At 41.1% G+C, this 135,980-nt stretch overlaps 1 protein-coding gene across 1 annotated transcript; it reads left to right on the forward strand.

Annotated features, from left to right (window-relative positions):
• The first annotated feature begins 57,960 nt into the window (after nt 1-57,960).
• Nucleotides 57,961-117,282, forward strand: WNT2B (Wnt family member 2B). The gene is made up of 5 exons (XM_060772713.2): nt 57,961-58,348; nt 98,456-98,676; nt 107,219-107,487; nt 111,490-111,754; nt 112,500-117,282. Exons 1-5 carry the CDS (start codon nt 58,242-58,244, stop codon nt 112,727-112,729), a joined length of 1,092 nt encoding a protein of 363 aa, XP_060628696.1. The 5' UTR covers nt 57,961-58,241; the 3' UTR covers nt 112,730-117,282.
• Nucleotides 117,283-135,980: the final 18,698 nt, after the last annotated feature.

Genomic DNA, 135,980 nt, shown 5'->3' on the forward strand with positions numbered 1-135,980 from the left:
AAACTAAAAAGGCCACCCTGTTTGTTACATAGTCTTCATTTTTTAAATGACCCACCTTGGTAGCCCATGAGCCTCATGCTGTAGTGCTCAGATGCAACCACAAGAGGGCAATATATAGATAGAAAGGCTACCTCAAAGGGAGATGTGACAAATGGAAGAGGGCCTGAGGAATTTCTCAGAGGGCCAGAGCGTTGCCATGAATTTGTACTAATGGAGGCATTCTCAGAGGACCAGGAAAAGGTTGAAGCAAGCTGGAGAAGGTAGAAAGGAAGTGGGTGGTGGCTCCTCTGACCTGGCTTCTGTGTTTTCTTGGAGGGTGGCAACAGGAGAGGAGAGGTGACAGCAGCCTCTGAGCAGAAGGAAAAAGTCATACACAGACAAAGCTGGGTATATGCAACAGTATATGATAACGATGAGCAAAGGGCAGGGGAAGATAAGCATTGAAAGCTGTTTTAGCATCCATTTCAGAGCATATGAGTCTCTAAAGCAATTTCAGAATTTTAATCTTTCCCTCAACATTTTCAGACAGTTATTAATGTAATTAGATTTAGGAGAATATGTAAAAAAAGTCTGCCTCAACCAGTCTGATACAAAGCATCATTATATTACAGTTTGAGGGCTTCAAAGAAAAAAAAATGCCTCAAGGAATTTAGCATGCTCCATGGAGAGCTGATACTTCAACTATGACTTGACTCTGAATTGCATCATAAATGTGTTTGCGAATATGTAGGAAATATATTTGTTGTTTCTTCAGTGTAAAGCAAAGAACTGCTGAATAGCTGTACTACTTGTGGCTAAGATCCTATTTTGCACTCATAAAACTGAAAGCCCTGGCTATGTATTTGCATACTTTTGGAGGAGAGATAGAAGGATGGGGGGGGGGGGGAGGCATGACTGAGGAAGCCAGTCCAGTGGTGGCATAATAGGCAATTCAGGTGACATCTCTCCAGGACTACTCTGACAGTAGCAGCTGGTGGCATTTATGTCAGTGATATAATGAATATTTTCTTGGTGTCAGTCTAACCTTTAAAGGAAATACCCAAGTGATTGCTCTCTATCCCCAAACTAGGTCCAGCACCTTGGATAGTTCCTTTGAAATTCATACTAAAGATGCAACTACAACATGGGATGATGATGATGATGATGATTATTATTATTATTATTATTTATACCCCATTTTTCTCTCCACAAGGAGACTCAACGTGGCCTTTTAATACAATTTAAAATCTATAAATATACAAACATTCAAACAGGAATTTATTTATTTATTTATTTATTTGTGTGCAGTATTTATATTCCACCTGTTTCACCCCGCAGGGGACTCAGGGTGGATTACAATGCATATGTACATGGCAAACATTCAATGCCATTTAGACATACAACATATATAGACAGACATAGAGGCAATTTAACATTCCAGCATTTCCGGCTTCGTGAGGGTATGCTTGGTTCTGGTCACAATAATAATAATAATAATAATAATAATAATAATAATAATAACAACAACAACAACAACAACAACACTTTATTTGTACCCCGCTACCATCTCCCCAAGGGACTCGGTGCGGCTTACATGAGGCCAAGCCCGCAATACATCAATAAACAAAATATCAATAAAATAAAACATCAATAAACAATCAATACAATATAAATCATAAATCATATGAACAATGTAGACAATCAACAGTAACATATAAACATTTAAAACCAATGGCCGGGCCAAATGTGATAGATTAAAATTAAAAAATAGTGCTGATGTGAACAAGGTAGGATATAATTGGGATAGGATTTTCAGAGAGAATGAGGGAATGCAGTCAATCCTAAAGCAGTAGTAAAGTGCATTTTGAGGGCATAATGCTGAGAGTTTTCCTTATTGTGGGAAGGCACACCGGAACAACGGGGGAGCTGCCGCTTCACCATCCACTTGAGACACCAGGTCCTTTGATGGAGTACTTCCTCATTCTTCTGCACACTGTGGGAAGGTTTTGTGGTGTCATAAATTAGTTAAATTAGCCTCTCTGCATAAAGCAGTACCTTAATTTTCTACTTGACTGATGTAACTGTCTTTCGGGCTGCATTGGTTGACAGCAAGCTAGACTATTAATGGCTGGGAGCTTACTCAGACCAAGGCTGGCTTCAAACTCATGACTTCTTGGTCAGTAGTGGTTTAATGCAGCTGGCTACTAACTAGCTGTGCCACAGCCCACTCCTACAATTTCAGTTAAAATCAATGAAAACATATTCAAAACTGTAGACATAATGCTGTTTGATTTCACTTTAACTGCCATTGCTTTCTACTATAGAACCAGGGTACTTATAGTTTGGTGACGCACCAGCGGTTTTTGTCAGAGTTTGGCCTTGTAAAACTACAGATCCATTGATTCCACAGCACAAAGTAAGAAAACAAAGCAAAGTTGCTCTTCTTTTGAAATAATATAAATGTTATGTGAAGGAACATATGAAAGTATTTATATCACAGCAGAACTTCTTGTGAACTGTTAACCAACAGTGTGCAAGAACTTTAGCATCCCATCTTATCAGTGAAAGGCTTGGATAAAATGGAGAGGAGGTTTGAATATTGAACGTGCTGGACTCCCTGAGGTAAGGATGGCAGGGGAAAATTTCAAGTCAATTCTTCCTTCTTTACCAACATTATAACATTCTTAGCATGATTGGTGTCTTCTTTGGAAATAAGTATCAGATGTGATTGGAAGAAGTACACATCATATTGGCTTGCCATTTGTCAATGTCCTCCTGATGAAACAAACAACAGGCAGGGATTACGGCAAAGAGATTTATTTTTCCTGACAGCCTAGATGTGCTCCTCTATTTTTCTTCATTATTCTTGACATGTCTCCTGTCATCTGGAAGGATCAATTGAAACAGTGATGTCAAAGCAGGCAAAGAAATAAGTTGTGGAACTGCTTTTCTGTGTTTGAATAACAAAGATTCTGGAAATGGACAGGAGTGAAGCCAAGAATTAAGCTGAATCGAAAGGAATTATATTGTCACTCACTTATTTTTTTTTCTCCTGAAATGTTCTTAGAAATGTTTATTATCTGAATAATTCCACAAAGATCATGAATGATCTGCTCAGACTGGAAGTCAAACTAGATGATACATTTAGAAAACTATTTATAGAGGTGTCCCTGCCCAGGTGGTGAAAAGCATCTGTTTGCCATAGCACATGGTTTTCCTCACCTGTGTGCCTTTCACTACAGCATACTTTGTTTCGTGAATAGTTGTAAGAAAGGAAAAACGGGTTGAGTTTAAACATATGATTTCTGAGGCACATATTTTATTGTGGGAATTGATTAAATCTTGGGAATTCCCATTTCCCTTCAAGTCAAGTTTGATCCTTCAGTTTCATGAACACCGAAGAATCTTCATTGAAATATACCCATATTATCCATATGTGTATGTTTTAACTTGCTTGGAAACTGCTCAGGAGAGGGGTTCTAATGACACAATATATACGGTAATTCATAGAGTTTTAGAAATATTTATTGCCAGGAAATTTGCAAAAAAGAACTTGATTCTTTAATCTACATTTGGAATATTTCAATCCTTTAAAAAAGTATATCTTTTGTAAATTGTAATATTTATTTGTTACATTTCATTTCAGTGCAGTCCCCATACTTGGGAAGCCTGACCTGGCCATGGTAGTCCACACACTGGTTACATCCTGTATAGGCTACTGCAATGAGCTCTACATGAGGTTGCCTTTGAAGACTGTTCAGAAGCTTCAAATGTCTGGCAGGTGGCAGCCAGGTTGCTAATGGGAGCAGCGCTCAGGGAGCACACTGGCTGCCAGTTTGCTACTTGCACAATTCAAAGGGCTGGCTTTAGCTTATAAAGCTCTAAATGGTTCCAGCCCAACCTACTTGTCCAAATGTATCTCTCCCTATGAACCAGCTAGGAATTTAAGATCTTCGTGGGAGGCACTGCTCTTGATCCCGCCTTCATCACAGGTGCACCTGGTGGGGATGAGAGACAGGGTCTTCTCAGTGGTGGCTCCTCAGCTATGGAACTCCCTCCCTAGGGATATTAGATCTGCCCCCTCCCTACTGACATTCCAAAAAAATTAAAACCTGGCTTTTTGAACAAGTCTTTGAAAATGCAGTTTAATGGATGAATATATAACCCAGGAAAGAATGAACATGGAATGACTTGACAATATCTTTGGAAAATGAGCTAATAGAAAGTTACTGGTGTTTTTTGCTTTAAATGCTTTTACAGGGTTTTTATAATGTGTGTTAATTGTTTTTAATTTTGTTTTAATTTTGTTTATATTCATTGTGGTATTGAATCATACCAGTGTAAGCCGCCTTGAGTCGCTTTTGCGCTGAGAAAGGCAGAATAGAAATACAGTAAGTAAATAAATAAATAATAACTTGAGCAATGTTTCTTGCAAAATGCTGGACTTCCAGTAGAATCTGACCTCAAGTCATGTGCTAGCATTAGGCAGTGTATTGGCTTAGCCAGTCATTGTGTTCCCTGATAGCCATCATGTCCAATCAGTGGAGAAGTATAGCAGCCACAACAGACTGGTGTCCAGAAGTGTCTCAACATATTCCCAAGTTTTGGGCCAATATGACTTGAATCAAAGATGGGAATCATGTAGTCCTCGAGATGTTCTTGGACTGCAACTTTCAGCAGCCATAGCTGAAAAAGCCACTGGTAAGGAACATCGAGAGTTGCAGTTCAGCAACATCTAGCATAGGGATGGGAATAGTATATTCCATGCCAGATTGAAAGGGGGGTTTCTCAAATGTTGGGAAATGCCATTGAGAAGAATAATTGAAAAGTGAGATTTACACCCAAATTTCTCCTGGTATTTAACTTTTCCAAAGTATTTCAGAAGAATTATTCCAGGGAGAAAAACATGTTGGTTACTTTATTATTATTATTATTTTGCAGAAATATTACTCTATAACAATTTGGGACATTTCCATTGCAGGGGAATATGGTGGAAGAATGTTTGTTTGTTTGTCTCCCACAGTAGGGAGAACACCACTTTAATTAATCATTGCCATATACAAGAATGAAACAGGTGATGATCTACATGCCTAATCTGATGCTAGTTCACCCCTGAACTAGATACATGGATTAGTAATGCAGCAGTGTTTATAAATGATCCTCAGACCCCTTTGCCATAACTGGGAGTCACAATAGCATAACTACTTTTACATTGTGCCAGCAGATATTCAATCCCTCCTTACACAACTGTTTTGCCAGACAGTATCTGGGTGCTACTCCACTTTCTAAAGCCCAAATGATAAGTACAACAATTGTATAACTGTTGTTGTCTCTGAAATAATGAATAGGGTATAAAAGAAACAGATTTTTTCTATTTTTTCACTAATTCTGAATTTTGTGCATTCTGAACAATAAGTTGACATCAGCAAATCTTTACATTTCAGGCAGGGAGAGAGAGAAAATAAATTAAACATGCTTTTCACCTCGCATAAGAAAATATTCGAAGGCTCAAACTTACAGAGAACATCCATCATACCAGAGGTGATGGTGCCTGTAGAGAAATATAAGCAAGTCTGAAGTGTCTATGGATGACTCTAAACATTGTCTTCTATTTATCCTATATGTCTTTCATGAATGTAAACCATGGCTGAGACTAGCGACCTTGCCATTTCCACAGCCTGTCAATCCAGTACTTTTCACCAGCATTACATTCTCTATTTTAAAAGGAGGGAAGAGTCTGCAAAAACAAACATAGTACTTGTCTTCTCTTGGACAATGGCAAAAAGTCACTGGGTAGGTATACAAAATCACTTACCATCCTATAGATGATAAGACTGTGTGTGTGCCTTCCTGGGTGAGTGCTCAGAGGAGAAAAATGGGTCATCCTGGAGAACTCATGGGAGACAGAAATCTCTCTGCTTTGGCATCAACCCAACTGGCAATAGATATTAATAGGATAACAGCAGTTTTGGTGCTCATCAGATGTCACAAAAAAGCCTAAATAGACATGTTGTTGTGAATATGGACATTCTTGCTCTGGTCCCTGAAACATTGGTTTCCATCAGTGAACTGTTAGAGGAAATGTTCTTGTTGTCATTGTGTCCTGAGTATTGCTGATGGAGGACATTTGTTTTGGCATCCTAAGATGCTCAGGCAGAGGGGGAGAAGTTGGCATGCAATCCCCATTCACTTGCCTATCCCTATCCTATACAGATGTTTAATTGTCCATATTTCCGGCTTCTTGACAGGGGGTTGGACTGGATGGCCCACGAAGTCTCTTCCAACTATGATTCTTTGATTCTATCACATGGATGGCAGAGATAGTGGCCCCTTTGTTTCCTGATGATGCAATGTATACAAACTTTGGTTGACCCACAACATTATTAAACATGTTATATATAAAATTACTTTCAGGCTATGTCTATAAAATATTTGTGAAAAATAAATGAATTTCATGTTTAGATTCACATCCCATCCCTAAGATATCTCATTATGGAGATACAGGTACTCCAAAATCTACCAAAAAAAAAAACCTGAGCAAAATTTGTTTAGATACTAAGAGACTTATTTCTCTCACTCTCTTTTTAAATGAGCTTCCACTTTTCACTCCAACCTGTACCTATGATACTTGATTGAATGGGAGACGTTTGTTGGCAGCAAAATTTAACTAGAGCTGGTAGAAATGTGATGTGTTGTTGGACTACAATTGCCATCACTCTGGAACCTATGCTGTTGGTCGTCTGAGGGGAAATGGAGTTCAACAACACCTAGAGGATCAGAGATACATTGTTTCTAATTTAAACAGTAAGAGAAGTCTTCATAATAAAACTGCCCTAAGGAAGTATGATTGTACAGTATGATTGGAAATTCAGGATAGAAAGCAGAAATTTGGAGCAGGAAGGTTCTGATGTGATGACATCAACTCCATGGGCTTTCTGTGATGAAAAATGGTCCAGATTTATTTTTCACTCAGCCCCATACCATAGTCAACAAAAACAATCTCTTTTAATGAACAAACTTGGTGTTTGCCACGGGGAAGGTGGGAAGATTTTGTATATAGAATATGAGTCTGTCAGTTCCATTGTACATGCCAACTAATATCTCAGGTGGAAAGAGTTAATTTTAAATTGCAAGACAATACAAACTAGTTCCTGTCGGTCTGAGGATATCAAATGGCCAGGCAATGAATAGAACCACAGCCCAGAAGACATGCTATAAGGTAATGTTTATGCTACAAACTGAATCAAGAAGACCTTGAGTTTAAATTTTAATTACAGTATCCCATTTTCTTAAGCTTGGCCAAGGCATGAAACTTCCTGAGTATTAAAAGGAGCATTGTGAAGCAAGGCTGAGCTAAGGAAACACATAGAAATTGTATCAACAGGAACAAAGAGCATCCCCATCCCCACCCCTGGTGAAAGGTAAAAAACCAGGCAGGAGTCGCTTGAGATGTAATCCTACTTTGTATTCTACAGATGATTTCATTACAATGCCCTGTACATCTGAAGATACCATGCACACAAAATAATTCCCTCTCACTTCCTGACCTATTTTATAGATCAGACCAAAACTTACTACTGACTCGGGGTGCCTCTACACCAGTCATTTAATCCCAACCCAGTCTGGAGTATCATGCTCTGGAATAGCCCCAGGTCAACTGTGACGGCATCAGGAGACTCTTCCACTTCAGGTTGGATTGGAAGGTCAGAGCTATTCCAGGTCCTGAGATCTTGTGGTGCCACAGGGAAGCAACAGCCTTTCTACACTACAGAGTATAGCATTATGATTGCACTCTAATATCCATGGTGTCACAGTAATAAAAACAACACAGGTAACAAAAGGGCTCCATGTCATTTTATATAGCCCTCCAGATGATGAACTGCTATAACTCCTGTATTACTCCTCATTAGACATCAGTACTAAAGTCGATGGGAGTTGCAATACAGTAACATCTGGAAGGCTACCATTTGTTCTTTTTGATGGAGTAGTGAGGTTTGAATTTAAACTGCCCTGAGTTGCCTAAGGGTTTTGAAGGGTGGTATACAAATATAGTAGATAGATAGATAAATAAATAAATAAATAAATAAATAAATAAATAAAATATACACAAGACTTACAGGTATGATGTTGATTTCAAAAATGTCCTTTAACCCACTGCATCTTAAACTATGGGTCCCAACCTCAAATGGGGTTCTCTTAGCTCAATGACGGGGACACGAAAAATTTGGCAACAGTAAAAGGTTTCTGAACATCACTTAATTACACAAATCTGTTAGCAGATTACGGTGGACTCTGCAGAAAATGTTTCACTGCTTCACTAAGAGGAAAATCACCTGGTTTAGCAAGTCTTGCAAATATTGATTTACTTCCAGTAAATGTTTGATTTTTTATATGCTTGTATACCTGGAATCACATAAACATTTCTCAGGCAGAAAGGAGTCACGAGTGAAACAAGTTTAAGTGCTGCTGGGTTGCCATTCCCATTGTCCCATTAGATCTGACATCCCAGAAGTAGGAGGTTGTAGAATTCCTGAAAATATAATACCACTCAGATGGGGTGGAAAAGCTGTTGTAAGCAGGCGGTTATCTGCTTCTCCTATCGAAATAGTGGGTAATCTCTGAGATTTGCCATTTAAAAGCAGTTTACACAGTTGGGAGTGCTTGTTCAATCTGTCTCAAACTCAGTTCAAATTCTCATGCACAGTAAGGCTGGAAAATACCTAGAAATTATGAGCCAGTTAAACAGAAAACAAGAGCTATGTAATGAACATTTTGGATTTTTTTTGGAGAGGATTAAGTGAATGCAATAAAATTGATGGAAACAAAAGCAGATGACACATTTAAAAAAAATCAAGGAGAAATAAAACATAATGGGAGAGAAAAAAAATCTTGCATACTCTTGTGTGTTATAATTGTATAATTAATTATGCCAGTGGTTCTGCATGGACTGAACAGTAAAGAAATCAAAAAAATATATCTCTGAAGACATAGGTCAATGCTACCCCCTTGTTGTCCTCTTCCTACAAACAACATGTTGCATGTGGTGTATATGTTGCTGTCTGGCTGAGCTGCAAACAGCTGATCCCTGTAGAATCACACTAGCAGTTTTTCCCAAGTGCAAAAGGCTCAAGTGAGCTGTCCGTACCCTGATATCTGGCTCCATTAACTGTCCATTGTTTGTTTTTGTTGAAGAGCAGCTGAAAGAGCAACACTGGCAACAGCTGGCAGGGAAGTCAAGGTCTGGACAAGTCTGGAGCAAAGGGTGTGATATTGCAGTGTTTATACAAGGAATCTATCGGGCAGATAAATCAGGTAGTGGTGGGAAGTTGCCCATGGAAAAAAACGGAGAGAAATTGTAGTCAGGCATAGGGTGCTGGAGCATATCTGAGTATATTCAACACACCTGTTTTATTTGGGAGGGGATCCTATCTAGTATCTGGGGGTATTTCCTTTTACTAGCAGTATCAAGGCTACACATGCTGGTAAAAAAAATATATATTTTTGAATCTTTAAAACTTCTCCTCGGACAGAAGAGGGTTTATTTTACAGATTACCATGCAGACAATGATAACAACAAGGACTAGTACACTTCAGAGTGGAATCTTCCTTCAGTTCCCAAATTTCTACACTGTTAATGGCATATAATGGGAGCTGTGAACCAAAAGATTTTGGTATCTATGGAGGTCTTGGAATCAGATCAAGACCCACTGTATTGGAAATTCCTGAGAGCGGGATCAGGAGGGGGGCGGGGAGCGTTCCTTCTGCCATGGTTTTTAAAAGTTGTGGTAGTCACAGAAATTTGCCAGGTACATTGTGTGGATTTAAAAGCCTGATAAATACAACTCCCATGAAATCCTGAAGCTTTTTGGCCAGTCTGGATGAGCCCTGAATTAACGAAAACAATTTGGCTCTTTGCCCACAATGTAGTTTAGGACATATTTCATAACGCTCACCAGACATTTGTAGTCTGCCAGGCATTTATCATCATTTCAAGCTTCCATTGAGCTGACCCTGTTCTGTTCACAGCAGATATTTATCCTGAAGAGATGTCATCAAAGTGGTTAATGCTGTCTTTATACAATCATCAATACAGACTTATTTGGCAATGTAGATTTGAGCAAAATGTCCCAAATGCAATGCATACATTCGATTTATATTTGTGATAATGTATACACCATTCTTGAATTTTGATGAATGCCATATATTCCGATTGTAATTGCTACATTAAATACATTGGATTTTTGTTTCTTCCATCTATAGCTGTGATTTTTTTTTAAAAAAATGTTCTGAAGCTTTGATGTAGCTTCTCTGACAGAATGCATTCACCATAGAGATGATTCCACAAAGAGAAACAAGTCTGTTTGGAAGTAATTTCTCTTTTGAAGGAAATATTATGTTGGGCAATGGGTGCTCTTGAGCTATGGTCCTCCCATCTCCACAATGTCTCTGGATCAGAGTGAATATGACTGTTGTTATGAAGGTGTTATGAAGGTTTCCAACTTTAAATGATGTTAAGGCAGACTGATCATGGCATATTTCTGGCAAGATTTGTTCAGAGATATTAGTTTTCTATTGTCTGCTTTTGAGGATGAAAGAGTGTGACAGATCAAAGGTTACCCCAAGAGTTTCCATTGGTCTCCAGAGTTCTAGTCCAACACCCAAACCAATGCACAATACTAGTTCTCAATATATTTATTACAAAGAAATACACAATTGCTGCATTTTATGTCAGAAGAGTGTTATAGCGGAAACAAGTTTTCTCCAGTAACATAGCACGGATTGTGACATCACTCCAACCTCCCTACCAGCTTCCCCTTTTCCTTCTGCACTGATGAAGGAGGAGTAAATATTCATAAATGTTATACTGTCATATAAAATATTTATAGGGTGACTTAGTCTTGGAGCCCCCAATGGCACAGTGGATTAAAGCACTGAGCTGCTGAACTTGTTGACCGAAAAGTTGCAGGTTCGAATCCAGGGAGGAGTGTGAACTCCCGCTGTCAGCCCCAACTTCTGCCAACATAGCAGTTCAAAAACATGCAAATGTGAGTAGCTCAATAGGTACCGCTCCGGCGGGAAAGTAATGGCACTCCATGCAGTCATGCTGGCCACATGGAGGTGGCTACGGACAACGCCGGCTCTTCAGCTTAGAAATTGAGATGAGCACCAACCCCCAGAGTCAATACAGGAACAATACAGTTGCCTCCCATTTGGATCTATGTCGGTTCAGCAGTGAAATGGAGGAAAGCAATGCAATGCCTTCTGTAGTGAAATCATTTTCGGCTTTGATGGAAATTCATATTGCTCACATGTTCCTACAGTTCTGTACTTTGCAATTTAGGCTTACAGCTTGTCTTATATGCAGTCATCAGAGCAAAGTGATTGGTGACTAGCCACACATTTCTGCCCCATAATTCTTTCCCAAAAATGCCTGGCTGAAACCTTGCTAAGAGATATGACAAGGATGGAGTTGAAAACATTTGCCAGACCCTTCATAACAGGCATGATATATAGCTTTATAATCTATTAATAACACACCACACAGGTGTGAGAAATATGTGTATAAATGTGTGTAGGGAAATTTTGCTATGGGAACCCAAGAAGTGTGAAATACAAAGTACAGCCAGCCAGTTAATACTAAAGATGAGAGAATGACACTTTGATCAAATTAAAATCTGAAGGTAAATATCCTCCAAAAGGCAAAAGCAGAAGGAATTAGGAATTAAGTTGTACTGCCCCTTTTTAATGGCAAAGCAGCCATTGAAAACTCAGCAACATTTCAAAAACAGTTTATGTTGGTATGTGGGTGGCTGAGTGAGATTATGCAACACCTAAAACCTTAAAATCTCTAGTTCAACTTGTGATGAAATGGAGAGAGACACGGAGAAAGCAGAAATATAATAAAGATTCTTGTGGCACCTTAAAAGGCGGCATGTTTTATTTGGCACACTCTTCCATGGATTGGAGCCCACTTCATCAGATGCAGCTGATAAAATACTCAACTTTTAAAACTTTCCTTCGATCTGTTGATTTAATATTATTCTTTATTTTGGAGGAACTTTGTTGGTTAGACTGAGAGATAGTGACTGGGCTACAGACATCTTCTGAGCTTTGGGAACACTTTAAGTGTGTTTTATCATCCTATGCTTTCAGTTTCTCAGCAAACCGTGTAATCAGGATGATTTAGTAAATAAAATAGTAAAATGTGTGGCTAAGCAGGGATTTAGCAGGCTTCTCCCTCATCTAAAACCCACCCTGTAACCACGAAACAACAACTGTAGATTGAACTGGGCAAGCAAACCAAAGAAGCAAAGTCAATATGTATTCAAAATCATCAGGCAAGTCATCATCGTGTGAGAACAGACACTGAACAAATGTGTAATCATTGCCAACCAAAGTCATTTTATAACATAAAGGTACAAAGTGACCAATCTCACATTCAAACTCAGCTAACAATGGTGCATTTGTCCCTTCCTTTTGTCCTGCAGGTGGCACCAAGTAGCCACTTCCAGATTATTTCTCTTCCTGCCCCAGTTAGAAACAAAACTAGGATTTGTCGGCAAGAAATAGAGTGAGCAAAATAGAGGCAGGAGGGATATACTGGGCCAGATTCCCAAGAAGCTGTTTCTCTAACTAGATTCATACAATTGAAAGAGTAATATGGAGCAGAAGTGATGTTTAAACAGAGTTTCTAAAAACTAATTTTGGGAATACACTTTCCAACCCACCAATGGCCCTACCTTTCCATGGTGATGTATTCACTGTGTCTCTTTTTGGACCATCCTCCAAAAAATTGGATGCCCTGACAGATTTGTGAACATCCTGTAGCTCCACCTCAATGACATGATGGCAACAGTCTTGAACAGCAATGGCTCCCAAAGTGACCCTTTTAAGGTGGAATCAGGTGTCATGTTGGTGGACAGGAAAAGAGATTTAAAGATGAGCTTAAAGCCAACCTTAAAAACTGTGGCATAGACACCGAAAACTGGGAAGCCCTGGCCCTTGAGTGCTCTAACTAGAGCCAACCCTGACCTGGACTGCCTTCCACCTGGAAACCGATGTCTTCACTACAGGAGAACATGCAGATCAAGAATAGGGCTCCACAGCCACATACAGACCCACTGCTAAGACACTACACTTGGAGGACCATCATCCTTGGGCTATGAAGGATCGCCTAAGTAAGGAAGGAATTCAATGCTCCTAGAAGACAAGAGGCTAAGCAGTTGGAAGCATTAGGTTGCTGTGAATTTTCCAGGCTGAAAGTCCATGTTCCAGAAGTGTTCTCTCCTAATGTGGCCACATTGTTGAGAAGCTATACTAAAGCCCCTATCACACTACACTATATAACACTATCATTCCACTTAAACTGCAATGACAATATCATATATGCTAAATATCTTAATGTGGTGAGCAGCATCAGTGGCAATGATACTTCAGCTAAACTTTGTTAATAACATTCAGAAAGAGGCAAAGGTAAATGAATTCTGAATGCCATTTTATCTTGAAAATTCCAAGATACCAAAATACAAAATGAAACAAAAAAGAAATGGTTCTAGAAGATGAGAATATCAGTTCCATAGAACTGATGAAATTCTGTAAACAGCCATGGACAGAGGAGAAAGGAAAGCAAAATGTAACAGAAATAAGATCACAATTCTGAATGCAACCGCTCAGCAAATATATGTCAGGACAAAGAGAGCTATTATAATAATTACAGTAATGCAATGAAATAGAAGAAGACAACCCAAGAAATAGAACATGAGGTTTAAGAAATCAAAGAAGAATTCTATGTATTTAATGGATTGCCAACCCCCCCCCCCCCCAAAAAGGACCCTACTGCAAATCAAGCTGAAACTATCATTAGGAGATAAAATGATTGTATCAGGGAGGTCCAAACTTTTTAAACCGAGGCCAGTTCATGGTACCACAGCCTGCTGGGGGGCAGACTATAGTATGAAAAAAACTGCATATATCTTATTCATAATACAAAAAAATGAAAGTACAAAACAATATATTAAAGAGAACAATTTTAACCAATGAAAACATTCCAGTGTTTCAATGGAAAGTGTGGGTCTGCTTTTGGCTGATGAGAGAGTCAAGTTTATTAAGATAGTTGTTGTTGTCATCCTTCAAGTCATTTCAGACAGCGGCATATGCTGCCTCAGAGTCTGTTAAAGTCTCCTCTGGAGATTTTTCACCACAGGTGGCATAGTTATCTGTTGAAAGGGCTTTGATTGCGGTGGGGTTTTTTCATGTCAGGAGCAACTTGAGAAACTGCAAGTCTTCAGTCCTGCTGGCACAAGGGTTTAACACACTGCACCACCAGGGGCTCCTGTGGGGGCGGGGGGGGGGGGTGGTATAGTTGCAGTTATAGTGGCTGCCTGGGTCTCCCCTTTTCTTCCCAAGGGAGGATCCACACCAAAGGGCAGCCTTTTTGGAAAATGCAGGGCAGCAAAGCAGGATGAAGACAGGACAGAGAACGGAGGCAGTGGTAGTGGCAGGAGTAAGCGCCTGGGACAATTTGGGAGTCTTCCTTTGCAAAGAAATAAAGAAAAAGTTATGGGCTATGAGAAAGATAGACAAAGGACCACTGGGTTGAATTGCCTGAGGCCAGAGCCACCCAGGGAGAAGGTGACACTTAATCAGGGTAAAGGGACACAAGAGGCCAGCATCTCCCTTTCTCCCCTCCCGAGGAACCTACCTTTTTTGAGGCCCTGATCCCCAAGAAGGAAGAAAGGAATGAACAAAGAGAAAGGGAGGCAGTAAGGAAAGAAGCAAGGTCGGGAGGCCTGGAGATAGAGAGCCAGTGGAAATTTGAACAGGGCCTGGACTTTGGACATGCCTGGATTATATTGAGGCTGTCATGCTTTGGACATATCATATGAATTCATGACTCATGGGAAAAGACAATAATCCTGGTAAAAACTGAAGACAGTAGGGAAAAAAGGAAGGCCACGTTACAGAATGATTGATTCCATCAAGGGCCTTACAAGACTTAAAGATGACTTTTATAACAAGGGTTCTTAGCTGTATCTAATTCATAACCTTCACTATAAGTCAAAGCTGACTGGATGGCTGACCACAACAGCACCCAGAATTTTTAATTTTACAGCTCTCTGTGTTGTAGTTTCAAAACAAAGTTTTGCTGAGCTGCAGCCTACATTGGCTAGAGAGCAAGTGTGGTGTAATAGATGGATTCTACTCTAAATCTGGACTGGAAGATCCAGTTTTACATTCCTGTCCAGCTGTGAAGCTTACTTTGAGCCAGACTTTCAATCTATTTTTCAACTTGAACTACCTTATAGGACTGTCGTGAAGACAATATGGGAAGGAAGTTGTACACTCTACTCGCTTGAGCACTTTGCAGGAAGTGCAGCATGTCATCATGATGCCAGAGCACAGTAAAGACCATCAGCTCCATGTCATCTCATGCCCTGATCATCCAAACAGTAAAGACTGTCCATGCTGTCATACTGTACTTCTGTCTCCCCCACCCCAGTCTGTCAGCAGCCTTTATTGCACAGCTTTCACTTTGCTAAGGAACCATATGGGACCTGTTAGTTAGAAGCACATAAAACTCTGAGCTGTGTTTGCCACAAGTCCTGTTGTGTTTGCCCCACCATCAGGAGACACCACTTTAGCTGTGGGAGAATGACAACTGCTTGTATTTCCACTGTCAGTCTCAATAAACAAGAGTCTATTTAATAGAGCAGGAGACAAGGGTGGTCAGGAGCACTATCCAGAAATAACACCTCGGAAGCTTAGGGCCTCTGCCAACCTAATGGCCAATAAGATGCATCACACTTCAGGGAGGTTAGTCAGTGGGATATAAACTGGCACCTATAAATCACTGACCCATTCTCAAGATGTCCTTTTAACGGTCTTCCAAGAAGCAGCCACCTCACTGCTGCACATTTTTCAGAATGCAAAGGCCGTGGAATCATGTGCTATTAACATTCTCAAAGTGACATCCTTGGGATAAATTGGTTGCTGGGTGATTTTCTCAGATGATTAGGATTCATTCTTAGGAGGTGTGCTGGCAGGGAGCCAGGACGGCCTCTTATGCAGCGTAGACTCATTCACATAGGCTGGCTCAATTCTCCCACCCCTCCACCCCAACTAAACCATCCAGGATTGAAGGCAATCCCAATGTCAGTGGTGCTGGAGAGATAGAGTCCCCATTAGAAACCCATAAACAGGCTGTAATTGGGAGGACTCATAAAAGGCTTAAGTACTTTGGAGAGGTAAGATAAACAAAACTGAGCTGAAGGTACACAATGGCTAGGAAGTCATCAACTTATTTAGACTAGTTCTTGCTGGATGAAGGGAATCATCTTTTAGCAGTTTTAATCAGTGAAGGACCACTTTCCCTGTTACAGTTTAAAGATACACACAAAGCCCTTCCGCAAGACAGCTTTGTGACTATGTCCTGTTGGAAAATGTTATTGAAAGGCTTCTTTTAACAATTACACACTTTCTTCCATGGTCTTGCAGTTCATACATTGTCTCCAGAGTTTATGTAATTCATTGACCTTGCAATGGCATTTGACACAGTGAATTGCAGTGCCCTCTTGGACATCCTCAAAAAAATCGGGTGCCCTGACAAATTTGTGAACATCCTATGGTTCCTCTACGATGACATGATGGCAACAGTCTTGGACAGCAATGGCTCCCAAAGTGACCCATTTAAAGTGGAATCAGATGTCCAACAGGGATGTGTTATTGCCCCAACTCCATCTTCATCACTATGATACTTCATCTTGTGGATGAGAAGCTTCCTACAAGAGTGGGAAATCATCTGTTGAACAGATGACAAGCTATTTAACCTCAGCAGACTGAAAGCCAAAAACAAAGTCACCACATCTGTTATAGAACTCCAATATGCCAATGATAATGTAGTCTGTGTACATTAAGAAGAAGACCTACAAGCCACTCTAAACACATTTGCAGAAGCATACGAAAGGTTCAGCCTCTCATTGAACATTGCAAAAACCAAAGTGCTCTTCCAGCAGTCACCAGCCAATCCCTCTCCAATGCCAGAAATACAGCTTAATGGTGTAACATCAGAAAATGCTGACCATTTCCACTACCTTGGCAGCCACCTCTCCACAAAAGTCATCATTGACTCTGAAATATAACACTGCCTGAGCTCTGTGAGTGCAGCATTTTTCCAAATGAAGCAGAGAGTGTTTGAGGATCGGGACATCTGTAGGGATACCAAGGTGCTTGTTTATTAAGCTATTGTGCTCCCAACCTTGTTATATGCCTGTGAAATGTGGACTGTCTACAGATGTCACACTCAACTCCTGGAATGATTCCATCAGCGTTGCCTCTGGAAAATCTTACAAATCTCTTGGGAAGACAGGCAGAGAAATGTCAGTGTGCTGGAAGAAGCAAAGACCACTAGCATTGAAGTGATGTTCCTATGCCACCAACTCCACTGGACTGGCCACGCTGTCAGAATGCAAGATTACCATCTCCCAAAGCAGTTACTATACTCCCAGCTCACAAACAGAAAATGGAATATTGGTGGACAGGAAAAACAATTTAAAGATGGACTTAAAGCTAATATTAAAAACTGTGGCATAGACACTGAGTACTGGGGGGCCCTGGCCCTTAAGTACTCTGGCTGGATGTCAGCTGTGACCAGCAGTTCTGTGGAATTTGAAGAGGCATGAATGGAGGATGAAAGAGAGAAATGTGCCAAGAGGAAGGCATATCAAACCAACTCTGACCGGAACCACCTTCCACCTGGAAACAGATGCCCGCACTATGGAAGAACATGCGGGTCAAGAATAGGGCTCTACAGTCACCTATGAATCCACTACCAAGACCCTACACTTGGAAGGCCACCATTCTCGGACAACGAGGGAACACCTCAGTAAGTAATGAAATCTACTTTGTAACTATACAAGAACCACAAACCATCTGTGATCCACATGGTGGTGATGAAGTGCCAAACCATCATTCCAAGGTCACCATCATCCAACTTTATATGTAAGGGCTGGAAGTAAAAGGCAAAAAGTTTTTATTTATTTTATGCTTCGGTATCCAGTCAAAGTATATCTCACATTCTGGAACATTAATTCTCCCTCCACTTTAATTGCCCCTTTTGCTGAAATTAAAAAAATTATATGAAAAATTCAGTTCTATTTCACGGGAACCAGATTTCTCTAGCAACTCTATTGGACACACTGAGGTATTAGCTGGCCATTGAAGAGAACATCATCATAATTTTACAATGAGACCATAATGAGCTTAATCCTTCTCCCACTAAAATAAATGAAAGTTAAGACTGCTTAGCTTTGACTGCATCATGTTCAAACTATTTTCCTATAAAAATTCTTCTGAATGGGGAGATTCCAGCCATTCTTGATTTATTAAATTTTTTTGCATTCGCTACATCTGCCTTTATAGATTTGCATCTATTCTGGGAATCAGAGAGAGATCACTCTCCCAAAAATGTTTGAATCAGTACCTGGGACCTGTTAATGAAGCACATAGGATTTTGAAAGGAACAGTCAGGTTAGTCTAATGAGTGTGCTTTTCCTTTAGTATTGGTTCTGGTTTATATTAGATTGATGCACCATCATCAAAGCATATGGAAGCCACTTGTGGGGTATGGGAAAGGTTTGCTCCCACCATAAAACATCGCAACAGCTGTAGGAAAGAAAAATGGCTTCATGTATAGACTGCCCAATCCAGATGTCACCACCTCGGCATTAAGACCTTCCTTGCTTTTTTAGCCAGTAGGTTGTGCAGAGCAGAGTTCTTCCATGTGGATTTATTTGGGAGAGTTATTTGTAGATTGCATTGAACTGAGCTCCCTTTCATCCTGGTAACAGCTTCATTGATGTTTACAGCTGTCAGGGCATCACAGTTATTTCAGTGGGGGGAGGGAGGAGAGGAGCGGAACAAGGGATTTAAAATGAATTGCCTCACTAAATATAAACTCTCCATATTACTACAGTATACCAGGATACACAGAGTAACAATGGTTAGTACAATACCTATGGAAACTGGTAATTTTGGCAATTTTTACAAAATCAAGTATGAATGGTTCTGTTGTAGATGATGACAACAACAATAGTGAATGTTATGGTGATGATACAAATATGTCAGATCAACCTTGGTGTATATCATAAAACAGTTTCTTCCTTGTTTCATTCTTGTTGCTTTATCATTATCTGCACCTTGTCTTTCTACCCTTATTTTAAAAATCCTGTTTCAGTACTTTTACTTGCTTTATGATTGGTTACTCCAGGGGCCCATCCACAGTACAGAATTATAATGCTAATTTAATTGATGGTTCTTGTGCTTTCCTATTGCTGCATTTCTAATGGCTTTTAATTCAGTCATGTGATAGTCCTAACATTTGCTCAACTATTTTTAATATTATATTTTTATGCTATTATGTCCATTAATTTTCTTTGTAGCGGGCTCCTTAAATCCCAGTTTCAAGAGAAAGGCAAGGTATTAATTAGCTAAACACAGAATACTTAAATATATTGTATCAAAGGGAGGAATTGCTGGAAGATTTTAGCTCTCTTTAATAAAGGAGCCATACCAAGGAAAGACTACAGCACAATCTTTCTGAAGTGACATTCCCACAAATTGGATTGAGTGGAGTAAGACCAGAAATTGTAAAAGGTACTTTTGAACGACTATACATTCCACAGACTCTCCTTCCAGCATAGTTTGGATTATATTGTTTGGAATCGGATTCCACCAAAAATATAGCAGAGTGCCAGAAGGATGCTTCATAACCAGCAGAAACTTACGAGTGGTGAATCAGGATTAGCTTTCGTTCAACAGGATGGCACAGGATTGCAGAGTCACAATTTAAGGTTCAAAAATATATTTATTGAAGTAAAAAAAAAATCAATTCTAGATAGAAAAGGTCTTGGATCTAACTAGCTTACTAAGCTATCTTCCTAGGAAGGTAAAAGGATAAAATATGTGTCTCATGATGCATTGTTTGATGTTTTACTGTTATTGCTTTAATGTTTATTGGTTTGCTTTATGAGTTTTATTGTTGTATTTGTTATGCTGTTGTTTTATTGAGGGCCTTGGCCTTTGTAAACCGCACCGAGTCCTTCGGAAGATGTTAGCGGGGTACAAATAAAGATAATAATAATAATAATAATAATAATAATAATAATAATAATAATAAATAAAATATTAAAAGTATCCATGCAGCTACATTTTGTCTGGAGAATGACAAAATGTGTCCTCACTGGAAGGAAGACAAAGGGAAAGGGCAATGGACACTGACCACATGGCCAACAATCCAGGGCAAGAAAAATACCTTTAAAGAGGAAGTTACCTCATCCCTCACAGACATTACATTGCTACATCTTCAAAGTGGGGAGGAGATAGTGCCAAGGAAGATGAGTAAGACAAAGCCCGTTCTGGGATAAGCATTCATAGGAATGTGAGAGGGGAGGAATCCTCACTCTGATCCTATTTAGTCTAGCTACTCATTGACGACTGGAGACTTGTGCAGTCAGGGATGAAACCCAACAGGTATCTTCAAGGTTCCTCCAGCCAGTCAGTAGCTGGGGAATTCTGTAAGGTGTTACTCAAAAAAGTAACTTTTCCAACTTTTGCATAAGTAGACTTGCTGCATTTTGAGATACCCGTAGTCAAATCTTGATGAATTTTGAAATGGTAGCCAAGTCAAATACCCATTACAGTAGTTTTAAAAGGAGAATAGTACACATGCACACACACAGTGATAGTTACACACATTGTCACACACTCAATGCCATATAGATGCTTTTGCAATTTGGGAAGTATCCTTTTGTGCCTTTAAGTTAAAACCTGCAGGTATTGGAGTCATCAAATGCCCTGCGCTCTCTAGCCCCATCATTGTCTAATTAGCTGCCCCTTTGGGATCACCTCAGATGATCTCTGTAATTAGCCAAAAGGAAAAACAGACCCAATTTGTAAACACTAAGATCTCCACATTGAAGGAACAGATCTGACACGCAGCCTGAAGCTGCGGTCCCTAAAAACAATAAACAGCTGGAGGGGCTGACAGATATGGAAAGAAACAGAACATGAAGCAAGGCGAGGAGGAGAGCAGAGGAAGTGGTTCAGAGAAATAGCAAACAAACAATCTTCAGAAGTTATTGTTTCTTTTCCACTGCAAAAAGGCAGCATTTCAACCCCGGACTTGTTTCTCAGTTTCTCCCGAGATCAATCCCAAGAGAGCCTAAGATCTCGAGCAGATACCAGGAGAGTGTCAAGGAGAAGGGAACACTGAACATAGAATAGGAAAAGCAACTAGCAGTTAGCTGCTGCTGCCAGCTATGGCAACTAACGTTCTCCTTATCACCTATTTTCTTTGGAAAACTAAGACCACTCAGCAATGACATCCACAAAGGTGGAAAGAACTAAACACTGGAACAAGGTTGTTTTGCTCATCAAGAATTGAAGTTGCATTTACAAAGCTTGGGAAACAATGCTTTTTTGAACTGCTGCTCCTAGAATTCCCTAGCTGGACATCATGCTAGCTGGGGATTCTGGGAAATGCAATACAAAGAGGTAATTTCTCCCAAGTTCTGTTCTTTTCCTGAGCCCACTGGATTGTACTGAATGCTCTGTGCCACCCTCTTCAAAGTAAACACTCCATTGCTTTGATTTAATTGGCTGTTCTTTTAACAATATTGCTTTTCTGTTCATAGTAAAATGTCAGAATTATTGCTGGAACACAAAGAGAGAGGCTTTGCTCCAAGCAACACAAAGTTGGTTCAAGGTGTGAGCTTCCCACTCCATAATAATAGGAGTCTTTGTTGTGGCTCTGACATTATCCCCATTGTGGGCTTAGAAGGGTTAGACAGAAGGAGGAACATGCTTTTAGTTATCGTAATTACCCATAATAGCATTGTTGTTCATTATTAAGAGAAAAAAATCTACGGTCCTGCTAAATCTGTGAGCAGTTGCTTATCATACAAGAGCCTTTGACATGGAGGGTGTTCTTTTATAGAGGGATCCTTTTTTAGCTAGGAGCAACTACATAATGAATGCAGGCTACTAGATCAGCATTTCGCAACCTGGGGGTCAGGACCCCTTGGGGTCGCAGGGAGGGTGTCAGAAGGGTCGCCAAAAAACATCAGAAAACACAGTATTTTCTGTTGGTCATGGGGGTTCTATGTGGTATGTTTGGTCAAATTCTATCCTTGGTGGGGTTCAGAATGGTCTTTGATTGTAGGTGAACTATAAATCCCAGCAACTATAACTCCCAAATGTCAAGGTCTATTTTCCCCAAATTCTGCCAGTGTTCATATTTTGGCATATTGAGAGTTCATGCCAAGTTTGGTCCATATTCATTACAGTCCACAGTGCTCTCTTGATGTAATGAACTACAACTCCAAAACTCAAGGTCAATGCCCACCAAACCCTTCCAGTATTTTATGTTGGTCATGGGAGTTCTGTGTGCTAAGTTTGGTTCAATTCCATCATTGGTGACAAAATCAATCATCCCCCCAAACCCCACCAGTATTCAAATTTGGGTGTATCAGGTATTTGTGCCAAATTTGGTCCAGTGAATGAAAATAAGTACTGCATATCAGATATTTACATTACGATTCATGACAGTAGCAAAATTACAGTTATGAAGTAGAAACAAAAATAATGTTATGGTTGGGCGTCACCACAACATGAGGAACAGTATTAAGGGATTGCAGCATTAGGAAGGTTCACAACCACTGCAGTAGATCCATGTAGACAAGCTCTCAGTCTAACTATAGAAGAATTCTTTATTTACCTCAATATGTAGATCAATCCTGACTAAAAAAAACCATGTTCTCCCAATTTTAAATGATAATCATCAGAAATCATTAGAAATGATTATCTATGTTTCTAATCATTAGAACTGTTTTTCTGTGTCATCATTTAGTGATTACACAGGAAGCGGGGGGAGAGACTGCAAAATAAAACCTAGATTCTCTCAAGCATTATTTCTCACTATTTATATAGAAATTCTATTTGAGATGCAATAAGGAGTCAGGACCTCTTAAATCTGCTGAAGGCCACCCAAGTCTTACCATTTGGGAATCATGCCATATGCAAAGTGGTTGCAAACAATCTTTACCCCCCCCCCCCCACAAAAAAAGAACCAAGCTGGACAATGAAAAGGGGAACCCTTACTTTAGCCAATAGCTCCATCAGGTGGGTCATTCCACAGTCTTGGGGAGGCCAAGGAAAAGGTCCTCTGGGTGACAGTTGCCAGTCAGGTTCTGGCAGGCTGGAGTAGATGCCCGACAGAGGAACTAAGTATGTGGGGCAGATTGTATGGGAGAAGGCAATCCTATAGGTAATATGGACCCAACCCATGTAGGGCTTAAAAGGTCAAAACCAGCAGTGTGTACTTTGCCCACAAACAAATTGGCAGCCAGTGGAGTGACTTTAGGATAGATGTAATATGCTCACTTCTGGATGTTCCCATAAGCAATGTGCCTGCTGTATTTTGAATCAGCTGGAGTTTCCGAACTTGGTACAAAGGAAGCCCAATGTAAGGTGCACTGCAGAAGTCCAACCTTGAGTTTACCAGTGTTTGCCCCACCATCTTTAGGTTCTCCAAATCTAGGAAGGGGTGCAGATAGCATATCAACCAAAGCTGGTAGTAAGCACTCCTGTCCATTGCATCTACCTGGGCTGACATTTGGAGAGAGATCCAGGAGCACTCCCAAGCTGTGCACACAGTCTTTCAGGTGAAGTGTAATCCCATCCAGAACTGGTTGACAAACCTCCATCCCCAGATTAGGACCCTTGATGGCAAGCAACTCTGTTTTGTCTGAATTCATTTTCAGTTGGTTTTTCCTCATCCGTGGGATATTGCTGCTGTGAGAGAGGCAGATCTGGAGTGGGGGCTAATGCACCCCCCTATTTTCCACAGTTGACCACCACTATATGAAAGGGGAAAAAACACCTTGCCAAATGGGGGTGGGGCAGCAATCCTACTTCCATTGAGATCTATCGTCTTATTTAGCACTGAAAGGGGTCCATCCAACTCTTGCTAGTTGTGTTCATTAACATAGGTTTAGTTCTATGCCACACTTCGACCAAAGGTTTCCAAAGCCTACAGCTCAAATATATGAAAACATGTCTATATAGCTGCACTTTGTCTCCATTGTCTTCCAAAGATTTGTCTGAATGCATATCCTGGCTATTTAAAAAAAAAAAAAAAAAAAAAGCAGATGTGACTTTTCTTATTTTTATTTAAAGGTAGATATCTCAAGATTTGTGTCATTTTTTTTAAAAAAAGGATCAGAGGCTTGTCTCTGTTTCAACAATAATGACAAATTTTTAAAACGAAGGATTCAGTGAAGAGGAAAATGCAGACCTCCTACCCATAAAATCATCCAGTAGTGAAGATTTACAGCTATGGATGACTCTTTCCAAACTGTTTAAAGATAAGACATCCCTCTCCTTTGCCCTTTTGAAGAATGGTACCAATTATATCTACCTTTGATGCTGCTTTCTTTTCTTTTTTTTTAAAAAAAGTTGGTCCAGATTAAAGGAACATGCTTAGGCTAAATTCCTATGCTCAGCTTCAGTGTGTCAAGCTTGCCATAACACAGTGCCATAACACAGTGGCAAAACAAACATAATATTTATATCCTGTGGAATTATGCCAGTTCCAGCATCTTCTTTGTTACATAGTTCATGATGATTCCCACAGCCCTTGAGCCAGGTTTGGGCAAACCCAGGCTGGGGGGGGGGGGTGGATGTGGCCCCTTGGGCTCTTTTCTCAGGCCCTCCTCTCTCTCACCATCCTATCCTTCCTTCTCTCTTTCCTGCCTCCTTCCCTCCTTACCTCTCTCTTTCTCCCTCCCTCCTTCCTTCCCTTTCACCCTTTCATCCTTCCTTTCTTTTATCTTTTCTCCCTCCCTTCCTCTCTTGCTCTTTCCTTCCCTTTTGTCTTTCCTTCGTTCTCCCTTCTCTTCCTCCCCTCCCTCCATTTCCTTCCATCCTTCATTCATTCATTCCTTCAATCGTTCTCTTCCTCCCTTCTCTTTTCCCTTCCTCCTTTCCTCCTGTGGGATGTTTAGCTGGGAAAAGAGAAGATAGAGAGGGAACATGGGAATTGTGTTTCAAGATTTTAAAGGGTGTCCCATTGAGGAGTGGGGATGGGAAACTGACTCTGCTTCTCTAGAGGCCACGGCACAAGGGAGCACTGGCTTCAAATGGCAGGGAAAGGGATTCAACTGAAAAGATTAGGAAGAACTTCCTGAGAGTAAGAGCTATTGGAGAGTGGCATAAGCTGCCTTGGAGTGTGGAGGAGTATCCTTCTCTGGAGGCTTTTCCGCAGAGGCCGTCTATCGGGAGTGCTTTGATTGTGCCCTTTTGCATGACAGGGGTCGGACTGGATGTCCCTTGGGGGTCTCTTCCAGCTCTAGGATTCTAGGATTCTATATCAGGAGTAGGTGATACGTGGTCTCATGGATGCACTTTTTCTCTCCCATCTACCATCTCATCCTGACCAAGGCCAACTCTTTTGGGATCTCATCTTTCCTTCACTTTCTGCCTCCAAAAGAGAAGAGGAAGAGGAGGAAAGGGCAGGGAGGGGGCTTGGGGGAGACGCTCCCTCCCAGCCCACATACCCGTGCCACTCCAGCCCTCCATGTGGCATTCAGGTTAGAAAGTTTGCCCATGCTGTCTTAAGCCATGCCTGAGGCAACAAATTTTCACAGTCCTTCACACTCCAGCAACTAGTACTTGGGTGTGATAGGAGTTAGCAACTTTGCATGCCTATAGACGTTAACTTTTTGTTCACAGATTTCTTAATTGTTAGCCTGCAGCCATATAGTCTTCCTGTTTCCCCGCCATTAGATAACATTCTGTATTTGATTCTGCACAAGCAATATGTAGCAAAGCTACTTTTATGTTATTAAATTATGCAGATGAGTTACCCTCATTTGACAAAACCATACAACCCAAGGGCAAAGGATGATCATGATCATGTTGTCTCCCTTGTAGGTATGGGAGGGCAATTTCTGTCATCCCATTGATCACCAGAGTGTACTCTTCCTCCCCCACTGCTTCATGTGCTATGTACATGGAAGACAGTAACCATCCCAGATAGGAGTGTATATTTTTTTGGTGAAGGGTATACAAAAGCTGAGTAGACCTCCCGCAGAAACTTCCAAACAAACTCAAGGTTCATTTGAAACTACTTTTATATGTTTTACCTTATAATGCTTGTTTTCTTTCTCTGCTAGACCTTGTGTAGATGTGTTGGTGTTAGACCTGTTGTTCTTCATCTTCTGCCCCGAAATAGATTACTCTGCATTAGAAATCCATTCCTGTCTCTTGTATTTTCTAACCAAGTGTCTATGTGCTCTGAATATGTAGGTTTCATTTACTATAATGGTTTATAGTCTTTGAATAACCAACACTCCAGGAATTTGTTTTAACTCTCTTCTGCACCAGAAGCTCTTTCACATTGCACAGTTAAAGTGCTGTGGTTTCATTTTAACTGGCATGGCAAACACTTGGAGTGTGTAGTTTGGTAAGACACTAGAGGGAAATTGTAAATGCTTCTCCATAAACTGCATTTTAGAGGATGTTGTCATTACAGTTAAAACAGAATTATAGGTCTATAAATGTATTTGGTGAAGTGTCTCCAGCAGCAAGAAAACTCCATGAAACAGTATTTGGGGAAAGTATTGTCTGTCTCCTCAGAACTTTTTCCCAATCCATTTTTTAAATTCTGGATCTAAACTGCAGATTCTGTGAATCTGAATTTTTAAAAGGGAACTTTTCCCAGACATCTTGGTCTAGTTAACAGCGACAAAGGAAAAGTCAGGACAACTTTTAGTATCATGACTAGAAGTAAAAGAAAAATTCAACTGTCACACAGATTCCACCCCCTTCTCAATCCCCAAAGATCTGCCATACTGTGTCATTTTTTTTTTTGCTAAAGGCCCCCAAATATAGTGAACTGCATTTTAAAAGTGCACACACATCTACAGTATAATTTTATTATATTTCCTAAAGTATCAATCAATGAAATATATGATAGCAAACTTACCATGCAAAGACATGCCATTGTTTAGAAGCACAGGAAGATATTTTATGCCACCTTGTTTATGTCTTTAGCCTGATGTTTGTCTGCTATTACTAGTAGTAATTCACAACTAAAAAATTCAAAAATGTGATACCATTCCACTAAAAACCTTTCTTCTCAATAGCCCAAAAGGCTACATGAAAAAATAGGATTCCCTTAAAACGTTACACTATCAATTCTTGTAGACAAAGAAACACCCTTCCCTCAAAACAGTTGTTAAACTGTTGCAACATCCAGGGGTGGATTTTCTGATTTGGTGACAACATAATACTGTAGAATAGTGAGGCATTTCACTCATTCTAATATCTCCATGGGCCCTTCCACACAGCCCTATATCCAAGAATATCAATGCAGAAAATCCTACTTTATCTGTTTTGAACTGGAATATATGGCAGTGTGGACTCAAATAATCCAGTTCAAAGAAGATATTATGGGATTTTCTGCCTTGACATTCAGGGATATAGGGCTTTGTGGAAGGGCCGCATGACACTAAGTTGTCTAGAGGCATCTTCAGCTGGACCACTGTCTGCTGGTGAAACAACTAATCATGTTTTCTTCAGTGCTTCCTTACCCAGACATAGCTTGGCCTGTTTGATTCTGCAGAGTCTGAAATCTGGTTAATTAGCTACCTTTGAAAGATCAAAGTAGCCCACACATTCTGAGCCTTTTTTCCAGAAAGGCATCAAACAATTTCCTGCCTTTGCAGACATGCAGCTCAGCATTTCATTGCAGGCAACATACAGAGGAGGTCCCCTTCTCTCTTTCTTCCCCCACTGCATGTAAAAGGTGACAGAGAAGGAGAAGAATGCATTCTGTTTATGTCTCCATGCCTCAAATGATCCGGGAGTCTCCCAGAAAAAATCTCCCTTGGAAATGGGATAATGCGCAGCCCTGCTGCTGGGATTAGCTGCCATAGAGGGACAGCTGAATCAGACACTCCGACTTTAATAGGATTACTCACTTGGGAACTCCAATCAAATCAAAGCTCAACTGGGCCGCAATTCAGCTCAAGGCACCCTCCTTGTGCCGGCCAGGATACCAAATACTTCCCCAAAGATGAAATGCAGTTACTTTTCAATGGAAAATGTAGCAATAAAAAAGGAGTGCTGTCCATTTGGTTTTGATATGCAGGAAGGGAAGAAGGTAGAGCAGTTTGATCACTTATTTATGTTCATAAGGATTAAGCCAGCCTTACTGGGCAGGGGCGGCTCAAGCATTACGCGAAGTAAGCCCTTGCGGAACACTTTATTTTGCCCTGGGGCGCCGCGAGCGAGGGACGCGGGAAGCTAGCAGAGGCCAGAGAGCCTGCTGCTCCTCCTCCTCCTCCCATCCTCCTCCTTCTCCGCCTCCACTAGCAGCAGCAGCAGCAGGGTCCCTCTTCCTCCCCGCCCCCACCGAGCGGCGCAGCCTGCTGCTCTTGCCCTGGCTGCTCTTGCCCTGCCCCTGTGGATGGCCCCTCTCACTGCCGGCGCCCCCTGTCACTCCAGGCTTGAGAGGGAGACAGGGGCGGGGACAGCTCAGCTGGCCACCACCCCCGCCAGTCTCCCTGGTCATGGGGCCTTCCGTTCCTCCTCCCCGCCCCCCCATCCTCTGTCCCTTTCTCTTCCTCCTCCTCCTCAGGCCGCGCCGCTCAAAGATGCCGAGGGCGAGGGGGGGAGGAAGAGGAGGAGGAGCGGCAGGCTCGGTTATAAGGGAGACCGGTGGGGTGGTGGCCAGCTGAGCTGTCCCTGCCCCCGGCTCCCTCTCAAGCTTGGAGTGACTGGGCAGCGGCGGCAGAAGGGCCCATCCATGGGGGCGGGGCAAGAGCAGCCGAGGGCGACCTCTCCCACCGACCTCCTCACTCCACTCCCAGCCACCCACTCCCCGTGAGTATATGGCAGTGTAGAAGGAGGTTTAGGGCCCTTCTGCACACCTACATAATCCAGAATATCAATGGCAGGGGTTTGGGGGGTGGGGCCTGCAAAAACCCCAGAGTTGAGTTTTTTTTCTTATTTTCTTTTTCATATTATCTGCTTTGAACTGGATTGTCACAGGGCCCTTCCAGGCAGACCTTATATCTCAGGATCTGATCCCAGGTTGTCAGTTTATCCCAGATTATCTGGCAGTGCAGACTCATATAATCCAGTTCAAAGCAGAAAATCCCAAAATATCTGCTTTGAACTGGGTTATCTGAGTCCACACTCAGATAATGTGGGTTTTTCTGCCTTGATATTCTGAGATATGGGGCTATGTGGAAGGGCCCTGAGTCTACAGTGCCATATAATTCGGTTCAAAGCAGAGAATCTGGATACAGCTGTGTAGAAGGGGTTTTGGACCTACACTGCCCTATAACCCAGGATCTAAACCCAGATTATTTTCTTATCCCACATTAATAAATAAAGCTTATTATTATTATTATTATTATCATCTGGCAGTGTTTAAACCAGTTTAAAGCAAATAATGTCAGTTCAGATCCCAGGGTATAAGGCAGTGTAGAAAGGGTTTTCAGCCCCTTCTATGCTGCCATATAAAATACAGATAGAATCATAGAATCCAAGAGTTGGAAGAGACCTCCTGGGCCATCATCCAGTCCAACCCCATCCTGCCAAGAAGCAGGAATATTGCATTCAAATCACCCCTGACAGATGGCCATCCAGCCTCTGTTTCAAAGCTTCCAGAGAAGGAGCCTCCACCACACTCCCTCCGGGGCAGAGAGTTCCACTGCTGAACGGCTCTCACAGTCAGGAAGTTCTTCCTCATGTTCAGATGGAATCTCCTCTCTTGTAGTTTGAAGCCATTGTTCCATTGCATCCTAGTCTCCAGGGAAGCAGAAAACAAGCTTGCTCCCTCCTCCTCCCTGTGGCTTCCTCTCACATATTTATACATGGCTCTCATCATATCTCCTCTCAGCCTTCTCTTCTTCAGGCTAAATATGCCCAGCTCCTTAAGCCGTTCCTCATAGGGTTTGTTCTCCAGACCCCTGATCATTTTAGTCACCCTCCTCTGGACACATTCCAGCTTAGAGTCAATATCTCTCTTGAATTGTGGTGCCCAGAATTGGACACAATATTCCAGGTGTGGTCTAACCAAAGCAGAATAGAGCATGGGGAGCATGACTTCCTTAGATCTAGACACTAGGCTCCTCTTGATGCAGCCCAAAATCCCATTGGCTTTTTTTGCTGCCACATCACATTGTTGGCTCAAGTTTAACTTCCTCCCCACGAGGACTCCAAGATCTTTTTCACACGTACTGTTCTCGAGCCAGGCATTGCCCCCCATTTTGTATCTTTGCATTTCGTTTTTCCTGCCTAAGTGGAGTCTCTTGCATTTGTCACTGTTAAACTTCATTTTATTAATTTTGGCCATTCATCTCTCTAATCTGTCAAGATCGTTTTGAATTCTGCTCCTGCCCTCTGGACTATTGGCTCTCCCTCCCAATTTGGTGTCGTCTGCAAACTTGATGATCCTGCCTTCTAGCCCTTCATCTGAGTCATTAATAGAGATCCTGAACAGGACTGGGCCCAGGATGGAACCCTGCTGATGGCCCTCCGCTTGTCACTTCTTTCCAGGATGAAGAGGAGGAAGCCTTGGGGAGAATCACCCTCTGGGTTCGTCCTTTTAACCAATTCCAGATCCACCTCACCGTAGTTTTGCCTAGCCCACATTGGACTAGTTTCCTTGCCAGAAGGTCATGGGGGACCTTGTCGAAGGCCTTCCTGAAATCCATTCTCTGCTTTGAACTGGATTATATGGCAGTGTGAACTCAGATAACCCAGTTCAAAGAAGATAATGTGGATTATCTGCCTTGCTATTCTGGGTTACATGGCAATGTTGAAGGGCCCTTTGATACTTGATGAATTGCACTTTGTTATGTTTGCCTTAGGGTACCCATAAATTGGAAATGACTTGAGGGCACACAACAACAACAACAATTTAAAACACTTTAATCTGATCAGAGGATAACCTTGTTAGTCAGATAATGTAACAGAGCTGCTTATTTGTGCTCCAGCTGCATTTACTTAGATGATTGTTAGTTAGGAAATTCTGCCTCAAATGGATATTTTTGTACTGCATGGCCATCCAGACCAACTCCCTTCACCAGAGCAAGAAAACATAATCAAAGCCCTCCTGACAAAGAGCCATCCAGCCATAGATATAGATCTATATGATTCTCTCTCACACACACACATATGGAAGATGTAATATCATAGATTTGAAAGGGATCCCTAAAGAAGAACAATGATATGTTGCATGTTCCAGAGTAGGCAAACCAGACAATCTCCATATCAACACTGACAAAGAAACAAGAAATACTGTTTACCCACAAGCAGAAAGGCATTACATAGATTAGAAACCAACTTTCTCATTACTTTCTTTTCAAGATCACCAGACTGGATCACAGCAACGTGTGGCAGGGGACGGCTAGTGTGTGTGTGTGTGTGTGTGTGTGTGTGTGTGTATGGATGGCATAGGCCAACTTTGGCCCTCCATGTGTTTTGGACTTCAACTCCCACAAATCCAAACAGCCAGTAGGAAGTCCAAAATACCCGGAGGGCCAAAATTTGTCCATGCCCATATGTGTGTGTGTGTGTGTGTATCGCAGTGATTGGTTTGGGGGGGGGGGCGCCAAAATATTCTTTGCTTACCATTGAAAATTACCTAGGGCCGCCTCTGTTACTGGGCCACATGCAGTGTGAAGCAATAGCTCTCTTCCACCTTTGCAAACAAAGCTCTGAATAAGAGGGGATTGGCTGGAAGACAGGGAATGAATCTATTAGTTGACAACTAGCATGATAGAGAGGAAATGATACCAGGCAAAAAACCAGCAGTTGCCAGGGATTTAGAAAAGAAGAGGGACACACTTACACAAAATGAAGACATTGCTCCCTCTATGAGTCTTACCAGAGGACCAAAAAAGGAAAACATTAGCTATCATTTGCAGGTGGTTTTTTTTTAAAAGTACAGAATCATACCATTTTCTTTTTTTCTTAGATAGTTTCTGTTTTATTTCATTTCAACTGGCACATTCTTGTTCAAAAAGCAGTTTGTATTCATAGCCTTTACTGTTTTTTTCCAGTGGCATTGTAAAAAAAGGGAGAGAAGAATCCTGACAAGAAAAAAAAATCTTCATTCCCAAAATTTGTAACATTTCTCTGATTGAGGCTATGACTGCATAAAGAAAAAAAAAAACACCCTGGCATTAGCAATCATCATAATGCATGGTGGCTTCTAATAACTATCCAAAATTTTCAGTCCTTAATGTAACTTTGATCTGCATAAAGTCAGGGGATATTCTGGAATTTATAGGAAATCCCAAAGTATTTTGAGGCATTGTCATCCCCTGGACATCTGGATCAGATTCCATTCAGTCAAATTCATTGTTCACATGTGTGCCATCACCGTTTCCCTACATTGATTGGCATAGGGAAGGGGATAGGCCATCCCTATGTCATCAGCATTGCTCCTCACCATTGATGGAGCTCCCTGATTGAAGATGGCTGAAGTCAGAATGGGGGATGGGGGGCTATGGTATGACCACGAAGGAGGGGGTCACCCTAAGGTTTTCCTGCTGATTACATAGCCACCCCATGATGACTTCAGCAGACATAACTGCAACAGCCGGACACTCACAAGAGCTCCACGAATGGCAAGGAGTAGCAGATACATAGAGGACAACAGGACAAACCAGTGGGCACAGTGAGATCTTGGCCCATCTAAACATCAACATGGTGCCACAAAGAGTTCAGTGTGTGTGGCTGCCAGCACGATCAATATGTAATGTTCCAGGTCAGCCCTGAATTAAGTGACCAGTGTAGGTGAAGCCTGAGACACTGAAAAATGTCAACACCAGGAATTCTTACACTGGTTTTATTCATATCCCATTGGTAGCATTGTCTGCCCCCTTTTTGGATACCTAAACTGTATGCTAGAAATATTGGAATTAAGGGGAAATTGTATGCAGAATATTTTTTCAGGAGGCAAGAACTTTGTTGTCATACACATAGCCATCCCCCTGGTTGATGCTAGGGATCAATCTATTACACTGCAGCTTCCAGAATCCCTCAGCCAACATGATCCTGAAATCAAAGAGTTGCAGTCCAACACTAGTTTTTCAAGCAACAAACAGAAATGTCATTACAAAAAGAGAAGATGGTAAAATGAGGCCATTGGCTACAATTAATAATTCTGCCCCCCAATGAAATGTTCTTCAATTGCCAAATCTGGCAGTTGTGATCCAAAACATAACATTTCCTAGTCCCTCCAGTCCGAATCTTCAAACATTCTGCCTGCAGTAGCATGCTTTCCAACAGACCCTATTTAGTGGAGTCTGTCTCCTGTTTTCTAATCCTTTCCTCTGATAAGGCACTATCCCTGTTTTGCAGAGTCAGCACCCAAATCGTTTTGCAGCTTGTGCTGAAGGTTATGATAGTTGCCCAGTTTAGTGCATCACACTGAGAAGTCTGGCATGGAGAAGTCTGCAAGAATACACTCTTGATTGACTTTAGAGCAAGTCATAGGATACAGGAGAATGGATTTCTGACATTTTAGTGGTGAAAGTAATTGAATTGTAGAATTCAATAGAAAAGACCACAAGGACCATCCAGTCCAACCCCCTGCTATGTAGGAACACACAATCAAAACACTCCCAACAGATGGCTGCCCACCCTCTGTTTAAAATCTTCAAAAAAATATGCTACCACATTCTGAGGCATCATATTCCACCATCAATCAGTTCTTATCCTCAGAAGGTTTTCCATAATGTTGAGGTAGAACCTCACTCTATAGCAGTAGAAAACAAACCTGCCTCCATCTCAATATGGCTTCTTTTCAAATATTTAAATACAGCTATCATGTCCCCTTCTATACTGCCATATAAAATCCAGACCATCTGTTTTGTACTGGGTTATATGGCAATGTAGACTCGTATAATCCAGTTCAAAGCAGATAATGTGGATTATCTGATTTGATGATCTAGATTATATGGGTTTGGCTTCCACCTTTGACTATTTTGATTATCCTTCCCTGGACAAATTTATCTTCTTGAATTGTGATATCCAGAACTTCATTAAAGACATTGTAGCTCAGATCCAGCTCAGAACCGAATTCTCACCAATTCTGGTGGGGAGATGCCTCACAATTCATTCTGTCCTCTCCACATTCACTCTTTGCATGCACCCCATTTTGTTCTCAAAGGCCCCTTCTACACTGCCCTATATTCCAGGATCTGATCCCAGATTATCTGTTTATCTCATATCATATGGAGTGGAGACTCATAATCCAGTTCAAAGCAGATAACGTGTGATCAGATCCTGGGATATAAGGACAGTGTAGAAGGGGCCATAGAGTGACTGGGTTACATGTTTGAGGAAGTGTTTAATATCCCACCCAACCCAGGGAGGATACCTTAAACTGAGTGACAGTCTGGTTGAGCATTGATTTGATTAGATTGTCCAAGTATGATGTCCTTTTGGAAACCATCTTGACTCCACTCGAGTGGCAAGTGCCTCAGTCAAGCAGCAAATAATGAAGGGCAAAAGGGTAATGCAGGCAGAGGGGCAGCATAGGGGAAGGAAGTTTACCTTTGCTATTATCTTCTCTGGGATGACAGGATTATAATTCCAAATATCTCATATTCCCCAATTCCCCTCCAGTATAGTAGGAAATGCATGATCACTGCCAACATTAAACTCGCTGTCCAGTTTTCTTTTGTAAATGGATTTGGAAAATGGAAAGGATATTATGCTTCATCTCAGTCTAAAACTATATTGAGGACATTTCACACTACATAAGTAGAGCAGTCTACCTAGGATGGCTCTGTCCTATGGAATCATGGAATTTGCAGCTTAGAGGTGGGTATTTCTACGTCTCAGCTAGGGAGCTCTGGTACCTACTCAAAGTACAAACCCCAAGATTCCATAGAACGAAGTCACTGTAGTTAAAGCACCTTATTATTTGAGCACCCTGTGGCATGTCTGACCATTTGCCTTCAGCGGGGCCTTCAGAGCCCCTCAAGACTTCAGTATTTTCACTATTTAACAATCTATAATATGGTTCTTTGAAATGTTTGGTTCAGTAACTAATTTACACCTGCTTCATATCTTTGCAACAACTAATGTTATCTATGTCTCCAGCTCTTTGCACTTCAACAGCAATGGTTATCAGAGCAAATAGTTAAGCTCTTGGCATGGAGAAGTCTGCAAACATAACAAATGTAGCCTTGATTACCCCTTAGATTTCAAGAGTAGAGTTTGCCAACTGGAAAACTACTTGGCTCTGTTGGTGCAGAAGTTCATTATCTAGCAGAGTACTGGATGACTTATAAACATAGCCCAGCTGTTCTAGTTTTGCAGGATGCCTGGCTCCAATGCACCAAAAAATTGCTTGTAGATGAAATTGAGCATATTTTATATAGTAAAGTATGAGGCTTTTACCCTTTACTCCTGGTACTCTATTTATGCAAAACACATTATCTTCTTGCCTGTAAAGCAGAATCTGATTCTATTGAAGACCCACAGAAACTCTAGATTTTCCCATCAATATGTGTTCATCTGTAAGAACTCCTGACTCTTTTGATGTGTTTGTTGGTATATTTTCTTGTGTTTCTGACCTAGGCTATTCCTGTAAGAGTGGTGGATGAGAACACTTATCTCTCAGGAACATCACTGGTTATTATGAACTTACAAGGGCATTTTAGAAATAGGAATAATCTATGGAATGAATGAATTCAGTATTTGTTTACTGCATTCTGGATATACAGACTGAATGCTGCTGATTAGTCCCATCACTCAACAAGACCCGTACACTCAACTGTTGAATGGTGGTGAGTCAACACTCAATTAACCATCTGATTTTAATGGCTTTAATCTAATTGGCACAATGAGATTTAGACTACATATTGAGAGAAAGGGAGGGAGGGAGGGAAGGAGGAAGACTGAATACACGTTTTGGTGATTACATCCTTTTATATGCAATTTCTTGCTTGGTGGATGGCAGTGCTTTGTCCTATAAAGCCTTTCCAAGCTGAACAGGAACTTTACTTGCACTGCACCTCTAAGAGGATTGGCTCCAATAGAGGACTTGTAGAGCTCTCATCTAACACAAAGCAGATATAGTGCTCCACAGTCACCTATGGATCCACAAGAATACTGATCCTGGAAGACTATCCTACTCGGCCAACGAGGGATCGCCTAAGTAAGTAAGTAAGAGCTCTCATCTAACACAAAGCAGATATCAGAATGACATCATTATCCTAGCTGTAGTTCCCATTTTTGGCTATGAACTACATTTCGTTGCCACATGAAACAGTGAAAGGAAACAAATAATAACATTAAGAATAACCATTTACAACTTCTTATAACCACCATATCTACCATTTTTGAGACCCACCATGGATTCAGAAGATATAGACAATTACATCCCATGATATGGACACAAGTACTTCAGTATGCCTGTATTCACATCCTCACTGTTTACCAATATGAGGCATGATAACCCATAGTTGCTGGAATTCAAGGATCTTAAGGGACCACTGTATATGAAAGAAAAGTCCTTTGAGTCTTTTAAAGAAGGTTGTAGGTATTCCAGGCATTTCCCCCCAAAATACAGTAGAGTCTTGCTTATCCAGCCTTCGCTCATCCAACATCTTGTATTATCCAACACATTTTAACAGGATCAATTCAGCTTAACTTAAAGATATATCTAGTAATGTAATATAGGAATTCAGATTGAATGACAATTCAGATCACAATACAAATTGTATTGTCTGTTTTGGTGCTAAATTGGTCAATACAGTAATTACTACATAAGGTACCATGTATTGAACGGCTTTTTCTGTTGATTTGTTGTAAAACATGAAGTTTTTGTGCTTAATTTGTAAAATCATAACCAAATTTGACGTTTAATAGGCTTTTCCTTAATCCCTCCTTATTATCCAACATTTTTGCTTATCCAATGTTCTGCTAGCCTGTTTTGGTTGGATAAGAAAGACTCTACTGTACTCCTAAACCTATAAAAAAACAGTTATTTCATTTTACGCAATTGTTTCTTTTCGGAACAGGATGGAATCAGAAGATGTTGTTGAGAGAGAGAGAGATAACAGTAACTAGCAGTCAAGCATTAAGAAATTTCTTCACACAAATTGTAACAGTGCTACTACTGGTTACATCCCTCCCCCTTGTCATTCTGGATCAAATTAAATCCCACCAGCTTCTATCATTCTTTGATGAGAAGCCAACAATGTTAAAGGACAGTTTAGATTTGAGATTTGAACATGGTCAAGTTAATCTTTGTGGAATGAACAGAGATTGAAATAAAAGGACTTGTACATAGCAGCAAGACAACCTCTCTCCACATGTTCAGTGAGTGCATGCATGTCATGAGTGGGGAGGGAATCAGACAACAGGATCTCATGCACTGTTTCATCTCCAAGCCTGCACATGTTCAACTGAAGGTCAGACAAAAACTCACACTTTATTGTAAACAACATAGATTTCTCTCAGCTTGCTTTGAAATCCATAGATTGTGTTCCGGCTTTTAGGTTACTTTGTGGATATTGGGGTTTGAAACAGGTGTCACTCCCATGAGTCAGTGAACATGGGATTTTTGTGAGAATAATAGGTTTGATTGAGATGTTGCTATTTTATGTGGATTTGATTTCTATTTAATGAAGAAAGTCAATATAACTAATCAGAAGCAAAGACATTATCTGACTCAAGCAAAATTTGGGAACATTATATATTTTAACATATAGTTCCAGGATACCCAGCCAGCATTTAGTTGGATGACGAAGTTTCAGTTCAGACAAGTAACTTTTCAAGCTCTGTGCTCCAAATACAAGGAATAATTACCAATGAAACATAATTCAATGTTTATATGGCTTTTTATATTTTCTGAACAAAATAGAAGGAAACTGACCTTCTATTCCTAGGAAGAAAATCTCTAGTCTATTTCTGAAAAGAAGCAAATATCCATATTTTAGAACCCCACACCAACTTTTCTTTAGAGGAGTGAATATGCATTCAAAGAAATTCAAATCCCACCTACTGGGTCTAAAGAATAATGATGTAATCCACTCATATCAATGATTCCCCCACCTCATCTCAAACTAATCCTTGCAATAAAGCATTTGCCTGATCAGTCTCACAAGCCCCACCACATAAAGGCCATTGCCTACTGTGAAGGGTAGGACCCATCCATTACGATCAGATTATTGTCTTTGGTTTGTCCTCTTTGCAATTAAGAAAGAACTGCCATAGCTCAGCAAGTATTCCAGTCTCAGCTTGCTCTCCCTCCTGTGGTCAAAAAGGATTTGCAAAGTGAGAAAATCATTATGCGGCATTCCAGCCATTGCTATGGCATCACACTGGGATACTGCCACTCTTAAGAATGGGACAGCCAATGAATTTGGAAGCCCATTATTCCTGTCCCTGATTTTAATTCCCATGTTTGTTGTGATCTGCTCTCAAATGGTATCTATAAGAGACACATAGATATAGAGAACATGATAATTTTGGCTTCTTTTGAAACATACAAACACCACAATCTTCTACAGAAAGGAAGGGATAGTGGACCAAGTGGCAAGCTTTGCCTCCTAAAGGTCTTCAGTGTTATTCATAGGCCGATTCATACTAAACAATTTTAGTGATAAGTTTCCACTTTAAATGCCATGGTTTCATCCTATGGACACTATCACAGGGTTTGTTCAGAAAGATAGCTATCTTTGTCTTCCTCTGAGGCCAAGAGAGTGAAACTGCAAATGCCAGATTTCTGTTCAATGTAGCCATGGCAATTTAAACACCATGATAGAACTATGATGGTAAAAGTGTCACATGAGAATAGACACTTGATTAAGTCTCAAACATGATCCAAAGTGAGGAGTCTCAAGAGACAGAAAGGATATTGCGAGTGCACCCATCGGAACAGATTCCTGTCTGTTTTGTCCTGAAATTAGGTTGCTAAAATGGGGTCTGCCTTATGGTTAAGAAAACCACCTGCCTTCCAAATAAAATAGCCTAATGCAAAAGAAAAAAGAATAGAACTTTTAGTAGCATTTTATTTATTTATCATGTCAGAAGTGAATTGAGGGTACAGTTGTTTGGTTGCATGTCACAAGTCACTTCTGATGTAAGAGAATCAGCTGTCTACAAAGGCATTGCCCAGGAGATGCTCGAATGTGTTACAATCCTGCAAGGAGGCTTCTCTCATGTCCCCCTTTTAGTAGCAAATCCATTAGTGTTTTCTGAAATGTTGCATGAGACTGTATGTGGAAGGGGGGAGGATGGGATAGGAGAGACCCAGTTTATTTATTTATTTCAGAAGGGGGACTCAGGGTGGCTTACAACCGGCAACCATTAGATGCCAACAACAATAATAAAAATATGCTTAAACATTAATTAAAACATCATCAAAAGTTTTAAAAGAATATTTCAAAAAAGAGACTGGATGCAATTCATTAATATGAAGATGCAATCAAAACAAAAAGAATTGGAAACTTTCAAGACTTTCAGAAAAAGTGCCCACCCATTTTATTTGAGAAGCACCAACTGTGTTGTGTTTCAGGCCACTGTTTAAGACTTATCTTGTCACCCAAGCCCCCTTAGGTCAGTGATTCCCAACCTTTGGTCCTCCAGGTGTTTGGGGCTTCAGCTCAAATCCGTAACAGCTGGGAGATGACTGGGATTTTTGGGAGTTGTAGTCCAAAACGCCTAGAGGACCAAAGATTTTTTTTACTATATGGCTGCTACAATACATTTTTAAATTAACACCTGTATTAGCCATTTTTAATGTAATGTATTTTAATTGCAGTTTAGGGTACATGTCTTAATGTTTACTCATGTTTTAGTTCATTATGTCCTATTGGAATGTTTATATTTTGTTTTTCATTTCAATGCTTAATTCTCTTATTATAAGTTTACTGTTGTTATTGTGCAATATTCTGTATTTTTTGTGTGGTTGTACTTTTTTGAGGCATTGAATGTTTGCCTTTTTTGTATCTAAACCACCCTGAGTCCCTTTGAGGAGAGAGCGCAGAGAAGAAATACAGTTATTTATTATTATTATTAACCACTGCCCTAGGTGACTGTTTCAGCCAGTTTTATTTATTTACAGCAATAATACCCTACATTTCCACTAAGAAAAAGATTCTCAGGGTGGCTATTTTTTTACTTGCTGGATCTTGGGTTTAATCATATGAGAACATTTTGTATGAAGTTGTGATGAAATACATACCTTTTAGGCCAGGGAAAGCTCAGGAAGTAGGCCCAGGAAGTTTGGCAGCCATTTTATGAGATGGTGTAAAGAGGCAGCCATCTTAGAGTACCCATTTCCTAGAGGGGGTGGAGCTTAGGAGCAGCCTGGAGGGAAATGTGGAGAGCTTTGTAATTGGCTGGGAGAGAGTGGGCAGAGCTTAGCTGGAGGGCAGAGGGAAAAAGCCTTGAAGTAGGTGTGTTTTAAGATCTGACAGCTCAGTTAGGGTTTGGTGTTTAAAGAAGCAGTCAGGGTCTGGTGTTTAAAGAGTGGAGAGGGTTTGAGTTTTAGGAGAAGAGAAGTCAGAGAAGCCAAGAATTGGTCAGTTAGTATAGCTAGATAGCTATTAGGGAGAATAGCTAGTCTAAAGAAAGGGAAAGGACTCTCTGGAGTTTTAAGGAAGACTAGTCAGAGGGAAGTCTGCTAGATTCTTGAGGGAGTGGAGAGTTGTTTTGAAACTAAGCCTTGAACTATTTTTGAAAGTAACCATATGCTTCTACTCATTACTGTAACTGTTAAGCTTAAGTGCCTGTTTTGTCAAAGTTCTCACAAATAAACAACTGTGTTCTTGTTACACCACAACTGTCTCAAGAGTGCCTCTATGTGAAATAGTTCCATAGCAGTTTAGAAAAACAGAATTTTAAGAATGGTGGCAGCATTTATCTAAAAGAATCGCAGTGTTATTTACCTCAAAGTTCAGAGCCCTGAGTGTGAATTCAGCACAATACATCTTACTCAAAACCTCTTGCCAAACCAGAAGTGTGGTAGTTGCCAGTGATCACAGAACTTTACTTCAGAAAATAGTGTGTTGATGGCAAAGTCTCAGCAGCCTCCAAACACTTAATTGAATTTATTTAATAATCTTTTACATTTTTGGTGGTACGGAGTTGGGGTTGTTTGAATAAATCCCTAATCCTTTGCCTTTTTGGTGAGCAGCATATGGGATTTTATAAACATTCCATTACAGGTGACATTTTATACTTGAATTTTATACTGTTTCTGTATTGGAAATTAATGTGGATTTTCCATACATAGTATATAAATGGATAGTAACATCATTATTATCATGTAAATGTAATTTATGGGTTTTTTTTTAAATCATTCGTAAATCTTTTAATCTATCTCCTCTTTTAATTTTGGAACTTTTAAAAACTTTATGACTCATGTTTTTCAGTTGTTTTTGTATTTCCTTTACCTTGCTTTTTTTCTTGTTATAATCTACCTTGAGAACTTTGTTATGGGGCACCCTGTGCAACAAAATAAATATATGAATGAATACATGTGTAGACTATTCTAAGCAACAGCCTGACTAAGCAGTTCACATACTCAGAAAAACATGTTGCAGAGGCACATCACCATAAGAAGCCAGCTGCAGTTCTCTCCTAAGAGTATAAATAAAGCAACCATCACCAGCAAACTTGGAATTGAACCGGTGGACAGAAAAGCCCCTGGGTGATGATGTCATCCTAGGATTTGACACTGGCCTGTCAGCTTTACAGTTCTTTCAGCTTCACCACTGATGACAAAGTTGCTAAGCCTCAAATATAGCCTAACCCCAGCAAGGCAGCAGTCCTTGAAAGGAGGATCAAGACAAGTCTAGGAGCAGGTTTTATGGCCCACCTTCCTCTTGGTCATCCTCATAATTTTATCTTGATTGCATCAGACTGTGAAACTCACCACCAAACTCTGGACTAGTATATGTAGGAGCAAATCTTGGGAATGTTACATATTTAGAATACAGTCCTATAGCTGCTAGAGGTTCCAGTACCAATAGGGTGAGTTTTAACATATCTCCGAATAGGTTTAGTACCTTGGATAGCTCCTTTAACACTCATACTAAAACCCAGCCAAAATTAATAGCTTCTCTGATCTAATAGCTGTGGACTGCCACTGCTAAAACACACACACAAAAACCCCAACTCAACCACCACACAAGGTGGCAGGAGTGGTTTTTGAGAGTTGTAATCTGAAAATGTAACTTTCCTGTAGTCTTATAAAGAGTGACTTGCCATTTCTATTGATTTGGGAGGAAATCTAGGAACTTAGATTTTAGTTTTCTGGAGAATAAGACTTCCTGACAACATTAACATGCATGGGAGTGGATTGTTAATTACTAAGTAATTTTGGAGTCCACATAATAATTAGTGGGTGAAAGAATGTGCTAATTCCATGGAGAATATGTAATTGATGTAATATGATGTGGACTTGGAATGATTATTGAAGAAAGTAAACACAAGAAGCACAAAGGTATGTTTACAGTTTAATATTACAGTTCATCATTGAAACAGTTCAAGATTCTCCATAGGTTGGCTCAATCATCAATCAGATTGGAACTGCTGTCATAAAATCAGAAGACTAACACTTGGAAGAGCAGATAGGAAGGAACTAGATAAAATTCTGAAATGTCAAGATCTATCACTGAATACAAAAGTTATGAGGGTGTGGCCATCATATGTCACATTTCTATGACTTGATGTGAAAGCTGGACAGTGAAAAACGCTGGGAGGAAGAAAACCAATTTATTTGAGCTGTAGACATTAGTCTAACTTGATACCATGGATTGCTAAAAACAAACAAACAAATAAATTACTCCTATGGCATGGGACTCATTCACCACTATCACCTACATTTCCCAGCAACATTACCCAAGCTATACTCAAATTCTGGGCCCATTTCTTTGTATTGCTGCCATGCCCATTTCCATAATCAGAGGACACAGAAGCAGTTTCACATCTTGTCTTTCAATTCTTGCCAGGCATGTATCTCAAGGACCCCACCCATGACATCACAAGAATCACCATCAGCAAAATTACTATCTATGGTCTCAGGTTTTGGATATCTGTGGGAATATTGAGCTGGCAATCTCTGTGCATGTGTTGAAGCTGGATAAGTGGGTAAATGTAGGGAGAGTATCAACAGAGACTTTATTAGCTGCAGTTTCTGATGTGCTTTACTGCCAATGCAGTCCTCAAAACCAAATAAAATTTGCCAACTTTAGACATTGTGAACAATAGAAAATCGATGGTCAAACATGTGGCCACAAACACCCCTTGTTAGGTAAACTGCAGGTGATAAGCTGCCATGGAAAAGAGCCAATTTCTTCTTGATGTAGGACCAATAAAGGGAGGTTCTAAAGTGGAAGTTATAAAAAGGGGGCAGGACAACTTCAAGGATCAAGAATATGTGACTCTTCATATGTTGTGGGATGGCAATTTCCACCTTACTTGAGGTGATGGCAGACGGGAAGTATAATCCAATGACAATGAAGGACCATATGCTCTCCACTCTATATTAGATGCTGATGTCCTCCAAAACTCTTTTTAACAAGGGCTGGAATTCCACATGGGCTACTTAGTTATATTTGCATAACCAAGCAATGTCTCTCAGTCCAACAGTCAGAAGCAGGACTTCTGTTGTAAGTTCTTGTCACAGCCTCACTCATTGGCAAGCAAGGATAAAAATATTCTCGTTCTTGTGCTTCATTCACCAACAACATGGACCTCCCTTTCTCACTATCAATTGGTGCCTGGAAAAGTAAGTTTGGCCGGTCAGTTACTACCATGACAATAAAGCCATGATCTTGACAATATAGGGATTGTAAATAGGGATCAGTTACACATGTCTAACTCCAGAATGTGCATCCAGAAATCTAATCCTGAATTCTGGTCACTATAACTAAAGTCCTGTTCCTAAGAGCACTATCTTCCAGAAGGATCATCATCATCATCATCATCATCATCTTTGTTTATACCCCTTCTTTCTCCCTCTGGGGACTCATGATAAGTTTGAAAAGTGCAACACAAAAGTGAAAAACAATTAAATAGTAACAGTGTGGTAAAACCATAATTAAAATACAGTAAATACACTAAAATGGCCTTTAAAACTCATATTTTCCCAACCTCCCCAAAGCTCAGCCCTTACCCTTCCCCAAAAGATGATATTGACCTGCTTGCAGAAGGCCAGCAGGGATGGGTCCATCCTGGATTCTCTTGGGAGAGAGTTTTTCAATTAAGCTGTAAGGACCATTCCATTTATTATATAAAAGACCATCATCCAGAGGATGTGGGGATGTCCATGTTACAAAACATGGACATCATAATGTTCCTTTGTTGTGGTGGATTTTTTTAAAAAAAGAGTCAGGTTTCCAGACTAACATCTTGCCAAGAGATATGAATATTTAGGACACTTGCCATCTCAGCTCTTAATCATCTGTCAACTTAATGTCATGTTCTAAAATAAACTGTTAATAAAAAGTGTATTTATATTTTAATGATTATCACAGAGACTATGCTTCAGAGGAGGTCACAAAGGTTGATGATACCAGCTATTATTTTAGGATCAAGATATTTTTCTCTGCTGCTAAAAAGATCCTTCCCACAGAAAAGGAAATTAATGACCACACACCTGAGTGAAGGGGGAGGGGAGGGAGTTACAGTGCCAACTAGAGTGCTTCTAATGATATCAGACAGTAAATTTAGGGCTATGCCAAGTATCCTCAGGATTTTTTTTCTAGAACATTCCTCAGATGTCAGAGGAGGCAAAACACACAGGGGGAATGCCTAATCATTGTGAGTCACATAAGGAAGCAATTCCTGTTATACTTCATGGATAGTAGAACAGCCCAGATTCTACTTTAAAGCTCTCCCCCCCCCCCCCCAACCTGGCCATTTTGCTTTCTTTATTCTGGGGGACATTTCATGCTTCACAGTTAAGAGTGATATGATTCCACTCTAACTGCCATAGTTCTGGGTTGCTATGAGTTTTCTGGGCTGTATGGCCATGTTCCAGAAGCATTCTCTCCTGACGTTTCAGAGGTTGGGGGGTCTGTTGGAAACTAGGTAAGTGAGGTTTATAAATCTGTGGAATGTCCAGGGTGAGAGAAAGAACTCTTGTCTGCTAAGGATACGTGCAAATGTTAAATTTGCCACCTTGATTAAATGCTATTCAAGGTGGCAAATTGCAACATCCACACATACCTCTAGCAGAGTTCTTTTCTTCACCCTGGACATTCCACAGATATACAAACCCCACTTACTTAGTTTCCAACAGCCTGCCATAGATGTGGGTGAAACGTCAGAAGAGAATGCCTCTGGAACATGGCCATACAGCCTGGAGAATTCACAGCAACTGAGTGATTCCCAGCCATGAAGGCCTTCGACAACACATTGCCATAGTTCTGTCCTGTAGAATCCTGGCATTTAGTTTTCTCAGCCTGTAAGCTTCATCAAGTTATAAACTAATGTATTCAATATGATGTGGTCATGTCAATATCTGTAAAATCATACTGCTATAATAGTGCTTTGTGAAAAGTACCACTTAATTCACTAATTCTGCAAGTTTGCAAACACTTCCTTTACTTGATTCACTGAGGTTGGAAAATAGTACTTGTTTCTGTAAACCCAATGAGTCAAATGGTACTTTTCTCAAGGTCTTAAGTAGTACTTAGCTGATGTAGTGAAGTGGTGTTTGGGTAATACCACCAGCAGAAGCATGGTATAGCTCGAGCAATTATTCAGCAGAAGGATGGTATAATCCAAGCACCACTTCATCAGTTAAGTACGAGCTATGCCTCCAACTGTCATTTCAATTTTTTACTTTATAAGTGGATAGGAACTGTCCTTCATTGCTACCCACATTGCAAAGAGCCCTTGCACAGCTGAAATAATTTTTTATTTGAAATCAGAATTGTTATTCAATGGCTGGGGCTGCTAGAGAAACCAAGTGAAAGCCCCGGAAAGTCACTGCCTTCAATGCTGATGGAAACTCTGAAATGACTGACCTTTTTTCTTTTTTTTAAAGGGAGTTTATTCCTTTGAAGTTAATGAATCATGAAGCCCTTTGGAAGCCAGACTTGTTTATTTACACACACTGCAGCTCATGTGGAGAAAACAGGCACCCATTTGGGGCATGCCACTAATTTGAATGAAAGATCAAATGGAGGCGAGCAGAACAGCATGAGGCAGTTGGAAGGGCAAATGTTCTCTCCGGCGGTCTCTCCCCACAGAAGTTTGGCCAGAGTCTGAGTCATGTCAGGCTTCATTGAAGACAGTTCTTTAGTTAGAACTCCAAACAAGTGAAAGTCTGGCTTCAGCTTCAGCAGAGCCAGTCGGACACACTCCTTTGTTTGTAAAATCATATGGGATATATTGTCTTCGGAGGCTCAAAGTCATCATATCATGACTCCTGTCTTATGAGGTGGTGAAGGTGAGCAATAAATACTGTAGGTTTGCAAACACTTCCTTTAGTTGAAGTGTAATCTGTGGGAGGGGAGTCACATGTCAGTGCTTTAAAGGATCACCTGTGACCCTTCAAGGGATGATGAACTACTACTGTGTCTTCCCTTAGCACTGTCCAAGTTGGCCAGGGATGGTGGAAAATGAAGTATAAAAACACCTTGATACTCACAGGTCTCCTGCCCTGCAGTGGTGGAGGAGCTGTGACCAAAGTTCATTGGCCTTTACTTACCTGTCTACTTTTGTTACAGCTTAATGGCGTAACATTGGAAAATGTTGGCCTTTTCCGCTACCTTGGCAGACACCTCTCCACAAAAGTCAACATTGACACTGAAATACAACACCGCCTGAGCTCTGCCAGTGCAGCATTATTCCAAAAGAAGCAGAGAGTGTTTGAGGACCAGAACATCCGTAGGGATATCAAGGTGCTTGTTTATAAAGCCATTGTCCTCCCAACCCTGATATACGCCTGCAAAACATAGACTGTCTACAGATGTCATACACACCTCCAAAAAATCCTGCAAATCTCTTGGGAAGGCAGGCAGACAAATGTCAGTGTGCTGGAAGAAGCAAAGACCACCTGGATTGAAGTGATGCTCCTCCACCATCAAGTCTGCTGGACTGGCCACACTGTCCAAATGCCCGATCACCATCTCCCAAGGAAGTTACTCTACTCTGAACTCAAGAATGGAAAATTAAATGTTGGTGGACAGGAAAAGAGATTTAAATATGGGCTCAAAGCCAACCTTAAAAACTGTGGTATAGACACCAAGAACTGGGAACCCTGGCCCTTGAGCGCTCCAGTTGGAGGTCAGCTGTGAATTATAGGAGCTGAAGTTCAAAACATCTGGAAGACCAAAGGTGGTGGATCACTGCTCTAAGACATTCAATGCTATACCCTCTCTCACTTCTCTTTCTGCCAAGGCCCCCAAAACAGTGCTTCTCAATTCTTGGGCTTTCAGATTTTTTGGAAACAGAACCCCTGACCATTAGTTATGCTTGCTAAGGAATTAGCTTCCAGAACAGTCTTATCATACTTTCCTAAAGAATAATATCCACGATCTACACATCTTTATCTGTATAGCTTCCACTGCAGAATAACTCTTCCAGTCATTTCTATAATGCATTTCCAATACCATACATGCTCACATATCCACAAAAACACATTCACAAATACTCAAAAGATGAGATGTGTGTGCATATTTGTGCATTAAGGTATAATAGGCCCACTTGTTTAAATATAGCTAGCCTTCAAACAGAAGAAAACACATCATCTGAAACTGCCTCTCATCCTCCTTAAACAGCACTCCTGTGATCTACAAAACTCTTATTTAAAAGGTTGTGGACCCAAACATATGTGAAGATGTGAACCATGAATCAATCACTTCATGGAATATTGAGACAGCCTATTGGTCAAATTCAAGATGCATTTCAGCTGGTTTTTTCCCCCAAATGGAAACACCATTGGCCTAATATAGAAATCATCTTAAGTCTAACCAGTGGATTGCCTTGGATGGAAGAATACAGATCCTTATCAACATTTCCAGGGCCGTAACTAATTAGTCATGTGTGTTAAACAGGCCCTCTGTTTCACTGGTAAACACAAAAGGTAAGATGCATCGCTTAACCCTCTGCTCCTAAACCAATAGAAGGGTTGGATTCAAAGACATAGTCGTGTTTGTCTGGAATATCAGTATGCAAAGGCATCTTGTAGCACCACAGAGACTAACTGAGAGGACAAAGTTGGTAGCATAATTTTTTGTAGACTAGGCTATGGAAGATGTCTTTGCAATAGTAACTGGCACAGGAGAAAGTCACACTAATAGTAACTGGCACAGGAGAAAGTCACATCTTTGTGCAATCTATATAATAATATAAAATAAAAAATGTAAATGTTTGTTTGTTGAAAACCTTAAATCTCCCAAAATTCTTCACCGATTGCTTTGAAATTTTGATGTAGCATTTGAATAGGTGCATGTTTTTATGTTTTAACATTCCTACTATTATATAGGACCCCCTGGTGGTGCAGCAGGTTAAACCGCTGAGCTGCTGAACTTGTTGGCCGAAAGCTCAGCGATTCAAATCTGCGGAGCAGGATGAGCTCCCACCGTTAGGCCCAGCTTCTACAAACCTAGCAGTTTGAAAACATGAAAATGTGAGTAGATCAATAGGTACCGCTTCTGCAGGAAGGTAATGGTGCTCCATGAAGTCATGCTGGCCACATGGCCTTGGAGGTGTCTACAGACAATGCCAGCTCTTTGGCTTAGAAATGGAGATGAGCACCAACTCCCCAGAGTCAGACATGTCTAGACTTAATGTCAGGGGAAGCCTTTATCTATTTTTACTATTATATAGATTACACACCTGTGACAGGTAAAAATATGCTTTTTTCAAAACCACCGCCATCTGCTGGACATCAAAGCAACACACGCTATTCAACATATTTTACGTTCCTATTCCCACATCTCCAAATGCATTTCCATAGATTTTGATTTACTTTCATTATGATTTAATGATTTTGTGTGACACTGCATTGGAATTGAGATGTCTTATTTACCATAGCATTCATTTTGTGAGTATAGTTTATTGTTGTCTTTCTTTGCTTCAGCACTGCTCACTCTGCCCAGAAGGGGGCAGGATTGCACAGGGACGTGCAGCAGGGGCAGTCCTTGGGGCTGCGCCTTCGCCTTCCCCCCTCAACACTGCTTCTCTGCCTCAGTCCAAAGTTGCACCCGAGGGAGAAGGAGCATGCCTTGGCCACTCACCCACACGGCCAGCCCTCTTTGGGCAGGTAAGGGAGGCCTTGCTTCTTGGGCTCCATGTTTATTTGGCTGCATGGGGATGCACATCACATCCCTTCCTTTGGACTTACCTAACTTCAAAGCCCCCCCCCCCTTTAAAAAAGCCCTTGTTGTCAATCATTGTCTCATCTGAGGGGGGTGGGCCTCCCTCCCTCCTTCAATGCCACCCCTGCACTCAGGAATGCCGCTGTATATGTTTACAATTGACTTCATTGGGGCTCCTTTGGGTGTCCTGTGTCTTTCTTTAGGCCCCCTCCACACAGCTGTATACTATTCATATTGAAATGGGTTATGTGTGTTAATGGTAACCTGGACTCAGATGACCCAGTTCACACATGGACCATTATATGTTACGTGTTCTAGAGATGGCAAACCAGACAATCTCTATATCTGCACAGACAATGGAACAACAACAAATATTTTATATCCATGAGCATTGAGAAATTAAATATATTAGAAACCTTCTCTTTCTCTTTTCTTTCTTTTCTGTTTCTTTCTTTTCTGTTTAACCAAAATGTGGCTGAGGATAGCTAGTAACCAATAAAATGAATGATCAGAGTAAGGGTGTTTATCCTTGAGTATGTCACCAAAAGGATTCTAGCTTCTGCCTCCTGATTGTTTTTTTAAAAACCCAGGGCTTTGACTTTTTTAAAAAGGCAAAGCCCTGGGTTTCTGTTGTTAGAACATCACTAATGGAAGGCAGCTTTGACTGTAATAGGACATGAACTCCTTACTCTCACACAAACAAAACAAAACAAACTGAATGGCAAACGCCCAATGGTTTTGGTTGAGTTTCTGGCTTTTGAGCTTGATCAGATTACAAAGACTTTTTCTTGAGGTTGAGGAGCAACGTATGAAGGAGTTGGAAAAAATTCACTACTATGAAAGTCTTAGAAGCAAGGAATAGCATGAAATTTGAGCAGAATGTCTCAGAAGATGTTATTGCTATCTACAATCAGCTACATAATAGCAACTTGAGCAGATTATGTGTATGTGTCATGTTAAAGCACATGCCAGGATCACACAAACATGGGGTCAGTTTCAAAATGTTGTGGGTACACTGCTGACTGGAGCTAGTAATATGAAGCCAATGCCTCCCTTGATGAAACAGCTTCACAGGCTTACAATCCATTTTCAGGCATTTTCATAATATTGGTTTTGATCTACTAAACTCTATACATTATAAGTCTTGAATAACTGAAAGCCTGCATCTCCTCATACAAGCCTTTCTGAGGCTGTAAAATTAATCTGCACTGTAAAATTAATGCACTTTGATACCACTAACTGCCTAGGCTTAATGCTATGCAATCATGTAATTGTAGTTTTTAACCTTCACTACCCAAAAGTGAGGTGTCTCTCCAAACTACAAATCCCAGTATTCCATAGCATTAAGCCTTGACAAGGAAAGTGAGGTCCAACCTCCACTAATTCTACAGTGTAGTTGCACCCTAAGTCTTCGGGATACAGCTCTCTCTGTCCTATCATTCTCCCAAGCTTGACTGGTTGAGGACACAGAAGAGAGCCTTCTTGGTGACTGCTCCTAGCTTTTGGAGCCCCCTCAACCTGCCTCCTATTTATTGTCTGGTCACCATTGGGCAAAGATATTCTTTTAAAAAACAGGTCCTCAGCCCTGGCTAATCAGGGTGGAATGATGTGCGATTCAGTGTGATTTTTCTCCACACATTGCACAGGCATCTTTCAAGAAAAATTTACTCCAACTCAAGAACAGGAAACGTAATCAGTGGACAGGAAAATAGATTTAAAGATGGGCTTAAAGCCTGCTTAAAAACTGTGGCATAGACAACAAGAACTGGAAAGCCCTGGCCCTTGAGCACTCTAACTGGAGGTCAGCTGTGATCAGCAGTGCTGCACAGTTCGAAGGGGCATGAATGAAGGGAGAAAGGGAGAAATATGCCAAGAGAAAGGCACGTCAAGCCAACTCTGACCGGGACCATCTTCTACCTTGAAACCGATGTCCTCACTGTGGGAGAACATGCAGATCAAGAGTAGGGCTCCACAGCCACCTATGAACCCACCATCAAGACACCACACTTAGAAGACCATCATCCTCAGACTGCAAGGGAGCGCCTAAGTAGTAGTAGTAGTAGTAGTAGTAGTAAGTAGTATGGAATGTGTATTTTAAGAGTTTCCTACTATTTTAATTTTAATATTTTAAAAGTGGTGATTCAGTTGAATGGATTATAAAATGAACAAATAAATTCCCTGGTTGTAAATTAATCTGAAAAACAGGCAAAAGGAAGCTATGTAAAGTACAATGGTACTTTAGGGTAGCGTATGGCCACAGTTTTAGCCTCAGAAGTGAATGCCTACTGTACAAGCAAGGCAGTAACCTCAGGTAGCAGATTTCTCCAGTTTGAAATATCTTGGTCTTCTCAATGAGTGAAGAAGATCCATTGTTTTCCTTTAAACTACTGCCTAAAGTTCTATTGCCTAGAATTCTTGGCCATTGGTTGTGTCTGTACTGTTGGTTGTAAAAGAGTTTGAATGTCATGGATTCCATTAAGAAGATTGCCATTTGATCATTTTGTGGGATTGTGGTTTTGTGGTATGTCTGTGGGGAATATGGTAATGTTGCTTTGTGGGGATTTTGCAATTTCTCTATTAGAGGCACCATTAAACAATGAATTTAAACACCCTTATTTGCCAGAGCAGAAAGTGGTTATAATATATGCTATTCCAAGAATTATTTTTACTCTTATGAAGCAATGAATAATTAAAAAAATTATTCAAAAAAAATTGAGAACTGCTTAGTTTTGGAAAACTATTTACATTTCAGAACTATTTAAGCATTATACTCTTTGCATATTATTTTCTGCCCAGAAAATGCTGATTTTTATGAAAGAAAGCACTTTCTTTGTATTTTCCACACAAAGTAACCGCATGTTAATTTTGCATGTAATAAGTCCCAACTTGTAAAATAATCTCATCAGTCCAGGACAGAACAGAACAGAACAGGCAAGCATCCCGAGCTCTGAAGATTAGATGGGAAGGAATCCCACTGGAGCACTGCAACACACCAAAATACCAGGAAGTAGCTCTGGACCGTGCTCTGACTTAGCAAAAATTAAGTGCTCTGGACCGTGCTCTGACTTAGCAAAAATTAAGTGCTAGAAATAATATCATACAAAAGCTGACAGGCACAACTTGGGGATCACAACCAGATACATTGAAAACATCTGCCCTTGCGTTTTGCTACTCTTCTGCTAAGTATGCATGCCCAGTGTGGAATACATCTCACCATGTTAAAACAGTGGATGTGGCTCTTAATGAGACATGCCACATTATCACAGGATGTCTTCGCCCCACACCACTGGAGAAAATACATATATTGTTTAGCCAGTAGTTCACCTCCTGACATCCACTGGGAAGTAGCAGCCAATAATGAAAGAACCAAGGCATTGACATCTCTGGCCCATCCTATGTTTGGCTATCAGCCAGCACATCAATGTCTTAAATCAAGAAACAGCTTCCTAAGATCTACAGAAATCCTCATAGAACACTTCAGCAAGAAAGAGTCCAAAAGTGGCAGGCTAAAACCCGGAACCTCAATCAGTGGCTGAGATTGGATAAGAAACTCCCTCCTGGGCACATAGAAGACTGGGTGACTTGGAAGGTGCTGAACAACCTGGAACCACAAGATGCAGAGCTGATCTTAAAAATGGACCACATGTGAGTGTGGAGAGGAGCAAACCACAGATCACTTACTACAATACAGTCTGAGTCCTGCTATATGCACAATGGAGGGCCTTCTTACAGCAACACCAGAAGCACTCCTCTGTTCAAAGGAAATCTAGTATAATGCCAAGTTTTTAACTTGGTTTGTGTTCTTTTAAAAATATATTATAACTGTACCCTCATTTTGCTTCTGGCACAATAGATAAATAAATATAATCAGTCCAGGAGCCAATCCGCCTTACAGATTTATAGCATTATCATTCTACTTTAACTGTCATGGTTCCACTTTACAGACTCCTACTATTGACAGTTTCAAGAGAGTTATAGAGTTCTCAGCCAGAAAACTTCAATATTTCACCAAACTACAATTCCCAAGACTCCACATAATGAAACCATGGAAATAAAGTGAAATAATAATGCTATAATTGTGTAATGGTTTCTTCTTGTCAGGTTTTCTATTCCCAGGAAAGAGACCTGAGAGTCAAGAAGTGTGTCAGTGATAAAGACATCAGACCCTCCTCCTCCTCCTCCTCCTTCCTGTCTCATCTAGCTTTTAAATCTTCAGAGCAAGATTCTCGATTTTACATAGCTGTACATTGCACACTGGTGGCTGAAATCAATTTGCAATCATGTAATACCATAAACACGTCCTGTATATCGCTACATATTGTTGTAACTTCCAAACAAATGTCCTGGTTCTGGTCTATAAATATCAGACTTAGTCCTACCATCCTCCCCATCCTACGATTGTTTTATAAATAAGTTGTAATACAATCGTCCGGTTGGGTCCCAGACAAAAGAGCAAAAGCCCCAGAGGCTATTTGCTTTCTAGCACTGCAAATTGGAGAAACCTAATTGGATTATAAGGAAGCCTCAGTTTCTGCTCTCAGTTTCTCTCAGGCCAAATAGTCATTATTTCATCTCTCACAATTGGACTAGGAAGGAGGCTGGAGATTTGGCAACGGGAAATGGCAGAAATCCAGAATGCCTCCTGACATTGAGGCTTGCAATCCTGAAAAATTATTTAAGCACAAAGAGGAAGGTTACTCATTGAAAACATCTTTGCAGAAGTGCAGGCACCTGCTCGCACCCAAAACACATAAAGAAAAAAAAAGTCTCGCAAGCATTTGTAGATGAACCAAAACGTGGTGGAAGGTGGGACAAAATACCATCTTGGATTTTAATTTTGACTTGGATTTGTTGCAATTAATTTAATGGTATTTGAACTTGACTGAAGGTATTTCCCTAATGACAAACTTGCTTTGAATTGTTGTCGAAGGCTTTCGTGGCTGGAATATTTGGGTTACTGTGGGTTTTCTGGGTTGCATGGCCATGTTCCAGAAGCATTCCCTCCTGACATTTTGCCAATCAGAGAAGTCAGCCTTAGCAGAGCACCTGATGAACCAACCTGGACACAGCATATTATTTGAGAACACAGAAATTGTGGACTACTCTAACAACCACCATGTCAGATTATACAGAGAAGCCATGGAAATCCACAAGCATGTGGACAATTTCAAAAAAAGACAGTAAATAAAGAGGAACACTCAGAAAAAAGGGGAATCCCAGTCAGGGAACAATCAGACTCTGCTAACTCCACCCAACAAAGGATCTCCCCAGGCAGCAACCAGCCAGGCTTTGAAGCTACAAGGCTATTCAAGGGTGGCCAATTGCAACATTCACACTTGCCTAAAAAAGACAAGAATTCTTTCTGAACATTCCACAGATATATAAACCTCACTTTCCTAATTTCCAACAGACCTCACAACCTCTGAGGATGTCTGCCATAGATGTGGGCAAAACATCAGGAGAGAATGCTTCTGGAACATGGCCATACAGCCTGGAAAACTCACAGCAACCCATTGCTTTGAAGTGTCAAGAACAGAACCAATGCAGCTGAAACATATGGGTCATTCATTCTCTCTCCTTCTGTTAGGGGAATTCACCAGGCTAAAGAGAGCATTTTCCTATACATGGAAATCAATGGGAAAGGAGGGTATAAATATAGAAAGAGAAGGACTTAGTACAGGTGTCCTCAAGCTTTTTAAACAGAGGGCCAGGTCACAGTCCCTCAAACTGTTGGAGGGCCGGATTATGATGTGAAAAAAACATGAATTCCTATGCACACTGCACATATCTTATTTGTAGTGCAAAAAACACTTTAAAACAATACAATAATTAAAATGAAGAACAGTTTTAACAAATATAAACTTAATAGGATTTCAATGGGAAGTGTGAGCCTGCTTTTGGCTGATGGGATACAATTTTCTGAATTATTGCCCCCAAATAACCACAGGAATAGGTCTAAAAACCAAGATAATATGTTTGTTTGTTATTTGGTTGGGCTGTGTAATGCTTTAATTTTGGTTCCTTAGACAAGAAATCCCTTGTGCTGTGCAGTAGGACCAGAGCAGGAGGGAAAGTCTTTCTTTCCAGAAGACAACAATGCTCAAAGTGTCAATCATAGAATCATAGAGTTGGAAGAGACCTCATGGGCCATCCAGTCTAACCCCCTGCCAAGAAGCAGGAATATTGCATCCAAAGCACCCCTGACAGATGGCCACCCAGCCTCTGTTTAAAAGCTTCCGAAGAAGGAGCCTCCACCACACTCCAGGGCAGAGATTTCCACTGCTGAACAGCTTTCACAGTCAGAAAGTTCTTCCTCATGTTCAGCTGGAATCTTCTTTCTTGTAGTTTGGAGCCATTGTTCCGCATCCTAGTCTCCAGGGAAGCAGAAAACAAGCTTGCTCCCTCCTCCCTGTGGCTTCCTCTCACATATTTATATATGGCTATCATGTCTCCTCTCAGCCTTCTCTTCTTCAGGCTAAACATGCCCAGCTCTTTAAGCCGCTCCTCATAGGGCTTGTTCTCCAGACCCTTGATCATTTTAGTTGCCCTCCTCTGGACACATTCCAGATTGTCAATATCTCTCTTGAATTGTGGTGCCCAGAACTGGACACAATATTCCAGGTGTGGTCTAACCAAAGCAGAATAGAGGGGTAGCATGACTTCCTTGGATCTAGACACTATGCTCCTATTGATGCAGGCCAAAATCCCATTGGCTTTTTTTGCCGCCACATGACATTGTTGGCTCATATTTAACTTGTTGTCCACGAGGACTCCAAGATCTTTTTCACACGTACTGCTCTCAAGCCAGGCATCCCCCATTCTGTATCTTTGCATTTCGTTTTTTCTGCCAAAGTGGAGTATCTTGCATTTGTCACTGCTGAACTTCATTTGGTTAGTTTTGGCCCATCTCTCTAATCTGTCAAGATTGTTTTGAATCCTGCTCCTGTCCTCTGGAGTATTGACTATCCCTCCCAATTTGGTGTCGTCTGCAAACTTGATGATCCTGCCTTCTAACCCTTCATCTAAGTCATTAATAAAGATGTTGAACAGGACCGGGCCCAGGACAGAACCCTGCGGCACTCCGCTCATCACTTCTTTCCAGGATGAAGAGGAAGCATTAGTGAGCACCCTCTGGGTTCGTCCATTTAACCAATTACAGATCCACCTCACCGTAGTTTTGCCTAGCCCACATTGGACTAGTTTCCTTGCCAGAAGGTCATGGGGGACCTTGTCAAAGGCCTTACTGAAATCCAGGTATGCTACATCCACGGCATTCCCCGCATCTATCCAGCTTGTAACTCTATCGAAAAAAGAGATCAGATTAGTCTGGCATGACTTGTTTTTGATAAATCCATGTTGACTATTAGCAATGACCGCATTTGTTTTTAAGTGTTTGCAGACCACTTCCTTAATAATCTTTTCCAGAATCTTGCCTGGTATAGACGTGAGGTAATTGTTTGGGTCATCCTTTTTTCCTTTCTTGAAAATTGGGACCACATTGGCCCTCCTCCAATCTGCTGGAACTTCTCCCGTTCTCCAAGAACTCTCAAAAATGACTGCCAATGGTTTTGAGATGACTTCCACTAGTTCCTTCAATACTCTTGGGTGTAGTAGATCTGGCCCTGGGGACTTGAACTCATTTAGAGTGGCCAGGTATTCCTGGACGACTTGTTTCCCAATTTGGGGTTGGATGTCCTCTAAATGGGTAGTAAGGTTAGCCCTAATAGTCTAAAATTGCCCTTCAAGGGAGTTCTCATGAGGTTTTTCTGGGGCTAAGACTCTGTGACCTGCCAGTGAGTTTTCATGGCCAAGCAAGATTCGAATCCTAGTTTCCAGACTCCTAGTCCAGTGCTCAAGCCACTGAGAGAAATAGGTTGGTAGCATCAGCTTTTGTAGACCTAAATCCACTTCATCAGATGCAAGCATTATCCTCACTTGAGAATAATGCTAACAGCATGTCCAAGAGTGGAAGACAAAGAGTTTCATCTGCTGGTCTTTTCCCTGTCATGGACTGGGACTTCTGACCCATATGGGGCTGAACGGACAGCTCCAGGAGGTCCAGGACCCAGGGAGAAAAAGAAGGGGACACTGCTTCTGCATGGCTGCCACAAAGTCTCCAGTGGTGCAGTGGGTGAAACCCTTGTGCGGGCAGGACAGAAGACTGACAGGTCGGAGGTTGGAATCTGGGGAGAGTGTGGATGAGCTCCCTCTGTCAGCTCCAGCTCCCCATGCGGGGACATGAGAGAAGCCTCCCATAAGAATGGTAAGACATCCAAACATCCGGGCGTCCCTTGGGCATCGTCCTTGCAGACGGCCAATTCTCTCATACCAGAAGCGACTTGCAGTTTCTCAAGTCGCTCCTGACACGAAAAAGAAAAGCAGCAGGTACTGGGTGGGGAAAGGTGAAAGGGAGAGAGAGAGAGAGATTGAGGGGAGGAGAGGGATGGTTTGTGTGTGTGTGTGTGTGTGCATCTATCTGTCTGTCTGTCTTTCTCTCTTTCTTTCTCTCTCTCTGTGTGTGTGTCCAATGAGCGGCGGCGGGAGGTGTCGCGGAGTCCCGCCTGCGCTGGGCCCTCCCCTCGGCGGCGTCCTCCTCCTCCTGCCCGGCCCCGCATTCCCCGACCATGCCCGTCCAAGGGGCCGTTGCTGCTGCTGCGGAGACGCTCCTTCTTCTTCCAGCCGGGGACACCAGGCGCAGCGCATCTCCCCGGGAAGCGGAGGAAGGCGAAGAGGAAGAAGAAGAGGGAGCCGAGGAGGAAGGGGAATTTGCCCGCCGAAGAAGAAGAAGAAGAGGAGGAGAAGGGAGGCGCCGTCCCTGCCTCCGAGGACTCCGCGGCGGCCCTTCCTCGCCTCGTCGGGCTTCCCCGGAGACGCGGCCGGAGCATGAGGCTCGGGATCGGCGCCCCGAAGGGCCCTCCCCGCCCGGCCTTGCCCTGGCTGCTGCTGGCGCTGCTGGCCCTCCTCACGCCGCGAGTGGACACCTCCTGGTGGTAAGTCACTCCCGAGGCCGGAGCGAGGGAGGGAGAGCCGGCGCCTTCCCGCCCCGTCGGACCCCAAGCCGAGTCTTTGGAGCACCGGAATGGTCTCCGTTGGAGTTGGAGGCGCTTCCTTGGAGGGGGTGCCTCCTTTGTGGCTCCTGAACATATGCAGAGTGGGTTCTTCGCTCCCTTCCAGCTCGGCAAGACGGCCAAGGGATGCATCTCCTCAGCTGTAGTTTAGCTTGGCTGTTGGCCCCCCTTTCACTCCCAAAACTCAATGCTATGGAACTCTGGGATGGGTCGTTTGCTGGGACCCCAGCACTCTGTCTGCTTTGATGTGGAATATATGGCAGTGTGGACTCAGGGCCCTTCCACACAGAATATCAAGGCAGAAATTCCCACAGTATCTGCTTTGAACTGGGTTATATGAGTCCACACTTAGGGCCCTTCCACACAGCCCTCTATCCCAGAATATAAAGGCAGAAAATCCCACAGTATCTGCTTTGAACTGGGTTATCTGAGTCCACACTCAGAGCCCTTCCACACTGCCCTCTATCCCAGGATATCAAGGCGGAAAATCACATAATATTTGCTTTGACCTGGGTTATCTGAGTTCACACTCAGGACCCTTTCACACAGCCCTAATTGCCAGAATATCAAGACAGGAAATCCCACAACATCGGTTTTGAACTGGGTTATCTTGAGTCCACACACAGGGACCTTCCACACAGTCCTAAATCCCAGAATATCAAAGCAGAAATTCCCACAATATCGGTTTTGAATTGGGTTATCTTGAGTCCACACTCAGGGCCCTTCCACACAGTCCTAAATTCCAGAATATCAAAGCAGAAATTCCCACAATATCGGTTTTGAATTGGGTTATCTTGAGTCCACACTCAGGGCCCTTCCACACAGTCCTAAATCCCAGAATTTCAAGTCAGGAAATCTCACATTATCTGAGTGTGAACTCAGATAATTCAGGTATTGTGAGATTTACTGCCTTGACATTCTGGGATAGAGGGCTGTGTGGAAGGGCCCTGGGTTATCTGAGTCCACACTGCCATATATTCCAGTTCAAAGCGGAAAATGTGGGATTTTATTCAGCTGTGTGAAAGGGCCTTCAAATAACCCAGGGCCTTTCCACACAGCCCTATATCCCAGAATATCAAGGTAGGAAATCCCACATTATCTGAGTGTGGACTCAGATAACCTCGATATTCTGGGATAGAGGGCTGGGTGGAAGGGCCCTTCCACAGAGGGGGCTACACACCTTGTAAATCGTGGCCTCCCAGGATTCCGCAAGGAGTTGAAGTGGTTTCAACCTGTATTCAAGATCAGCGCTGCAAGAACTTTTTTAAAATTTGAGGCCATAAGGATGGATGGGGTTAGAGTTAGGGTTAGGTTCCACCTCATTGTCGGCAGCCTTGATTCCTCGATGGCATAAAAATATTCTTTTTTGGGTCTCCAGCAAGTGGACAAAGAAAGGCAAGGCGGCGACTGAAGGCCCGTTCCACACAGCTGTATAAAACCCATATTGAATTGGATTATATGGCAGTGTGGACTGAGATAATCCAGTTCAAAGCAGATCTTATGGTTTATCTGCCTTGATACTCTGAGTTATATGATTCTGGAAGAAGAAAGGGAGGGAAGTTGCGTGTCGGCTTTTCTCGGTGTGGAGCCTGTCTTCGGGATGGAGGAGCGGCTGCTTTTTTTGGGGGGGGGGGGGGATTGGGCTCCCTCCTGGGTTTTATGTTATTTTCGTTCGGGTTTTCTCGGAACCGTCGGCTTAGTTTCGTTGGAGGGAAAGAGCCGAGAGGGGCCCGGGAAGACGGAGGGACAGAGGCTGCCGAGCGAGGGAGAGATTGAGGAAGAGTCAGAGAGAGAATGCCTGCCGGTGGCGTCGTGTCCCGGCTGGATGACAACTCGGCGCGCATTTAGGTAGGGAATCACAGGATCCTAGAGTTGGAAGAGACCAAAAGCACAATCAAAGCACCCCCGACAGATGCCCATCCAGCCTCTACTTAAAGCTTTTCCAACGGAGAAGCAGGGGAAACCCAATTGTGCTCCCGAGTCAGCCAAAAGAGCGAGCCTTTCCATTCCAGCTCTCCCTTCTCATCGACGGATGAGGATGAGGAGAGGACTCCTTCATTTTCTGTTAATTGTATTCCCTTCGGATCCATCCAAAGCAAATCGGTTCGAATCAATGAACGAGAATACCCGTCTCGCCCTGTCTGCCTTTTGGCTAAATTGAAGGTTGGTGAGGCACCAACTCGCTTGGCCAGAAAAGGCTCAAGGCTTTGCAAGGCTACTCCTCGGGCAGTTAAGGTAGCTTCAAACAGCATCCATTCTGCCATGTAGATCAGGTATGAACAAACTTGGGCCCTCCAGATGTTTTGTACTTCAGCTCCTTCCCAATTCCCACTAACCCATCCTAAGGACCTTGAAGAGTTGAATCCCAAGACACCTTGCCAAGAAAACCGAGTGACAGGTTTGCTTTGGGAAGTGTAAATGCGAAACAGCGTGAAGGCACACAACATCCATATCCAAGGCTGGATCTACACTCCCCGAGATCCCAGAATATGTGCTTTGAACTGGATTAGATGAGTCTGAACTGGATTAGATGAGTCTACACTGCCAGATAATCTGGGATAATCAGATAATCTGGGATCAGATCCAGTGTTGCAGGGCAGTGTAAATCCAGCTAACATTACTCTCTCTACTACAAGTTCAATTTATCCTCCTTCCTAATTCTCTCCCCCATTAAATAAAGACTAAAGAGCTTGAATACTCTGCCCCACGATCCTCCTTTTCCTTTCCCTTCTTTTACCTCTTCTTTGTCCTCTTCCTCTTCCTATTGTTCTTCATCTTTTTCTTCCCTTCTCTTCCTCTTTGTCTTATTCATTTTCTCTTCCCCTTCTTCTTTATAATCCTCTTCTTCCTCCTCTTCATATGCTACTTCTTCATAGTCTCTCTCACATATCTTTTTCTTCCCTTCTCCTCTTCCTTTTGTTTGTTTTCATCCTCATCCTCCTCCCCTTCTTCTTCCGTCCTCCTCTTCTACTTCCTCTTTCTCTTATTCGTTTTCCTCCTCTTCCTCTCCCTCTTGTTCATTATCCTCCTCTTCCTCCTCCTCCTCTTCTTCTTCCTCCTCTCCCTCTCCCTCTTCTTCCTCTTCCCCTTGTTCGATATCCTCCTCTTCCTCTTTGTTCTCTTCCTCTTTCTCCTCCCCTCCTCCTCTTCTTCCTATTCCTCTTGTTCATTTTCCTCCTCCTCCTCCTTTTCTTCCTCTCCCCCCTCTTTTTTCTCTTTCCCCGTATTCATTTTCCTCCTCTTCCTCCTCTTCTTCCTCCTCTCCCTCCTCCACTTCTTTCTTTTCCCCATGTTCATTTTCCTCCTCTTCCTCCTCTTCCTCCTCCTCTTCTTCCTCTTCCACTTGTTCATTTTCCTCCTCCTCCTCCTCCTCCTCCTCCTCTTCCCTTTTGAATTCCTCCTCTTCTTCCTCCTGTTCCCTTTGGCAGCCCTCCTGCGAGCGGGGTAAACAGGGCTTTTGCCTTGTTGATGACAGAACAGAACCGCTTGACTTGAAAGCTGTTTGTCTTCTTCATCCTTGGGTGTTCGGCGAGAGCTCCTCCTTAACCGAGAACAGCTGTCTCTCTCTCTCTAACTCTGCTCCCGGGAGCGAAAGAAGGCCGACCGGCTTGGGTTGTTTCCCCCTCCTCGCTAGGAAAGTGGGGACGTGGAGAAGACACGTGTCCTGGGTATTAAAGGGGGGGGGAGGCTTTCCCTCTGAGAGGTTAACGGGAAAGCGCCATAAATTCCAAAGCTTTATTAGGGCCACTAAAATGTCGCCCTGTTTGTGGCTTCAACGACTTAAGGCACGGGATTTCATTGGCAAGGATTGTTCAGAGGAGGCTTTTCCTTGGCCTTCCTCGGAGGCTGAGAGAGTGTGACTTGCCAAGGGTCACCCAATGGGTTCCTAGAACCAAGTAGGAGACTTTAATCCTGGTCTCCAGAGTCCAAGGGTGCATCTACACCAGGCATGGGCAAACTTGGGTCCTTCAGGTGTTTTGGTCTTCAACTCCCATCATTCCCAACAGCCTGAGTCCCCTTCCTTTCCCCCTCAGCCGCTCCAAAACCCCTGAAGGACCCAAGTGTGCCCATACCTGATCTACATTGCAGAATTAATGGAGTTTGCACCATTTCTTAGAGACTTCTAGTACACAATTCCGGGAAGAAAATTCAGATGATGCCTGCCATAGATGCAGGCGAAAAGTCAGGAGAGAATGCTTCTGGAACGTGGCCATACAGCCCGAAAAACTTACAGCAACCCAGTGATTCCGGCCATTGAAGCCTTCGACAGTACATTTATGGATAGATGAATGGTATCTCTTTGGGTTGCTGTGAGTTTTCCGGGCTGTTTGGCCACGTTCCAGAAGCATTCTCTCCTGACGTTTCACCCGCATTTATGGCAGGCATATTCAGAGGTTGTGAGGTCTGTTGGAAACTAGGAAAATTGGGTTTATATATCTGCAGAATGTCCAGGTTGGGAGAAAGAACTCTTATCCATTTGAGGCAAGTGTGAATGTTAGAAATTGGCCAGCTTGATTAGCATTGAATAGTCTTGCAGCTTCAAAGCCTAGCTGATTGCTGCCTGGGGATCCTTTGTTGGACGGTGTTAGCTGGCCCTGATTGTTTCCTAGGAAAATGGGCTTTATATATCTGTGGAATGTCCAGGGTGGGAGAAGGAACTCTTTGTCTGCTTGAGGCAAGTGTGAATGTTGCAATTGGGCACCTTGATTAGCATCGAATAACCTTGCAGCTTCAAAGCTTGGCTGCTTCCTGCCTATGAGGTATCTGTTTGCTTCCTTGGAAGATCCGCATTTAGGAAGAGGGGGAGATGCAATCTGTGAGAAGAGTAGGAATTCAAAATCTGGAAGCAGCGGGTCTCTTCCCAAACGAATATAAACATCGGCTTAGCTACAGTATAAATCTGAAGCCCGGTTCAGCTGCGTTCTTCTGGACCGTTTCGGGAGAAAAGACCAACGTCCCTTTGTGTGGTCATGTCAACACTACAATCCCGAATTTAGGGTTTGCGTTTTGAAGTTGACAATCTCCCTGAACTCGGGATGATCTCGGTTGCGCGAAAATGTCTTACAATTTGATAGCTTCGTCCCCAAATTCTTTTGGTTGGAATTGACGCGGGTCCTTTGCTTAGCAAGCAACCCAAAGGCATTGAGCCAGGGGCATCCGAAAAGGGGGTTTCGGCCGTGAGAGAATCGCCCAGGGTCTTCTTTGTTGAGAAGGGCGCGAAGGGAGGTGGGCTCGAAACCCGCAACTCGAATGATTCGTCTCAGCCTGACCATTTCAAGAAGGGTGAAGGATTTCTCTTGCAGTTCCCAAATTGCCCCTAAAAATGAATATAGGTGAGACTGAGACCGGATTCCTAAAGATGCTTCACTTGGGCAATAAAAATGAAATGTAAAGAGACAGAATGGGGGACTCCTGGCTGGACAGCAGTACATGTGGAAAAGATCTTGGAGTCCTTGTGGACAACAAGTTAAACAGGAGCCAACAATGTCATGCTGCGGCAAAAAAAGCCAATGGGATTTTGGCCTGCATCAATAGGAGTATAGCGTCTAGGTCCAGGGAAGTCATGCTACCCTCTATTCTGCCTTGGTTAGACCACATCTGGAATACTGTGACCAATTCTGGACACCACAATTGAAGAGAGATATTGACAAGCTGGAATGTGTCCAGAGGAGGGCGTCTAAAATGATCAAGGGTCTGGAGAGGAGCGGCTTAAGGAGCTGATCATGTTTAGCCTGAAGAAGAGAAGGCTGAGAGGAGACATAATAGTCATGTATAAGTATGTGAGAGGAAGTCACAGGGAGGAGGGAGTAAGCTTGTTTTCTGCTGCCCTGGAGACTAGGACACGGAGCAATGGCTTCAAACTACAGGAAAGAAGATTCCACCTGAACAATTAGGAAGAACTTCCTGACTGTGAGAGCTGTTCAGCAGTGGAACTCTCTTCCCCGGAGTGTGGTGGAAGCTCCTTCTATGGAGGCTTTTAAACAGAGGCTGGATGGCCATCTGTCAGGGGTGCTTTGAACGCGATTGTCCTGCTTCTTGGCAAGAGGGGTTGGACTGGATGGCCCGCGGGGTCTCTTCCAACTCTATGATTCTATGATTCTTCCTCGAGAATAAAACCGCAACCCTGGCTCTTTCTACACTGTCAAATAATTCATTAGAGAAACTGCTTTGAACCGGATTATATGAGCCTACACTGAAATATAATCCGTTTAAAAGCAGATAACCCGGATTTATATGGCTATGTAGAAGGGGCCCCTGTGACACATTTCCTTCGGAATTGACCCCATTCAGTGCATCTCCTGAACTACAGAAGCTTGCTGTATAAATTGCATGTACAAGGAGGGTAGCGTAGAAGTGGGAGAAAACAATAACTTTAAAAAACGGGATGGGTTCCTGAATATAAACCCTCCCCTGAACGTTGCCGAATTGGAGTTGCCAATCGCCCTCAAAGCACAAGCGCGCCCTGTTGGGTTGGAACTGTTCTGCTTTCACTGAAAGGTGTATCTCTCTACAATGCGGGATTAATGCAGTTTGGTCCCACTTTCACTGTCATGGCTCAACAGCTATTTGGAATCTTGGCAGATGTGATTGGAGAGGCACCAGCAGTCTTGGAGGGAGAAGACTAAAATCCATGTGAAACCACAATCCCCATGATTCCATAGCTTGGAAAGGGCTGTCAAACTGCATTAGTTCTACAGTATAGATCAGGCATGGGCAAACTTGGGCCCTCCCTCCAGGTGTTTTGGACTTCAACTCCCACAATTCCTGGCCTCAGGCCCCTTCCTTATCCCCCTCAGCTGCTTGAGCAAAGGGTTAGTCCCAACAAAGGATTCCTCCAGGCAGGAAGCAGCCATGCTTTGAAGCTGCAAGGCTATTTGATGCTAATCAAAGCGACCAATTGCAACATTCACACATGCCTCCAACAGACAAGAGTTCCTTCTCCCACCTTGGACATTCCACAGATATATAAACACCACTTGCCTAGTTTCCAACAGATCTTAGGTGTATGGGGGGGGGGGGGGGAGGGGTGGGGCCTGAGACCAGGAATTGTGGGAGTGGAAGTCCAAAACACCTGGAGGGAGGGCCCAAGTTTGCCTATGCCTGATATAGATGCACTGCCCCACCTGCCAATCATGAAAGGGTGATCTCAGGGTGGCCACTCTTGGGCTACTTCTCAAGAGATGCTGCACATGAGATAGGGGGAGAGCGGAAAAGGTCACTGGAGGTGAGAGAGGATATGCATGTGAAACCTCCTCCCTCCCACCCACAAAACATTTTCACCAAACCCACTGGAGCGCCCACTCTTCCCAGCAAAACATCATCTTTTCCCTTTGGCCTGTGACTCAGGAGGGGTTTTTCCATTGTGGGAAGCCCCATCTTCCAGGGAAAATGCTCCCCTCTGTGTGTGTCAGCATTTTGACGATATGGATCACACCAGCAAGTTCTATACACACATCCTCCCTTGACATGAATTACTAAGGCTGAAGGAGCTGCTGCTGTAAGAGGTATACCAACAGGTGACTAGCAGTTTAATCAGGACAGGTCAATCCCATAGAGTCTGATTTCCCAGGTAGATGGCTGTAAGTATGCCCTGCAGCATCAAAAAGAGGAGGGTGGGAGGCAGATCTGTATGTACTCTTAGGTCTCTGGCTTATTTGTGGTATATTGGAGTGGTTCTGGCTCCCAGGAGAAAAGTAAAGGATCCTTTGAAATAAAAGCTCTGCAAGGATTAATTTAATAGATTTCTGTGAGTTTTCTGGGCTGTATGGCCATGTTCCAAAAGCATTCTCCCCTGATGTTTCACCCACATTTATGGCAGAGGTTGTGGAAACTAGACAAGTGGGATCTATATATCTATATATATCTAATACCTCCCAACAAAGGATTCCCTCAGGCAGGAAGCAGCCAGGTTTTGAAGCTGCAAGACTATTCAATGCTAATCAAGGTGGCCAATTGCAACATTCACAGTTGCCTCAAACAGACAAGAGTTCTTTCTCCCACCCTGGACATCCACAGATATACAAACCCTACTTGCCTAGGAGAGAATGCTTCTGGAACATGGCCTTACAGCTCGGAAAACTCAGTGCAACCTAGTGATTTCAGTCGTGAAAGCCCCCAATAACACATTGAACAATCTCTCTGTCTCTTCAGTTGCCAGTGTTGAATTTGCCAATCTCTTATTCTTATTCTTAAGAAAGAAAAGGAGAAGAATGCCTTTCATGGTTTTCCTCCTATATCTCCCTTGTAACCAGGTACCCAACAAGTTGATTTTGGCAGTGCTTGTACAGAATCATAATTTGTAGTAGTCAGCAAACACCTCTATCAAAGTAATTCAGTAAAATCAGTGTCAAATCTTCAAATAGTTGAATATGCTCTAACAGTTTTTAAGTGGGGAGGAGGAAAGGTAGACAAATGTCAAGGAAGAGAGAAACATTTCTAGTAGTACCTTCTCTTGTGTATATCTAGCAACTTGATTGTGCTGGTTTCATCCCATTTGTAATCGTCAAGGCTCCATGCTAAGCAAACCTGAATTTTGAAACTTAATGAAATATTTAAGAAAATTCTGCTGGTGAGTTCTAGTCCACACATGTTCTGGAGTTTTCTAAGGCCCCTTCCACACAGCTGAATAAAATTCCACATTTTCTGCTTTGAACTGGAATTTATGGCACTGTGGACTCAGACAATCCAGTTCAAAGCAGATATTGTGGGACTTTCTGCCTTTATATCCTGAGTTACATACCTGTAAGGAAGGGCTTTTGGAGAGAGGCAGTAGGAATTAACCCAGATTAAATCTAAGGCAAGCATGTATCCTGGGAAAAAGAAGTTAGCATTGTTCAGATGGACTGAAGACATATTAGAATCTACCTCTGTATCACCCAGGGCTCTTCTACTCGGTTATCTGAGTCCACACTTCCATATATCCCAGTTCAGAGCAGAAAATGTGGGATTTTATTCAGCTGTGTGAAAGGGGTCTCAATGTGGCTTTCTGCATGAAAATTGTATAACCATAGACAAAAGAAGAGGTCTCAGTTCATAGAATCATAGAGTTGGAAGAGTTCACAATTTTGGTACAGAAAGCATATTCTGAGGGCCCTTCCACACAGCTCTAGATCCCAGAAAATCAAGGCAGAAAATCCCACAAGATCTGAGTGTGGACTCAGGTAAGCCAGTTCAAAGCAGATATTCTGGATTTCCTGCCTTGATATTCTGGGATATAGCGCTGTGTAGAAGGGCCCAGAGTCCACACTCAGATAATGTGGGATTTTCTGCCTTAATATTCTGGAATATAGGGCTATGTGGAAGGGGCTGGAGTTTATTTCTGGTCCACAAGTGAGCTGTTGTTGTTGTTGTTGTTGTTGTTGTTGTTGTTGTTGTTCTAGGAGGAAAACACAATAAATTCAAACCCGTGAGCCCCAAGGTTGGCCAAGGATAGCACAAAGCAATACTGGAATCTGCTCTCCTTTTAAATTACAAATGTTACAAACACCCATGAAATGTATCTTCTACTACAAAGATTTTGTAAATGGAAGTTGCCACTGCTCTCCCATTCACTGGTAATGTCCAGTGCTTTGGTGGAGAGGCACAAATGTTATTTTCACAGGGTCATATCATTTTCATTAGGCAGAAACTGTTTTTATATGGTCTGCCCTACCATTAGGCAGAGAATGGGTGCTGGAGATCATGGGAGATGCTGGCGTTTTGAACCTTGCAGTAGCCAGTAAGTTTCTGTGCCTGGGGAATGGGGTGAGGAGGGAAGCTATTTTCTCCTTCTATTTTGGCACCAAAATACTGGCCGGTTTTAGGTTTGTATACAGAAGGGAAGCTATCAGTGATATCACAGCATGGGTGGTACATTGCTTAATTCAGGTTGCCAAATTCTCGAAGAGATTGTTGATCTCAGAGCTTGAGCTTTGATGAAATGCTTTCTATTTCCTTCTGTCAAAGTACCAGGTCAGTTCAGCTCTCAATGTGCGTGAAAAGGAAATATCAACCAAATGCTTTGTCTAAACATCAGCCAATTATTAATTTTCAGTGACGTCAGGGACAGTGTGGATTGCTTCACAACCCATTCCCAGGAATGGTTGGAACTCTCTGGCATGGGGTTTGCAAAATGAGCTGTGTATTTAGAAGAAGGGGGAAAACCCCTTGTAATTCTAAATAAATGTTATTTACAGTACAACAGAAGCTCAATTAAAATAAAATAAAAGAGAGCTGTGGCAGATGGCCTCCATAAGGTGAATGCTGCAACACTAGCTGGGGAATGTTCTTCTAGTATTGTGGTTTTGATTCCAGAACATCATAGTCTTTTGAATAACCCACTGACCGAAGAGGCTGGTTTATGTATACAGTATATATATGTTTGTGTGTGTGTGTGTGAGAGAGATCTGTAATTATTGAATCAATAATCACATATTGATTTAATCTAGACTCATATGGAATGTCTTGTGCTGAAACTTCTTTTGGATGGAAAACAAAAATTACAGGATTTACAGCACAATTCAGTATGTTTACATAGAAATAAATGGGACTGAGTTCAGTGAAAGTTACTTTCAGAGTTGTTGTTAGTTGCCATCAAGTTGGCTTCAACTTATGGTGATCCTGTGAATGAGAGACCTCCAAGAAAATTTTATTAGCAGTCCTGCAAAACCATTTATGTATGTAGCAACATAAACAGGGTTCCCAGATTTCAGGGCTTGGCTCTGAAGGTTTGAGCAATCTTCTCTGATCCTCAAAATGAGGAGAGGAATTTTAGGGCAAGAGCACTGCTTCAGAAAGAACGGCTGGATGTCTGTATGGCTCACATCACACATCAATTCATATACAAGTCTAGTAGGATTTCATCACACGAGAGAATGAATCCACTTTAAATCTGGTTTCTGCCTCCTGCAGAATTCTGGGGTTTGTAGTTTAGGGAGGAGCCTTTAACAGCCTCAATAAACTACAAAACTCAGCATTCTACAGGAGGCAGAAACTGGGTTTAAAGTGGAGTCATTCTCTAGTGTGATGAAGTAGTAGATTGTATAATATACCTCTACCACCTGGGCCTACCATACAAGTTCTGATGCCATCCAACTCCCATGCTTGCCATTCATGCAAGAAGGATCAGAGAGCCGTAGGAGATCTATCAGGCTCCTCGGGGGGGGGGGGGGGGGGTCTGAACACTACTGTAATCATTTTGCATCTGGCTATGTGGACATAGCCAAATACTTCTCCAATCCTTCTTGTTCCCATCAAGGTACAAAATGACTGAGCTTCAAAGGCTGTATAGCAAGTTGGGTAGGGTAAGGGTAGGCTTTGAGTGCTTCAGATGGAGGAAAAGAATGCTCACTCCGTCAGTACAGAAAAAAAGATATCTACAGGCATAAGGGGAACTTAAACATGCATATGTCACTAACAGGATGCCAACCTATGTGCATTTATAGACCTTTTTCATTTTTTTTAATGAATGACCTACTCAGAGCAAATGTGTTGTTGTTTATTTGTTCAGTTGCTTCTGACTCTTCGTGGCCTCATGGACCAGCCCATGCCAGAGCTCCCTGTCAGCCATCACCACCCCCACCTCCTTCAGAGTCAAGCCAGTCACTTCTAGGATACCATCCATCCATCTTGCCCTTGGTTGGCCCCTCTTTCTTTTTTCTTCCATTTTCCCCAGCATCACTGTCTTCTCTAAGCTTTCCTGTCTTCTCATGATGTGGCCAAAGTACTACATCTTTGCCTCTACTATCCTTCCCTCCAGTGAGCAGTAAGCATTATTTCCTAAAGTATGGACTGGATGGATCTTCTTGTGGTCCAAGGCACTCTCAGACTTTTCCTCTAAAAACCACAGTTCAAAAGTTTCTATCTTCCTTCGTTCAGCCTTTTTTATGGTCCAGCTTTCACATCCATAGGTTACTATGGCGTATACCATTGCTTTAACTATGCAGATCTTCATTGGTAGTGTGATGTCTCTACTCTTCACTATTTTATCGGGATTGGACATTGCTCTCCTCCCAAGAAGTAAACGTCTTCTGATTTCCCAGAGCAAATGTTGTTGATGCTTAATATATCAAGATTAATGATATTAGCCAGGGCTCTTACTTGTAAAACCATCCGCATTTGGCCCTGTAACATCATAAAGTGTCAGCCCTAGGTTTCTGGTTTTGACACTACAATCTCAGAGTCTGAGATGGACTTGACCTAACAGCCCTGAAAACAAACTGCAAGATGGGTCCAACTTTTCTGCAGGAGAAAAGTTACAGGGTGACAATTATCCCAACCTCCACAGTGTGTGTAAGCTATCATATTAAAATAGTAATGATGCAAAAACAGTATTAAATCATTTAAAAGCATAGCAACAAGGACACACACACACAGGGCCCATTAAAACCCCTTCTGCACACCTGTTTCAATTTTTAAAAAGTGGAAGGAGAGCACAGCGGTAGCCTCTTGCGGGATAAAGTCTCACAGGCTCCTTCCACATAGCTGAATAAAATCCCACATTATCTCTTTTGAACTGGAATATATGGCAGTGTGGACTCGGATATCCCAGGGTCCTTCCAGATAACCCAGAATATCAAGGCAGAAAATCCCACAATATCAGCTTTGAACTGGGCTATCTGGGTCCACACTGCCATATATTCCAGCTCAAAGGAGATAATGTGGGGTTTTATTCAGCTGTGTGGAAGTGACACCAGTTCAAAGCAGATATTGTGGAATTTTCTGCCTTGATATTCTGGGCTATATGGCTTGGTGGAAGGGCACCCACTCTGGGAGCAGCCACCAAGGTCCATATAATCCAGATTATGAAAGCAGATAATCCACATTATCTGCTTTGAACTGAATTATCAGAGTCTAAATTGCCATGTAACCCAGTTAAAAGCAAATAATCTGGATTTTATATGTCAGTGTAGAAGGGGCCCAAGAAGGCCTTCTCTGCTGCCACTTTCAAGAGACCCTAAGATTCAGAGAGTCTTATATAAGGAGAAATAGTCTTTCAGATAGTATGGCCCTGTGGTATGTAGTGTTCTATAGGTCATAAGCAGTACTTTGAATTGTGCCCAGAAACAACCAGTAGGCAGTGAAAACCTTTTCAAGAATGAGGTGATATATTTCCCATAACTAGCCACAGTCAGCACTCTGGTAACAGCATTTTGTACTTGCTGAAGTTTCCAAATAGTGTTCAAAGGCATCCCCACAGAGAGTGTGTTGCAGTAATCCAGACATGATATAATTAAAACTTCTGCCACCATAGCCAGATCTGACATGTTCAGGAATTGATACAGTTAGCACATTAGCTTTACCTATGTAAATTGAGTTTTACCCACTGTCACAACCTGGGCATCTGGGCTAAGGCTGTGTCTAGGGGCCTTTCCAGACATGCCCTATATTCCAGGATCTGATTCCAGTTTTTCTGCTTTAACCCAGATTATATGAGTCCACACTGCCAGATAATCTGGGATAAACAGAAAACCTGGAATCAAATCCTAGGATATAGGGCTTGTCTGGAAGGGCCCTAAGAGTACATCCAACTATGAACCTGAGATTTCAGGGAGAGTGTAACTCTACCTAGCATCGGCTGAATCCCTTGGAGGGAAGAGCTCTTAAGCTCCTGCAAAGCTTGCAGAAATGATTGTCCATGTCCAAGCTCGACAGGGCCGTGCTTTCTTAATAAAGCATCTACACCCAGCAACTTCTAAATCCATTCCTCTCCTAGCATTGTTAGTTAAAAGTAGCAATGTTTGGAAAGATCTGTTCAAACAGCAGACCGTGGAAAAGCTGTTATTTTTGACTGTGTAGCCAGTGATCATCCAACAGAGAGATTCTGGGAGTTCTCTTAAAATGCAACAATTTCCAAGCACTGCCAAATAGCAACCTCTTATTATTTTCCAAACAAGTAGTTGTTAGTATCTTGCTTCATAAGGTGGGGGGGGGGGGGGAGGGGGAAAATGTGGAACTGTTGATACCAGGACCGATGGGGCCCCAATACTACATGGAGATGAAGTCTCATGTTCAAATCAGCCAAGAGACATATTCAGGATCTGGCCCAAAATGTTGGCCTGAAGCCTTGCTTCGGAGCTACTTGGAGAAGATTAGAGCCATGTGGTTCCCAAACATAATCCATGCAATAAACAACCTTGGTGTAAATATCTAAGTAGGATTTATACATTGCTGAGAAGGGATTGGCTGGTTCTAGAGTAGGACTCCATTTTAAAACAAAAAGTTGGGTCTCAGTGCACAGCACACAACCACATGTGTTGTGTGTGACACACTCACACCACACATAGACAGGAATGCAAACACACTTCCCCACTATGTGTAAACTCTTCCAAATGCATGGTTAACTCATCTGTTCTGCTTCAGCTGACACCACAGTTCCTCGAAGGATCTATTCCCCCTCCTCAACCAGCAAAACTTTCAGGATCTATGCAGTTTTATAATAGTGACACACATTTAGTATAGGTTTGTATCATAGGTTTGCTATGTGTGGGGACAAAAATGTAACCCCAGATTTAAAAAATCACCACCTCTATGAAATTTTCCTCCCCAAATTTCTAGGAATGCAGAGATTGAGACATTAAAACGCATTCACAACTATAGATCTCATATTTACTGAGTTCATGTTTCCTTTGCACCTTTCCTTTGAATACCTAAATTGTATTACTAATTGCTCACTTGAAGTTTAAAGTTAGTGCAATGCTAAACATTTGGAGATTGAAGGAAAATATAATTTGGGGGATAGATTTTTTTAATCTGGGGGACAATGGTCTCATCTTGCTCCCCACTCATGCATCCGCATTTGGCAATCGTACTTTTTTTTTATAGAACTCCACATAGATGTGCATTCAAACTGAAGTGTGAGGTTATGTGTCAAACTCATAAAAGTAGCTGTGTGGACAATGAGGCCAATGTGACCTAGAAGATAGCAGGTCTCCCTCCCAGGAGGTGTTAAACTTCCTTGGTAGGTTTAGTGCAGTTGTGTTTATCTAATAACTAAATAGAACAGCAGTTCTCAAATGGTACTCCATGGAGTCCTTAGGGTGGGGCTGGATAGCACCTGGGGTTGCTGTTGTTGTTGTTAATTAATTAAACAGAGGATGAGTGGTCCTCTGTTGGAAGTGCTTTGACTGTGCTTTTCTTGCATGAAAGAAGGCGGTTGGACTGGATGGCCCCTGGGGTCACTGTTGTTGTTACTATTATTATTTATTAAACAGAGGATGGATGGCCATCTGTTGGGAGTGTTTTGACTGTGCCTTTCCTGTATGGCATAATGGGGTTGGATTGGATGGCCCCTGTGATCTTCCACTGAAATACTGTTAAGTTTATGTTGGTTAAAATTGTTATTTTTTAAATATTATATTGGTCTTTCTTTCTTTCTGCACTACAAACAAGATATGTGCAGTGTGCGTAGGAATTTGTTCATGTTTTTCCTATAAGTTCACACAAACATTTCCCATCCATCTGCCACTGGTCCAGCTCATCTGTCTAATTTTAAACTGCAATATGGCCCTTGTGTCCAAAAGTTTATTGGGGCTTCATGATAAACTTTTCCTTCCAAAAGGGCACAACAGCTTTAAAAATTTGAGAATCCCTGAAAAAGAGTAACCATCCCAAGGCTTCTTACAAAAACAAAGGATTATTTTTAAAAGGAATAAATATTAAAATTAAAGTAACTAAAAAGAGAATAAATATCAAAACACTGGCCAAAATTCAGATAGTGAGTTTTAGGTCTGTGGGTAATAGGATTAAGCAGTTTTGCAAGGTCTGAATTCAGTAGAGGGCTGGTGTTCTGTTACTATGTAGGAAAGCCAGCAAAGTGACTGCCAGGCAGAAGAACTGATATACAATGGGACCAGTGCACAGTGGGATCTGATGTACATTGGGACATTGGCTAGGGATTGCTGATGCATATCAGTAGAGCCTGATGCACATTCACAAATAGGGTTTCTTATTATTCATATACATTCTATAAGCTGTGGACTACCACAGTGTTCCAGATTATCTCCCATACTGTTTAATATTTATATATAGCCACTGGACATAGATATTAGGAGTGATGGGGTTGGGTGCCATCAGCATGCTAAAGACATTTTTTTATTAGAGTCAGCTGGGGCTGTGAAAGCATTTATTTATTTATTTATTTATTTATTTACTTTGCTTATATACCACTGTTCTCAGCCCGAAGGCGACTCACAGCGGTTTACACACAATAAAAACAGCAATAATTCAATGCACATATAACAATTGACCACTTAACCCTTATCCACTTAATAAACAACAAGCAATTACATTAACAATTGAATCAAGGATAAGTGGTTGACAATGTTGTGGGCTAAGTTTTTAAGTGTTGGCTTCTTAAAGTACTCTCTGCACTTTTCTACATAGTTTAAAAACACATGATTTAAATGCGCTTAAATTCAATCCCAGTTCCAAAAGAGGGTGAGTATTCAAGGTCATTTGCATCATGCAAGCAAGGGCAGGTTGAATTATTATCACTGGCTATCCCATATGATAAACAGTTTAGTAATTTGTCTTCTGAACCAGTCTCAGAATAATGCAGAAGAGCATTATATTCAGTGGTTGCAACAATTTTCATGCATAGCCATGTGTAAATGAGTAGTGCATGAGATAGCAGCCAGTGAAATGTAGTGGGTTGGGCACTGGACTGTGCTTCTGGAGACTCACGATCTGATCTCTGCTCAGCAATGAAACCTATTGAGTGGCCTTGGGCAAGTTGCAATCTATCCGTCTTGGAGGAAGGCAAAGGTAAACATCAGCTGAATAAATCCAAATGACTTAAAGATACACAACAATCGAGATTGTTATCATCACAGTTGAAAACTACAAAACCCATACAAATAGTAAACATTTCCCTATAAATTAGCAAAGTGTAATCCTTATGTTGGAAGGGAATGAATAGTAATTTTGTCTCCATGTTTGTCTCCATGTTGAATAATTCTCCTTTGTACAGTTATCAGCAAAGCTTGTCCTGGCTCTGTAAAAGATTACAACACACGGAGTTCTTCTGAAAAGAACTTAGAAATACAAGCCTCTGTTGTTAGTAAGTCAGGCTTAGGAGACCCAGTTCTATGTGTTTTGATATACTGCAGAAATAGAAGTGGTTGTCATTGTTCAATAGACATTTTAATCTAGCTGTGAAAAATCAGTACAGCACAGAAAAAATACAGGAGGTATACTGCAGTTGTTAGGAACCTTGCTAGAAATGGGGTTTAATGTGGCTGGCTTGCATGCTGTGTTGGTATAACTGCACTGTATTGTGGTAGTAATTCATTATTGCAGAAGGTCAGTGACTGGGTGTCTTTGAGCTTGTAAATCTTGCCATTTTGCTAAAACATCTGGAATAAAGACTATATTTCAAACATTCAGCATGATTATTCAGAACTAAGCCCCATTCAGTTTGATGGGGCTTTCTCCCACGTATGTGTCCCTTAGACTGCAACTTAACTGTAATTCTCTCTTTGTCTAAGATCCTAGATATGCCACAATAGTTCTATTGCTTAACATAATTATTCTGCCTCGTTATAGTCTCTGGTTTATGACAGTTGATTGGAGGATTTACTTAAAGTAGAGACGAAAGGCATAGTTGGCCTTTATGGTTGCATCTAATTTGCATCTCATAGTTGCATGTTTAATTACAGTAAGTTTGCCAAGTTTATATAAATGCTGAAGCACTGCTAGAGACATGTTATGTCTGTTCTACAATGGCCATATTTGGAAATTATTATTTTCATATTTGATTAGTTGTTGACTAGAAGGCTTGACAAGACGATGCACCGATTCACAGAATCTGAACTGCCCAAAGCTGGGCTTATATTGAGTGGTTTATTGTTGTGTTGTTGTCGGGAGGTGAGTTCAAGTCAACTTGAACTCATGGCAGCCCCCATTCTAGGTTATTCTTGGAAATTTGTAGTCTGGGAAGGTTTGCTATTTCCTTCCTGCAAGGTTAAGAGTGTGTCATTAGCCCAAGGTCATCCAATTCCATGGTGGAGTGGGAATTCAAACCCAAAGTCCTAGTCCAAATTCAAATGTTTTGGGTTTTTTTAGTGGCTGTAGTTATCAGTGAATCCATCTTGTCATCTTCCTAATGGTCTTCTCCATGTTGTAAAGGTTTTTATTTTCAGGAAAGCCTTTTGTTTCTTGTAATTTTAATGAACTTCAGTTGATAACTCTTCACTTCTGATCCCAGATACTACTTCTTTGTTTTTTCTGCTTTTTCAACAGTTTTAATTAGGGGGCATCCTACCTTGATTTGTATTTATTCTCTATTTTTCAGCTATACACATTGCATTTCTTTTTTGTTTTGTTTTGAAGAGTTGAGGTGCCTGTTCATTGAATAAATAAATGACTGAAACTAGGAGGCAATTCAGAACATACAGTTCTTTCTCTCATGTCCCTCCATTGAGGTTAAATTAGGTGTCCCGTATAACAAGCAGCAGATCCACAAGAATGGGGAGCAACAGGGAGGTGTTGGAGGACAAAGATATGGGCACTCTAAATACCCTGCCACATATATCTACCTTGCAATGCTCTAGAATAGCAGATGATACTGGACCCATTGCCAGAACTAAAGTAAGATTCAACTATCTGTCAGTTAGAATGGCTTCTGTATGTTGAATGGTGGAGTGGTGTCACTTTATCCTTTACCTCAGGTAGTAAAGTATCTAGTGTTGGCCATATGATTTTAAACTTTGACATATGTCTTTGAGAAATGAACTATGTGCCCAGTCTTAGACATCTTCTTGCCAGGTATTGCCATTCTGCTGAAAAATATGTATAGCTTAAGTTTGGACCCAATGGCTTGGTAATAGAATGATATGTCTGGACTGAATGGTACTTGGCGGGCTCCACATTAATGGGGCTTACTATCTAAGGCAATGGGTCTCAACCTATGGGTCTCCAGATGTTTTGGCCTACAACTCCCAGAAATCCCAGCCAGTTTACCAGCTGTTAGGATTTCTGGGATTTGAAGGCCAAAACATCACAGGCTGAGAACCACTGATCTAAGGTATTGAACCTGTAAAGGGAATGAGGTTCAGCACCTTAGAAAGCTTCTTTAACTTTCTGACTAAAGCCTGGAGTAAATTCACATACACACCCCAACACCAGCACAATGAGCACAATTCAGTGTTTTCTATGGTATGAAATTACACTGTGCTAAATATGTTTAATATTACTGTAGAATGAGATTGGTGGTGGGTGGGGGTAGGAAGGAACAAAAATAAAGCCACTGAAATTATACCAGGATGAGAGCTTTCTGTATATGACCAGCCACGTCAATTCAGAACTGTGACTGTAAGTGAGGAAATTAGGGCTATTAATCATTCCACAGTGTCAACTATTTTGGCAGGCCAAGATGGCCTCATTTCCAGCAGGGTTTAACAAAATATTAAGGGTTTATAATAATATTAATTTTTAAAGCCCCTAACTTTGCCTCTGTGCAACATTTTGCATTCCAATGAACTTTATGACCTCATGTAAATTTGATACTGTTGATTAAAGATGTGATTTCAAAAAAACAAAAAAGCACAACATTTTGGACATTTTAAGGCCAGAAAACATTCAGCTGGGTCTCCTGCAGAGTGCAAAATGGGTTCTTTCCTCTAGTGTGAGTAACAATTACTGGCAGCTGAGTGTCCCAAACAACTGCCTACAACTCTGCCACTTTCATACTTATGTGTCACTTTTCCCAAGTTCAGTAGAGAATAGGGAAACAGAGCAATGTGTGGCATATAGCCTGGTAATTACTTGAGTGCTTTCCATGATTCTCTGTTCTGGCTAAATAGTGCCCATGTCAAATTCTGTTGTCAGACAAAAAGGAGTAAAGCATGGACTTGAGGGCCCTTGTGGCTTCTTCCAATTCCAATCCTGTTCTCCACCTTGTCAATATCCTTATTGAACTAAGAACAGGAAATGGAGATCTGATCAAAGCTGAATAAAGTGGATCTGTTGCCTCTCTTGATCTGGATATTTTATTTCTATTGCTGCAGCCTTCAATTGCTTTGACCTTTTTGGCCACCACATCATTGTGTTGAGGAGTATGGATAATACTGGGAAAAGTCACAATTACTCTATCCTTCAGGGACAAAAATGTTCAGGAGAGCACAGAAATTTGCACTGAAATCAAATGACAGAAAGTTCTGAGATTTACAACCAATCAATCTTTTGATTGATTGACTCAATCATTATCAACAGAAAAATGGAAAGAAACTTTGAAAAGAATTTAAAAACAGAGCAATAGAGACAATGATAACAACTCCTCCTTTTAAAACCATAGGTCATATGAAACAACGCAATCTTACCTTGGACTTACTGAATCAGACATGCCATGCTTCCAAGAGATACATTAAATTTTTAAAACCACCCACTGCCAACCTACTCATCTACTTCACCAAGACAGCTTAGAAAAACATCATGTATATCCCAGGCTTCACTCTGAAATCTTAATTCATCAACATACTCATCAATATCCACTCATCAATATCATTTCTGTTTAAGAAGTCATAACAATAAGAGAAAGGTAATTAATTTTAAATATCCAACTCTAGGGTTTAAATAATCTTGACTTTAGAGAAGTCATTGGTCTTGCATGACCCTCTTTATTTTCCAATTATAATATCAACCTCTTTAAGCTTCAATTTTTGAATGGAAAACCAGGCTTGTCTAATAGATAATTAATTTGCCACTGTACTTGGTCAAAATATTTGGAAATGTGCATCAAAATTTACTATTTTGATGTCAACAGATTCTGATCAACTTAGATGCTTAGTCACGTCCCTAATAGTCTTTTAATTTGCTCTTGGTCTTACCCTTCACACCAAAAATGCCTGTTCCACACACACACACACACATACACACATATATCACAACCACATGGGGAGGGGCCATTAGGGTTTCATACATGGTGCACTCAATGATGTGGAATATACTTAGGTCAAAAATCCATAAATTATTGGGATTAATAAGATCAGTGACACAAGAATCACTGTCCAGTTAGCTGAAGGCACATATGTAGGCAATTGATGGCATGCTAAACTTAGTTCCACTTGTTACTTAATCAGAAATCACAACATATTATCATTTCCATTTGAAATGTATCTTTATGCAAACTAATCTAAATGAGTGGTTACACAGAAAGGACCTATTATGGATCGAGCTCCATTGTACATGCATATGGATGAAAGGCTTTCCACTCTGAACTTTGGATGATTAAAATCTGGTGGATCCTGATCTTCATATTGGTGAAGTGGTAAATCTGTTCTGTGTTTAAGTCTGAACTTTAGATAATAAATTGCCAAGTTAGATTCATATGCTGATTAGCTCCATATATTATAAAATCTGGAACAGGTTTACCACTGCAACTTTATGGAAGCTAGCAACTGGCAGTGGATGTAATCCTGCTTGCGCATAAAGAGATACAGCAATAAATATGTATGTGGTCTGCTGCTTCTCCCAACATAACCATTGTCAATTCATTTCTGATTGAATGTATGCATACTGGTCTTCTAAACTACAGTAATGGCTAAGTGAATACACATGTTATAGAATGATACAATAATATAAGAACTAGGAAAAACTTTGTAGAGACCATCTAGTCCAACTCTCTGGTCAATGCAGAAACCCCAGAGTTGGAGCATTCTGAACCATCGATGTCAGACTCCTGCAAAGGGAAGCTTATCCATGCCTAGAGTATCGACTGTGCTGTCAAACTGCATGTACCATTATTCAAAGAATAATATTATTTTCTTCTACTAAATTGTTTTAATCTCTCCTTGGGATAGGATATGCCATGAGGCAAGGTGAAGTGACTTGTTTCATGTGGCACCATAGGCAGAGAATAGTAACATCATTTTTGAAGCATGTTCTTAGTTGAGATGTGGAATGACTGGGGTTCTTTCCTGGATATGAAAATACCAAAAACTGGCACCAACTGCTAAATTCAGAACCATATCAGAGTTGTATGCTATCTTACAGTTGAAGATTTACAGAAGGGTGTTTGAAAGGTCCCCAGGTTTTCCCATTGTAACTTGATTCTCTGTGGTTTGGTCCATCACGGAATATAACATTTCCTGTAATTTTTCTGAATGATCCTTCTTGGTTTCTTGCATTACCCTTTGAACACTTCCTTGATACACCAAGTTATTTATTTTACAGTTATTTGACATCATCAGTAGAGCCACAAGTCCAGCTAATGGGAGGAAAACTGCTTTTCAGTTTCACATTTTAAAATTTCCACTGAAAATTTTGGTCTGCTGCTTCACTACATTCAGAAGAAGTTCCCAGGAAATCTGTTGTCCCAGTTTCTTCATTATTTTCATCAATGTTAAAGGGGCCTTTTGGAAGTAGATTAAAGACCACACATTATCCTTTTATCCCAAACTAAAAAACAAAGGTCGAATAGCATCTGGTTTTGTTTAATATGACCCGTTGTTCATACATCATTTTTTTGTGGCAGAGGCAGTCATTCTTTTGTTTTCTTTCTAGAATAAACCCCTAATGGTTTGTCTGTGGTTCTGTGGTAAACTTGTGGCAAGCAGTTTCCACAGCACATCACATTTTCTTTCTCCCTGACTCAAAGGTTGGCTCAGACAATTGTATCCTGGCTTAATTATATCAATAGAAAAAGAAAGAACAAGGAAACAGTAGGACCTCTGCGTGGAGAAAATAGTCGAATGCTGGCAGGGGACAGGGAAAAGGCAGAACTACTCAACATCTTTTTTTGCCTCAGTCTTCTCACAAAAAGAAAAATCTGTTTTGCACCTGAGCAATATAAAGTGGATGAAGTAATAGAGGAAATGCAATTCAAAATAAATAAAGAAGTAGTCGATGAATACCTGGCAACTTTAGACGGGAACCCCCAGTGGCGCAGTGGGTTAAACCCCTGTGCTGGCAGGACTGAAGATCGACAGGTCACAGGTTCGAATCCGAGGAGAGCACGGAGGTGCACCCTCTATCAGCTCCAGCTTCTCATGTGGGGACATGAGAGAAGCCTCCCACAAGGAAGATAAAACATCAAAACATCTGGGCGTCCCCTGGGTTGTCCTTGCAGACAACCAATTCTCTCACACTAGAAGTGACTTGCAGTTTCTCAAGTTGCTCCTGACATGACACACACACAAAACAAACTTTAGATGATTTCAAGTCTTCAGGGGTACTTTGAATGTGCTTTTCCTACATGCAGGAGGTTGGAATAGATGGCCCATGTGGTCTCTTCCAACTCTATGATTCTATTGTTGTCTGAGATACATGCATGTCTTTTTGTTGTACACACACACAAAAACACATACACAGCTTCTCCGTTTCTCCTCCTAAGAACTAAGGGAGACTATCAAACCCGTGTCAGCCTATGGTTTCATATCCTAGATTGTTTAAAATCTATAAATGTAAATCCCATTGTTAGTCTAAACCAATGGTTCCTCACCTGTGGTTTGTGAACCACTAGTGATCCCCAAGAACTAAAATATGGTCTGCGGTCTCAGAGTTTCTGAGGCTGCAGACCATACAGCATTGCAACGAGAGTGACTGGTCTCACGAAATCCTCTTGTAGTGCCAAGGTAATGGGGATGTCAGGAGGGGAGAGGCTGATTATCCATGAAAGGCATGACAACAAGTTTCCTGACTGCTGCTTCTTCTCCTCCAACCTCCCCCTGATCAGAGCCGTTCCATGTGGCACCTGGATGCAGGGGCTCTTGGTGTCTTCATTTTTAGGCATGTACCTGGAGTTATTTGGGGTGCTGATTCAGAAAAATTGCATTGGATAGACTACATCAGCTCTAGAATATTAAATATAGTTTTCTGTGAGTGAGCAGAAGGTGAATACTAGATGGCATATGTTCTGTACCAGAAACTAGAGCTGATGTGGTCTATCCAATGGAATTTTCTGAATAAGAACCCCAAATAACCAAACCAAATCTAAAGTTGACCAAAAACTGATTCTTAACCCTTTTGGTAGTAATGTTGGAGAGTGGTCCCTGGTCAAGAGGTCCCCAGTCAAAACAGGTTTGGAACTACTGGTCTAAACTAAAGTATATCCAAAATTGAATGTATTTAATTTAGTTGAAAGTGATCAACAGGGTACCAGCCCATATAGATAATGCTTATTATCATTTTAAATTATCCCTGTTTGCCCCTTTTCACAGTACTACATTTACTTACATGTTTTTAACTAGTTGTTAAGCTCATCAGTAGAACAAAAAATCATCATGGTCATTTAATGAACAGGGGCAAAATAGAAAGTTAAACTAGTGGATGAATCTCTCAAGATTCTGGCCAGCCTCTTCTCTCATGGGAACATGTGCTTAACAGGAATACATGCTTCTTGGGGTTTAAAACGAAGCGTATGTTGCTGAGTAAATAGACACGGCTGCCTCTGATTGTTGTGTTTATCTAAGACGCAATTTAGGATTCTCCTTGTTTATTGGAAGAAGAGCCAGCAAATTCTTACAAGGGAGAAAAAAAAGCACACAACAACAATAATTGGGAGCCAATGTGTGACAGTTTTCTTCTGTTTCCTAGAAGGCTGTATCAAAAGCAGCTTACATTAAAAGGCCACAAAGTGAGCAAGCCCTTGGCAATTGTGTATCCAGAATTACATTGATACCAGATTCACTTATGGAAAAGGGAGTGGGAGAATGGAAGAAAATGCAATAAAACATCACATTTGAAGACCTGTCCAATGTGGGGTCTTCAGAGAAATGCCAAAAGGGATCCAAAATCAAGTAAAGAAAGAAGGAAAATAGAAGAAGAGGAAATATATAATAACATGCTGTCTATTTCAAATGTTTTCCTAAATGAATCTTATTACAGGATATGTCAAATATGTATGTGTGCAATATATATATTTAAAATCACAACCACATGGGGAGGGGCCATTAGGGTTTCATATATGGTGCACCCAATGATGTGGAATATACTTAGTTTGTGATCTTGTGATAATTTATTCTGATACTTGTAGTAAGGTAGAAAGAGGTGCATTGTTATGACGGTTCTGCATTTATTTCTATCGCAGATTCTAAGCAGTTGTACTGAGGGTTCCTGTTCATTTCCATTCTGTTAAACTATGGTAGGGTCCTCAAACTTTTTAAGCAGAGGGCCAGGTCACAGTCCCTCAAACTGTTGGAGAGCCGGATTATAATTTGAAAAAAGCGTGAATGAATTCCTATGCACACTGCACATATCTTATTTGTAGTGCAAAAAATTACTTAAAAACAATGCAATGATTAAAATGAAGAACAATTTTAACAAATATAAACTTATTAGTATTTCAATGGGGTGTGGGCCTGCTTTTGGCTGATGAGATAGTGTTGTTGTTGTTGTTGTGTACTTTCAAGTTGTTTCAGACTTAGGTTGACCCTGAGCGAGGGCCAGGGTCTTAGTCTGAGGACCCCTGAACTATGGGGTGCTACAGTGTTTCAGGCTATATCCCATTCTGTTTAATTCTACTTGTAGCCACTGAACATGGGGATTTCCAGTGGTGGGATTAAATGGCATTAGTACACTGAAGACATTCGACTCTACTTTTCCTTGATAGAGTCAGTTGAGGCTATGCAGGCATTGGACAGCTATAAAGGGCAAAAGTTGAAACTAATAAGACAGAAGATTGGGGGATTAATGTTATCTAGGAATTCAGTAGGAACCCACTTCTTGAATGGGGTTTCACTACCACTGATAGATCAGGATGAAGCATGGTCCTTCTAGGTCTAGCTCTGTCACTAGAGGCCCACATGGACTTGCATGGCTCAGATTACATGGGAACCAGTTCAATGGATCCACCATGTACAACCCTTCCTAAACAGGGAGAACCTAGCTATAGTAGCTCATGCTCTTTTGAATTCCCAATTAGACTGCTGCAATACACTCTATATGTATACACCCTTGAGTGATGAGGATTTTTCTTGATTTATAAAGCAGCTCTATCCTCAATTGGCATTACCAGAAGAGCCATACAATTTCTGCATATCACGTAGATGTCTCTCATTCATAGCATCAGTATAAGTAAAATACAACTTGATGACAGTTAACAACAACAGTACACCCAGCTCTTTGGTACATACTCCTATGATCACACACAAATCCATGTACTGATTTGAACAGGGACAGAATTGCATCTGTTGGCTGTGCCCTCACCCCCACTGAGGTTATGACAAATGGAACATTCCAGGCACTCGAGCAACCATTCTTGCTTTCTTTCACCCTAGGAATGGAGTGGGGAATGTTTGGCTTCAAGATGTCTCTGGACTGTCCTTCCCATAAGCTTTAGCCAGCAGATCAATGGCAAGAGATGATCACAGTACAGCAAGATATTGCAGACCACATATTTTCCCTCACAGCTTTATATGGTGATATATTTTTAAAAGGTAAAGATTATCCCCTGACATTAAGTCCAGTCATGTCTGACTCTGGGGTGTGGTGCTCATCTCCATTTCTAAGCCGAAGAGCTGGCGTTGTTCGTAGATACCTCCAAGGTCATGTGGCCGGCATGACTGCACGGAGCGCCGTTACCTTCCCGCTGGAGCGATACCTAATGATTTACTCACATTTGCATGTTTTCGAACTGCTAGGTTGGCAGAAGCTAGGGCTGACAGCGGAAGCTCACGCCGCTCCCCAGAATCGAACCTATGACCTTTTGGCTAACAAGCTCAGCAGCTCAGTGCTTTAACCCACTGCGCCACCGGGGGCTCTTTTAAAAAGGTACACAGATATAAAAAGGGACATGAAAATTACCTCCATAGATCCAATTCAAGAATTAGTTTTGTATACTTTTATGTGTGTGAACAGAAGTGAGTGCTTTTCTGACTATCAGAGCAATGCTTATTTATTTGGCGCTTTGCTGTTGCATCACTTGGCTGAAATATCTTTGGTTTAAATAAGTTTATTGTCAAGGTTCTCGACCTGTGGCTCCCCAGGTGTTTTGCCCTACAACTCCCAGAAATCCCAGCCAGTTTACCAGCTGTTAGGATTTCTGAGAGTTGAAGGCTAAAATATCTGGGGACCCACAGATTGAGAGCCACTGAGCTAGACCAATGCACTTGTAAATGTTGAGTTCAGCTCCAGATTGATTGAAACAGAACAATAAATAATATGCCAAATCTAGAACACAAGATGGTGAAGTAATATTGAAAGTCTGCCAACTTATTCTGATGCCCAAAACAAGACATTGGACAAGCACTTCCTTGTGGTAAAATAAAACTATAAGATTTTTTTCAATTTTCATGACAGAAATCAACTACCTGAAACTTCTGCTTCAGTCTGCCTAATGGTTGCGTGAGGCCTGGCTTCTTTTATTCACTGAGATATAGTAAATTCTGCTTTGAACTCAAACCTGAAATCTTTCAAGAGGAAGAGTCCAGTTCAAATATGTGACCCAAGTATAAAGAAATAAATGCTGCTGTACAATATAGGCTGAGTATCACTTACGCAAAATGCTTGGGACCAGAACTGTTTTAATCTGGAGGAGGTAGATTTTGAAATACTTGTATTTGCAGATATGTACATGATGAGATATCTTGGGGATGGGACCCAAGTCTAAACACAACATTCCTTTCTGTTTCATATACACCTTATATGGATAGCATGAAGGCAAATTATACCCAGTATTTTAAATAATTCTGGATTAAATTAAATTTATGTATATGAGCCCACAAGAAAGCAAAGGCATTAGTATATCAGCCATCTATGTGGATAGTTTTGAATTTTAGGAGATTTCAAATAAGAGATCCTCTACCTGTATCACAATTCCACTCATTCTATCTCATGCATACACACAAACATACACATAACTAAATTCCACTAACTTAAATTTGGAATTAAGTTTACTTCTTGGGAGGAGAGCAATGACCAATCTTGATAAAATAGTAAAGAGTAGAGACATTGTGCTGGCAATGGTATTCTCCGTAGTAACCTAAAGATGTGAGAGCTGGACCATAAGGAAGGCTGAGTGAAGAAAGATAGAAGCTTTTGAACTGTGGTGTTGGAGGAAAATTCTAAGAGTGCCTTGGATCGCGAGAAGATCCAACCAGTCCATACTCCAGGAAATAAAGCCCAACTGCTCATTGGAAGGAAGGATATTAGAGGCAAAGATGAAGTACTTTGGCCACATAATGAGAAGACAGGAAAGCTTAGAAAAGACAATGATGCTGGGGGAAATGGAAGGAAGAAGAAAGAGGGGCTGACCAAGGACAAGATGGATGGATGGTATCCTTGAAGCGTGTGGCTTGTTTCTGAAGGAGCTGGGGGTGGTGATTGGCCAACAAGGAGCTCTGGTGTGGGCTGGTCCATGAGGTCACAAAGAGTCTGACGTGACTGAATGAATAAATAACAACAAACAAAGAATTTTGGAGTGAGAAGATGTTGTTTCAACCTCTTGACTGGATCCCAGTTTTGTTTCTGTTACACACAGGTTGTAACCACTTCCAAACAACACCAAAGAGACACTGTACCAAAGATATATAAGTAAAATGAAATAATAAACCATTTTGAGTTTATTTAAACATTGACCTTAGCCTACAACTAAAGACAGACTTCCTTGATTTTGTATCCTCCAGATGTATTGCACTTCAGATGCAGTTCAACACTTCTAGAGGCATGATGAATGCTGGCATTGCTTGGCTCAAGCATTTAAACCCCCCTGTGGCAGACCTTGGCTCAGTTTGAAAAGGAATATATGACCTCATCCTATTCAGCTAGTAGTCCTATAGAATCAATTGAACTTTCATTCCTGCTAATTTACCAATTGTCAATTGATTCCCATTAAGAAGAAACAACAACAACAACAACAACAACAACAGTAATGTAATAGTTGGGACTAAGAATTGGGTTGAGGCCAACAGGTGGAAATCATGCAACCCTCCAGATGGTATTAGATTTGTAACCCATGGCAGTTCCAAACAATCCATCCAATCTTATCTTCTTTAGCACCAGTAATAAATCTTGACTTCTGCAGCACCTGATGCTTCTCCTGCCTGAGGAAAAGATCTTAGAAAAAACAATTTGGGGCCAATGACATCTTCTGAATCTCTTCCAAGAATTTCATTAATGTGCATAATTGAAATTTTCATTTTGATTAACTAGTGAGCATTGCAAAGTTCACCACAGAAAAGTATTTTTCATTATTTTAATTCACTATTTTCTTTTAAGGCCCCCTGGTGGCATAGTGAGTTAAATGCTAGCTGCTGAACTTGCTGACCAAAAATTTGGCAGTTGAAATCCGGGGAGCAGGGTGAGCTCCCGCAGATAGCCTCAGCTTTGGTCGGAAGGTAACAGTGCTCCATGCAGTTATGGTGGCCAGACGACCTTGGAGGTGTCTACTGACAATACTGGCTCTTTGGCTTAGAAATGGGATGAGCACCTTTATCTTTAAAGCATACTTGGATCAGTTGTTGCTTGTTTCTGATTTATGACAGGACCAAGACACCCAGATCATGGTGTTCTCTTGGCAAGATTTGTTCAGAGAGGGTTTGCCATTGGCTTCCTCTGAGACCCCTTCCAGACAGATGTATCAAATCCACATTGAACTGGAATATTTGACAGTGTGGACTCAAATAATCCCATTCAAAGCAGATGCTGTGGATTATTTGCCTTGATATTCTGGGTTACATGGCTGTGTGGAAGGGCCCTGACACTGAAAAGGTGAAACTTGCCCAAGGCGACCCAGTGGGTCTCCATGGCCAAGCAAGGAGTCAAACCCTGTTCTCCCAGGCCCTTTCCAGACAGCTGTACAAAATCCACATTGAACTGGATTATATGACAGTGTGGAGTCAGATAATCCAGTTCAAAGCAGATATTTTGGATTATCTGCTTTGATATTCTGGGTTATATGGCTGTGTGGAAGGACCCTCTGAGTCCTAGTCCAGCCCTCAAACCAATCCACCCCATTGGTTCTCACTTGGACCAGATAGTCCTTCAAATATATAATGCTGTTAAACAGAAGATTACCTTATCTGAAGAAGAGCACATAACCAACCTACCTTTAAATTCAATAATCTCAGGAAACTGGGTATTTTCCAACTTCACTCCCTGTTTTTGATTGTCTTTCTCTCAAACAGGCAAGAATGGGTTGCAGACAAAAGTTATTCAGAAGCCACTCCTGGAATTCCTCAATGATCTTTTGAGTCTAATGATTATGTTGACCTGGAACAGTTAAAGTCAAGCTGTTGTTGATATATTGAAACAAAAACCTGTTTCCAGATCCATCAGAGGAGTTTGTATATTTTTTGCCTTCACCGCTGCTTTTGTTGCGTTTTTCTGTTCAATATCATATAGAAACAGTTGGTGCTGGTTCTCATTTTCTACCAGTCCTTTGTTTAAATCTGTATGGGGCAGATAAAGGAATATTTCTGCTAATGCTCTATACCTAGCAGTGCCAAATCAGGTCTCCTAAAAAACCTTTGGTCTATCACTGCAGACAGTAATCACCTCTCACAGCATGAAGCTGGCGCTTTGGAAATAGAGCTTTGTTGGCAAGGTGGACGGCAGGAAAATAAAGCAATTAGTGACCTTCCTGTGCTCTTTCTCTCTCATTCTGCTCGGCTTTATCCTTAAAATAATATTTGCCTCAATCAAGACCCTTGGCTGCAAAAGTGGACAAAAGCGTAAATCGTTGGCTTCCTGCATGAACTGTGGACAAATATCATAATTGATATTTCACCTTAAGAAGGCTGCACTTCATGGCTCCACATAATCCGCTTCCAAAGCCTACTTTCTTTTAATTCCCTGAACCACCACACAGATATTCCTTGGGCACATCAGAAGGAGATTTTCATAGTTTTACATGTCCTCTAAGCTAGGTGCAATGTAGGCAGCATAAATATATAAAGCCATAATATTTATGCATTCATAACTTCCATACAAGATGCTGGCCAAAGATTTTGAAGCAATAATTCAAATGGCATGGAACATCTTAACAGATTAACTCATGGTCCTGTATCTTGTGGTTAATCCTACTGTTAGAAGAGAAGATGGCAATGATGTCATAGGTAAAGGTAAAGGTTTTCCCCTGACATTCAGTCCAGTCGTGTCCGACTCTGGGGTGTGGTGCTCATTTCCATTTCTAAGCTAAAGAGCCGGAGTTGTCTTTAGACACCTCCAAGGTCATGTGGCTGGCATGACTGTATGGAGTGCTGTTACTTTCCTGCCAGAGCGGTACCTATTGATTTAATCACATTTGCATGTTTTTGAACTGCTAGGTTGGCAGAAGCTGGAGCTTTCAGCGGAATCAAACCTGCGACCTTTTGGTAAACAAGCTCAGCAGCTCAGCGCTTTAACCCACTGCACCACCGGGGGCTATAATGTCATAGCTACCTTTAAATATCCAAAGGGATGTTATGTAGAAGACAGAGCAGGCTTGTTTTCTGCTGCTCAAGACTAGAACATGGATTAAGAATTGCCTCAGACCGCTTCCAGACAGCACTAAATCGTGGGTTTTAAACAGGGGCAAAAAATCCTGGGACTTCAGAAGAGGACCACATAAGACCTGTTCATCCTAGGATTTCTGCCTCCGTTGTCCAGACTTGATGCTTTGTTGTGAGATTTAGAGGCTCCCAAGATGGCCGCTGTGGGACTTCCACCAGAAACTTCAGCAGTTTTTTTAAAAAACCCTCAAGATGCAGATATGTGACAAATAACTGCAGCGAATCACTGCAAAAGTTCCATTCTTTGTCTTGGCTAGGGAAATTGTGCTCTCCAGACATTTCATGAAGTATCTGCCACACAAAGTTTACGTCGACACTACACAGTCAAACATGAACACACACTTTCAAGCCAGGAACAGAATTTTGTCACTATTGATACTTTTTAGAGCCTGGCTGCCTGGCCATCTGTCCAGACAGATTTGGTTGTGTACATCAAGCAACAGGGTGCTGTTCCTGGGTTATACGTGGCTGTTCCTGATTGCTCCTCTTCTGAGATGGTGTACAACCTTGATTAGGGGGCTACAACTTTGTCCTGGCCAGAGAAAATGTGCTCTCCACATGTTTCATGAAGTTTCTGGCACACAAACAAAGTTTTTGCCTTCTACTCAAGTGTCATCTTCTTTTTAGGAACTGACCAATCAGGAACAAATATCTAAAACATCTTTCCATGTGATGTTCAAATTAAATGTTGATTGATGAGTCAGCACTTATGTAAATCCCATCACTTCAATCAGTCTACATTACTTGGGACTAGGTTTCAAACTATTAATAACTAGTTAATGTATAGGAATTGGTAGTTCCATATAAAGAAAATAGAACATTCTAATCAAGTAGGTCACATGGAAAGATGTACCTAGCCAGTTTAATAAGGATGAGCAACATGAACCCTTTGGGAGTGAATGACCAGATACAAAAATATGTATCCTGGGTTATATGTGGCTGTATAAAAATGACCTCTGGTCTTCCAAATATCTTTGATGGAACATCATGAACAACTAGCATAAACAAGAATAAAATAGAATGAAGCAGGGTACAATTATAATACAAAGCTGTGGAAGACCTAGTTAATTTAGGGCATTTACACCAGTGTTGGCTTAACATGTTGGTGGACTCAATGGACCTAAGAATTCGATGAGAACTAAGAACGGGATTTAGCCCTCAACTTCCTTGAAAAAAAAGCTACTAAAGAATATGTACATGGCAGTTAAATAATACACAATGGGAAAACTGATAATAATTAAATTTAAACTCCAAAATCGGCAGCAGTTAATTTTGATCTGTAACAGGCAAACCTGCACTGAAAATGAAAGAAATAGAGGAATAAAGGATTATGAATGTAATTCTTGAGATAGTTTAGCTGGCTATTTCTGGTAATAGTTCCTGTGGTTTCTGGAGAGATTTTTGATGTGGTGGTTTGATACACAGTCTGAAAAAATGAGCAGGGGATTAGTGTCATATGGATTAGGGTTGTGAGAATTCAGAGAGCTAACAAATGGAGATCCCAAAATCCAAAGACCTACCATCAAACCTCAGTTCTAATCAGTGTGATATTAGGCATGGTGATTTCAAATCCAGTGTATGTATTTACTATGTATGCATGCATGCATGTATATGTATTACACATTTTTCACAAAAAGAGAAGGTGCTGCTTGGACAGATGCGTCACAGTTTTCATCTGCAAAATGCTGGAGGATAGGCCACAGGTTCTTAAAGAAACAGATATTACTGTCTCTTTAAGAACTCAGAAGAGGAAGAAAAATCTGAAGATGATACAGCCTTGACCATTTTGCTCTTTGGCCGAATACAGGCAGCCATTCACTGTAATATTTTACCACATTGTGCATGCAACCACTTGTCACTAACATCCTGAAAAGTGGTGAGACTTTTACCACACATCTGCACCCAAGTCAGGAAGCTGGGTAACAACAAAATTCTTCTCAGCTTTTGGCAGAACATCATAGAGATGCAGTTTTTCAAGTGGTTGTACACACACGCTGTGGTAAGATACCACTAAGTAAAAGGGGAATAGGGTCATCGTCAACTTTTCTCCTTCCCCAGCCCAAGGGTCAAGAAAACATCCTGCCAATGGCTTATTACATCAGATTTTGATCCAAACCAGCCAGGAAACTACATCTAACTTTTCCTTCTACTAAGGCCCCTTCTACACTGCCCTATATCCCACGATCTGATCCCAGATTATCTGCTTTAAACTGGATTATATGAGGCCCCTTCTACACTACTATAACATCCAGATTATCAAAGCAGATAATCCATATCTACACCACCATACAATCCACTTCAGACCAAATCATCTGGATTTTATATGGCAATGTAGAAGGCTCCTTCCACACAGGTGAATAAAATCCCACATTATCTGCTTTGAACTGGAATATATGGCAGTGTGGACTCAGTTCAAAGCAGATACAGTGGGATTTTCTGCCTTGATATTTTGGGTTATATGACTATGTGGAAGGGCCCTGAGTCTCCACTGCCAGATAATCTGAGATAAGAAGATAATTTAGAATCAAATCCTGGGATATAGGGACAGTGTGGAAGAAGCCTTAAAGCACAATGAATCCTCTGATCAACAAACCATCCCTTCTCCCACCTGACAATTTCCAAAACAGGTAACAGTCATTTTGTTTCAACAGAAAACAACCAAGAGTTCAGTGGAGAATTCAAGGTGAACATGTAGAAATGGCTAAAGGCCACAAATAATTATTCCGTACCCTCTAATTGTCAGGACATGGCAAGGAGACTCCTGATCAATCACATTTCCCTCTTTACACTGCTTCAGTTGCCACCAATTGAGTTCAGAGTGCAAAAGTAGTTTGCACTCAGTTCAGTAGAAGGAAGGGGTGGAATCTTGTTCCTCCCAATAGACTTGGGCAAAAGCAAACTGTTGCACTCTTGCCTTGTACGCTTTTCTTGGTTAATAACTTTTGTTGCCTTGACCACACTACAATTTCTTCTGCTAGTATCCTGGTTTTCATTTGTGGAAACTCTGGCAAATTATTGCCTTTAAAGTGTCAAGGGATTGCTTCTGTTCATACTCGACAAAGTTTTCTGTGTTCTGCAGGGGTTGGAAAACTTACTTTTAAATGTATTGTCGAAGGCTTTCATGGCCGGAATCACTCAGTTCTTGTGGGTTTTTTCGGGCTATATGGCCATGTTCTAGAGGCATTTCTCCTGACGTTTCGCCTGCATCTATGGCAGGCATCCTCAGAGGGTGAGGTCTGGAGCTGGGAAAAAAGGGGGTTTATATATCTGTGGAAAGACCAGGGTGAGACAAAAGGCTACTGTAAGATGGGCTAGGTGTGAATCTTTTCAATTGACCACCTTGATTAGCATACAATGGGCTGACTGTGCCTGGAGCAAACTCTTAATGAAAGGTGATTAGATGTCCCTGCCTGTTTTTCTCTCTGTTGTTTTAATTTTAGAATTTTTTAAAACTGGTAGCCAAATTTTGTTCATTTACTTTTAAATGTCTGAATCAAAAGTATCTGTTAGATTTGTCCCATTAAATCAATGGAACTTATACAAATGTTGGCTTACCAAGTTACCATTGATTCAATGGGTCTATTCGTGCAAGGATTGAAACCTTGGGCACCAGCTCCCAGACTCCTCTAGCCAGCAGGGTCCAAAATGTAACCTTTCCAGGCTCTCAATTGCTGCTGCCTTCTCTTCCTCATCATCTCTGTGTGTTTGCTGGCTGTTGAACAGTTGATGAGCCAGCTTGTGAAAATAATGTGTGTTAGCCAAAACAGCCCTCCCTTGCAAAGGCTGTGGGGAGCAGTGTTTATTATCCACCAGGCCAGCCCTAGATGACCTCAACTTCTCACCAGAGTTTAAACCAAATATTTTAAAAGGAGAAAAATAACGGGCCCTCGTCTGTATTCGCAGAGCTTTTCTAAGGCTGTGAGCTATCTCCATGACTAATACAAATGATTGCAGATGGCGAGATAGACAGTGAAATATGGCCCAGGCATATTGTTTCTCTCCCTCCTTATTATTAAAGGGAGGGCCTTAATTCCAGTCTAGGAACTTGAAACATTTGAACCCTGCCCAAATGGTTCCCCTTTCAGCCAGAAATACAACTTAGAGGTATGTGGCAAAAGCCAGTCTCCAGCTTGAAAAACTAAAAATTACTGTTTTCTGTCTGGAATGAAAGAAGGATGCTCTTTGATGGATATGGAAAATTCCACACTTTACTTGACTGTCTGCATTATTTTAATCTGTGGTGATGCCTTCGGGGTCCAGTTAAGGGAAGCAGAATATTGATAGATGAAATGTGGAAATTCTGTTTATCTAAGGTAGGAATTGTATGCACATTATCTTGGGACTAAATCCCTTGGAGTCCAGAGTAACTTCATCTGAAATGAGCATGCACTGATTGGGTTGTTGTAGGGTTTTTGGGCTGTGTTGCCATGTTCTAGAAGCATTATCTCTTGATGTTTCACCCACATCTATGGCAGGCATCCTCAGAGGTTGTGAGGTCTGTTGAAAACTCGGAAAATTGGGTTTATATATAAGTCCAGAGTGGGAGACAGAACTCTTGTCTGTTGGAGGCAAGTGTGAATGTTTCAATTGGCCACCTTGATTAGCATTTGATGGCCTGACAGTTTTAAGTGTGGCTTATTACTGCCTGGAGGAATCCTTTGTTGAGAGGTAATTAGCTGTCCCTAATTGTTTCTTGTCTGGAGTTCCCCAGTGTTTGAGTGTTGATTTTTATTGACTGTTAAAATTGTAGAGTGTTTTTTAATAAAGGTAACCAGAGAATGCTTCTAGAACATGGCCATACAGCCTGAAAAACCTACAACAACCCTGTGATTCCAGCCATGAAAACCTTTGACAATACATGCAAATCAAATAAAATAGTTTTATACACATGTATAAGTCTAGAAATTTTGTAAAAAGAATCACACACCACCCCCCCCCCCAAAAAAAAAAAAAAAGAAAGAACCTGGCTTGGCTTCTCTATGCACCAATGTTATTATTGCTCCATTAACACCCATCAAAAAATAAACCATCCCCTTCTCTGTGTAGAGCGATGAAAGGTGAGAGCTTAGCCTATCTTGGGACAACTCTCTCCACCATGGCACCACTTATGCTTCTTTTGAATGATCGGGTGAAAAATGGAAATGGCCAGAGCAGCTGCTTTCCTGAGATGCTGCTGGCCCTTCCCCCTTTCCATGGAACGACGCTTGACTTATCCATGGAGCATATCAAAATTTGAATTTTTGGGCTTAAACCCTGCCCTCGACTTATACATGGAATCAACTGATATATGAGTAAAGATGGCAAGTCAAACTGTTTTGTGCCAGAAGTAATTCAGCTTCTGTACTGTCGAAGGCTTTCGTGGCTGGAATACCTAGGTTCTTGTGGGGTTTTTTTTGGGCTATAGGGCCATGTTCTAGAGGCATTTCTCCTGACGTTTCGCCTGCATCTATGGCAAGCATCCTCAGACCTCACTACCTCTGAGGATGCTTGCCATAGATGCAGGCAAAACGTCAGGAGAAATGCCTCTAGAACATGGCCCTATAGCCCGAAAAAACCCACAAGAACCTAATTCAACTTCTGGTTCAGATATCACTTCTATCAGAAACCATCAAGATATATGCAGACAAGGCATTAACCTAATACTTTCAGGAATGTGAAATCATTAAAATCCTAGATTGGTTACATAGTTAAAGGGAGCCAACATCTCTTGACCTGATCCACCACCACCCCATACACTTTTGAGCCAGCCACCAGAATGAACTAAGGAAGTCTGTTTAGCTAGCAATTGGGGGACAAGAAAGACAATGCTTCTTCTCATTTCCTGCCAGCAAATAAGATTGCAACAAGCACTTGCCACTTGGATCACGCTTCTGGTGATGGAAAGGGGTGAAAACATCCTCCTCCTAACCCCCAAATTGCCAGATGAATTAATCTTCTTCACCCAATCTGGCAACAGGCTCCCAACGTGGACTGTAGTGGCATTTATGCAGCTTAACAGTAAGGATGCATATATGGCCCTCTGCATCCATGTATTCAACTATCCGCTGTTTGAAATATATTGGAAAAATGCCTTTTTACCATTTTCCTATGGTGTTGAATATAATAGAAGCCTCCACAGATGTTGGTATCCATGGAGGTCCTGAACCAAATTCCAACAAATACTGAGTATCAGATTAGTTACAGACTGTTATGTTAGGTTACAAGTCTGCAATATTGAATAGAGACACTACCAATTTTTCATCCTTTTTGTAAGCCCTACTCAGATAATATACATGTAATGGTCTGAAGCCTTTAAATAGGCTATTTAAATATTCATAATAAATAAATAAATAAATACTACATGTTACAATTCTGTGCCTCCTTTCTTTCAATAAGCTACTCCTTCCTACTTTATCCTCACAACAACCCTGTCTGACCAGTCAAACAGAGAGAAAATGAAACACAAACACTATGTTGTGAGTTGCTGTGAGTCTTCTGGCCTGTATGGCCATCTTCCAGAAGCATTCTTTCCTGACATTTTGCCCACATCTATTGCAGGCATCCTAAGAGGAACTCACAACCTCTGAGGATGCCTTCCATAGATGTGGGTGAAATGTCAGGAGAGAATGCTTCTGGAACATGGCCATACAGCCCTGAAAACCCACAGCAACCCAGTGATTCCAACCATGAAAGCCTTTGACAACAAACTTTAGGTTTCATGCCTCACTGGGACTTGAACCAGGACTTTCCAAATTTGAGTCTGACATTCTAGCCACTATTCCATCATAGATCCGTCTACATAGCCACATATTTCTACCTGTCTCTATGACAAATCAAGATAAGTAAGCAGTACAATAGTCAAATGTATAATGAATGATATTGCGTATGTTTTATTCTTATCTTCTAGATTAACGTGAGTGCAGCTGTTGAAGTTGATTTTCTTTCAGTTAAGACTCTAGCATTCAGAGTTGCCCCTTACAGGTTCAAGGTATTGCCCAGGAATGTATTTTGTAAGTCTCTTTTTGGTATTCTTGTCTCATGGGTTTGGAATTTCTTAAGTGGAGAGTAGCACTGACATTGCAGAATACACCAGGAATCTTAAACCCAGGCTGACCCCTTCCAAAGACTCCTGCTCATCCTTCCAGCTACACCTTGCTGCTTTGCTTTTTTGGCAGCACTGGGAAATCTTGCTCTTCAGCTTGTCTAATTCCTAACAACAATAATTCAACACAACATTGCGTGCTCTTTTGGCCTGAGGCTCTGACTTGAGATAATTGTGTTAGACACAATGCATTTTCCTGATGGCTCAGCAACATGCTGTCCCTGAATATAATTCCCTCCTCATCCTGTCCCCGTTCCACCTCAGACTGAATTTTAGTGTAGGACTGACATATGGGCAAGTCACATCAAAGCTGAAACAAGCTTTTCTTCCTTGCTGGAGGGAAACATTTGTTTGGAAACATTACATTCCCGTGTGCTAGTCCTGAGAGCTTCAGAACCAACCTGGAAGGGTATATGGGTTGGACAAGAGCTGGTGTCCAGATGTTTCAAGTTTTGAATTATAGATGTGCAGAGAAAGAAATTATTCTGTTTAAAAGAGCCAAACTGTCAGTGCTGGATTTTAGAGGAGTAATTTCTTCTGTACCAATAATGAAGGCATTTTTTTTTATAGCCAGATAGAGCCGTAAAGTTGTGGTGATTGGGTAGGAGCACACCAGAGTCAGCAATGTCAGCCGTTATCAAGACCTCAAAATCAAACTTCAAAGGCTCTGGCATAAACCAGTACAGGTGGTCCCAGTGGTAATCGGCACATTGGGTGCCATGCCAAAAGATCTGTCAACTGCAAAGACCACCTTACTTGGATCTGTGCACATCATTTGAAAATACATCACACAGTCCTAAACATTTGGGAAGTGTTTGACTTGTGATTTTGTGATACAAAATCCAGCATATATATCTTAATTGCTGTGTCATACTGTGTTTTTGTGTCAGTAAAATAATATTATTTATTTATTTATTTATTTAGTTATTTATTTATTTAGTTAGTTATTTATTTATTTATATTCTGCTCTATCTCCCCGGAGGGACACAGGGTGGATTCCAAACATAAAAGGCTAACATTCAATGCCTGGATACAACAACAATACATCCATACCAACACAATTTAACAACCCAACATATAAACACAAATTATGACTTAACAACTAAAATTAAATTTTAAAAAATGCAGCCTGTTATAACAGGCATAAGACAAAACATCAAACATAGAAGGGAAGCAACAATTTCCCAGTTCCTTGGTGCAAATAGATTGATCATTGCTCAAGATATCCATTGAGCTGGTGGGGCATGGATACGGATGGTAGCTATTAATCAGACGTATAATAGTAGTATTACCAATTAAGATCCAACTGTTTCTGGCGAGCTGCCTGATTGTCACTCTTGCATTGAGCACAGTGAAACAATGATGAGGCAGAGATTATGTGAACTGCTCAGACAGTTTCCATGGCTGAGTAGGGATTTGAACCCTGATCTCTGGAATCATCAAATGTTTAAACCACTAGAGGATTCTGATTTTTCAAGAGCTGCTAGACACTGTGTAAATTATGGATATACTATCATTTCACACGCATTTCTCTTATCTCTCCAGGTACATTGGGGCACTGGGGACAAAGGTGATCTGTGATAACATCCCTGGACTGGTCAACCAGCAGCGGCATCTATGCCAAACATATCCTGACATCATGCAGTCAGTAGGGGATGGAGCCAAGGAATGGATTCGGGAATGCCAGCACCAATTCCGTCACCACCGCTGGAACTGTAGCACTTTGGACAGAGATCATACTGTCTTCGGAAGGGTCATGCTTCGCAGTAAGTTCCCTCAACAGCTCACCTTTTGTTTAGCTCAGTTACCTGCTATGTTTCTGCTGTGAAGCAGTGTGTTCCCAATGCTCATTACAATGTTTGAAACAGAAATTAGCACCCAGCTGGTAAGTTATGATGGCATACCCACTGCAACTCACTTTGTTAATCATTGTGTATTCTTTTCTGACCACCCAGTGGCCAAAAGCTACCTTGTAAGTTGCTTGCCAGCACTTTTGACTCATGTCATGGCAGTTCAACATTTGCCTAGCCTTCATAAAGTATGGGTTTATATTTTGGTTTTGTGTTTGCTTTGGTGGACCTAAAATATAGAAGAATAGTATGAAGACATCAGAGGGTTATAAATAGAGAACAACTTCATTTGCATTTGAGGCAGGGTAGTACTAAAATATAATTCTAATCCTAATGGTTGCAAGCACAAGAGCTCTTCAATAGTGTCTGGATCTAGGGAAGTAATGCTACCCCTCTATTCCGCTTTGGTTTGACCACACCTGGAATATTGTGTCCAATTCTGGGTACCACAATTCAAGAGAGATATTAACAAGCTGGAATGTGTCCAGAGGAGGGCGGCTAAAATGATCAAGGGTCTGAAGAACAAGTCCTATGAGGAGCGGCTAAAGGAGCTGGGCATGTTTAGTCTGAAGAAGAGAAGGCTGAGAGGAGATATGATAGCCATGTATAAATATGTGAGAGGAAGCCACAGGGAGGAGGGAGGGAGCTTGTTTTCTGCTTTCCTGGAGACTAGGACGCGGAACAATGGCTTCAAACTACAAGAGAGGAGATTCCATCTGAACATGAGGAAGAACTTCCTGACTGTGAGAGCCATTCAGCAGTGGAACTCTCTGCTCCGGAGTGTGGTGGAGGCTCCTTCTTTGGAAGCTTTTAAACAGAGGCTGGATGGCCATCTGTCAGGGGTGATTTGAATGCAATATTCCTGCTTCTTGGCAGGGGGTTGGACTGGATGGCCCATGAGGTCTCTTCCAACTCTTTGATTCTATGATTGTATAATACCATTAGGCTCGTAAATATCATACTTGAGTTACTTTAGATAGACGCTTTTGAACTGTGGTGTTGGACAAAAATTCTGAGAGTGCCTTGGACAGCGAGAAGATCCAACCAGTCCATACTCCAGGAAATAAAGGCAAACTGCTCATTGGAGGGAAGGATATTAGTGGCAAAGATGAAGTACTCTGGCCACATCATGAGAAGATAGGAAAGCTTAGAGAAGACAATGATGCGGGGGGGGGGGGGGGGAGGAAGGAAAAAGGAAGAGGGGGCGACCAATGGCAAAATGGATGGATAGTATCCTTGAAGTGACTGGCTTGACTCTGAAGGAGCTGAGGGTGATGACAGCTGACAGGGAGCTCTGGCATGGGTTGGTCCATGAGGTCATGAAGAATTGAAAGTGACTGAATGAATAAACAACAAAGATTAAACACCGAGAATCTGTTTTCTGTAAGGATGGGGATCATTTGGGTTTTAGATGTTGAGCTACAACATTCAGCAGCACTAGCCAGGGGTGAGGAAAGATGAGCACTGCAATCCAAAAAGATCTAGAGAGAAGGCCAAATTGTCACCTTGGTGTACGGAATTCAATTCCTGAATTATCAGTAGCTTATTTGAACCTTGGGGTTTTTTGGGGGGGGGGGGGGGAGACCTGTAAAATCTAGCAAATTGCTGATTCTGAGTGAGTAAGTGGGAGATATTTATTGAATGCATTTGTAACACAAAGGTTGGCACTCAAATTAACCACAAAAGTTTTAAAATTTTGTAAACTGTGTTCCAATAAGTAACTTTTCTAGTCTCTTGAGGTGGAGCATTTCCAGCAGAGCACCACGGAAAACAAACTCCCATTGATGTTATATAATAGAATATATGCACCCCTGCACATGCGCTCTTTGAAGGCTAGAAAATCCCAATTACTAGCCTCTGCTTTCTGCAGGACTAGACCAGTCCACCATTCATAGTGATAGTCTATTGCCATCCCATTTAGTTTGGTTCTCAGAGTGTCTTGAATGAGAATTCTTCATTGGCCTGACATAAAGAGAGAGCTAATCGGTGTGGACAAAGGAAGGCCTAAAATTACCCTCCATGGTGTCTTGGCTTCTCTTGTATGCTAAGCAAACAGTAATAGGATATGTCACTGTATAGGGAAGTAACCACTTCAGAATGGGAGCGAACACCTCTGGAAGCATGAGCTTGAAAGTAAACTGTAACAAGATATATAAATATTTGGCTAGCAGGAGCTGGCTGAGTGTCAGTTGCTGCGGGCAAAGTTTGTAGTCACCCTACATAGTGCAAAAGGCCAAGCCACAGAACTGACCTTCCTCTCAAAGAGGACTCACTGTCATGCCGTGAAATGCTTCTCTGTGGAAGGCCTCACACCTCACTTGCTAAAATGCCATTGCACTACAGGTACTAGCTAGGTGAAAAGTTGAGTTTCAGATCTTTCCCCAAACTCCAGCATTGTACCCCCTTTTAAAAAAATGATGTAAGAAATTACATTTGCAACAGGATGTTGTGTTTTTATCAGAGTAAATAAAGTCCTAATATAGTACATTGTGCTCTTTTTGTTGTTGTTGCACATCTGGTGTAATGTGTTAAGATGCCGTAAATTTTCTTCAAATGGACAAATTTACCCACTAGAGAAAGACTTTACTGGAAGAAGCATATCTAAGCCATGAAATGCTAATATTTGATGCTAGTCTTTCTCTGTTTCTTAAAATCAACAAATTATTCCCCCCAGGCAGCAACCAGCCAGGCTTTGAAGCTGCAAGGCCATTAAGTGCTAATCAAGGTGGCCAACTCTAACATTCACACTTGCCTCAAACAGACAAGGGCTCTTTCTCCCACCCTGGACCTTCCACAGATATATAAACTTCATTTGCCTAGTTTCCAAGAGACCTCACAATCTCTGAGGATGCCTGCCATAGATGTGGCCAAAACATTAGGAGAGAATGCTTTTGGAACATGGCCACAGCAACCCAGTGATTCTGGCCATGAAAGCCTTCAACAACACATTAACACTATATATACACATAAATTTAACAATATTTCAGTGAAAAACCTCAGAGGCCATCGTAGACCGTATCGTTGTCTACGAACCCACACGTTCACTCCGGTCATCTGGAGAGACCCTGCTCGTGATCCCACCCGCATCACAAGCGCGCTTGGTGGGGACACGAGACAGGGCCTTCTCTGTGGTGGCCCCCCGCCTCTGGAATGCCCTCCCGAAAGACCTCAGACAAGACCCTACATTGGCAGTCTTAAGAAAGAATTTGAAAACCTGGCTGTTCCAACGTGCCTTTTCAGACTAGGAACCCCACTACCAAATCCCAGAAGCACTTTAGTTAGAACCAAGATCACTGCACACCGCACTTATATTATAATCCCATATCCCTCCGACACATCAGCACTTTTAATCCTGTACCCCACTCTGGCCGGCTCAGTTTTAATAATGTCTTGTTGTAATGCTATTGTTATTGTTCTTGCTTAACTGTTTTATTTGCTAGGTACTGTATTGTTGTATTGTTGTATTGTGTGGGCTTCGGCCTGTTGTAAGCCGCATCGAATCCCCTTGGGAGATGCTAGCGGGGTACAAATAAAGTTATAATAATAATAATAATAATAATAATAATAATAATAGTCCAACCCCCCTTCTGACATGGAGAAAAAGCGTAATCAAAGCACCCCGAACAGATGACCACCCAGGCTCAATAATAATAATAATAATAATAATAATAATAATAATAATAGGAGGAGGAGGAGGAGGAGGAGGGGGGGGGCAGAAACCCCAGGAGCCATCCGGTTCAACTCTCATCTGTCATGCAGGAAAAGCAGAGCCCCTCAGTATGCTTCATGGGACTCCGAGGGCTCTGCAAAGCATACTTTAAGAGCTGCTGGTGTAGATTGTTACCATTTTTTTGCATCCACATCTCCATTGAGAGGTAAGTTATATTTTCCAAGCCAGACAGAATTATATGTAGGAACCAAGGAACTATTTCAGCTAGGTGCATTTTTAATAATTATGTGTAATTTTATTTATTATTTATTTATATTATTTACTTACTATATTTCTATCCAACCCTATCTCACCCGAAGGGGACTCAGAGCAGCTTACAGTATGGCAATATGCAATGCCACATAAACAAAGCCAATATATAATACAATACAATTACATTGGCAATAAGACATATAAATACAATAAATACAATTAAAACTGTTAAAAAACATGACACCTAGTCTGGAAGCTGTAATTCCTGCTCCTACTACTTTTATAACACTGAGCCTCATGTCAGGTTGACTGTCTGTAACTGGTAAAAACCAAGGAATACTGTGTAACCAATAGGCTAATCTGGATATACCTTTAGTCCCTGTAGCTAGAGAGGAGTCCTAACCTTTGCCTTATCGGCTTATGCCTAAAAAAGCACCACTCCCTTTGTAGTAGAATGAACCAGTCACTTTGAAGCTGTTATTCAAAGGCTGTGCCTTGAGAACGCACCAGCGTGGCTTTGATTTGCAGCTGCTTTTATGGCCATTATAAAAACAGATGTGAACTCAAAGAAGAACTATAAAATACCAGGCAGCATCCTGCATTGTATGAGGGACCTGCCAAGCCATTTACAGCTTCTGGAAAAAACAGTAGTGTGTGTGTGATGTTCCATTCAACATGCCCCCCCCCCCCAAAAAAAAAGATAGTAACTATCCTTTTTTTAAAAAAAAATCGTAAAGCAGTATACCAAGCAAAATGACAATACTCCTTTATCCCCTTTTATTCCTCCATCCCCAGCAATTAATTCAAAAACAACAAAAAGGGAAAGAAAGGGAAAATAAAAACCTAATATAAAATATAAAACTGAAGTAAAATGGTCCTTGATAGGATAGTAAAGGTAAAGGTTTCCCTTGACATTAAGTCCAGTCGTGTCTGACACTGTGGGTTGGTGCTCATCTCCATTTCTAAGCCAAAGAGCCAACTTTGTCTGAAGACACCTCCAAGGTCATGTAGCCAGCATGACTTCATGGAGTACGATTACCTTAAGCAGATGATAATAGAATTGATTGGGATCAGATGAAGTACAGAAACTTCATCTTTTAAAAATGATAACATAAGAGGGAAACTGGGTGATCTGGATGATGTGTAAAAGGGGGGGGGGGGGAATAATAATTAAGATATGGGTTTCAGAAAAGAAAGTTGTGTGTGTACCAAAGGAAAAGAGTGCAGCTTAGGTACACAGAGAGAAAAAGAATTAAAAGAAAATAAGTAAAGGTAAAGGTTTCCCTTGATAGTAAATCTAGTAGTGTCCGACTCTGGATGGCGGTGCTCATCTCCGTTTCTAAGCCGAAGAGCCAGCATTGTCCTTAGACACCTCCTAGCTCATGTGGCTAGCATGACTTCAATGCCTTAAAAACAATATACATCCAATATACAATTAAATAAACATTTCAGAATGTCCCAGAGAATGTCATCACTGTCAGACATCTGGCTATAGGGACATAACCAAATGCTTCTCAAACATTCTCTGCTCTCCACTAGCTGCTATATGATTGTGTTGGTGGTGTGGAACATGCTAAGACATGATCACAACTGAATTACATATAATTGGACTTGACATCTGCATAACTCTATAACAAGATATTCTGGCAGCTCTGGTGCCCAAATCCACTCCTAATTAAAGAACTCCATAAAATTTATTGGATTGAATCACTTTCATATTTCACAGTAATGACTATATTTTTGTAACAATCAAATTATTATCTGTGTATTTTAAGAGTCACTAAATCTTTTAATTGTATGAGATGGGGGCTCCATGCAAACTGCTAAACATGTCAGCTTATGCAAAATTAAATAGGAGATAAAACTAAGAAAAGACATATGTGATTGGTGAAAATGGCTGAGATATGTTTTAAAGCCAATTAATAGCTCTGCCTAGAACAGACCTATTGAACTAATAGGATTTATATACTTGCCAAGTCAGTAACACTTAGCAGTTGATTCAGTGAGCGCATTTTGTTTGATTCAATCAACATACATTATTTGGGACTAGCAAATGGATTTAGACAAATGAATGCACAAAAACTAAAGTAAAAAAAACCTAGATTATGAAATCAAAGTAAGCAGGACAAGGAGTTACATCCCCATCACCAGCATATGGGCGATGTGCTAGCTTAAGGTGCTGTTGAAAATTATAATCTCCTCCAGAAAAAGTGATGGGAAAAAATACTTGTAAGATTTCCTAGAGCAGCATTTCTCTCTGGGAACTGAAGTCCAAAACACCTGGAGGAGCAGAGTTTGAGAAATACTGTCCTCGAGCAATGGATTGGAAATAGGGAGAACATGATGTCATGGAAAACACCCCTGCATTGCATCCACTGCATGTATGTAACAGTATTCTATTAAAATCATTTTAAAATGTCTCAGAACTATGGCCAAAATCAAGTTATCAATCTCAGTGAGGGAAAATCTGTCCAGTCAGTTGCTTGCAGGTAATGCATCCATGTAATAACAAACCAGAATGGCATTGGAGATACTGCAGCTACTAAGAGCTTCTGAAAACTCAGCAAAACTTACTTTTGATTCTCAGTACACTTTAAAGCTGTTTCAGTCAAAATCCATCATATTTACCTCTGAATAAATGAGCATGAGAAGATACATTTTGCTAAAAGTTAGTGAAACAATGGACATTTGCACATTTTGCATTCTACAGATTATACTCTGAATGGCAGTATTTTAAACTTAGAATTAATGCTTTACTTCACTACAATGAACAGACTTTATTCACTTTTTGTGAGATTTTCCTATATAAACACATCAGTCTGACTTATACTTGGCCTGTTTAGTTTACTACAGATATGGGCAATTTGGGATCCTCCTGGTTTGGGGCAATGGAAGTTCAACATCCAGAGGACAACGACTTGCCCACTCTTGGTCTACCTGGTAGACTCTACTGTGATGAGTTGTCCAAGGCCACAAGGAGTCCTTGCTGTCTGAGAGCTGGAAGGGTTCAGGGGCTGAAAATGTTACCTTTCACACATTTTAAGCATGTGTTCAACTGCTGATCTATGAAGTCCTCCACTAATGGACTTCACCTGTGTTATACTCCATCCCTCTTTCAGCAGAACTTGGAAACATTACTATTTTGGACTTAACCCCCAGTCATCAGAGTGGCTGAGGGATTCTGAGAGTTGTTGTTCAAAATGGTAGTTTTTCAGGGATTGGATAAAGGTTGGAATGAAGAAGGAAATTATTATGGAAGAATTTAGAGAATTAAAATTGACATGGTTCCATTGTATACAATTAGAACAATGATTTAAAAATTAGGAAAAAATTGACAAAAACGGAAGTAAGCTTAACAAATTTGAACAAATAATACAAAATGGAAGGGTTATAGAGGAGCATGAAAATTTGAAAGGAATAACTAGTAAAGTATATAAGATAATAATTGAAATAAAGGAAGGAAAAACAAAAAAAACATCCTCAAGGAGATCTGGGAAGAAGATTTAGGGATAAAAATAAATGAAACAGAATGGCAACAATTATGGAGACAAAGACATCTAAAAATCTTATCAATACGGGTTAAATAAAATTATTACAAGTTAATATGAAAATGGTACCTAACACCAGTAAGAATAGCAAATATAAATAGAAACTATTCAAAAATTGCTGGAGAGGATGTCAAGAATCAGGAGCATATATACATATGTGGTGGCAATGTAAATATGTAAATACATTTTGGGGGAAGGTATTTAGAGAAATAGAAGATATAATGAGCATTAAAATAGAAAGAAGTCCTAGTATACCCTTATTATCATTATATAATAATAAACCATTGAAAAAAGAGGATAAAGATGCGATAATAAATTTATTAACAATAGCAAGACTGCTTATAGCAAGGAATTGGAAAAAAGAAATAAATATACAAATAGAGGAGTGGTATAAGGAAGTATGGAAATTGGCAATAAATGATAAGCTGACATGTATATTAAAAGTTAAAAGAGGTATATGGAAACAAAGTGATTTTGATGATGTATGGAGAAAAATTATTGAAAAAGGATTAAAAAAAATAAAGAAGGAAAATTACCTCCACAAGAAGAATTGAAATTTTGGACAGATGATATGTAAAAGCTGTGGCTTGGGAGGGGGGAGGGGAGCACAGCGGTGAGGGTTAGAAAATATGTATAAGCAGAAAAATAACACTAGATGCCAAAGTTAAAGTATGGTAGGTTGTATTGAATAATATGTATCTGCTGCAAAACAAACAATATATAGAATCATGATAAAATAATAATAAAAATGGTAATTTTTCCTTGCTCAACCCTTAATTCAGTGCTTTGATTGTGTATTTGTGCATGGCAATGATTTTGACTTGATGGCTCATGTGGTTCCTTTCAACACTATAATTCTATTATATAAATTTTCATAAAGAACTCAGAGATGACCAACAGATCCTCCATTGGTCCCAAAGCATTCCCACTCTTTTGAGAATCTTGCACTGCCCATCTCTGGTTCTTGTTTCTCTCACCTATTTGGCAGGTAGCAGGGAAGCAGCCTTTGTCTATGCCATATCCTCTGCTGGAGTTGTCTATGCCATCACCCGAGCTTGCAGCCAAGGCGAGCTCAAGTCCTGCAGCTGTGATCCCCACAAGCGTGGCCGCTATAAGGATGAGTATGACTGGGGTGGCTGCAGTGACAACATCAACTATGGGATCAAATTTGCCAAGGACTTTGTGGATGCCAAAGAGAAAATGGTGAAAGATGCCCGTGCCTTGATGAATATGCATAACAATCACTGTGGTAGACTGGTGAGTACTGTCAACTGTTGAGATAGTGATGGTATTGATAATACATGAGCCATCGCTTGTGTTAGAGTCAGTATTTGTTTGTTTCGTATCGTGCTGGAAAACATCTTACAGTTGAACCTCTTTGCTTTTGTAATAAGCTTTTGTAATAAGGGAAATGCTATCAACTCATGTTCGATCTCTCATAGTTAGTGAGGGCCTTTCCTTTCCAACTGTTTGCCTTGTTCAGTGAGAACATGGTGTTAGTAATACAGGATCGGGGATATGGCTCTGAAGGAGGGAATGAGGGCTTGCCTTTTCTGGAGACCCATGAAATTTTCCTTTAGTTCCCAAATTTCTAGCATTGTGATAACCTGAAACATTAGTTGCCTACATCACTCTTTATGATGTTAGATATTTGAAGACAGAAGGAAAATTTCAATTGGGATGCAGGGTTTTTTGGTTTTTTTACAGGGGAGAAATTTACACACACGCGCACACATACACACACACCATAGTTATATCCCTGGTCAGGACCTAATAGAAACTGTACTTTACTCGGTGACATGATATTTGTTTGCAGAACTACAACTTCCTCTCCTTTGTGCACCATAACATCCTGCTCTGGAGGGTTTTGAATTTACAGTTTTCAGATAGCACAGAAGGATGCTGTGAGAAGGGAGTGTAATGAAAAGTTCTGTTATACTACCAGTCCAGAGCTAGTGCAACATTACCTTTAGCCAAGTGTCTTAAAATGCAGTATACTAGGTCCTTGGGATCTGCACAGATTTGGATACCCAAATCCCTAAATAGCCCTTTATACATGATGGCACAGTGAATTGGCTCTTACTTTATTTCTTCTATTTTAAGATGCACTTTTTTCCTATATAAACATCTCTAAAAATGGGAAACATCTTAGAACCATAGGTGTATCTTTTTTGTTACTATTTGGAGAATTTTTACCCTGCTCCTCAATACAGAGGCACTCAAGAGTGGATAATAAATCACTGAAGAAAATTTAAGAGGGTCAAATGATCTCATTGGAATATGAGCCCCCGGTGGAGCAATGGGTTAAACCCTTGTGCCGGCAAGACTGAAGACCGACAGGTCGGAGGTTCAAATCCGGGGAGAGTGTGGATGAGCTCCCTCTGTCAGCTGCAGCCCCCATGCGGGGACATGAGAGAAGCCTCCCACAAGGATGGTAAAACATCAAAAACATCTGGGCGTCCCCTGGGCAACATCCTTGTAGGTAGCCAATTCTTTCACACCAGAAGCAACTTGTAATTTCTCAAGTTGCCTCTGACATGAAAAAAAAATCAATGTAATGTTGGGAAAAATGGCAAAGTAATTTTCCAGTAAATAAAATAGACATGCTTCCAATAGGTATACTAGATAACAAAAGTGAACAGATATACAGCAAAGTGATACAAAATTGAAACAAAATGGAATAAGGACAATTGAAGACCTCCTAAATTCAGATTGAACAATTATAGATTGGGAGGTGTGAAAAGAAAAATGTGGACAAAGTAACTGGATTTTATAGAAGGGAATGAAACAGAGGAATATAGAGTGGAAAAGAAAAGAAAGCACAGAAGCAGATTTAGACCAAATTTTAAAATGAAAAACTGAGAAGGAGAAAAGTTTGGTGGGTTTCATATATAGGAAAATAGTAGAAAAACAATATAATTGGAAAGAAACACTGATTGAGTTATGTAAAGAGGAACTTAATAGTAATGAGTAGGACATGGAACACTTGATCCATACAATAAAAAATTAAACACATAAGGATTAAAGAAACACAATGGAAAATATTGACAAAATGGTGTCGAACCCCAAATCAACTAGAGTATATTACTAAATCCACATCAAAATGATGTTGCCACAAATATGGTGGAACAGGTACCTTTATGCATGTGTGGTGGGATTGTGATAAGATACAATGTAAAATAATAAAATAAAGAGTGAGATGAGAGACATTTTAGGACTAAAAGTAGAACTGAGTAAAAAACAAGTTTTTACCCAGAGAATGGACGTTAAAGGTAGCAATAAAGAATGGACTGATACTGTAAAACATATGATAAAAGCTACCCAAGCAATTGTCGCTCTGGGCTGAAAAGAGCAAATAAAATGAGAAATAAAAAATGGTTTGAATACTGAGCAGATTATAGTGCGCTTTTATGGTCACTTTGCATTTTGTACTGTCCAGTTTAATTGCTATTGCTGAGTTTTTTTATTGAATATCTTATTTAAATTGAGCTGGGTTTTACTTTTGCAAGGGTTGTTTATGTTTTGATATTGTGTTGTTATTAATGTTGATATATTTGACTGTATTTTATGTGTTACAGCACTAATATGTGCTGCCTTGTAAGTTGTCCTGATTCCCTTTGGGAGATGGTGGTGGGATATAAATAAAGTTGTTTATTATTATTATTATTATTTGCTTCAGAACTATATTTATGAAGGAGAATCAAATACACAAATGGTCGTCCTAATGAGAATTGAAACTCGAAATGAAAAACACTGATAGCCAGAGCTAGAGGAAAAAGAAAATATAAGGAACTACAACAGACTTATCTCAATTATCGATAAATTAAAGTAATATTGGAAATAGAGTTACAACTGATCCTGGATGGTGGGAGGTGAAACGGAAAGGGAGGGGGTAAAACTGATTGATATAAATTGTATATGTATGGAAATGAAAAAGTCAAGAGAATATGCTGTGTCAAAATGAACAAGAATTTAATGAAATTGTTGTTTGTTTATTCCCTCTGACTTTTCAACAATTGTTAATTATGATTTTTTTTATTTTGTGTCAAAAGCATTGCTCAAATAAATAAGTATAAAACTGATAAAATAAAGGGAGCACAAGCAGCTAAATAACATTAGACCAAAAACAGGCAACAGTGACCGCATTGTCTGTAGTGTTAAACTGTTCTTCCTCTGTGCATGAGGCAGGGCATTGTGGGCAAGCATACAGGTGGTGGGTTGTTTGTTCTGCTCCACAATCGCACAAAGTTGAGGGTTCTTCTAGGTAGTGCCATTTTGCCAAGTTGCCTTTTGATCTGCCAACTCCACTTCTGAGTCTGTTCAGGGACTTCCAAGAACTGTGATATCCTTTAATACATATTTTGAAAAATAAAAACCAAAATATTAATTTGCCCTCAGGGTTACAGTGTACATAAGATCAAATAATTAATAAATATATTACATAAAGCATGATTTTGTTGTGTCTTGCTAGTCCCCTCCCCCTCCCCTGCACTCCCTCCAGAGTGACCAGTGGCCAGTTATGTATCTTGTGTATTTTTGTTGTTAGTGGTGGTACTGAAATCATGGTGCGTATTACAATCAATTGTGTTCTACAATCGAAAAAATGTGGCATTTAAATGGTAAAATCCAAAGCTCCTTTCTGGAATTTAAAAAAAAGATATTTTCAAGCCAGAGATGATTTAATTCATGGATACAGAATCCGTGGATGTGAAGGGTTGACTGTCTAAGTAAGCACAGTTGAGAAACCAACGGCACAGGTTCCCCTGTTTATTTTTCTTCTCTTTGGGGACAAGAAAATGGTCCTTTACACAGCCAGAATAACCCTCTATACATGCAATCTGTTTTGGTTCTGGCACATTTTTAGAGAGGCCAACATATAAATTCCAATTAGACATGCATCCTGAGCATTCCTACAGAAAAGCTCCTTCCCTTCATGCAGTGATAGTTACGCTTTCCAGCACAAGCATTTTCCAGGAGGTCATTAAAGGTTACCTGGGTTTGCTTTCAGTTACGAGGAATCTCAGTTCTAATTTACCTGAGAGGAATGTATCACAAAATAGGCATGTCCACTATTGTTCAGAGGTCTGGCAGGTCTTCACTATAACTAGTGAAAATGGTCTAAGCAGAAAATTTCACTACAAGGCAAAAGCTGTCAGAAACAGTAATATCCACATACTCAGTTTTATCATAACACCTTTTGCCCTCACTAGGAGCTTTCCATGTCATTCCTTGATTTGAGACTGGTTCTTCTATTTCCAGGCTGTGAAGCGTTTCATGAAACTGGAGTGCAAGTGTCATGGCGTCAGTGGCTCCTGCACCTTAAGAACATGCTGGTTGGCTATGTCAGACTTCCGCAAAACAGGAGATTACCTTCGGAAAAAATACAATGGTGCCATCCAAGTAACCATGAACCAAGATGGCACTGGATTTACTTTGGCCAACAAGAACTTCCGAAAGCCCACCAAAAATGACCTTGTATATTTTGAGAACTCACCCGATTACTGTGTGATGGACAAGTCTGCAGGTAAAGGAATCTTGTGAAATCCTAACTGTTTACAATAAATGGGTGAAGAAATCTGTGTCCACCCGATGTCAGATTTTAATGTCAATCAACCATGACCACTGGCTGAAATATTGGAGCTGGTGGATCTTAGAGACCAACAACACTGGGGGCTGCATTACATTTCTGCATCCTTTGTCTGCACAGCATAGTAGTGCTGCCTTCTAGAAAATCCATGCAAAGGTATTAGCTGAGATATAAATGTGCACTATGGGAAATGTTTTAATTTAATGGTAAGTTTCTGTCCATCATAAGAATGCACGTAATTGAACATATGAAAACAATATTCTATTCTGTGTTTATGGGACACAAGGCATCTTACAATATAAGATAGAGGATGATGATAGATAGATATATATTTAGATAGAGATGATAGTAAGACTGGAAATTCAGTATGGGACCTATGCCTGCAGAAAACAGAATCTACCTCCGTTTTCTTCTGTAGTCCCCCTCAAAATGTTGGCGATAAGTGGTACAACGTCACTTTTTGTCACTTGGAAGGGATTGTAGAAACAAATAGAGTTATTTTGGCTTATTGTGAGCAGGTAAAGTCCACAAGGAGGATCAGAAGAATTGACTACTAGCTACCTGCACATTAGCGCACTCTACATAAGTGGACACTAGTCAATGTATATAATGTATATAAACATTATAGAATGGCAGCCCATCTAATGCTAAACACAACAAAGGTATTGTTCTCTTTTTCTAGGTTCATTGGGGACAGCTGGACGTGTGTGCAACAAGGTATCCCGAGGGACTGATGGCTGTGAGGTTATGTGCTGTGGCCGAGGTTATGACACCACTCGAAAAACACGAGTCACAAAATGCGAGTGTAAATTCCATTGGTGTTGTGCCGTCCGATGCAAAGAATGTGAAGACACAGTGGATGTTCACACGTGTAAAGCGCCAAAGCGAGCAGAGTGGCTTGACCAAACCTGAGACAATACTGGACAGAGCCAACGAGGGAAAGTAAAACTGACACATTGCCACCCTGCCGGCCTGGGCATTCTGGGAGTTGTAGTTCAACTGCATGGCTTTTATTTATATTATTTCTGCAAAGCATGGAGAAGAAGACTACCTATCCCACCTGGGATAACCTGCTTTTCTGTTCCTCCGGCAGAATTGTTCCCATAAGTTTCAAAAGAGGAAAATGACACTGAACTGCCAAATGACACTGAACTGCAAAAATTTGCTACGCTTGGTGAATTCTGTGTGCAAAAGGGGAGCAGGGGAGAACACAGTTGCACAGAGACTGTGAATCAGGTTATGATTTTGCTGGAGAGTTCTGCTTCTACCTAAATAATATGTCTGGACCGTAAATTATAAAATGCACCCAAAGGTAGGAGAGGGGCAGACCCATATCCAACCTGGAAAAGGAAATTTCCAAAGGAATATCTGAACAATCCTAAGAAAGATCCATTGTCTGCTAAGATCTTCTCTGAACATATTGGTTGAACATGGGTAAATGAATCTTTACCATCTTTCCTCTCTATCTGAAAATGAACTTGGGAGTTACAAATTCAGTAGTCTGCCAAAACCGTTCAATCTGTTTGCAGAGAGGAAGGAGAACAGAAAGTGATATTTGTATGTGTCTGTGTATCTCTGCTGGTGTCCATGGACATGCTGGTAGGTTTTAAAAGAAAGTAATATAACAGTGACTTTTTTGTACAAACCCACTTGTACATTGTATACACTGCTTCACATATTTTAAACCCAAAATGCTTCCATATAAATCTGTATCAGATAGTGCTGTTCCTTGCTTTGCGACTGTTGACATTCACAACTCGAATTAGGTGAACACTCAAACATATGTAACCAGTTCATGTCCATAATGTCTGTGCTTCGAGCCTGTACAGGTTAAACTAAATTTCTGGAAGCCAAAGGCAGATTCTCAACATTTTGATATTATCCAGATAGTGATTGCTGTTGTTCTCTGCACTTTTGCAACTGTTTCTTTCTTCCCCTTTGCACAATTCTTGTTTCCTCTTTTATGTGATGTCTCCTTCTATAGTCATCCTTTTAATCTTTTGTCTGAACTGAAATGCAGTTCCCAGTGATGGCGTCCAGACAGATTACACAGCATCCATTGCCATCTGTCCAACTGCCTTTTCCCTCCAAATTCCATTGGGAACAAGCAAAACAAAATCTCTAATGCATCACCCAAAGCATGCGTAAATACTAGGCCATCTTCTCCAATAATCACGTACAGCTTCTGAACCTTGGGGTAATTACTTTTTTGGACCAAAATGTCCTGCTTCTCCCAGCCAACATTTGGAATTCTAGGAATTGCAATAAAAGAAAAAGAAAAAGAACACCTTTTCTGAGCTCTATATTTAACAGTGTTAGACCCTATATGACAGAGAAAGCCGACTGCTGAGCCAAGTACAAAGTGATTCTCTACAATGCACAGCCCCTTCGGTTCATCCAGTATTTGTGTTATCATATAAGTGAACATTTGGGTCTGGGAAAATTGATGTGTAAAAGGGTCCAAATGCTGTTGTAATTGTCAAATGTCCAGCACAATGAAATAAATCAGATAGTATGTAGCCTAATATTGTAGCCTGATATTGGGATTGTAATTTGGTGAGTAGTCCATGCTAGAAAGCTCTAGATCCTTATCTGTAAACTTCAGCACTCCCTGGCTAGAGAATTCTCACTGAACTAGGAGCAATGGATGAGGGTTGTAGGGTTCAATGTTTTTTCAAACATTCTTAACCCAACACCCTCTCCTGCTCACTTGAGGGCATACAGGCAACTTCACAAAATTTTAGTCAATGTCTGGGGCCCTTCCTGTTGGAAAAGCAGCTTCTCTTTGACCTAAAATGGAACCAGGAGCAGAAATATGTCAAAACTGTTCCCCAGTTCCCACACCCATCAGTCATGGAAGTCACAAAACAGCCCTAGGGCTACATGTGGCTATTGAACCATGCTGTTCCTGTTCTGTGGTATGTATGCTATCTCCAAATTCAACAATATTTCAAAATTCTGCAACAAATGTTTGCCTAGACAAGGCCCAACAGTATGCATAAACCCATGCTAAGTGATCCAGTGCCCAGCTACCCAGAAGTACATTCTAATGAATTTGAGGGTCCTGGCACTGAAGTACAGATTAAATGACACTTTTCATTCATAACCCTGGGTTACATCTGAAAGACACATGGCAATCTTTCTGGCATATTCTTTAACACTGTGTGCCAGGTTATGCCTTGGGTTTGGAAGATCTTTGAACCCACAAAGTTCAAATCTAAGTAGAATACTTTCTCCATTATCCTAAGGGAATGGACTGTGTCTTAGATGCAAACTACACATTTTGTATTCAAATAGTCCCTGGTTCAGTCCTCAGCATGTCCAAATACGACTGGGGAAGGCTCCTATCTGAACCCCAGTGATGGTAGATAATACAGAGCTAAACACAACAATGCTCTGATCCAACTAAAGGTGGCTTTCTATGTTCTGGACTTGGACTTCCAAATTATTATTTACTCTATAGTGTAGGACCACCACAGTGGGATAGAATCATTGCTCTACTTAAATATACAAAATTCACACAAGGCAATAGACCATTAATATCATATGGCAACTAGAGATCAGCAATGTGTTGGTTTTTAGCTATAACTATCAACTGAGCAATAGGAGCCCCCAATGGCACAATGGGTTAAACCCTTGTGTCGGCAGGACTGCTGACTGACAGATCAGCTGTTTGAATCTGGGGCGAGCAGGTTGAGCTCCCTCTGTCAGCTCCCCATGTGGGGACATGAGAGAAGCCTCCCACAAGGATAGTAAAACATCAAACATCCGGGTGTCCCCTGGGCAACGTCCTTGCAGATGGCCAATTCTCTCAAACCAGAAGCAATTTACAGTTCCTCAGGTTGCTCCTGACACACACAAAAAAAAAAAAACTGAGAAGTGTGTGACTGTCTACACAAATTCAAAATGTGGTTTCTTACATTCTAGAAGAAAAAGAGTGTATGTGTGATTTTCCAACTGTGTGTGTGTGTGTGTGTGTGTGTGCAGGAAACAAAAAAGGCATATAATAAAATGGCGAGTGAAAAGCTGTGCACTTTTTAGGGTGCTGATCATAGCAGTCCCAAGTTCTCACTGCTTCAATACAGGGAAACCAGAATTATTTGATAAGCTCTTGCCAGCTGATAGTGATTAAATTGCAAGGCTACATAAAGCAGACTCGCCTAAATTGCACTCACACCTTGAAAATACCCTTTTAATGGTGAAATAAAACTGGATCATCATTAGATCACCACTTTATCAAATGTTTTGCTGAAAGACTGCCAAGGTTTATTGTGTTTCTGAATAGATACATTCACAAGAATGGAATAAGTATAAGAAATATAGAGAACCAATGACCCCCAGCTTTTCCATTGTCTAGTTGGGAAAAGAACACAGACCTAAGAACATGGTTCTCAGCTTCCATGGTAACAAGCAGCTCAACTTTGAAACTTTCCCACCTTCACAAGAAGGTCATCTCTGTCTGTCTCTCTGTTTTTATTGTATTGGCACAGTTTGCTACTGGCTTAAAGAAGCTTTAATGAGGGAGCTCTTCAGTATCAGGCAATAGGGAGGATGGGGAGTTGGGATGAGAGCAGTGTAAAATACATGCGATGTCAGATTTTTGGTTGATAAACGCAAAAGCCCTTCTCCGTCCTCGCCATCTGTTATGACTCTCAATGAATAAGTCATATATTATTTCTCCATAAAACTTTTCCCTGCTTTTGTTATTGTTTTCATTGAATTCCGTTGTGTACTCCTGCATTCCAAATCAGACACTTGAATTACTTCTGAAAAATTTGCTTTTGTCTGATTAGCCTACATTTCTTATTGACCCGATAACACAATGTAATTAGCACTTGGAATGCCCCAAAACAGTGGTTCTCAGCCTGTAGGTCCCTAGGTGTTTTGGCCTACAACTCCTTGAAATCCCAGCCAGCTTACCAGCTGTTAAGATTTATAGGAGTTGGAGGCCAAAATATCTGGAGAACCACAGGTCGGGAACCACTGACCTAAAACATGTCACATGTATTTTTTCAATCTTACAAGCAGCTCCATAAGATTGGTCATTATTGTTTCCATAGTGCTCGTCAGGATCTCAGGCTGAAAGAATGGTTCGCCTAAGGCAAGATGAGAAATATATGCCCCTCTAAATACTGGTCTGTAACATTGGTTACACTGGCAGTCCAGCATTATCTGGAGGATTTCATGATTCCCACAACTCGCCTAAGGTCACCTACCAGGTTCAAGACAGTGGTAAGAGCTGGGCTTTCCTTAAACTTTCAGATCCAGAGCTCAGCCTCTTCACATGCCTTTTTATTATATTTTAAAGAAAGATGCAAATTATGCTTTACATTACAGCTGAAACTGTGTTTCCATTACAGTTGCTTCAACTGGTATTACAAAACTTAAAAGCAGTTATTAATATTTATGCCAATGTTATATTTAAGCTGACAAAAATAATAAATGGTCACAACATGTTAAAACCACTTCTGATGTCTTTGGTTTTCTCCCTGAAATGTATGGCTTTGGTAGATTTTAGAATTTTGGGAACACATCAGGTTAAAGTAATTCACAACAGTAAGTCCTTGGTTGTTGTTTCAGGACCCCCTACGGATATATATATAAAAAAACACAGATGACCAAGTACCACTATGTACAATGGTATAATAAAATGGTGTCCACGGTTTTATAAATGGCAAAATCAAGGTTTGATTTCTGGATTTTAAAAAGTATTTGTGGCTTAAACAAAATATTTTCAAGCTGTGGATAGTTGACTCTGAGGATACAGAATCCATGAATATGGAAGGCCAACTATAAACATGCATTTTTTTCCTGTTACAACTGGATTTTTTCCTGTTACAACTTTTGGAGCAGATCAGAAGTTGGGATTAACTATTTCTCTTCATCTCATATTTGCTTTCAACAAAAAAGAGAAACATCTACTAATTATCCATATAGCTGCAAATTATGATAGCATTGTATTACCTCCAGAATTGGAAAAGCGGTATGTGGTAGTATTCAGGGAAGAATATTGTGGCCATGTTGTGCTTATGAGTTTCCCATGGGCATCCTATTGGCCACTCTGAGAAACAGGATGTTTGGTCCGAGTCATTCCTTTCACAATCTTAATCTGATATTATTGACACTGCAAACAGTTCCGCCACATGTGGTTGAAGCTCACAAAAGGATGGTCTCAGGTCCAAAAATGTATCTTTATTAATTTTGTGAGGGATAATACCAATCACACAAAGGATCTCCCCTCTCGCTGAGATGAACGGCAGCAGAACTGCCTCATCAACAAAAGCTTTTGCATCAGTCATCATCATCTATGGCACGTTCAGATATCTACTTACATTCTGATTCAAAATTACCTTTTTAGTGCTATGGAAATTGTAGTTTAGTGATGCAGCAGCATTCTTTGACAATGAAAGCTTAAAATCTTAGAGAGTTACAACTCCCATGGTTCCATAGCATTGAGCCATGGCAGTTAAAGTGGTGTCAAAGGCATTAATTATATAGTCTAAACGCACGCAGTTATCTTAAAGAAGGAAAATAGTTTTCTTCCCTTCTATTATCCTATATTTTCCTGCTTTCTATCAGTCTCTTTATTTCTTGAATGAGTATGATTTTGCTTTCCATCTTCCATTTTTCCTTTTTTTTCTTTTTTCTTTTTTTTGCAGTTGGGGAAAAAAAATAGGAAGTGTTCACAGGATCAGGAATCATGTTCTAGAACTGGAGTCTGAGTAAAGGATACTCCTTCAACCCACAAAAAAAAAAATCTGGTGCCATAGATGAACTGTCTGGTTTGGCAAAAACAGTCCTAATTTATTCTTTTTCATCTACCTTTTTTAGTTGCTATTAATATGATGCAGTTTTATTCTGCTCTTTCCACTTTACCCCTTTGTCTAAGGAGGAGGAGGAGGAGGAGGAGCAGCAACTGGAAAAGCTTACACGATATGAGAATTTAAAGATCGAACTGCAAAGACTCTATTATTATTATATTATTATATTATTATAATTATTGGTGGTGTTGTTTGATACACAACAAAATTAGTACACTGCAAACAAGATCACTATGCTGGCTTTTGTATTCGATCACACGTTGGACACTTCCCAAGTGTCCGACGTGCACAATCCAGCAAAGGTGGTCCCAGTGGTGATTAGCACACTAGGTGTCATGCCTAAAGACCTTGGCATGCACTTAAAAATAATCAGCGCTGACAAAATTACCATCTGTCAGCTGCAAAAGGCCACCCTACTCGGATCTGCATGCATTATTCACCAATCCATCACACAGTCCCAGTGTCCAATGTGTGATCGAATACAAAAGCCAGCATAGTGATCTTGTTTGCTGTGTACCAATCTTGTTCTATATCAAATAAAACAAAAAGTCAAAGAAGAAAAACATGTCCTGGCAGAATATGTAAAGGAAAGCCAAGAACCTGCTTTAATTGAAGTCAATAATCAGAAACTTCTCAAAGCACAGCAGACAAAGAACCAGTACAAGAAAACTGCACTACAAACCAGAGCTGACAGCTGGCACAACAAAGCATTGCACTTCCTTGACAAAATTGAAGGAAAAGTTGATGAGAAGACCTGGTTATGGCTCACAAATGGAACACTGAAGAAGGAGACAGAAGGCCTGATTCTTGCAGCCCAGGAGCAAGCCGTTAGAACAAATGCAATTAAGGCCAGGATCGAAAAATCAGCTGATGACCCAAAATGCAGACTGTGCAAGGAAGCTGATGAAACCATGGATCATATCCTCAGGTGTTGCAAGAAAATCGTGCAGACAGACTACAAACAAAGGCACAACTCTGTGGCCCAAATGATTCACTGGAACTTATGTCACAAGTACCACCTACCAGCAGTAAAGAATTGGTGGGATCATAAACCTGCAAAGGTTGTGGAAAATGAACACACAAAAATACTGTGGGACTTTCGAATCCAGACTGACAAAGTTTTGGAACACAATACACCAGACACCATGATTGTGGGAAAGAAAAAAGTTTGGATTACTGATGTCACCATACCAGGTGACAGTCACATTGAGAAAAAACAACAGGAAAAACTCAGCCATTATCAGGACCTCAAAATTGAACCGCAAAGGCTCTGGCATAAACCAGTACAGGTGGTCCCATTGTTCATTGGCACACTGGGTGCCATGCCAAAAGACCTCAGCCGGCATTTGGAAACAATAAACATTGACAAAATCATGATCTGTCAACTGCAAAAGGCCACCTTACTTGGATCTGCATGCATCATTCGAAAATACATCACACCATCCGTGCTGTGAAGCTTTTGCTCAGTTCTTTGCAGACAAAGTCGCTCTGATCCGTTCTGACTTCGATGCCATGTTAACAGCAGTCTCTGAGGATGTAACATGAGCACCTGCTTGTCCGGTTTTGATGGATTCATTTTAATTGGTTCAGCTCGAGGACATGAAAAGGATTCTTGGAGAGGCAAGGCCAACCACATGCATCCTAGACCCCTGTCCATCCTGGCTGATAAAAGAAGCCAGAGGGAGTTTGGCAGAGTGGGTTAAGGTGGTGGTTAATGCCTCCTTACAGGAGGGCAAGATTCTAGCCAACCTAAAACAGGCTGTTATAAAACTGCTGTTGAAGAAACCATCACTGGATCCCACTCAATTAGTTAACTATTGGCTAGTATCCAATCTCCCCTATTTGGGCAAAGTCATGGAACGTGTGGTGGCTTCGTAACTCCAGGGGTTCCTGGTAGACACCAATTATCTAGATCCAGCAGAGTCTGGCTTTAGGCCGAAACATGGAACTGAAATAGCTTTGGCTGCCTTAGTAGATGATGTACGCTGGGAACTAGACTGGGGGAGTGTGTCCCTGTTAGTTCTGCTGAAACTCTCAATGGCCTTTGATACTGTTGACCATGGTATCCTTCTGGGATGCCTCACAGGAATGGGACTTGGAGGTACTGATCTCCAGTGGCTCCAGTCCTTCCTGGAGGGACGGTCCCAGAAGGTATTACTGGGTGACACCTGTTCGACTCCACAACCATTGCCTTGTGGTGTCCCTCAGGGTTCAGTACTGTCCCCGATGTTGTTTAACATCTGCATGAAGCCGCTGGGGGAGATCATCTGGAGTTTCGGAGTACCATGTTATCTGTATGCAGATGATATCCAAATCTGTCACTCCTTCCCACCCGTTACTAAGGAGGTGCTTGAACAGGTGCTTGGCCGTTGTGTCAGACTGAATGAGGGCTAACAAATTGAAATTGAATCCAGACAGGACAGAGGTCCTCCTGGTCAGTCGTAAGGCCAAACAGGGCATAGGGTTACAGCCTGTGTTAATGGGGTTACACTCCCCCTGAAGACGCAGGTTTGCAGCTTGGGAGTGATCCCGGATTCATAGCTGAGCCTGGAACCCCAGGTTTCGGTGGTGGCCAGGGGAGCTTTTGCACAGTTAATGCTTGTGTGCCAGCTGCAACCGTACCTTGGGAAGTCTGATCTGGCTATGGTGGTCCATGCTCTGGTTACATCCCGAATAGATTACTACAACACACTATACATGGGGTTGCCTTTGAAGACTGTTCAGAAACTTCAACTAGTCCAACGGGCGGCAGCCAGATTGCTCACTGGAGCGTCATACAGGGAGCACACCACCCGCCTGTTATGTCAACTCCACTGGCTGCTGGTCCATTTCCGAGCACAATTAAAAGTGCTGGTCTTGGCCTATAAAGCCCTATACAACTCTGGCCCAGGTTACTTGTCCGCACATATCTCCCTCTACATTCTGCCTCACAGTTTAAGATCTTCTGGGGAGGCCTTGCTCTCGGTCCCACCAGCTTTGCAAATGCGTCTGGTGGGGAAGAAGGACCGGGCCTTCTTGGTGGTGACTCCCTGCTTGTGGAATTCGCTCCCCAGTGAAATTAGATTGGTGTCCTTCCTCCTTTCTTTTAGAAAAAAACCCTGAAAACGTGGTTTTGGAATCAGGCTTTTGGCTAGCAGGCACAACGGCACTGCGAACACTGAACCGGACTATAGGATTGTTATAATGGAAATGGCTTTACGATTGTATAATTAATGTGTGTTTTTAATCTATTGTATTGTATGATCTTATCTTGCTGTTATAATGTATTACTTGCGGTATCAAATTGCTGCCATTGTTAGCCACTCAGTTTAAGATCTTCTGCACAGTTGAGAAGAGCAGGGTAGAAATGTTATAAATAAATAAATAGACGCTTGGGAAGTGTTTGACTTGTGATTTTGTGATATGAAATCCAGCATATTTATTTATTATTTATTTATTTCTTGCATTTATTGACCGCCACTCTCAGCCCTAGGGCGACTCGTGGCGGTGAACAGCAACAAAGAAAGACAGTGTACAGTAAATCACGACAATACAAACCAGACAAGTACAACATAACATATACTTATGCTAAAAATCCGCTTCGTCAAGTCCTGGGGTCATAGCCGAAATTCGTAGTCCTAGTTCATTCCAGTGTCGTTCCAAGATACACTCAGTAGAAGGCCTGCTCGAAGAGCCATGTTTTCAGGCCCCTACGAAAGGCCATCAAGGAGGGCGCCTGTCTAACTTCAGCAGGGAGGGTGTTCCACAGCCGGGGGGCCACCACCGAGAAGGCCCGCTCCCTCGTCCCCGCCAGGCGTGCCTGTGAGGCAGGCGGGACCGAGAGAAGGGCCTCCCCGGATGATCTCAAGGCCCTCGTGGGCTCGTAGGCCGAGATGCGGTCTGCAAGGTATTTTGGGCCGGAACCGTTTAGGGCTTTGTAGGATAACACCAGCACCTTAAATTGGGCCCGGTAGCAAATCGGCAGCCAGTGGAGCTGGGACAGCAGGGGCGTTGTATGAAAGCTATGGCCATGAAAGCTTTCGACACTACATTGTAGTCTATATAGATCTCATTTGCTGTGACATACTGTGTTTTTATGTCAGAGTAATAATAATAATAATAATAATAATAATAATACTATTCAAGTGCAATTCAAAAGGTTTTTAAAAAAAATAGTAATCAGCTCTTCATTTGGTAACCAAAGAATAAAACACTCATAGAATGTGTCAGTAATTGGAATGGCCTTCACTAAATAATATTGCCAACTCATTTATCAGTATTATTTCCTTTTTCGAAGAATTTTTGGCAATGGTTTCAGGAGTGTTTCTCATGCCCAGCTGCCTTCTGGGAAGGTCTAATTAGTTTAAGACTCCTGAATTAAATTGGTTCTCACGTATTAACTTTATAAACTTTATCTTTTGTACCAGCTATTGCTTGTTCTTATTTTGCTTTCTATTGATCAAAAGCTCTGCTGGTATCCCACACAATCTGCGAGTCTGCATTATAAATAGTACAATGCCCAAAATGTGTTTCTTCTGCACAGCTTTGTCTGCAAATGTACTGCCCTTCCAACAAATAAATAGCATTTTTCAATAAACAATGCAACAAAGGTTTGATGCAGGCCACCAAGGACTGGCGCATGGAATGTTGCTGCCTAAAGCCATGAAGCCCAGAATGGGGCACTGTATTAAATGGGATTTGAAACTTCACAGGTTTTGGTATCCACATGAGGTCCTGGACACAAACTCCAGTGGATACCAAGAACCCACTGTACTTATTTTCCCACTTTGCTTGACCTGTTGCATTGCTTTTTAATTTTAATGTATTCATTTTTGTAATATTTCATTAATTTTTTTGTCATTGCTTTCATGGTAAGACTGTAGCCTGCCTTAATTGCTCACCATTGTTATTTCAATGACCTCTGAAGATGCGGGCCACAGATGCAAGCAAAAAATCAGGAGAGAATGCTACTGGAACATGGTTATACAGCTCGAAGAACTCACAGCAACCCAATTATTCTGGCCATGAAAGCTTTCGACACTACATTGTAGTCTATATTTCCACTGCTATATAAAAGGTATCTCCAAGTAGGAAAAAGCTATATTAACCAACCTGCCAATATTGCAGTCTTTGCCTTCAAAATAGATCTTGCATCCTTGTCTGAAGCAAATAACAAGATGGTGTCCCTTTCCATTCTGTGTGAAAATCAACAATAATGATGAGGCACTATCTATCATGACACCTAATGACATGGCTCTTGGACACATGTGTCAAATGCAAGGCCTGTGGGCCAAATCCAGCCCACCACGTCACTTTATGTGGCCCATAGTTTTCAATGCTAAGGCAGTTGTCCTAGGATTACAAATGGTCCTTTGATGTGGCTCTGAATGAAAATGAGTGACACCCCTGCTCTAGGAGATATAGAGCAGGTACATCCTACACAGCACCCTCTGCCAGCAATGTTCTGCCACCTTTGAGTATTCACCACAAGAGGAAACCACTTCATTATACATGATGGTAGGAGAGGCCCTAAAACAATTCCATGCATCTATGTATATGATCGAAAACTGTTCTTGGCCGAGTATCTACTCAAGAGATCTGGGAAAATATTGCTGACCTTCTTGGGATTGTATGAACCCTGGAATAATTTTGACCAGAACAAGGAAAGAGTTATCATTTCTAGACTGTGGTTTCCACTCTGTCTCTAGTTTGGATTTGTTATTCTATGACTCATATAAATGGATTTTCTTCTGATTCAAGCTGAAGTTACATCTATTGCCCACGTATTGGTTGGATTACTGTGTTCAATGTTTTTGTTCTCTCCCCAATATGTACTCCATCATTAAGTGTTTCTGCTCAGATATTTCGTGCTTTATCTTGATTTGGAGGAACATTCAGTGCCTCTTCTATATTCCTTAGTAACACCCATTTTATTTATGTTTAACAAAGATTTTGAAGGAAAAATCCTATTTATTTTGGAGTCCTTATTTAAGAAGCTTTACTGTGCAAACCTATACATATTCAGAAATATGCTCAACCGCTACATTAAATAGAGTGGGACTTACTCCCAAGCACAGTGTTAGAAGTTCTTTGTCAGAAATATAAATTTTCTTATCAAGCATATACCTTCACGATCCCAGGAGAAAATTAACTGATCCACCACAGTGTGAAAAGTTGCCACTGCTGCAGAACTGCTTAAATTAAATCCTTGATTCAAATTGAGGTTGAAGTCAAATATCCATTCCTTTGTTTGCAGCAAGCGTTCAGTACTCCCCTTGGTCTCTTATACTGTGGCTATCACCTTTTAAAACAAGCCCCAAGCATAGACAGGAAAGAAGTAAGCTGCAAGACAGATTTAAACTGCCTCTTGTTCATTGATTTGCCAGCGGCTTATGATACTGTAAACCACCGCCTCCTCCTGAGTAAAATGTATAATATTACAAAGGATTACCACCTCACCCACCTCATAGAAAATCTGCTACAAAACAGGAGCTTTTTTTGTTGAGTTCCAGGGCCAAAGAAGAAGATGGCAGAAACAGAAGAACGGCCTGCCTCAGGGGAGTGTGCTTACTCCATCCATGTTCAGCATTTACACAAATGACCAGCCATTGCCAGAACGGACAGAGAGTTACATCTATGCTGATGATCGTGCCATTACTGCTCAAGCAGGGAGCTTTGAGATGGTTGAACAGTAGCTCTCCGAAGCTCTAGGTGCTCTTACTGCCTATTACAGGGGAAACCAGCTGATTCCTAATCCATCTAAAACACAGACATGTGCTTTTCATCTTATGAACAAACAAGCATCCTGAGCTCTGAGGATTACTTGGGAAGGAATCCCACTGGAGCATTGCAGCACACCCAAATACTTGGGAGTTACCCTGGACAGTGGTCTGACCTACAAGAAGCACTGCCTGAATACCAAGCAAAAAGTGGGCGCTAGAAATAATATTGTACGAAAGGTGACTGGCACAACCTGGGGATCACAACGAGACACAGTGAAGACATCTGCCCTTGCGCTATGCTACTCTGCTGCTGAGTATGCATGCCCAGTGTGGAACACATCTCACCATGCTAAAACAGTAGATGTGGCTTTTAATGATACATGCCGGATTATCACGGAGTGTCTGCGCCCTACACCACTGGAGAAATTACACTGTTTAGCTGGTATTGCACCACCCGACATCCGCTGGGAAGTAGCAACCAATAATGAAAGGAGCAAGGCAGTGACATCTCCGGCCCACCCCCTGTTTGGGTATCAGCCAGCACGCCAATAACTTAAATCAAGAAATAGTTTTCTAAGATCTACAGAGACACTCGCTGGAACACCTCAGCAAGCAAGAGTTCCAAGTGACAGGCTAAAACCTAAAACCTCAACCCATGGCTAATACCGAATGAGAGACTTCCACCTGGGCACACTGAAGACTGGGCGACTTGGAAGGCACTGAACAGACTGTGCTCTGGCACAACGAGATGCAGAGCCAACCTTAAGAAATGGGGCCACAAAGTAGAGTCTACAACATGGAGAAGAGCAAACCGCAGACCACCTATTACAATGCAGTCTGAGCCCTGCTACGTGCACAATGGAGGACCTTCTTATAGAAACACCAGAGGCACTCCAAGTGGCCAGCTACTGGTCAAAGGGCATTTAGTATAATGCCAAGTTTTTAAAAATACATTAAAACTGTTCCCTTGGTTCACTTCTGACATGATAAATAAAAAAATAAGCAAAAATGGCAATGTCCGTGCAAAACATAATGCAGAGTCTGCTGGGCTTTGATTCCAGGATCATCCCCACCCCACAGAGGCTAAAATCCACAAATGCTCAATTCCCATTATATACAATGTCATAGTAAAATGGTGTCCCTTATACATATAAAATGGAAAAAATCCAGGTTTTCTTTGGGAATATAATTTTTTAAAAGTCATGAATAGTTGACTCCATTGATACAGAGGCCCAACTATACTGATAATGTATGTGAATGTCAGATGCCATCAATTTCTTAGTATATCTCATGCTTAGATTCTACAGCAACATGATTCAAATTTCATCAGTGAATTTTAGCAAATTTATGTTTGTTGAAAGCCTTCCAAATCCCTTCAGCATCTATACATTACACTGCTTGTGCACAACATTGTTCCTCTCCCTAGAAATGGCATTACTGGAATTTCTGCAGGTGAAAGGGGAGCAGCGAAGTTGAACTCCACCCCAGAGCCTTTCAGGCCTGCCTCAACAGACATGTTCATCAGCTACACATAGATCTAATCTACTGAGAAGAGCTCCCTTCATTTATCTTCATTATCACCCCCACCTGCCATCAATTTAAGACTTAAACCTTCACATCAGAGCAAGCACACACACACAGTGTTGAGGAGCCATTGTAGTTGGATAAACATTTGTCTCTCCATTTGCAAGATAGTTGGAAACTCTCCTCTCCTTGCAAGAGGGGAAAAACTGGGGCTGTATGTGCATGTGTTTTCCAGGCCAACCTAACTAATAATAGAACATTAACACAGGGCTTATAATTTGTAGTGTTTCACAGCAGTCCTGGAATATTTATTTTCTTTCTTTGCATGAGGAAGAATGCTCAGGACACTATCAGGTACTATTAAAATTATAGATATTCCTTATCCAAAAATGTTTTTGGGATCAGAAGTATTTTGGATTTCCTTTTTCTCTCTCTAGATTTTGAAATACCTGTATTTGCATATATTGTAACAAGATCTCTTGGAGATGGGACTCAAGGCTAAACATGTAATTTTTTACGGTTGAAAAACACCTAGCCTGAAGGTCATTTTTTAGATAATATTTTAAATAATTTTGCACAAGAAAGTAAGTTTGTGTACACTGAGTCATCAGAAAGTAAGTAAAGGTAAAAGTTTCCCCTGACATTAAATCCAGTCGTGTCCGACTCTGGGGTGTGATGTTCATCTCCATTTCTAAGCTGAAGAGCCTGCATTGTCCATAGACACCTCCAAGGTCATGTAACCGGCATGACTGCATGGAGCACCATTACCTTCCCACTGGAGCGGTACCTATTGATCTACTCACATTTGCATGTTTTCAAACTGCTAGGTTGACAGAAACTGGGGCTAACAGTGGGAGCTCACCCCGCTCCCTGGATTTGAACCTGCGACCATTCGATCAGCAAGTTCAGCAGCTCAGAGCTTGAATCCACTGTGCCACTCGGGGCTCCTTAATAGGATAGTGAAGGTCAAATTATCCAATTATTCCTCTTCCTTTACACTACATTTGTTTTTGCCATTCTACCCTTTATGTATCTGGAACACATGTACTTGTGTTTCCATCATTAACATATAGATGAATAGGTACCAGTTTAAAACACCTGATTAATTGCATATTTCTCTGAAGGTACTCAGTCTTATTAGCATTTATAGTTAACCCATTGCGCCACCGGGGGCTCCAATCAGAAAGTAAAGTTATTATTTCAGTCATCCATGTGAACAATTTCAGATTTTGCAGTATTTCAGAACATCAGATAAGGGATACTCAATTTGTTTCAAACTTAGCAGGTCTTTATTTAATACTGGCTAGTTTATCCAAGAGTTTAGCCGTCTCTGAATGCCAAAGCTATAGCTTCTGCCAGTGCCATGCCTTCACCCAGTGTGGCTAACAGTCAAGAAAATAATTGGACTGGTAGTCTAAAGCATTCATATACCAACAGGTTTCCTGTCCTGGATTTGAGATCTCCACTAAAAAGAATACCAGCAGAAAGTTAAGCACTAAATCTCTAAACAGCTTGTTCCAGTACACATTCAATCCTTCAAATAATGGGTGTCCAAAGGAAGGATACAGTAGAGTCTCGCTTATCCAACCTTTGCTCATCCAATGTTCTGCATTATCCAACGCATTCTGCCTTCCATCCAGATCCACAGCTGTTTCAATACATTGCAATGTTTTGGTACTAAAATAGTAAATACAGTAATTACTACATAACGTTACCGTGTATTGAACTGCTTTTTCTGTCAATTTGTTGTAAAACATGATGTTTTGGTGCTTAATTTGTAAAATCATAATGTAATTTGATGTTTACTAGGCTTTTCCTTAATCCTCCCTTATTATCCAACATTTTCGCTTATCCATCATTTTGCCAGCCTGTTTATGTTGGATAAGCGAGACTCTACTGTAAATTCAATTTCTTCCTATTTTGCAATCACAATCTAAATTGATCTTGTTCCCAAGCACTTCTACAAAATAAACATTAATCCAACCATAGCCCCCAGTGGCACAAAGCCTTGGGTTAAAGCCTTGTGTCAGCAGGACTGAAGACTGACAGGTCGCAGGTTCGAATCAGGGGAAAGTATAAATGAGCTCCCTCTGTCAGCTTCAGCTCCCCATGCGGGGACATGAGAGAAGCCTCCCACAAGGACAGTAAAACATCAAAACATCCGGGTGTCCTCTGGGCAACATCTTTGCAAACGGCCAATTCTCTCACACCAAAAGCGACTTGCAGATTTTCAAGTCGCTCCTGACATGAGAAAACAAAAACAAAACCATAGCTCTTAGAATTAGATCTAGTTTGTTCGTCTAAGAGTAGAGACTATATGGCTCAGATGAGCCAGTGGACCAATGGCGAAAGATAGATACCTATGTCAAATAAGCTAATGTCTTTGAAACATGTCCTTGAACTCTTGTCATGAAAGGGGGAGGCAGAAAGGACAAATTAAACTTCTCTTGTAGAAAGACTCTCTTAATTGGTAACTCTAATAACAATCAGAATCTCTTCTGTGTTTTCTTACATAATGTATCTGCTGTGCCCATTTTCCCAGTGCGTGCACATATTTGTCCTTCAAAAAACAGATGTTTTCTATCCAGTGGAGCTTTTAAAAGGAGATGAGCCTTGTTAGGGGATTCTCTGTTCCACTCTCAAGCCTTTCTAAATGATGTGCATTAAGTGTCCAGAAGAATCTCCGCAGAAGATCATGTTCTAATAATCTTTATATCCACTGTGTCTGATATAGGGAGCTGGCAACAGAGTTAATTGGTTTAAGGATGGATTGCAGAGAACTAGGGTGGAAGAGTTGGAATGAATTGCACCAATTACATTAGAAATAAAAGGTGTGGGACACAGTCCAGTAGTTCCATGCATGACTGCAAGCTTTCTGAGCATATGTATGAAATCAACTATAGATGCACTTGTGCAGAGCAATCTTCATGAACTGTAATTTAAGGACTTCTCATTAAACATCTGTAGCTGTTTAAAGCACAAAGACTGACAGGCAAATACCAGAAGGTGAGGCTTTCCCTGCTGTTGATAAAACAGTTGCACACAGCAGCCAAAACGGCACAAAGTCTCTAACCATTATAAAGGTAGCAACAATAACTGGAGGGCTAGTGTGATGTAGCGGTTTGAACATTGAACTATTACATTGGAGACCAGGGTTCAAATCCCTGCTCAGCCGTGGAAATACATGGGGTTACCTTGGGCAAATCACATTTTCTCACCCTCAAAGCAAGGCAAAAGGTAAACTGTCTCTGAACAAATCTTGCCAAGAAAATGCCATGATAATGACACCTTAGGACAATGGTTCTCAACCTGTGAGTCCTCAGATGGTTTGGCCTTCAACTCCCAGAAATCCTAACAGCTGGTAAAGTAGTTGGGATTTCTGGGAGTTGTAGACCAAAACATCTGGGGACCCACAGGTTGAGAACCACTGCCTTAGGGCCACCATAAGTGGAAAATAATTTGAAGACATGCTGCAACAAACAAATTGTAACGGGAAAGACCTCTGAGTGAACATATACCGAAATGCTCACGTTTTTCTCCAACAAAGAGAAATAGCCAACTCATCTTTCCCTTCTGGTTTTAGAAAACTTTGCCAAATGATACTAAAATTTGCTTTGTTGCACACTTGTTTCCAGACTCAGTTTATAGCTTCTAAGTCAGGGGTTCCCAAACTTTTTAAACAGAGGGCCAGGTCACTGTCCCACAGACTGTTGGAGGGCCAGATTATAATTTGGAGGGGGAAAAAACATGATGAATTACTATGCACACTGCACATATCTTACTTGTAGTGCAAAAAACACTTAAAAACAATACAATAACTGAAATGAAGAATAATTTTAACAAATATAAACATATTAGTATTTCAATGGGAAGTGTGAGCCTGCTTTTGACTGATAAGATAGGATTGTTGTTTGTTGTTGTTGTTGTTGTTGTTGTTGTGTGCTTTCAAGACACCTGAGCGAGGTCCGGGTAAATGACCTTGGAGGGCTGTATCCGGCCCTCGGGCCTTAGTTTGGGGACCCCTGTTCTAAACTTAACATGTATTTAAATGTTATAGAATGTTAAAGTACAGGTCACAAGGCACACAATGTCAGATTCTTCTTTAACAAGACAAAATGCAGAGGCCTTGTGGAGTCTTCTATGAAATATATGACTGACTCTTACAGTTTTAGTTCCCTAATATATAATTCACAATATTAATATATAATATCATAAACACTGTACTGTAAATCTCTCTCTACATATATGCAGATATAAACAATACAAGATGTGTGTGTGTGCATAGATATTTATATATACAAATATAGGTATATACACTAACATATATATGAACACACACACTTCATATACAGAGGGGCAGAGAGAGATTTAAAGTGCAATTGTGTTTGCAATATTTAACTAAAGTTGGCTCCATACCACCCAGAAGGTGGTACACAAGGATGCAAAAAGTTGGGCATACTAATAATCCTGATGAAGCCATTAATAGATGGACAAGTGTTGTTAATACTCCTATACCCCTACTGAAATGGCTGCATAGGTTGGTCAAATGGCAATGAAAACATATGTGAGCCCGCTGTTTTTCCCCTCTAACCTATGAATACTTGCTTATTAGAGTTGGGGTGTTATAGCTGTTGCTGTGTCACTTCAAATCATCCAGGAGAACCCTAAGTATACTCTCCTCTGAGTATTAAACATCTCTGACTCTCCCCCTTCCCCATCTCCCAAAATCAGGTAAGAGTGATCAGGTATTATAATAAACTTCTAGTTTTCTAATGGTTGCATCCTGTAACCATTGCATTCATTTTATCATATTCCAGTGATGCATGAATAAGTCAGCTTTTAGTTCAACAAAAAGTTTGACATTTCATTCTGCTAGGAATTCCGCTTCACAGATGTGAACAGCAATTCGTTCCCGGCTCAAGGAAGGTTAGCCACATACAATGAGAAGGGATGGCCGCTGGTCTGGCCCCCTGGGGACAATTTATGGGGCCATTTGAACTAATATTTGTCTAGCCTGCCACGACCTGTGTGGGAGAGGTTTTTTTAGACGTGGTCTTCAAGTGCATTATTACTGCACAGAAGAGAGGCCAGGCTTAGCCAGCCAACAGCAGCCGGAGGCGGTGAGTGATGGGGGAAAGTGCGGGGAGGGGAATTGTTGCCTTAGGATCTTGGCTGATGATTCAAGGCAGGGGAATGTGACAGTCACCAGGCTGTTGTGTAACTGCTGAGTGCCTGCAGCAAGACAGAAAGGAAGAACCAAAGCATTCAATGCAGGTAAAAAGTCATCAAGCTCCTGAAAAGTGCATTTGTACTTAACATGTCAACTGGGAATAGGGTCAGGTCAGCCAGAATGATGTACTTCTTCTATATGGTTAAGTTGAGGTATCCAGTCTATTAAGAGCCTAAGAGAGAAGGTTGGCATGGCCCCATACCACACACAGAGAAATGTATTTTTACAGCCAAGAGATTGCATAAAGAGGACCTATACCATTCGAGAAGCATACAAATGCTTGAGAATTCTTTGAAATGCAAACAAATTCATATGGAATCCATCTGAATGTGAGACCTTTAGCAATTTCATGAAGAAGTAAAATTAAAATTAAGGTTTGGCCTAGTTTTGGTGCCACCTGTTTTGAGGAGGGCAACATAATAATGGTGCCAAGTGTGGCTTTTCTCATGCAAAAATGTAAATGGGAAAGGATGTGGAATGGCTGGAGAGGAGATGGATTTTATTTCAGTCTACTAGACTTGTAGCCTTAATGGAAGAGTATGCTAGACATTACTAACTAAAAGCAGTATCCATAGCAACACCAGGGGACAAGAAGGATTTATTATTTCTCGCTCTGTTGAGGTAAATTGTGAGTTGCATCCCCATTAATGAAGCGATTCTGTGCTCCCTGTTGAAGTACCTACAGTGAAAAACACTAAATATCTCCAGATTGAGACATTTGGTATCAGAATGGCAAATGTAAGTGATTCTCACAAAATGGCAAAATATCCTAACTTCAGATTCATGCCACTAGATACTGCAGTGGGAGTTCTTATTTAGGACTGTGGTGTAAAGCCTGAGAAAAACACTATAACTGTATACAGATGCTGTGTGTGAGAACGATTCTGAATTTGGGATTATCAGGAAAGGGCTAAAACCAACAACATCATAACCCTGTCTCTACACATTTGTGGTATGACCACAATTGGAATGTATGGTTCTGGTCACTGTATCTCAAAAGTATCTTGTAAAATTTAAAATGGTACAGAAAGGGGAAACCAAAAATCATTATAAGGTTGGAACAAATCTAGAATTAGGAATGGTTGCAACAGCCAGAGCAGTTTAGGAGAAAAAGCAAAAGAAGTGAGCACAAAAGTGGTGTTTAAAGTTATCCAGAGCAGAGGGACAGTAAACAGGTAGATATTTTCTCCCCCTTACCATACATACTAGAGACTAGGGACCCTTCCACACAGTCCTATATCCTAGAAATATCAAGGCAGAAAATCCCACATTATCTGAGTGTGGACTCAGATAATCCAGTTCAAAGCAGATATTGTGGGATTTTCTACCTTGATATTCTGGGATATAGGGATGTGGAAGGGCCCCTGGTTATCCAAGAAAGTAGATTGTGAGAGATTTGCCATCCCACCACCTAAATAAGAGACCAGACAACAGTGTGGATTGAAATATGGGCAACTTTTATTTAAATGTTACCTAAATTAACTTGATGTGACTTGCAACATGCAACTAAAGAAGGGGGATGAACCTGATGTGGATTTAAGCTGAGATAGTGGCCCTCCATGACCTACCCCTTGGCTAAGTTGAGTGAAACACCTGGGTCCCCAGATGTAGTAAACAACAACCCAGTAGTAAACTTTAATGTTTCCAGGGCGACCCCTCGGGAAAACATACAAAGAATTCTGCCCCAATTACGAAGAATTTTACGGAGCCAGAACTCTTCCCGTTTCAAGGCCATTTCCGTTTGTCCTCACCTTGGTTACGAAAACACAGGTGAGGCTTTCTGTGCATGGCCTACACCACAAAGGGGTGCCTAATGGGAACACCAAATGTAAACCTATGGTTGCTTTCTGCAACAGATTGTGGGGAAGTGTCCACTTTGCCTCTTTTTCCCCCACCAGACTCTTCAAGGCGGCCTTAATGCCCCTTTGCCAGTCACCTAGCAATTAGTGGTTGCCTACATCCGAGAGATAAATACCATCACTTTGGAAGAAATCAGGCCTAAAGTATGTGATGTCAGTGCGATGAATGTACGAGCCCATGCATTTACCTAATGCCTTGTGCACAGCTCGGTTTGCTAACTTTCTAGCCGCGTCAAACTTCATGATGTCATGCTGTGGATGAAAGGCCATGCCTCTTTGATCATCTAAAATCAGTCAATACCTGGATAACAAAGGCTTTGCCTTTAGACAGACCCAAGTCGTTTCCACACAAGTGGATTCCAAGCACATTGGGAGGAAGCACTCTCACTGATACAAACAGAAACTAGCGCAAACAGTGCCAATGGAGGAATCTCCTGCCTCTCAGGTCATCTCCACCCAAGTAGATTGCAAGCTCATTGGGAGGAGACACTCTCCCTGATGCAAACAGCAAGGGGCACAAACCATGCCAACTGAGGCCTCTCCTGCCTCTACTCTCAATAGTGGCCAAGGATACAAGGCCCAGATACTGGCTATAGGGACTACTGCGGGCCTGTCTACTTCACACAGTACATTACACTGTAGAATTTAGTATACTCAGTCCTAGCAATATCATCTAGGAGGGCTTTAAAAGAAGCTTACACTAATTCATTGAAAACAATATACTACCAGTGGTTAATTAAGGCTTTATATTTCATCCAATATTAGTAGCAGTATGTCTCCACATGGTCCGCTCCACTTGCACTGTACCAGTGCTCTTTGTACCAGAGCTAAGAAACATGACAAACACAAGCAGAATTCTCATATGCAGTTGGCTACCAGTGTGAGAACAGGCTGCGGAATGAAGTAGAGCTAAGTTCTTGTGCAGCACAGTCCTTCTCATTCTCTTCTGATGTAGACCAGGAATGAGGAAACTTGAGATTTGTCAAACGTTATATGGAAAAGAAAAAGAAGTGGATAAATTTTTGGCAATGTTAGATTGCTAAACAAAGAAAAACAACTGTGTACAATTATTGCATTCTCTGAGCTTTAAAGCTGGGATGAGGATGGCCCTCCAGTTTCTGCGGCTATGCTGTCCTGAGCAGCATAAGCAAAGGAAGAAACAACTCAAGCTGCAATTCAACAATCTAGGCATCTACAGATTTTCCACCTCAATGTTATTTAAGATCCAGTGTCTTTAAGAAGGAAGAAACCACCTATGCTCAGTTAATACAACCATTTATACCAAAAGTAGTTCTTCACTCATTAATTCCAATAACATCATTCTATATCTAAAGATATCAACTTTTTAAAGCATCAGATTCCTATAAATATGTAAAATATTGCCTCCATATCGTGCTTTTGTAACACAATTCAGTTCATTGAACAGGCTATTCGATTTCCTGGAGAGAACTCTGTAAACATGCCCAGAAATCAGGAATTTAATTCAAGCAGATGAAAAACATTACTGATTTTTATTTACAAGTCTTTGCATAATTATTACTTCTCCTTTTTGTCTCACACAATGCTTGAAGTAACATCTGTTTCTTGAGTACTTTAATAACATGTCTCATTAGAATGCATCATTAAAATCTTCACCAATTATACAATGGATCTGCTACCTACTTGTATTCTGGATGTTGGTTTTTACTGGAACAACGAGATCAGCATTTCACAGAAACATGGAGCTGTAAAGGGAAACTCTGAATCTGGTCAGAGAAGGAGAAAATGCATCACAGAGCTTTTAATAACAGAGCTTTTAATCAGAAGCTCCCCCCCCCCCTTTCCATGCAGCAAGAGATTTCATATGGCGAAGACACCTCATACTTTCCTACTCCCAGATCCAGAAATTTAAATAGGTTCAGCATAAGGTAATGGTAAAGGTTTTCCCCTGACATTAGGTCCAGTCATGTCCAATTCTGGAGGTTGGTGCTCATCTCCATATCTAAGCTGAAGAACTGGTGTTGTTCGTAGACATCTCCAAGGTCACAT

The sequence above is a fragment of the Anolis sagrei genome, chromosome 4, assembly GCF_037176765.1.
Source record: "Anolis sagrei isolate rAnoSag1 chromosome 4, rAnoSag1.mat, whole genome shotgun sequence".
Lineage (NCBI taxonomy): Eukaryota > Metazoa > Chordata > Lepidosauria > Squamata > Dactyloidae > Anolis > Anolis sagrei.

Coding starts and splice junctions, on each gene's coding strand:
- WNT2B (XM_060772713.2), top strand. CDS start 58,242: ATGAGGCTCGGGATCGGCGCCCCGAAGGGCCCTCCCCGCCCGGCCTTG. Junction 98,677..107,218: donor CGGAAGGGTCATGCTTCGCA/GTAAGTTCCCTC, acceptor CCTATTTGGCAG/GTAGCAGGGAAGCAGCCTTT. Junction 107,488..111,489: donor ACAATCACTGTGGTAGACTG/GTGAGTACTGTC, acceptor TTCTATTTCCAG/GCTGTGAAGCGTTTCATGAA.